Source organism: Coffea eugenioides, chromosome 8 (assembly GCF_003713205.1).
Source record: "Coffea eugenioides isolate CCC68of chromosome 8, Ceug_1.0, whole genome shotgun sequence".
Classification (NCBI taxonomy): Eukaryota; Viridiplantae; Streptophyta; class Magnoliopsida; order Gentianales; family Rubiaceae; genus Coffea; species Coffea eugenioides.
In genome coordinates this window covers 47407412-47530510 of record NC_040042.1, presented here as the reverse complement: position 1 = coordinate 47530510, position 123099 = coordinate 47407412, and the positions used below count along the sequence as shown (strand labels likewise).

Here is a 123099-nt window from a genome sequence, read left to right as displayed (position 1 = left end):
CCCTAAACCCTAAACCCTAAACCCTAAACCCTAAACCCTAAACCCTAAACCCTAAACCCTAAACCCTAAACCCTAAACCCTAAACCCTAAACCCTAAACCCTAAACCCTAAACCCTAAACCCTAAACCCTAAACCCTAAACCCTAAACCCTAAACCCTAAACCCTAAAACCCTAAACCCTAAACCCTAAACCCTAAACCCAAACCCTAAACCCTAAACCCTAAACCCTAAAACCCTAAAACACCTAAACCCGAAACCCTTAAACCTAAACCCAAAACCCTAAACCCTAAACCCTAAACCCTACCCTAAACCCTAAACCCTAAACCCTAACCCTAAACCCTAAAACCCTAAAACCCTTAACCCTAAACCCTAAACCCTAAACCTAAAAACCCTAAACCCTAAACCCTAAAAAACCCTAAACCCTAAACCCTAAACCCTAAACCCTAAACCCCTAAACCCTAAACCCTAAACCCTAAACCCTAAAACCCTAAACCCCAAACCCTAAATTTTCATAAATTTTATTTTAACCCCAATATTTTCATAAAATTATACTTTTACCCTTATACTTTAACAAAATTATAAATCAACCCAAAAATTTTTTGAAATTATACATTTTTCCCTAATTTTTATAAATTATAAATTGACCCCTTTACTTTTTACAAAATTCTATTTTACCCCAATATTTTTTGAATTTCTAAATTAACCCATAAACTTGTATGAATTTACAATTTAACTCCTATTCTTTGCTAACTCAATAATTTTGATATTTCATTACATCTTTTCTATATATCATAGCACACGAAGCTTATAGTTATTTTTTTGTATGGCATTCTTTGTAATATTTTTTTCTCCTTGATAATATTAATCGAAATGTTAGATTATTTGAAATGAATACCTTCAACATAATGTTAGTTCTAATAGAAATGTTAATTTTACCATATTCTTAGTTTCATCAAAAATGTTGCTCAAACTATCTCATATCACTAACTTCATTGACTTTATGTTGTGCAAAGTTGCTCAAATCATTCAATAACACCATGTATCGACCATCTCCCTTCAGCTGTTAGAAATATGGCGGAATATACAAGATTAATAGACAGTCTGAGACTGTGGTACCTAATCATCAGTGAGTATGTTGAAATCTTACTCAGAATATCTCCTATCATTAACTTGATTGACTTGACATTGTGCAAAGTTGCTCAAATCATTCAATTATACAATGTATTCACTATCTCCCTTCAATTGTGGGAAATATGACGAAACAACATACAAATATTGATAAGCATTTTGAGTCTGTGGTAGTTAATGTTGAGGATTGTGTCAAGGAAGGATACAAGATTGATAGACTAGTATATCAAATCTGAAACTATGGTAGTTAATCATAGGTAGATTGAAGATTGTATCAAGATTGATGGACAGTCTGAAACTGTGGTAGTTAATCATCGGTGGGTTGATGATTGTATCAAGATTGACAGAAGTATGTATTACTAGTAATTTGATTATTTTAAAAAATATTAACAAACTAGAACTTTAAAATACTTAATATACAAAAGTATATCCTAAAAATTAAAATAACTAGTATTTTTATTTACTTTTCATATGTACAATTGATTAATCATTATGTTATTTTGTTTTGAATTTGTTACTATTGTTATTAAAAATTAATATATTCTAAATTCTAGACGCATTGATAAAAGTAATATATGAAATAATAGGTGTGCATAGATAAATTATACTTTGTTATAGCATAAGCTTTATGATAATTATTACTTTCAATAACAAAAAAGTTGAAAGAAAGAATGAAGTAAGGAATAAGTTTAAGAAGATTTAAATTAATATATGGGTAATAAAAGCAAAGAGAAGAAAAGTAATTAATCACATGGGAGAAGGAACAAAAATTTTTAAAAATAAAAATAAGGGTAAAAAAAACACAATAGTAATTAATTTCAATCCCAAAGCAAGTTATTTCTTCTCTTTTCACAAAAGTAAAGACCCAACAAAAAAATAAAAACAAAGATAAGGTAAACAACAATTCCACTTCATTAAGAAAGAATCAGCCAAGAATGAAGCCAGAATCTTGCAATCGTTAAAGTGGAACAAGTGTTTGTGCCCATAAGTTGGAGTATTGTATTACAAATAAATGTGTACGAGTTAAATTTGTATGGAAAAAACCGAACTCAAGAGTCCTACCTACAGACTACAGTAAGCACCAACCTTGCCCAACCCAGCGGAAGGCAACACTGACGCACAAATATTGAGAAGTCATGGAATGTATGCAGTAGCATAGTTCCTTTCCTGTTTTCCCCTCTTCTGTGCGCTTGTGTCTTTGTTTAAAGAAAGTTTTGCACTGGACTTCCAGTCACCGAAATAAGGTTGCTTGATCCAAATTTCATGTGAGCATCAATCCCCAAATCACCTCAAACGACCTTCAGCAACCTGACACTAAAGCTGTTAAGTCTTTCCCCTTCACTCTTTAGCTTCAGCTGTCCAATAGTTTTTTACAGCAACAAGAATTTTCTGGGGGTTAAAGGGTCCACTCTCGTGATCCAAGATGCGACTCTCCCACCTCATTCCATCACTTATACTTTTGATTTTCACCAGGACTTCCACAGCATCCCTGAATATGACAGTCCCTTCTGGCCTTAGGATTCTGTCCATCTCAAGGAGAATGTCGGTAATGTCACACCTATAAAGACATTCCCAAAAAAATACACACTTATATCAGCTACACTCAAAAATCAACAAAATCACTTCCCTGAAAACACTGCAAAAGGATTACGAGGTTACCGGTCCTGATATATGCTGAAAACACCGTCAGCATGAATGAGGTCATATGTTCGTGGATAGGTTGAGAATGCTTCACACCAGTCATGATATGTGCCAATGAATCCTCGTTCATATATGATTCCCAGAGTATCAGGATCTAATTTGGCAGGGACAACATTCATCACCCATACTGGATACTTTGCCAATGCTGCTGCAAAACCTCCCAGGAAAGCATTCATGTCCATTACGTTTCGGTATTGCCCTTGGCCCAAGGGAGCAACAACTTGTCTGTAGTTTGCCACCCGCACCTTCCACACTTCATTATCTTCTCTGAATTTCTCCGAGGTGATTCCTGGAACTGAGCCAACACTGATTCTAGGGGGAGTAGCAAACGCACGCTCTGGCCACTTTTCCAAGGCACCACCTGCGACTTCGTCTTTGTTGCTTACCTCTGGTAACGGGCTGATGCAAGCTTCCATGTCTTTGTACCTTAAACAGATGAACATAACGGTCATAAAAAGATGCAAATTACTTAGGGTGTTTTGAGTGATATTTTAGTCCACAGTTTTCATAAGAAATTGAGAAGATACCAAGCAGCCTCAGCATTGTCAGATTTGCACATGGGGGGTGTATGGTAAATCGCCCTGCTCTTGATGCACTCAACGTGGTTGATAGGCTTTTGCCACACAGCAAGATCTTCCTTCTCGATCACTTTCTTCCAGCATAGGTGCTTTGCAACATCCTCGATGGAATCCTGCTCCTGCTTCAAATCCTCTTGGGATCTTTCCCAACCCCTCCAGTACTTCTTCCAGCGAATAGGAGGGCCAGAGAGTATCCAATAACCGCCAGGCCTCAGAACTCTGTCAACTTCAATTAGATAGAGTCCGCCTACAAACAATTATAGAAAGGATCAGGGGGTTAAATGTTGCTCAAAAAAGGCATATTATTACGCGTTCAAGACCTATAAGCCTCCCGTTCAATAGAAAGAATCTCTACTTACAATGCTCAAATACATATTGGGAGCGTGTGCAGAGACCTTACCATAGTCGTACCAAGGGATCAGACAACGCGAGCAATGTGCCATATCAAATGCCCTTGCAGGATAGGGTAGTCGTTGTGAACCCATGACACCGATCATAGCTGGAACACCACGCTCCAGTGCAAACCATACCTGTGCTTCATGTGTATCTCTTGGAGCAAAAGACATTGCAATGATGTTCCTTTTCAATAGGTAAGCACCCCAACTCGCAACCTTTTTTTAAAGACACAACTAAAGTCAGCCATATATATATATATACACACACACACACACACACCCGAAGAGGGCTAGGAAAAAAGTGAAAAGTTGTATTTTTTTTTTTTCTTCTGGCCATTCATACCTAAAAGAAATGCAGGAAGGTGCAAATAGCCATTAAGAAAGAGGATTAATCGAACTAACATACAGTTCCAATTATAAGCATTAAGCAAGGAAGAGGTATGAGTTCATGATGAGCCCACTCTACGTACCCCACAGCCTGTATCAAGTGCAGTCCGGATGTCGCCGTTACTGAGAGGGATGAGCTCATTGATGTCGTCTATATAAGCGTCAGCCCCGTTCGGAAACATGGTGCCCCCTCCGGGAAATTTAAAGCGATCACCTTCAAGCTGGATCCAGTTTTGATTTGCCTTCTCAACACTCAAATGTTTGTGGGGGATGTTGGCATACCAAGCATAATCTCTGCTTTGAGGCCATTTGAAAGGTGTCTTGTAGTTTGGGGGAGCAGGAATGAGGCAGCGAAGGAGCTCTTCCTTGTCAGGGCAGTGCCTCTCTCTGTACTTCAAAAACTTGCGGTCAAATTTCCTTCCCCTGCTGGGGTCCTGGCAAGGAGTGTATTCGGTGTAGGACTTATCGCAGGGCGGAAATGTTTGCGACTCCTCAGAACTATTAACCTCCAGTTGGTGATGGCTCTCAAAGTCCAGTGGGGTACTGGACATTACTGAAGACGTAGCTGATGAGGGTGAGGATGAGGAGAGGTCGGGATTTTCCTCCTCTTTCCGATGATCATGATCAGGAGATCCATCCTGACAGCCAACTCTTTCCCAGACCCCCGATTGGGTGGATGGGGCGGAATTTGTACTTTGCCAAGCACCTAGAACATAAAACAAAATGCAGAGACCACTCACAGCCAGGATCCAAATGAGACGTTTTCGTTTCGTTTCCAAATGGTGAGGTTTAGGGGATCCTGTGTAGTCTTTAGCCATTTAAACCTGAGAAACTTTCCTCCTCCTTCTGGTGTCTTGTCTGGCTGAGGGAGGATATATCTATCTATCATGTACTAGTACTAGTAGTAGTAGTATATATAATTACACTACGCTTGTACGCAAGATTACTCCCAACGAGGAAGGGTAGTGTTGCACTGGACACATTAAAGATTTTGAATGCTTCACCAATGAGGCAATACGAGGTAGTAGTATAAACTGCACGTGAGATGAGATGAGATGAAGGGAAGAAAGTTAGAAAAGGTAATTCAGGAGTGAGTAATTATTGCTTATTAGAGAGGACGACACAACAGTAATACCTAAAGGCGTTCCCTTCGTCTGTCTTGCTCCATTGAAGAAATTATTGTGGATGAAGATCCCAATCCCACCATTACTCCAAATAAATAAACAAATGGGCCGGGCGGCTGAGATGGGAAAAAAAGGGATAAAGAAAATATGAGAAAAGCCAACCAAAGCGCAGAAAAAGGAAAGGCTAACAAAAGATTCTTTTCTTTCTGATTCTGACTATATATCTCAATACCGAAGAGAAAAAAAAATGAAGAAAGTGATGGGTAAAATATGACTTCTAGTACTAGTAGTATCTGTGTTAGTGGTAAGAAAAAGTCATCGACGGCAAATTAAGCAGGAACAAAACAAAGTCGCTTTTATGTGTTAGCCATCATTCAGTACCGAGTAAATGGTGCGCTGTCTTACACCACCACTACTGCTACTGTTCTATCTTATTATCTTTTGTGTTTTGACTTTCATAACACTTGAAAACCACTCAAAAGCAAAGGAAATAACTGTCCCGCTATACTGGTAGTACCTTTAATTTTTTATCCCAGACATTTAAAAAAAAAAATGAAAAAAGTAAGTAGTAGCTGCTTTAATCTTTTGTGACACTACTAATAGCCGCAAACGGAGGAGAAAATTTGGGAAAGCAAGTTGGCCATAATGCGTCCTCAATTTTGAGCCATCGAGGAGGAGAGACTGTTTCCATCCACAGACTTTTGTTTAGCAACCCCCCCCCCCCCTCCCTCAACAACCCATCCCCGACAGGCCAGCCTCTGTTGGCTCCCTGCCTCTTACCGTTCTCCCTCTCCCTCGTTCAACGCTCATTTTATGCGTAAACAACCATTAACGTAGTGTCGCAATTAGGGGGATCCCGGGGGCACTTTTGGTTGCTTGCTAGTCCAAATCTAATCAATATTCCTTGCTTTACATGAAGTTTAGGTGTCAACTTTAAACTGTACAACTAGAGCTGGTTTTAAACTCTGCAAACTGGAATCCTTCAGGGGAATCGGATGATGGGATAATTTCATAAACCTCCCCTCAGCTTTCTACTAGTTTCACTGTCATCCCCTGAGGTTTTAAAACCTGACACTTAAACCCAATTCAACCAAAAAAAATTTTTGATTTTAGGTGTGAGAAGATCATTCGATTTCAAAAGTGCCCCTCACCTATAAGAATAGTTAATTTAACTATTCGGTCTAACTTACTATTATTTCACTTATGCGGTCGTTATTACACATGATTAATAAACAAATTTTTCATCATTTACGACCAAAAAGTAACAATTTTCAAAATTTAGCAAAACAAAATTTTTTTTCTTACCTTAACATTCTTATTATCACCACAGTAATAAGATGAAACAACGGAATCAAAGTCTCCTCGCATCCAACTTCTTTTAATTGTCAAGTACATGAAAAAAGCTAGCCTAGTACTGGAGTATTTTTCAATTATTTTTTCATGCTTGAATCTTTTTGTTTATCAGGTACATCATGTATAACTCTTCTTATCTGTCGAGCACATTAATAGAAAAAGTACACCTAGTATCAGTTCCCTTTTTATGTAGCAAATTAGTTGTTTTTTAAATTCCATATTATGGTTAATTTAATTAGTAAATGTTTTCATTGTTTCTCTCCACAAATATGTATAAAATGTCTTAAAGTTGTAAGGGTAGTAGAGCCATTTCGCCACTAATGATGTGAGCATTGGGCCTCAAATTGATGTTAGGGAAAGTAAGTGATGTGTTCAAAAGAGGCAATGAAATTAACAGAAGCCTCTCTTGAGGTTTATCGCTAGGAAGATCAACTCGTGTTGATTGTTGAAATATTTGACTTTAGTAGAAACAAAAATTTAGAGGAAGTGACTTTTGAAAAAGTCAGAGTTCAAACTTGGATTTTAAAAATTCAAGGGAAAATGACCAATTTCATCTCTAATTTTTTTTTTATTAGTGTCAATTTAGTTCCTAACTTTTATTTCTAACCAATTTGATACTTGAACATATTTTGTAGTTCTAATTAAGGACATTCGAGGTGGAACCACTGCCTAAAACCAATATGACTCCCAATTGATTAACTAAATAGGGGTATTATGGACACATCACTCATGGACTGTAATAAAACAAATAAATCTAATAAAAAATTATCAAATAAAACTTTTAAATCGTATAAAACATCACTAGATGAAACTATTTAAAAGTTTAATCTTGTGATTTTTTTTTACATGATTTACTTGATTTATTACAATGTCATGAACGACGTTTCCAAAATATCCCTGTTTAGTTGGCCAATTAAGAGCCAAATCATCTTTAGGTGGTGGAGCTATCACGGAAGTTTTTAATTGGACCTGCAAAAAATAAATTCACATATCAAATTGGCTAGAAATAAAAAATAGATACTAAATTGACACTAATAAAAAAATTTTGGAATGAAATTGACCATTTTCCCAAAATTCAGCTCAAATCTGATTATTTGAAGGATCTCTTCAAGCCGGGCAAAATGGGCTTGTCAGTGAGTGGAACACTTGAGTGGCCACATGCCCGCAGTCTGTGCTGAAAACAAGGCTTGGGCTCCCTGGAGTCTTGGGTTGCCATCCCTTAACTCTCAGGGGGGAAAGATCCTTTCCAAATAACTCTTCCGTTTGGATTGTGAGTTTTTCAAGAAAAATTTTGAAATATCTCTTTAACATATTCTAAATACCTTTTTATTTCACACACGAGAAATGGTGGAGATGGCCAAATCTCCACCGAGAAAAAGGGTTAGTATGTGAGGATTGAAAGAGAGGGTACGGGCGGCTGGCTATGTAGTAGTTAACGGAAAGGAATTGACAAGTGGGGTTGCCTCGCCATACAGGAAAAAAAGAAGAAAGTAGAGGTTTTGGAAGAGGAATGGATGAGGAAGACAGCGAGCCGTGAGCCAAAAGCATGGTATGAGGTAGACAAAAATTATTTAATTAAATCTCCTCCGGAATTAAACATAAAATTCACAAAACCACCCAATTTGATTAGGATTGGAGAGTTACACAAATTTTAAGTAATCGTTCCAAGATTTTAAACCCCATACCTATCATCCAAACATGAAGAATGGACCTTCCGAATCTTCAATCTAATACCCTTGAACCAAACCAAATGTCCCCTATTATGCGCAAGGCATGAGTTTGATGTTAAAATTTTTTGGCATCTTGTCTTATTTCAATTTTACTCTTACACTAAGGAAAACTACTAAAGTTAAATCATTTCCAATAATTTCCACTATTTTAAATTCAAATAACGACTCTATTTTTTTACAAAAAAGAAAAAAATCACGTTCTTTTTTTTTTTTTTTGCTTGCAATCCCAAAAAAAGTTTTAATTACTTCCATGAGTTTTAATAAAAAAAAAAAACTTAAATTTTTTTCTGGATTTACACACCGATAGGGTGTGCTTTTCCCGCTAATAAGAATTATCAGGCAATCCTACTAAAAAGTGATTAATCATAAAACCCACAGGGTGGCCCTCCTATTGCCATTAACGTACTCTGCTTATGCATGACTATCATTGAATTTGAAACCCGCTCATCAGAAACCCCTTAGCACTCCCAGTTCTTGTTCCTTGCCTATGTATTATCTTCAGCTAAAGCCTTCCCGCGGAAGGACCACTTCCAGTATCTACAGCAGAGCCAAATCAAATACGGCTGCCAAATTAGCATACTCCCTCCTGGACTGCTTAAATCTTGAACGATGGGGACAAATATGGGAAAGTACATGGCGATTGGTAGGAAGGCTAAGATGCACTGCATCCTCATTAACAGCTGATGAAATCTTCCTGGAGTTGCATTATGGAGGAGGTAATTGGAAAGACGTGCTTCCTTGTTAGCAAGGGAAACAATTATCGAAAATACATGGCGATTTGTGAGAAGGATAACATTCACTGCATCCTTATTAAGAGCTGGTGAAACCTTCCAGCAAGTGCATGATGTTTACCAACTTCGAAAACCTTGACTAATGACCGAAGAGCTCTGAGTATTACATCTTTCTTTCCCTTGACATGTGCATCACGTTCACTCTGAAGCACAATACTTCCTTCATCCAGAGATGAGCAGAGTGCTCTAAGCCACTCCTCCAGAAAAAGTGTTTTCTAACCAGAAACAAATGAATAATGAACCTTGTGTTGAGGTAATATCCAATAAAATACGCTTCAAATGAAAGACATCCAAGTGAGATGACGGAATGAGTGCATGGTACCCAATAAGAATGAAAACTAAGATCAAAACAAGCAGCTGTCAAGTATCGGAGGGAGGTATAAAAATGAAAAATAGAAGCATGCAACTATATTCCACCAGTAGCGAAAAAGATAACGAGAGAGAGAGAGAGAATTCAATTAGTGCTTACTTTGACAAGGAACTCTTCAATAGGCCCGCAGTCAGTTCCTGAAGCAAGACCAATCACATGCAACATAGTTGAAGTAAGCTGTAAGAAAGAATACTTTGGTTACCATGATTGTACTACGACAATCATAAACAGGATGGAGATAAGAAAGGTATATGAAGAAGGAAATCTGTAATTTCAGTTACATCATAAAATGGTTGTCAGATTCCTGTTGAATCTACTAAACTCCACTTGAAATTCAGTAGGCCAAAAAGTTTAACGTCACACTTGGTTATGCACTCTCACTGTTTAGATAACTTCTTTGTCCATTTCACAATCAGAAAATATAGCAGAAAGAAAAACTACATGAGGAACGACTATGAAAATTGCACATCCTTGCTTTCTTATAGCACTAAGCTGGCAGAGTAAAATAGTACTGTGCAGCATCCATTTTCAGCACAAGACTTTGCTTGCAAATAGCATCTACCAGATCACTAAGCATCTAATAAATGTTGAAACTTCCATATTATTTGTTTCATAACCTCCTTATAGTTAATTAGCATACGAAGGAATCTGATATGCCAAACCTTTCAGATCATTTATTTCAAAACCCCCTTTCAGTATTACCTGATTAATCAGCATACAAAGGAATCTTACAGTATATATCAAAAGAACAAAGTATCCAACAAGCCCAAGCCATAAATAGTAACTCTTATCAGATCAAACTTTAAATTAATCAATTGATGGAGATCCAAAAACTGAAATTGTTTGGGTAGATTGACCTGATTTTCCAGTGCAACTTTATACTTAAAATTAGATGGTGATGATATTTTGTCGGAATTTAGATTCTCTGATACATTCACCACACCTTGAAGGACATCATAGAAGGATCTGCCATAATCTGCATCAAACAAATCACACATGAAAACAACACGGGAAGCAGAATGAACATAAGTACACTGAAAAAAAGAGAGGTCAAATCTCAAGCTCTGAGACTACTTGAGATGTCGAACTATCAAAAAACATAAACTTTCTCCTTTTGGATAACAAAAGGACAAAATCATGACATCCAATATTTATTTCTCTGATAATGACAAGATGGAGATTTACAATAACAAGAAGATCCACTTCAAAAGAAGTACAAGTACATCCTGAAGCTTGATGCGATACCAATAACTTCAACAATGAAACCTTTGGAACAAATTTCCCAAACAATGCAACTGATGAATAACTAAATAAATAACAGAAAGGACTTGCTAAGAAGCAGTATAAAGCCTGAATTTAGGTCTGGAGAATACATGCACGGTACAGCTAGCAGAGGATGATATCAGCTTGAGAGTATGTTAAAACTTTGGTTCGCTTAAGATAATGAAAAACTGCATGCAGCAATCACACTTAAATACAACCAAGTTAATTGATACTGCCTCTTTCCCAATGGTTGTGGCCATGCTTTTTTACCAACAGTATAAAACTGATATTGAAATCTGTTTTGTTTTCCACTTTTGACCTGCTGACTAAGGTTTAAACAAATATGTTTCTACCAAGTCTTCTGCTTTGTCCATAAAAGAGTGCCCACAAAAGTATAGTGTGCCTTCACACACCGAGCTCCAACCTAATTGTCAAGCTAGTGCCCCTCAGTGTGCCCATTGTCTGTATGCATGTGAGGTGAGGAGTTGGTGGGTCAGAGTCAAATGGAGGGTGTGATTGGAGAAGATCAGTTGCCATTTCAGAAGGTAACATGTATTCTGCAACAGCCAAAGATAGAGTATGACAATATCAATGTATGCAGCTTAGTATTATTTACCATCTACTGTACTTGGAACAGCCAAAGCAGTGACAGCTTGTATCCTGATCTTAAAATTCGCAGAATCACGCAGAAGCAGTAAAAGAATACTAAAAACAGCTGGAGCCCTGCAAAAATATTTGAAGGAGAGAGGAATTCAGGAAGCGCAAATATATGATGTACTTTCACTTGATGCATGAGGAAGAGCAAAAAAATACATTCTAGACAATTTCGCACAGAATTTTAGAGAGATAATTGCACAATCAGAGGGACTCTTGGGTGAAAACAGCTATGCTGAATTTCATAATTATTGCTTCTTTGTGATTACTAAATTAATGGTATCTTCAGTTTTTTGTCAACACTGGATTGCTTCAAATAACTTGTCTCTATAGGTTAATGCAGTCTGAACAGTACCACAATCATGATCCATTACCAGCTAAAAGAGCAAGGTTCATATTGAAAAGGGAAGAGAGAAAAAATACTGAAGCTGAAGTAGGAAAATTAGGTGTCGAAATAAAAGGATAACATGAAGGCTGAAAATTCAAAGAAAGACAAAACACAAGGCATACAACTAGGCTGAAATTTTCAATGAGTGAACTGCTGCACAAGACAACTTACTCAAAAGTCCATCCCATTTCCTATTGGCTTTCCAGCAAAATTGACACATTTCAGACAAATGGGCGAGACACATTACAAACTTCTGCTTACTAATAGCCATAGGTTTGTCCATGGATGCATAATGTTCTGTGTAACATCAGATGTTTGAGATGCAAATGGGCAGAAAGTCGTCTGACTTTTAATTAGCATAGAGTACATACTCAGATTCTGGGATAAATCAGGAATCACTAAGATATAAAACAAAGGCTACAGAGAAATACTCAACATGAGAAACATATGAACCTCCCAAATCTGAACTGAGAAATAATCAGTACGAGGTAGGGTGCAAATGAGTCGAGCTCAATCCAGCTACTCATGACCTTGCTCAGTCAAAGCTCAACCTCAAGCCTTCTTTGACCGAGTTTGAGCAGCCTGAACAGCTTGACGAGCTCAAGCCTAACATGTGAGGCTTGAAAGCTCATCGAGCTTAATTGTACCTTCAGGTTAATTGTATCTTCAGTTTTTGCGTCGATACTGGATTTTGTCTGTACAGGTAAAAGTTTTCGACATACTTCGAAAAACCACACCATCGAAACGGCCCCATAGGTGATATGAAGAACTCTAGTCTTAGAATAAAGCTAGATAGAGAGAAACAGGTAAACATGAAGACAAATAAGCCCAAGGGTTGAACATATAACCATTATCCTAAAACTTGTTCATCATTTGATTGCCATCCTCAATCTTCGCACGTGAAGTCAAGGCGCTGCAAGCAAACAAAGAACTAAGGAATCAAGGTCCTATAGTCAATGCATCCAAAGTCAGCCTGCAATCAAGTTCGAAAATAAAGTAATATATTTAGTCAGTATATTTACAACCTAGCTATCATTAGCTAACCTTACAATGTCCAGGGTCTAGCTACCTTCACGTTGCTTGAGTTATAGGTCCAGAAGTTCATAAGCAACATAATACAGCAAAACTACTTCTATTTAACATAATTTATCAAAAAATGTAGCTTAGCACTTCGCAAAGGGGGTACTTCAATACACCTTTGTCAAAAAAAAAGAGCACACTAGATCCGGCCAGGGTTTTCAATACTGCAAAAAATTTTCAAGGGTGATATGAAGTGTGAATTCACTCTCTAATGACGCGAATCTCTGTCTGACTTGATTAATAAAATACCATTTGGAATGCAGAACTGGTAGCAAACATAGCCATAGGAGGAATAATTGAATACAAAGATGACATAATAGAAGCATTATGCAGCCCTTCTTAAGCCTTCAGAAGAATCCCTAAATGAGCTCATTAAACCTACGCAATTGAGCCAAGAAGAACAGCTTGTGCTTTGACTAAAATGGCCAATACCAATTCCAGGTTAGAATAAGGCGACCAAATCTTGAATCTGCTTACTTTCTTGCAGATCACAATCCGTCCCCTAGAATAGTTTTAACAGAACGCCTTACAATGGAAAAGTACTGTATTCCCATCTCCAAGGGGCAAAACGGTACCTAATTCATGTTCAGCTTTGGTTCCATACCTTTGGATTCACATAGTTTAGGTTTTTGAGAGCAAAAATTCAAATAAAAAGATGTTGCATTTTCAACACTGGCTACCCTGAACACTAAAAATGCTGGTTAGTGCATAGTACAGTATCCATCTCTACCTACAAACAAGCTCAGTGCAAAGATCTTTGATAAATTGACATTGATTGCTTCTCACTTTTGACACACCAAATGCAATAAGGTCCTTCAGCAAGTGAATTAGCAACCCTTTTCCCTAGAATGGGGGTTGCTGTGGCTGTTCAGAGACCTTCAAATCTGAAACTCTTTGCCAGATAGCAGCTGTAAACAGGAACTCTTGAGTCAACTTTGCGCCTCAACTAGATGGCGTTCAAAACCACCAATGGTGAAAAACTTGGACAAAAATAACGGCTGCAATTTCTTTGTTTATAATGGTGAAAAAAGAAATCATCCACCAAAGAGGGGTGATTTTGGAGCATATCCAGCACCTAGCTGTCATATTCGGGGAATGCGACCACTCCAAGTTTTGCCATGACAAAAGAATAGAAACCCCACCCCAACCCCCAAAAAAGGAGAAAGAAAAGGAAGTGGTAGGCAGTCGCATTTGAGGAATGCGACCCCGAACTAATAAAAAGATATAAAAAGCTTATAACATCCAGTTACGCTGAACTTCAAATCTAGTAAGTACTAGAAGTTTTATTGCTTTCACTTCTGCAAAACAAATCACAGATTCACTACAGGTGCGAATGTTTGTGTGTGAATGCGACCACAAACTAATAAAAAGATATAAAAAGCTTATAACATCCAGTTATGCTGAACTTCTAATCTAGTAAGTACTAGAAGTTTTATTGCTTTCACTTCTGCAAAACAAACCATAGATTCACTACAGGTGCAAATGTTTGTGTGTGTATTTAGATCTACAATTACATGTAATTTTAGGGCTACTAATAAACAGGGAAAAAAAGAAAGCGCTCAATCTTTACCTAGATGGAGCTGGAATTGGCACTGGTGATCTCACCAGAGCAGTCGCTGTGGGTAGGTGGCTGGTCAGGGTGGAAGAGAAGAAGGGGGGCTGGGACAACTATGATATGGCGCTAAAGACTTCCCTCGTTTCTAAAAGGTTTTAGAAGCTGAAGTGCAACCGCCCTCAAACCACCAACCCCCCCCCTCCCCTCCAAAACAAAAAGTGTAAACTCATTCCATCATTTTTGGTATATTAAATCAGTCCACAACGACCTTTTTTTATATATACTTATAAAGTTGGCAGTCACATTTTTAGTTGTGAAATGTGACTACCCAACAAATTTTAGTATTTGCTTTTCTACACGGGAAAACTGGGTGGTTGCATTCTAGGAATGCGCCAGGGCAGTAGCATTTCTCAAATGCGACTTTCCCCTTTGGCCAATGATTTTTTTTTCCATTTCCAAAAAGACAAAAAAAATTGTCCATTAGAACAGAATAGCCAAGATGTTGCTGGCTTGATGCCAGCACACGTGCTATACAGCTATAGGTTTCTAGCTGCATGGTAAATGAAAGAACAGAACAAGAAAAATTTGAAAGAAAAGCAAAAAGAAACAGACTTCAACTCGAGCACAATTACCAAATTAATTAGAAAAGTCATAAAACTACTGTGACTTGGGGATCTTTGTACCCAAATTGAACCCAAATCAGTTCAATTCCCACTTTTCAGAACAGTGCTAGGAGAGAACTTGATACAGAGCATGACCAAAATGGTGGGCTAACTTTTTAGAAGTAATTGCCTATTCTATTGCATGTGAACCAGTATCAAGTTGCAGTCATGGCTCCACTATCAAGAAAATAAGTAGATATCAACTACAACCAAAATTAAAATTTTAATACCATCATTCATTCAGTTTTAGAAATGACAATACCAGTGACCAAATAAGTAGATGATCACAGAGAGTCATCCTAGTCAACAAGCAAACAACATCAGGTAAATAAAACCAATCATGTAATTACTTACCAATCCTTGTCATGCAATTCCAATGTTTTATTGACAAACAAATTGCTCAATGCATGGCAAACGTTCCACTGAACCTGAAATGAAATGCCAGATTTCATCAATATAACTGAACAAATAAATTAGAACAAAGATAGAAAAGAAAAAAAATCCCTCCATTACGTGGACATCTTCATGCATTAGTCAATTACAAGTTGCTTGTTACTAGTTATCCTAAGCCCTAATGATAGTCCATCATCATTTAATATTCTTCTATGGTCTTGGTTAGATGTTATCTTCAAACATCTATGGTATCAGCTTGCTTACCAGTGGTGAACAAAGAAATCAACGACCAATTACAATTCAAGACCAATCAAACTTAAAAAATTCTGTAAATTGTACTCTAGCTAGTCTGAAAATAATAAAGTTTACCTTTCGGAAAAAAAAAAGTTTGGGAAGATGAGGTCAGTGTAAAGAGGGAAGATCAAATGTTACTTACCTTTCCGCTCATAACAATTATCTTACCTTTCATCTCTTTTTTTTACCGATAGGAAATAGGAATTACCTTTACATTTCCAGTTGTAACACAAGAAACAAATGCTTGCACCATTTTTTCTAGCCAATCTGAAGATGTAGAAGTGCCTGGTTGGAATGACTTTGAATTCTGATAAAGATTCTCTCGCTTGGATAAATGCTTGACACTTGAATTGATTAGAGGTTTGGATTTAGGACCCAATCCCTCATTACAATTAACTAAATCACCAGAAAATGGGACAAATCCTGCAAGGTTCCCCAAAGCTCTGACAGCATTTGCTTTAATCTAAAAATGTAAAAACATAATTAAAACCTAAGACAAGCCATAAAAGAGAACAATGGTCATGAGTAATTATTCAGCAGAAAGACCTTTACTTTGCATTGGCTTACCAATTGTATCTAGGAAGAAATAGTCGAGCACTTTGCCCTATGATCAATATATAAACGTGTTACAAGTAATTAAACTTACCTGCTTTTCTATGATAATTTTCATGGTCCTGCCAAAGACATGCTAAAGAGAGATAGAACAAAAATATGGAGAAGAGCAATCATAATCCAATTCTACCACATGTTGCAGCAGCATGGACTATCTGACACTAAATAAATCATTACTGAACAAAATAAAACCATGATCTTTCTATCTTCCATTCTTATAGATATAGAGTTTTGCTTTGCAATTGCTCCTACATGTTATATGTGCACGGTATGAATGGTTCAATAAATTATTTTGGAAGCTGGAGATGAATCATTGGCAACAACAGGATTAGTTGTTTTGATTGAACTACTTATGATAATACAATACTTATTGTATAAATAACTGGCTATTTTCAAATTCGGTAGCTGCCTCATACCACCAAGGTTTTGTTTTTGAATACCCAGTCCCTCCAACTATCACCAAGGTAGTTGATTCTAAACGTAACCCCTTCAATGCTCAAAAGTAGATGGTTGCCCTCCATGACCTCGGATCTTGGCACCGCCACTACTTGAAGGGATAGTATTGCAAATGATAATTTAATGAGCAATTGACTAAGAGAGGTTGAACTTAATCAGCATTGCTGCAGATACAAATTACAGCAACAAGACACAAATAGGGCAACTAAGACACAGTCTAATACAACTTCAATCCCTTTATCTTACAATGATTACAATATCTGCAGTATACTCCAAAAGGTGGATACCAGTTGAAAGAAATAATTTATAGAATAAACTACAAAGTACAAAGACATGGCAAAGACGCTTCCAGAGCCTAGCACTGATTTCGCATGCCTCAAGTAATAGGGAGCTAGACAATTAATTTCCAAATAAATATTTCTTTAACCTTTTTGTGTTCTTATCATGAAGTTTATCTCAGTGATATGGTCACTTGCTAGCAGTAAATGTCCTGAAAGTGTCATTATAAATCAAGTTAGGATGTTAGAAGTTAGATCTAAAATCATTGTACATAGAGTGCAATAAAATCATAAAGTATTTTGCTAGAAAAGATGTTGAGGCAGTTGAAGCTGAAGGCAATAAGGCTATCAAAACAGGCTGCTAACCGGATGCGTGCAGACCAGGTATAAAGTGCTACATCAAGCATGTTAAACTCAACTTTTAGACGGTCAAACATTGCTCTTTCTAACCATAAACCACAGAAAACTTCCTCATTTTCTGTGTATTAATTTCCTTCAAATTCCATTCAATTGCAGCCTAATCCACAAGTGCAGAAAGTGACACAGGCCCATAGAGGTTCACTAGATGCCATTAACTGAATGTAGGGGAACAGGGCCAGAAAGATATATTCCAATTAAAGTTCAATCACAGTTGGCTTCTGATAGCATCCCTAAGAGTACTTTCTCCGAATTACTCCTTCGCAATGCTTTCAGGCTGAAGCTTACAGCCCAAAAAAAAAGGAAAGAGCTACTGTCTCTTAGTACCATGCCAGAGCATAAGACATGCAAGAGAAGAAGAAAGTTCACAAGAAGACTAAACGCAGTCATCCATGTTCACCTTGTCATTGTCTTTCGATAGATGCAAAGCACTATTAATAAGGATAGAAATCAATTCAGAGCTCCCCTTTGAATCTAACACATCAAAAAAAGATATGATTAGTAGTGAAGAAAATTCTCAAGATACAGATTTCAAGACCTCTAGATGGAGCCATTGACCACACCTCCTGAACCACTTGTAAAACTAGGCAAATCAACACAGTGGCGGAGAGAATCACATATGTTTGCTAAAGCCCATGAGGCTGTAATGCGCACCTGAAAATTATAAAACAAAAAAGCCTACTTAAAAACAAACCTATATCGTTAACTTGCAGGGATGAATTGAGCTATTTACGATTGAAATACTTACTGAGACAAGCGAATCATTCGTGTTATGCACCACAGCATAGACAAGCTTGTCAAGGATCTCTTCACTGTATAGAGGAAATTACTCAAAGCGTTCTCCACCAATTTATCTATTCATCAACAATTATCGAAAAAATACTACCTCTGGATTACTTGCGGAAAACAAGCAATAACACCAATGGCACGACAAGCAGCCGACCTTACTGAAGGAACCTCATCACTCAGGGCAGCATCTACCTGCAACAATTTCAGTAGCATATAATGTCTGATTGATGAAAAGGTAAGTAAGACTTTTGATCAGGTATTAGTGCACCATTGAGGTTGTCCTGAACTTACAGAAGAACTAAGAATAAAGTCCTGTTCAGCTTGGTGAAGTGACATGAAAACAGGTGAAGTCAATCCAGCAAAACAAGTTACTGATGCAGCCCTTACCTTAAAAGAATCAGAAAATTGTTAAAATTAAAAAAAAAATGTAAAACAGAAACCGCAACGAATACTTTTTCATAGGCAAGTATGTGGGGGGTATTTATTTTTTACCTACATACACATACATACCTAAGTATCCATACAATAAAAATCTAGGAAAGATTACCAAATAAATCCACCACAAAAATACCAATACTGAAAAGTGTCAGAAATTGTTATTGCCATGAGTAGACAATGGTCACAGTAATGGAATAAATTCACTGATTGAACAACAAAAGCTAAGTATCAAGGAACTGCTGAAGCTATATAACAATTCAATTTGACAGAGGGAAACATGCAAACATCATTTTTTCATGGTTTGCAACCTTTAATATATAAAAATGCCCCTTTATCGAAAGTAGACATTATTTGGGAGGACAAGAAAAGGAAGACATTTAAATTGGGACTGCGAGTACAATGTGCAGGTGTGTCAGGATTACATTGAGGTACTTGTGCAAAAACTCGCCATGGTCAAGGTGGTAGTGATTTTGATAGATAAATGAGAAAGTTGTTGCACAAATGTGGTGAAAAGTAAAGGTGGTAATAGGCAGCCGTAAGGCTATTGCTGGAATTGGATGAATAATGTTCCATAGAAGTCAATAGCTTCAAAAGACCTCGGAAATTTTCACACAGTTGAGTTCACAATGATGAAATATGACCAAAAAAATGGTACGTAGTAGGACCTAAAATTGACCAATGGAAAGCTAATGCTATGTAAGCAAGCAATTAGGAAAAATATGACAACTGTTAAAGAAAGGCCAACCAAAAGAGATACTGTGATGATATTCAGTGAGAGTAATTCTCATGGAAGTAACATAAAGAGTCAAGCACAGAGGTTACTCATCCGTAGAACTCGCGAGGACACAAAAATACATTAGCAATAAGATGAGTAAGAAGAATGTTCTTGCTTAACCAACCACAGCAGAAGAATGTCTAAGAATAAGAGGCATATGCTTGGCTATTGCTTCAGACCACTGCTCACACCCCCGAGGGAATAAATTAACTTCATAAGTAGGGGAAGCCGGGCTCTCAGATCCATAAAATGGAGCAGATGAAATTGTCTTTATTTTCATATAATCAGATGTAAATGGGTCATCAAGAAGTCTATCATCTGAAAGATCCTCAGTGCCTTTAAATCCAGAAATTGCACGAAGGCATTCATCAAAAACCTGTTAAAAAAGTCCATGTCAAAAGCCTTAGATGCCTATTATTAGACTTTAAACTAAGATAGATGGCTTTATCAAAACAAAAACCATGTCCGTCCAAACTCATAAATACTCATAAAATGAGCCAAAGAATGCAAAAGCCCTAATCTCTTGCATAGCATCCTGTCAACCAATATCTGACAAAGTGCCAGGTAAATTCTGAAGAAGAGAACAGATTCTAAAGAAGCAACACAAAGGAGAAACATGTTTATATGGAGCAAATGTCAAGCCCTCATCTCTTTTTCCAAAGCAGCCCACCAACTGACATCAGACAAATCGTCAGGCGAACTCTCGTTATGCATGCCAGCACAAACATAGAGAGAATATACAATAGAATATGTAGGGCAACCAAAATGTGGTAAAAGAGAAAAGATGTATCAAAATTGGACTCAGATACAACTTAGAAAAGTTAAAGGTACATGAAAATGAAATCAGAAATGTGAAGGGTTCTAGTCTTAGAAGAAAGCAGGATAGAGAAAAACAGGGGGAAAAAGGAAAAAAATCTTAAGAATTACATGTATAAGAACTTTCCTCTAAATTAGTCATCATTCAACCACTATCCTCAATCTTTGCATCTGAACTCAACATGCTAGCAGTAAACAGAGAACTAAAGAAATCGCTTTCCATAACAATTAAAAGAAGAAAACAGTTGTTGCCAGATCAAGTGCAAGTATTGTGCCATTTGGCTCATATATCATGTTCCACTAGCTTCTCCAACATCACTACCATCCAAATTCCACATTTAATATTTAGCACAATGTACAACTCTTATCCACCAAATGCCACCTTGCAAACAGTGTTGATACTATTTCACCTGAAAGATAATTGCAAACATTCATAACTTTCCCATAATACCCATTTTCTTTCTGAAAGAAAGGAACACACTTTCTTGCTGCAGAAGCTAGTTCCTATAATTAAATTGTCCTTGATGTTTCTTTAGGTTCGTTGATAAGTAACTTGACATCTTAGAATATGTAAAGGTAGAGAGTCACTATGTGGTGTAAACACACAGTGTCACTTTCTAAAGCTCCTAATCTACCCTTAACAACAAGGGCAAATTCGTCCAAATCCATTCCAAACAAAAACCAAAGAATGCAAAAGCCCTAATCTCTTGCATAGCATCCTGTCAACCAATATCTGACAAAGTGCCAGGTAAATTCTGAAGAAGAGAACAGATTCTAAAGAAGCAACACAAAGGAGAAACATGTTTATATGGAGCAAATGTCAAGCCCTCATCTCTTTTTCCAAAGCAGCCCACCAACTGACATCAGACAAATCGTCAGGCGAACTCTCGTTATGCATGCCAGCACAAACATAGAGAGAATATACAATAGAATATGTAGGGCAACCAAAATGTGGTAAAAGAGAAAAGATGTATCAAAATTGGACTCAGATACAACTTAGAAAAGTTAAAGGTACATGAAAATGAAATCAGAAATGTGAAGGGTTCTAGTCTTAGAAGAAAGCAGGATAGAGAAAAACAGGGGGAAAAAGGAAAAAAATCTTAAGAATTACATGTATAAGAACTTTCCTCTAAATTAGTCATCATTCAACCACTATCCTCAATCTTTGCATCTGAACTCAACATGCTAGCAGTAAACAGAGAACTAAAGAAATCGCTTTCCATAACAATTAAAAGAAGAAAACAGTTGTTGCCAGATCAAGTGCAAGTATTGTGCCATTTGGCTCATATATCATGTTCCACTAGCTTCTCCAACATCACTACCATCCAAATTCCACATTTAATATTTAGCACAATGTACAACTCTTATCCACCAAATGCCACCTTGCAAACAGTGTTGATACTATTTCACCTGAAAGATAATTGCAAACATTCATAACTTTCCCATAATACCCATTTTCTTTCTGAAAGAAAGGAACACACTTTCTTGCTGCAGAAGCTAGTTCCTATAATTAAATTGTCCTTGATGTTTCTTTAGGTTCGTTGATAAGTAACTTGACATCTTAGAATATGTAAAGGTAGAGAGTCACTATGTGGTGTAAACACACAGTGTCACTTTCTAAAGCTCCTAATCTACCCTTAACAACAAGGGCAAATTCGTCCAAATCCATTCCAAACACCCCCCCCCCCCCCAAAAAAAAAAATCAGCAGAAAATCCACACACATTAAGAACTTCCTCACACCAACTCCTACATATTCCTCTCAACTTCCATCATCTTTTCATACAATTATCTAGATTAGAAGGGAATCTGACCAATAGAAAACCTTTATAAAGCAAAATAATTTTGATAAATATATTTTTAGTTAACTGCACACACATTAGGGTGTCCCTTCAGCACTAGGAGCATACAGTATCAGTGCGCTTGTGACTCTTCAATAGCAAGGCAGCTATTATTCGTAAGGGATTATCAATTCAATCACAACACCTACATAATTCTCAAGCAAAAAGAAATCACATATGCACATATGCAATTAAATGTTGCCAAAGAAAAGAAACTGGAACAGGAAAAAATTAGACCAGAACACAACAAATAGATTAGGACAATCACACCTTGACTGCAGCTGTAATTACTTTCTCCCAGCTAGGCCCACCAGTGCATCCAGCATTAATCTTCTGCAATCTTGCTTGTACATCGGGGGTATATCTCAAAAATGCATACACAATAGAGGACACCTCTTTCCAACATGAAAACATTGCACTCGGATAATTATGTGCCACAGCTCTAAGGGCCTGGACAAAAATACATAGAGATTAAAATATGCATTTGGATACCAGTATTTACATGTGCATTTCATTCTTGTATACCCAAGAAAAGCTAGTGTTAGAGAGAAGTAGAGGGTTGTTAATTAGTGCAAATTCGCTTGGCTTTCATAGGGTTTTTCAATGAATTTGATTCCCACAAAACAGAATAATATGTCATTGTTTAGGGATAGGATCCACATCATATTTAAAACAAAAAAGTTTAATATGATGTAGTGAATCTCGACCATATCTAAACCGCCAAAAACCTCAACGGCCATTAAACTATTGTCTGTGTTGACTTTTGACCATGAAACTATTTTTCGTCAAAAATCAGTCACTAACCTAACTAATCAATACAACCGTCGCCATTTAGTCAATTTTGGCTCTTAATCTACAAAATGATCAGTATAAGTGTCAAAAAGCAAGGGTATTTTTGTCCACCACTAACTCGACATCTCTCCCCATTATTTCTTTCCTCGACATCCTACACGCTCATACAGTACTAGTACCACTACTCCAATTCATCACCGGGGGATTCTGGATAGAAAAGCTGAAAAAGACGACAACCCGCGCTTTCACATCCATCCATCATTCATCTGTTTGGGGAAGAATCATCCACAACCCAATTTCAGCCATCATCTAAAAACCATAACCATGGATTTCTTCCAAAAGCTCCCCTTTTCTTTCTCTTAAAATAGATTTAGAAACTGTCTTTCGAGCTTTCACTAATGAAAATCCAAGAAAAACAGAGAAAAAAGAAGCAACAGCTGACGGGAAAGGAGCAGCAGCTGTCGCTGCCACTGCCTTTCACTGGAATCAACCATCACCACCACCATGAGTCTTCATCGGAAAAGAATTGTGAAGGTTCTCTCTTCCCTATTTATGTGTTAATATTTGTGAAAATGGTGATTTATTGTTTATTTAGTTTAGTTTCTACCTTCTGTGATTGGGTTCGAATTAGTTTAGCTTTCTGCAAAATTTTGGCCTGGTTATTTCTGATTTTCTTACAAAATATTCAATCTTTTTTATGCCGAAATCTGTTTGATGAAATGCATTTGTAAAATGTTGTGAAAAAGGAGTTTGGGTTCTTTTAATCTGTATGAGCAAAAGGGAGGAAATCCGGCCAGTCCAAAGCTGGTCAAAGCCCACGTGTTCACTGGTGAGCAGACCCAAGCCAGAAATCAAGAGATTTTTTAATCTAATTTTCGTTTTATTTTTGTTGTTTTCCTTCCCTTTTCTTGGTTGTTCCAACGAAATTTATTGTATGTACTATGTTTTGATGATTGGGAGAGAGGAGGCAATGGTCCAGTGTTGCCAGAAGCTGACAAGCTTTGCCGGAGAAGAAGAAGATAACGCAACAATTGTCCTCTGTTCTGTTGGAATGGAGAAGATGTTTCGGTTTTTTGGGAAATTTCTGCTTTAGCCAAGTGGATGGGGAGAGATGTCGAGTTAGTGGTGGACAAACATATCCTTGTGTTTTGACACGTGTTCTAATTATTTTTCTAGATTAAGAGCCAAAATCTACGAAATGGCCACAGTTGTGCTGATTAGTTAGTTTAGTAGCTAATTTGTGATGAAAATTTGTTTGATGATCAAAAGTCGTTGTGGGCAATAGTTTAATGGCCGCTGAGGTTTTTTACCCTATCTAAAATATGTAGAACTCGGGCAAGAAAGCATAAAATCCACAGACAATACTACAGCACGCTATCCCCTATGTATTCTTAAATAGCACTTCCTATCTCAATCAATTGGATGCAGAAAGAAGCTATTACAACTGTAGATATACTTAGATATTGCACAATATGGATGCAATACCATATTGTGCACAAAAGCAGTCAAGGGGGGTATGACACATCATGATCTGGCATGTATAGACCATAGAAAAAAGAAAGACAATGTGACATTTGTAGTGCATAAAGCTTGAAATATTAAGCGCGTTAGCAGAAAACTTCATAACTTATAATGGAATATCCACAAAGTTATTGTTCTCCCTCATTTGCTTAAGCTTCATAAACTAAGATCATCACAGTGACACATTTGGAAGAAATGGTAGGCAACAAATTGCACACAAGATTCTAGGCGGTTTTCACTACTGCTATAAGTACCAGAAACATAATATCTTAATAGTTCTATCAAAACAAGAATATCAGAAATTAGGTGCCTATGCTGTCAAAGAAATTGGCAAAACTAAAACACAGAAAAATAATGCAACCAAAACAAAAAGGAGAATTTAACAACGAAAGAGGCAGGGAAGAAGAGGAGAGAAGAGGACTTTCAAGTTCACAACCATCTACGTACTCAAAGTGTCGCAGATCAGTTATCAATGCAGAAATAAACCAAGATTTGCAACCCCACGCTTAATATCAAAATTAGTTAAGCCAACCAGGTAAAATATTAATTATCATATATCATTCAAAAACCAGGGTGTGTATAGATGAACTTCTATTATCAGACAAAACATAGTTTCTCAATAACTGATCTAAGCGTTAGATTTAGAGGTGTGAATCCTTAAATGTTTGAACAGAATCATAATTCTCTTTAAAGACCATAGAACAAACCAAAGAATTCACACCATAAAACATTCAACATGTGCTACTCGTTCAATGATTGTAACATTATATGCATATCCATCTAAATCAGAAAAAATTCATCATGCACCTGGAACAAAATTATTATTTTCCCACAAAAGTAACTAAAATACAAAGATCAAAGAATTCCTCTGAGAATTATAAAATATTACCTGTAGTGATTCAAAGCTTATAGATGGGCTCCTGAATGGTTCAGAATACGAAAATAATGCATATAACAGTCCAGGCTTCTTTTGCACCTCAAGAAAACCTGAATAACCATTAGAGTAACTTTATCATCTCCAAAGTAAACAATATATGGAAACATATATAGAAATCGATTCAGGCTTCAGATGCGATTTAATAGGAAACTAGAACCATAGTAAAAATTCCTCCAAAGGAGTACAAATAACTTTTTGTCCATGACAAATTAAGTTTTACTTTTGATTTTCCTGTTCCTCAAGATTTTATTAACTTGTTCCTTTTTCGATTTCTTGGAGTTTTCATTCAAAAGGTACCTTATCTCCATTATCTTGGTTGTTCCTTAACCACTGAAACAGGCTAAGATATCAACACATCTTTATCAACCAAAAGAAACCAAATAACCCATCAAAGCCTTAACCACAGAATCAGTGACTAAGTTCTTTGATAAGTTCATTCACGGTCACAAGGCACCCCTGAAGTTCTAATACAAGGACAAAAGGTGGCTCAGACTATCATACCAGAGCATAACAAGCCATATATCTCTGTAGTTTCCAGTTTTCTCAGCATAAATTCAATGAAAGTAGTGGATTTAAAGGGAAATAATGGGGTGCAATATGCATAAAAGGTTCTGGGTCTCAAAATTTCAAATAAAAAGGATTGAGGAGCTGTTCATGGGGCCGAAGAGCTTCAATGTGTACAGGCTTGAGGAGAAAGAGCTATGTAAGTTGCCCAGAGAAGCAATGGGGAGTGTTAAAATCACCCATCCGGTAACATAAGCATCACAACCAAGGTTAGAATTCTGTCCCAAATTTGACATAGACATAAATGCTTGAGAAATTCTCAATATCTCCAAGCTAAATAGACAAAAAAACAACTTAAGAACTTGAACAGACTTAAAAAACCTATATGCAGTAATTCAGAAGTTGTAAAAACACCATAAATAAAATAAATAAACAGCTGACTGAAACTGAAAAAAAAAAAAAAAAAAGCTGAAAAGCATGTAATTTATAGTAGGTCCAAAATATCTTATGCCAGCTCAGTAAGGGCTCACTTAAGTCCTACAGATCCAAATTAACACTTGATTTTCTAAGCTGATGTTCCCCATTCTCGCTCATTTCCCAGTTCCAATGGTTGCCATACTTAGAAAATATTCCACCAAAAACACTTAAAAGAGTATATACAACTTTAAGATCTGAAATTAAGATAAATTTTTATCATAAGATTGTTAAAATATCCTAAAAGGGAGATAGTACACCATGATTTGGATACTTGCTTATGTGTTTTACTTGTTTGTTTTTTCTTTTATCAAAATATGCTAAACTCAGATGAGGTGGATGGGGGTTGAGACTTGAGGAAAATGGGCATGTTGCAAAGTAAAATTAGCGCTGCGTGAATGCTCTGTCATGCTTACACAAATAACATAACCCTATAAAATCATTAACATAAAAAGCAAAGCAAGAACTTATTAAAGCAGCTTACCTCTTCCAACTTCCTCTAAAAGCATATGTTTGACTTGAACTGAGGGGGGTGAGACAGACAAAGCTACCGTTAAGCAATCAAAAGCTGCAGCCTACAAATGAAGAATGGCAGCGAGCATAATTTACCTTGTGTAATTTGGCATGTGTGTCAATGTACAGGAGGAAGACGTGTAGGACAGAAGTTACAACTCATAAAGAATGTGTCTAGAAAACTATGCAAGCCCGATTATCTTCCTTAATCTATAGCAGTCAGCAAAAAGCAACATCTCTCCACTGCAAAATGCAACATGTCTCCTCTGTGAAAATCTCGACAGTATGGATACAATTGATAGTAGTTAATTCAACAATTAACTACTTGCCGAACATCTTTGTATTTTTTTTTAATCGTTTTTTGATAATTTAATGAAGGTTCTGTAACACCCCTACATTCCACACCAGTTAGATTGAGAGATTTGATTGATTAACGATATCCAAGGCAGTGGAATACTAATAACTTGGCTTAAGCATTTTCATCAAGTGATTTAGGTCCAAAAGTTATTGGTTCAGCCTCTTTCTCATGGGTACTATGGTTTCAAATTAAGGAAAATCGAAATTCGAATTAAAAAGATTAAATAAATATATTCTGTCCTTTCATCAAACATGATCCCTATAGATCTTGGAATGGAAAAGCTTGAAAACAAAATGTGCAGGTTTATTTGCTCAGATTAAAAACATAAGAAAAATGAGCTCTAGAACTTATCTTTGATGTAAGAGGCCATCATGCATTAATAAGTAATACTAACTAAACAAATATTTATGTAGCCTCCCAATGCCCCTGATGCTATCTCGCCTAGATTTTCATATAGTAGCATTGAGGAAGTAAAAGCAGTAACCCTAAGCATACGCTATATGCCAAATATACAGAATAACCTTCTATGCAGCTACTTATACAAGCCTGTTGTAAAGATCTTGGAACCAGAAATGTTTTCTGATAGCCCAAAATCATTTACAGCTGCAGAGAAGACTAGGTAACAAACATCTCGAGAAGATATTCAAAATTAACACAAGCTAGTTACAGCCACATGCCACAAAAAAGGACTGGCATTACATGTTACGTAAAGTTCCAATATCTGACACGTGCCCTTAAATATCTACAACTTGAACAACTTGAAAAGCTAGAAAAGTAAGAAGTTATCAGCAAGTTGGACAAGGTCTTCCACCAAAAGACTTTGTCATGGAATGGCCAATAGCCTGTAGCCTAAGGTAATAAATTTACTTAAACCATCTAAAGTCCATCAACATTTTGTGCTGAATACATGTTGCACAAGACCAATAGATAGGTTAACATATTTTCAAGATAGTAGCTAGATTATTCAATTGGCAAACACGAGCCGACTCCCTTGCATCATATAAGTTAGTGGAAAAGCATCTCAATCACCATTAACCAAACTTTCAAATACGCATCCGTCTTGTAAGTGGCATGATATGGAGTTAGCAACTTCAACCCACACATCACACAAAAGCATGCCCTTCAGAATCCCCAGTCAGTAAGAGATATGATTGAAAACCTAACAAATCAAAATACTATAAGAACAAAAAAAATGGTTATAGGATTTTAATAAGCTTCTACCTCCCAGTAAGAGCAATTCAGGAAATCTATAACTGTTTTGATAATTATGTATGTGGCACTATAACACTCACCAGTAGGCTTGTCTGGTCAATTCGAACTAAGAAGCCATCTTCGACCCTTTCTCGAACCGAAGAGATAACTGTCAGCAGCAACCCTGGGGGCATTCTTGAATATCTGTAACATACAAATTAATTGAACATCTATAAATTAGTTGCTAAAAATCAAGTATTCATGCAAAAGAATCTTTTCTGTAGAGTGATCTAACCGGTACTAGATGTAAACAGAGATACACTTATAATTTGGAAGGCTGTATTCCATGTACAAATTCTGTTTACACAGTATTTGCAAAAAATATAGTTGCATCCCTCAATAGATACACTAGATTTGGTTATATGATTCTAGCTTCTAATTTTCACCATATATTCAACAATCAAATCTGAGTCAATCTGTGCATCAGATCTAAAATCACCTTAATGAACCATAAACCAAATAAAAAACAAATACTCTGCTAAAAAAGAAAGAACACGGGGAACACAGACACACAGACCACATATATTCCATGCAAGATGTATAAACTTGAGTGCAAAGTAAAGAAAATAAGAAATAATTAGCAGAACGGCTGGCACAAATCACACAGAAGACAGATAATTACACAATGAGAAACAAACAGCACTAGGCATGCAGAAAAAATCACCAGCAAGCACTTTGGACAGTCATTATTACTTGTACAAAAAATGACTGGAGACAGAACACATGTATATTCTACACATAGTGAAAACAGCCACATAAGGAAACATCGCACACAAATCATCAAACAAACAAGAACAGATACGCAGTTGGATGCTAGTTGGTGGTGAGTGGCTGTTTGGTAGGGAGATAGAGGGGAAAGATATGGGCCTAGGTATGGTGGGCAGAGAAATAGAAAGATGCAGTTGAATGGGTCTGCTTTGGAGTTGGAGCAAAGAAGAGAGGGAAGGACGAATTAGGAATAGGGTGATGAGATGCATGAGGGCATGGGGAAAATCTTTTTTTTTCTTCTTGGGGACGCGCCACCCAGGGGGGGGGAGGGGGAGGAGGAAGTAGAAAGGATAGGAGTGGATGGCATTTGGTGGGTGAAGTACAGCTGCAGGCAGTAAGGAGAGTATATAACAGGGTTAGGTAGTTTTCATTTTCCTCCCGAAGACTTGCTCAACACATTAGCTAAATTAGGTAATTTTCATCTTCCTTCCAACATAATCTTCAACAAATAGCTGACAAGGGTTCTAAATGTGGCTTTCCAAAGTTCAGGGGTCTGCGGTAGTTCAGCTAAAGGACAAGGTAGCTGAAGTCAAAGAATAATTAAATTTTTCAAGTAGGCTCCTACATGATTCATTTTTCTTGCCACGACAACAATAAACCATCAAAGAAAGCATGCCAAGGGCATGTTATCAAGAATGACAATAAACAGCAGTTAAACCAAAATAAAGTAGTTGTAGAGCAATTTACAGCAATGACAAGAATCGACAAGAGCAAAGGACTCTTACGGAGTAGATGATATCAAAGGTGTCAGAATTTTGAACAGGGACGCCAGTAATCCCCCATGCTTTTCATGTTTCACTAAGTACAGAGTGCCTATCAATGGAAATCAAAGATTCAGAATTAACACAGCCTTCATGTAGGGTTCAGACAACAAAGCATTAACAATGGACAAAAAAGTGCCAAGGATATTTTAAGGGAACACGGTTGTCAGATAGAAAATCCAGCAACCAAAAATACATTACATATCCATTATCCCAACCTGAATGAAGCTGCATTAAGATCTGACCAAGGGAGCTGGAAAGCGCTGTAAATGATCCACGCTTTGTGGTATCTTTAAATTCTGCAACCTGTAGGAAAACCGATGCAGGTCCATCAAGCATCGCAGTAATAGTAGAGGCAGACGCAAGCCGTGCCTGGGCATCAAAGCATATTTCAGTCACAAAATTTTCCAATACAAGGGAGAGCATCTTATCTGCAATCACAGGGCAATCCTACTAGATTCATGCAAAATATATCAGAGGGAGCTATCTACCTTTATGTAAGGATCAAACAGCAGGCAACTGATCAAAGTTGCTTCATGCTTCCTATCAATGATCAATAAAACATAAACGGGCATAAGAGAATTTGAGAAACATAGACAAAAAGCATTAACTCATTAGCACAGTGGTCTAACCTTGGCTGTAGAACATCACTTTGGGGCAAAAGCATTGTCCATTGGGTAGCAAATGATTTAGGATCAGCTCTACAAAGATCCTTCCAATCAAATTCAGTAACAAACCGTGTCAGGACTAATATATTGTAAAATTGCTTAAATACTCATCTCAAAAACACTGCCCAAAATTCAACAGCTAACAAGCATGATATCTTCATAGTATAGCAGTCAATAATTGCCTGACAAGCAGGGAGGAGCCAAATTCAAGTGCCCCCTTCAACTTTAAAAGTTCCAAATGATCCCTTCCAATCAAATTCAGTAACAAACCGTGTCAGGACTAATATATTGTAAAATTGCTTAAATACTCATCTCAAAAACACTGCCCAAAATTCAACAGCTAACAAGCATGATATCTTCATAGTATAGCAGTCAATAATTGCCTGACAATTATGTGAATTTGGAAGCTTCATTTAGGCAATTCTCTTTTGCTCTTGGTTAGTACATAAGGGTAATATTAAGGAATTTCAAGAAACCTTCCTTTTCAAGGTCATTCCTTCAGACATCTCTATTTTAACTCGAGTCCAATGTATGTATCCACTTCAAAATTCTCAAGGGAGTTACATATTATCCGGATGATAACCTTATTCATCAGTAATGCAGAAGAGTAAACATGATAAAGTTTGAAGAAAAAAAAGGATGAGGAATTAGACGAGGATAAATGACCTAGATTTAGAGATAAAACAGAGTTCTGGTGTTAACATTGGATGTGCTGGGGACTAGTGGGGGTTATACAATAGGGTTTTTTGATCCATTTTGTTTGTCTTTAGGAGGGAGGAGATAGATAGGCCTAAAGGGAATTAGAGATGAAAACTCTTTTTTATTCGTTCTTGAGTTAGTGAATGGATGTCTCTGTGAAAGTCCTCTACTCTAATGGCTTGTTCTCTTCCCCTGCAAATGGTGATACAACTTCAGCAAGCTTTAACTTTGATCCGATAATATGTTATTGGGTGAACCATACATCAGATATGTTATTGACCTACCATCTACTGAATCTTGAATTGCACTTGATTTCACACATCTTGTAGTAATTTACAGTTAATCCTGCTGAGATTCAAAATCAATTTTTAAGATTTGAAAACCATAGTTTTCCAACCAACGTGCAACAACTCCTGGAGCATGGGAGACAATTCAACTATGAGAGATGTAAAAAAGTGAATAGACCTGTAAGCAAATAATGGCAGCTAGTCTTGTCTTGTCACAACGAACAATGCTAAGATCCCGTGCTGATCCATCACCATCACTGTAATCTGAATCAGAGGATACATGATATCCTGTTGAAGATTCAAGTCCTGCAGAAGAAAGAGATTCCTCATCTTTCCGCTGCAAATTCTTCAATTCCCTCTTCCTCAAGTGTGGTGGTCTATAAGGGACAGAGCCTGATTTACTTAATTCTGCCATTTCTAGGTTTTTTGAGGAAGAAATAAGTTCCTTCCCTTGACCAGCCTCTGGTGATACAAAACGGTTTCTATTGGCAACACCATAGCTTAAAAACAACCTCAATGCTGCTACAAAACCAGCCACCTGCCAAAAGTTTTACCACCTACGAACTAAGCAATATAGCATGAGATGTACATAACATGTAGGAAGACATTAAAATTTTCACCTCATGAACTAAACCTAAATCATATCCTTACATGGGCTGACAGAGATCCTTTAGAATCTACAAGAACCATGTGTAAGCAATGCAGAACTGAGTTGTAAAACCTGCAAAGTACAGGAACCAGTGTTTTACTGATTACAGATTCATGAAGCAGTTATGGGAGGGGTAGAAATTCATACGTGGCCATCACACTGTCTTCTGCAAGAGGGCCATTAGAAGCTAAGAAATCCATCACGTGTCTAAGAACCTAAAAAGTACAGAAAAAGACTGCTTACACTTTAATGTAGCCATTGCATCTATCACTAATTTTAATCTAAGAATTTTCAAAACTGTAACTAGAACATGCACCTTAATTGTTGATTCCCAAATGTCAATATGTAATGACTTGCCAACCTTCAAGTATACTTCACCAATTATGGAGAAAGCAGTATTCTGGACTTCCCAAACACATTGATTTTTAGATACTTTCCTGTTGCCACTTGAGCAAGATGAGTAAAGTGACTCCATTTGAAAGCAAGCAATAACAACGTGAAGGAACTCTAGCAGTTCTTTATTTCCTGATGACAAGTTTGTTCTCTGACAAACACCAAAAAGTAACCTGAGAAAAATATGAAAGCCGTGCAAGCCTCAACATCTTGTAATAAGTGAACCTAGTTTTCGCATATTAGGTACAACAGAAAGATCTGTATAATGCCAAAGATGCTTAACCAGGAACAAAAAAGTAATGATCAGAAACCGAATCAACATTAGCAGAGAACTTAAGAGTTCATGTACCTAGAAGACTGTAGACAGTGTTTTATTGCGCTGATGACAGAAGCATTTTCTATAAAAGCAGCATTCATTTTAGCTTTTCCAAGAAAAGCCTTCACTACTCTCCTGAAGCAGTCAAGTGATAAAACCCAAGATGCTGCATCCAATTTGAAAGAAACACGAGAGATGGTGCCATGTATCTGATAAACAGTGATATAGAAAATTAAACAAACATCAGAAGATGACTATAAATGTGCTTATAGCATTTTGAGTAGAACTTTGTATGCAGTGAAATTAACCAACAGAACTAAAACATAATCAGAGGAGGTATACAAATCAATTAAACCTGTCTGAATTGCAGAAGCAAGGAGAGGGTAGTGAAGGACAAATCTAAATCCTTATACAAATGTTTAACTTACCACCTCTGACTTCCTTCACATATAATCTATTAAAAATTATACAAGTTCTAGGAAACATAAATAATGCATCTTCCCACACTAAGGAACTGCCCATCCAGAGACATACAAGAGAAAAAGGAAACTCATTCCAGATTTAATTAACTCCACTCTATCACCTTTAACTACACAGATAATAATAATATTAAGTCAAGCCAAGCTGAATTATCTGTAACATCCCTATAAAACTCAAGAACTTAAAATCTTTAGTAGGGAAAGTGTTTGGTACATACATCAAAGATAAATCTTTCAATTTTCTTGTACTCCTAATTCCCTCTGGATAACAAAAGAGAATAATTATCTGCTCTACAAACAAGTGTATGCAGGAACCAAGCTCAGATCGTCCGAAGTCTGGAGTATTTGCTAAGAGATGAAACTGAAAATTCATGACACAAGTTATCCTGACACAATGGTTCCAAGTTCAAATCCCTGCATATGCTGATAAAGGCAACCAATTGACAGGGAGGAATCATATGCTCAGCTTTAGACAGGATAGATCAGGCAAAAAGTTGACTCTTTTGCTCCTTCAATATGAAAATAACCTTGATTCCTGAATTTTCCAAATTATTTTGCACATTTTCCATTGCACCTGGCATCAATGCAGTGTCCTGCTCCTATCTCCACTATTCATTTCTTCACCATCTTTCCTTAATAACTAAAAGCACATTTTGCAATTGAAAGAGCAAATTTCAGGCTTGTCAACGTGCTAAAGTGCATTGAAAATTGCAGCATATTCAAATTTTTTGCCAAGAAAGTAGGATTCTTCAACAGCAGATAATAAGTTGTGCTAAGGTAAAGAGTGGCAACGGTATCAAATATATACTGATTCTCATTTGGACTTACCAGCAAACCACTGGGGCCTCGAAAATGGATTTACAGGAATAAACTAACAAACTAAAAAAAAGGCGACCAAAGAATAAATTTTTTATAATACTCTATAAAATCAATTTTTCACATGTGCACTGCTTTTGAGAGAGAGAGAAAGAGAATAAACTGTTGTCCTCGATTCAATCCAGTTTGTTGCCTAATTCAACATCGTGTTGTTCTGCTTTACACTAAACATGTTTGCTTTTAAAACTTCAGATGCCAATGTGCAGACATGAAGGATAATTTTATTATAATCTGCTAAACTAGAGACTTTAAATGCAATATTCTTAATCTATTGCTGATCAAAGTGACATACAAAAAGGGGGAAATGCATTTATTTGTACTTGGGGAGGCAGCAGTCAAGTTATAATTAGCTTAACTATGCTTCTTTTCACATATGGACTTAGTAGTTGCATACTTTTATGCCCTCGGTCACAAGCTGCAGCTTTAGCTAAATTTATGCTATCCCCTAACATAGCATATGCGACATTCTCAATCATCCACCGACTTCAACTAATCTTTCTAGCAAATGTCTAACTGCAAAGTTACACTTGGGGGTTCACGTGAAACATTTGCAACAATATTTGCTTCTATTCCAGCAGATAGAAAAGTAGGAGTTGAACACCCTTAAGAAAGGCTGAAAAAGTTTTAGAAACTTCCCATCCTGGATATAATAAATCAAGAAGTAGCCTGAGATTTGTAATGGACATTAACTACAAGTGCATAATTACATGATTCTTGGAAAATGCAATGTTGTGTGCTGGAGTTAATTTGGATGCGCAATTATGACCATATAGTTAGATCAGACAAGTACACATCTGTCACCATTGGATTCCTCCCGATCCTTTTCCCAATCCATTACATGAAAAGCCCTAAAATATTTGCAAAAGATGTTATGAAAATACTTTTTCACTAAGTCTCACTATAAACACCAAAAGAAGCATGTTAAAGACCAAACTAACCACTGAAAAGGGCAAGGTTGAATCTTGAGAAATGAACGTTTTAAAATATCAGGAAGCCCAGTTTGCTTCACTTTATCCAATGTACGCCTATCCAATTGTATGTCAGAGTTCAACTGTTGTCAACTGATATACTAGAGACAGTTTACTGTTCTTTCAAATGATGGGTTCTTTAACTAATCGAGGTAGGTGAAATCTACAAGATGAATGGCAAAATGCATAGCAAAAAAGAAGAATAGCAAGAATGCTTTTGTACATCTGCACAGATGGTTGTGAATAAAGTCATCACCTTTCACACTCTTTCTTTCTTCTTTTTTTTTTTTTTCCTTTTTTCAATTTTTGGGATTGGGCCTTGGGAAGCAAGATGGGCAGGGGTAAGTACATTAATCTCTTTTTAGTATGGACGTTCGTGTAATCACGTCAAATTTCAGATCGATATTTCCCTCCAATGTGAACACGCTAGCTGCCATGTATCTTCCTGTGTTCACTTAAAATGAAGCAAATAGACTAGGTTCGAGATATTTGAATTTGTAATTTCAGCAAGCACACGCATAAGATGCAACTTGACGTAAAAAGAAGTCCAAGTTCTCAAAATTATCAGGCTCTTTATAACGTGTTGTAATATTGCTACTACTCACAAAATTGGATAATTGAATGAAGGATTGAGTGACATCGTCAAAATCTGCAGCAGCATCATCAGAAATATTCCGAGCCAATTCCATCAAAAGCATAATATCCGCTCCAACCTAAAACCGACCACAACAAAATTGAATCTCTCGAGATTTGACGGAATCAAAACAAGAGCAAGAGAGAAGTATTATGGAAATTGAAGTAATGCTTTACCTCGTCAGGGGGCAGGAGGGAAGCAACATGAATTAAATTATCGGCTTGGGAGAAAATGAAACGGTTGAGGAGTTGAAGGATGGTTTGGATATGAGATTGTCGGAGGGAAGGTAGGGACTGGGTTTCGTCCCTCAGGGATAGAAATGCCGTTCTCCATGACCCAGTAATTGGTGAAGAAGAACAAGAAGCAGATAGAGAAGTTGCTGCTGCCAATTCCATGTAGGAGTACCCTCCCTCTTCTAATGTTGCATAATCACCTCATTCCGAGGATTGCACGCTGAGCAGTTATTCAAGTGAAGGGAAGGTTACAGGCGATTGAGCTGGCAGTTGAATTATTTTGAGCAATTAATTCCTGAAGTTTTTTTACACCAAAAAAAAAGGGGTCATGAAGTTGATGGAAGCTTTTTTCTTTCATTTTCGGATTTAGGGTTTAGGCTTTAGGCTTTTGGATCCGTGGTTTTATAACTTGGAGCAAAAATGTTTTTTTGAATTGTAAAGCAGCAAAATTTAGAAAACAAAACTAGAGGTGTCAAAATGGGTTATTTGAACGGGCTTTGATTGAGTAAAATGAGTAATTGGTAGAAGTGAGTCAACTCATTTATACTCAAAATAAATTGATTAACCAAATTATCCATTTATTTTAAATTTTTGTAAATTTATTTAAATTTATTTTTGTAAACTAAGTAATCAATTTATACCATTCTTTGCACCCATCATTAATTTTAAATATTTATTTATAATACTCAATAATCCTAATTATCAATTTTTTTTCCATCTGTACTCTATGTCGCAAAATTACATACTATTTAATAATTAAACAATAAGAATATAAAAATTTGAACTAAATACTATAAAAAGTTAACATTAAAATTTAATCCAAAAATTTTGAACCTCTAGCATTTTTTTATGTCTAAATTTAAAATTTCATTTTAAAAAAATAAGAAAAAAAGCTAAAACTTGTCATAAATTGGTAATGCTGAAAAATGAGCAAGTTAACAAATTAAGAAAAAATAAAATGATAAGATGAAACCAACAAATAATAATAATAACGAAACAAAAGTAGTTAACATTATAACAAAACGAAAAATTTGAAAAAAAAAAAAGGGTGAGGAAAGAGATGAGGTCTAGGGGAAGACAATTTTAAATGGGTTAATTGGATTTAATGGGTTACCCAATAATACTCATTTATTATTAAATGAGTATTATTGGATAACTCATTTATGCCCATATGTAAAAATTTAAAATACTCATACCCATCTATTCATGGGCGGTTTAATCAACCTTCCAGGAATATATATGTATATATATATTAATTTACAAGGATGCGTTGCTCTTTTAATTTAACATCCTACTTTCTCTTTCTCTTTAATTCATTTCTCCTGCATTTACCATTTGATAAGTAAAACAACTTTACGAGTGCCAAAGCCAAAATACTTAAAAGCAATGTCATCAATTGTCTTCTTCGTTTTGGGCTCAATAAACAATAATGTAACTAGTAATTGAACCCTATTTCTTTTTTCTTAATAATTTTATACGAAAAAAAGAAAAAAATGGGGGGGGGATTTCTTTTTTCTTAATAATTTTATACGAAAAAAAGAAAAAAATGGGGGAGAGGGGTTCAATTACTACTTACATTATTGTTTATGACAATTGATGACACTGCTTTAAAGGATTTTGGTTTTGGCATGCTTAAGTTGTTTTGCTTATCAAGTAACCTATGTAAATACAGGAGAAATGAATTTAAAAAAAAGAGAAAGTAGGACGTTAAATTAAAAAAGCAATACATCCTTGTAATTTAATATATATATATATATATATATATCAAAACATCCTGCTAGATTGATTAAGCAAGGCAAGGTGTTAATTTATTTAAAAAAAATCTGCTGTTATCATATTTACTCAGCACAATAGCATTATATAATTTAAAAAAAATATTTTTGTCTATTGAATTAAGGGTGTGTTTGGTAAAACTAAAATTTGAAAATTGAAGTTTGAAATTTGAAATTTGAAATTTGAATCTATTGAATTGTCAAGTATTAACGATGCATTTGATAAAACTGAAATCTGAAAATTAAAATCTGAACTTTGAAATTTGAAATTTGAATCCATTAAACTATTGAATTGTTAAGTACTAAATTTGATACATTTGAGTATATATATTACATTCAGTGATAAGTGAATAACTTATCGCTTAATTTTGGAGGCAAATTTTGCCTAGAAAATTTTATATTATTTAATTAATTCAAATGTTCTATTTTTTGTTATCAAATCTATCTGAACATATTAAAATTTTAATTCATTAAATTTAAGTTTAGAAAATTCAGTGCTTAGGTCTTATGATAATGTATATTGAGATATATTTAGTATTTAAAATTTGTTTGATTAATTTTTTTACAAAAATTGAAAACCACCATACGCTGCCGTTGCCACCACCATTTCCCCCTTCCCTCCTCCTTTTTCTCTTTTCTTCTTCCTTCTCCTGCAACTACTTAATCATATAGAGTTACTCATTTACAGCATGCTTTCTATGGTTGCTGTTGAGACTTCTATCGAGCACCCTACTATGCATGAATTGTATTTTCTGCAACTAGTCGACTGAGAAGGTTTTATCAAACAGTTGGAGAATAATTCTTTTGTTTTTGGTGATTTAAAAAGTGCACGAGTGGATTTTATGTTAACTATGTCTGATAAGCATCATATATAGGCACATAATTCCATTTGTCATATTATTTCCCCTTATATCAGCCTCGATAAACCTCATAAATTGATAAGGAATCCTATCTGTTGCAGTATTTTTTTCTGATCAAATCCACTACTCTAGATTTCTTCTCTATCACAAACATTCAACTATGTCAAAACACATATAAGTGCTATCTTGAATTTCTGATTTCTATGTTTCATAACCCAACCACTCAAGTAGATGTTTGATTTCTTCTTGCTTCCATATCGTGGATCGTCTTTGGCTCTGATTTTGACTCAGGGAATCGTAAGAATAAAATACCAAAACTTTGGTTTTTCTAGGGACAAGTGGCAGAAAAACTTGATTGATGGTTAATTTTGCAACCTAATAGAATAGTAAGAATTCATGGTGCAAGGTCGCAATTTTTGTTTTTGTTAAACATTGAGCATGGATGACAATGTCATCAGTGGACAAAATATCTGTAAGTCCAGTTCTTGTATCATAATCCAATGAAATGTTTATATTCCTTGCAATTAAACAAACATTGAAATCCTTAATCAAGTAGGAAAGAAATTAATACAAATTAACACTAAAATGAGCAAACCACTTGGTGCCTTGAAAGGAAACTGCTGCCATGTACTTGTTTAAATAGTTATATTTTCTCTTTTTTCCTATCTGCATCATTAGGTTTGACTTTTCTACTAGTAACATGTTAAAAAGGACTTGATAACACCAAAACCCTGGTTTTATGATCGTTGCTGATTTCATAGACAGACCAGTTCTCTTATGCTATATCAAGAGTAATGGAGAACAAGGTGAGCAGTCTACTATACAAGTTGAGAGGGATCGTATACCTTTAGAACCGATTACAAGAGCTCGAATTAAGAAGTTTCGTGATCCACTTCAAGTGTTAGTTCGTATTATCCAAGATCAAGAGATTGTTCTAAGGGATATTGAAGACCTTGAGGGTAACACTTTATTATTTGTTCACCTAATTCAACTCATGAAAAGTTCAAATAGTTCAAGTGAAGCACGATTGGATTGATAAGCCTAGGTGGTTCGAATTGATGGTTCGATTTGTTTAGTGGTTAGATAGGTTAAGTTAGGCATCATTTGCCTATTAGTCGTTAGTAGTATTTAGTCTAACTAATTGATCAAGTTAAGACTAATGTGAGACCGATTAAGGCCTTGTTAGGAGTACGAGCAAGTGTCGTTAGTTGTTTCCAAGTATTGGTAGGACTTATGCGAGTTGTAAAAGCTATTTAAAAGCCTAACTCTTTTTACGTGTGATAATAAGAAAATTTCAAAAAAGTACGAGTGCCTAGGAGTGTACAAAATCAAAAAATTCTGATTTACCGACCGAATTCAAATCGGTCGAATTGAATTCGGAATTTCGAATTCGGTAATTCGGAGTGGAAATTGGAATATCCGATTTCGAATTAGACGAAATCGGGTCAAATTCGGTAATGAAAATTTTCAAATCGGAAATTCCGATTTCAATTTCAAATCCATTTTTCATATATATATATAATATTTATATATAATATATCATTTATATTATAATAATAATTTTTATATTTTTGAATTTGGTGATTCGGAATTCCTATTTTGATTTTAATTTCGTTTTCATATATATATATATATAATATTTTTTTATAAATATGTAATATAACATTTATATAATGATAATAATAATTTTTATATTCATGAATTCGGTGAAATTTGAATTTACTGAATTTCGAATTGAATTCGAAGCGAATTCGAATTCGGAGTTAGTGAATTCGAAATTGAAATCGGTCAAAAATTCTGATATCAAAATTCCAAAAAATTTTGATTTTAATATTCCGAATTACCGATTTCGATTCCGATTCACACCCCCTACGAGTGCCTCTTTTGGGTTTTACGAAAGCATTTTGAACAATTTAGAGAATTTCTTTTAGTGTTCACGACTTATCGATTGAAGAACACGTTCGATTGTGGCGTCTTCTACCATACCAAAGTTCTTTGACCATGTCATCAAGAGATTAAGGTCTTCCGCTCCAAACTTTGATACAAACTTCTAGAGTCTTGGATTTATGTGTTGCGGGTTGCGTGTAAGACAGAACGCAGTTCGTCTCAAAGAAGTTTCTCAATTTAATTACAGGAATGAATTCAGATACACCTCTGTTTTGCAGGAACATCAAATTATGCCAATCTCTGCTTCTTTATAGTTTTTAGTCTCTATTCACATTAGTTCAGAGGATCAGTTGCATGTACAATTTGTTGTAGGTGTGTTGGGTGGTTGGGCTTCTTGTTTATTTATTTTTCCACATATATGTTGGTGGAAAACGTATCATAAGAAGCTCAAGTCTGGTGAAAGTATTCTCCTGAGAGCTATAGCTGTAGGCTATGTACATATATACTCACGAAGAATAGGAAACGTAAGGGTATTCCATTTGGATTAGTTATTTTTCATAGTACTTTTGGAATATTTTACTGTAGTATTATATATGAAAAACTTTACTGTAGATTTTGTTGGTGATGTTTTTGGAGAAATTTTTGAAATATATTTTGGCGTACCTTTCAAAATTAAAATACTTTTAAAATACTTTTTAAAAATTAATACTACCATTCACAACCATCACTAACACCACCCCACCCCCACCCCCTCTCTCCTCCTTTCTCCTCCCCCTCTCTTTTCCTCATCCTCCTTCTTTCTCTGCCTTTTCCCTCTCCTTCCTTTCCTTATCTTCCCTCTGCCTCTCGGCTTTTCCTTTCACCCTCGATCTAGTCGCGGCTAGGTCATGACTAAAAAATTGCAACCTTCTAATCACGATTTGATCGTGACTAGATCGTGGCCTTTGGTCATGACCAGAGGCCTCGAGACCAGATCGAGAGGGGGGAGGGGAGAGCCAGGGGGTGGTGGAAAAGAGGAGGGGAGGAGGAAGAAAGAAGGAGAAAGGGGGAAAAGGAAGGGAGTGGTAGCGGAGGTGGGTGGCAGTGATGGTGGTAGTGGCGATAAGTGGAAAAAATTGTAACATTTATGTTTTTACTTTTTTGTGTATATTTGTAAATTATTTTTGATATATTATATGGTTGAGATTTTTTAAAATTATTTTTATTCGTTTATTATTGTAATATTATATTTAAAAATTTTATTTTTAAAAAATAGGCCAATCCAAATGGAGCTCCATGATTGAGTGATAAGAGATTAGACACAGTCTCTAGATTTTCTGCTTATGGAATCGGCTTTGACATTTGGTGGTAAACGGACTCATCAGCCCAAATGGCAAAACTGTAAGACTTGCCAGTTGGTGTTATGACTAGAAAATATGTTAGTAAGACTCATCAAAACTTACCTCTAATTAGGCTTGACAATCGGGCCTAATGAGTCGGGTTTTGATAAATTCAAACTCAACTCATTTAATTTGAAATATTTTCGGGATTCAGGCTATGAGTTTCGGGTTCATAAATGTGAAATTCATACTCAACTCACATAATATTCGGATTGTGAGCCTTAATCGGGTTTAACCCAAACTCACTTATTACTCCTTAATTTTCTTAGTATAATTACTGAAATTATTAAGTTGTAAAACTAATTTAACATTTACAAGATTATAATATTAAAACTAAATATGAACAACTAATAGTTCTTAAAAAGTATATAAACCAAAAATTTTTCAACAATATTTATATTTAATTCGTTCAAAATGCATAAAAAATAGTAATAAAACATGCGGTCATAAGCCAAAATATCTTTAAAAATTGAAACTTTTTTTATAATCTTGTGATTTAAATCCAAATATGCTTGATGATTTGTGTTTGTAGATCAAAAAGAAATCAACCAATATTATGCCAATACAAAAATTTACTCAACCAATAAAAAAAAGTTAGAAATTTAGTTATGCATTACTAATATTGGTTCTCAAGAAAACTCATGGAAGAGTCTTTAGATGTATTTTTGTACTTTGTAATTTATATATATATTTAGTATTTAGTAATAATATATTTGGATATATAATTATACATAATATCAAAATATAAATATTATATATATAGGTAATTAAAGGATTGGGCCTATATCGGATTTGAGCCTAATAAGACCCAAACTCGACTCATATTTAATGCGGACCTAATTTTTAGCCTCAAACTCAGATCGGCTCACTCAATAGTGGGGTTCATCGGACTTTTTGTCAGGTCGAACGAGCCGAGCTCGGGTTGGCCAAACTCCATTGACAGTCCTACCTCTAATGGGAGTGATCCCAGTCTTTCAGTATGCAATATATCTCCTCAAAACTGTAAGACTCATCAGCCCACGTTGGTGCTATGTACTAACTATGGACATATTTTCAATAGTTAGTTTTGGCTCGAGTGATCCCCGTCTTTCAGGGAGATGGAATCGAAAGAATCCTCTCACGTGTAGAGGCTTTTTCTCTCTATTGGGAAGGGAGCTTTTTTCTCCTTGGTGGGAACTTCAGCTTTTGAAAACTTCAAACAACCAATGAACACAATTCAAAAGTTTGAAATGGAGCTAACTTCCAGGTACCAAAATTGGCTGCATGTCGGGATCGCATAGCCAAGCATTCATTAAGTTGTAGGATCAGATATCATTAAGAAGGCACATTGAAGGAAGTTAGAAAAGAGGAGCGGACTGTTTGGTGAAAAAAAAAAGGGGATATATTTGAGAACAGGGAAGGAAAAAGTACCTCAACAAGCTCATTTTCCTATGCAGCTGGTCGAAAAACTTCTACAACTCTATTAAAGGGAGGACGTCTGGTGAAGGTAGCATAACTGTTCTTGCTCTTGTTTATTTGTTGTCTTTGTACCCTTGGCTCTGCTAGTCAGCTTAGTGTGTTCTTCTGGAGAAAACGCTACCTTTACCTTTACCGCTATAGAGCTAGGTGATTAGTGTGCGTCTGGTGGCAAGTGTTAGGAGTGCCCTCAGTTTTTCTACTAGGGTCAGGATGGAGGAGGAGTTGGTGGAAGTGTTACAGAAATTCGCCCTCTCAGAGAAGGAAGTTGGGAGTACTCCCCTTGATTTGGGGGACTTAGATGAAGGAATTTTAGAGTGTCAGGGTAGTATTATAGGTAAGATAAGGGGGGAGAAGATTGCTAATTTCACAGGAGTTAAAAATTTTGCTACTGTGGCTTGGAGCTATCCTAAAGGCCTTAGAGTAGCTGAGTTAGGACCTAATGTGTTTCAATTTACTATCCCGGATGCTAAGGAAAGTGAACGAATCCTTGAAGGAGGTCCCTGGATTATAGACAACCAGATTTTAGTGCTTAGGAATTGGGTGGTGGGGATAGAAGAGGATGAAGATGCTTTTAGTGTAGCTCCTATTTGGGTGCAAGTGTGGAACCTACCCATACACTGTCTGTCTAAGGCAGTAGGAAAGAAAGTGGGAACTGTCTTTCACGAGGTTAAGGAGGTGTTAATTCCTCAATCAGGGGGCAAGGAAGGGAAACATATGAAACTTCTTGTTCTGATAGATATTACACAGCCTTTGTTGAGAGGAACAACGATCCAGATGAATGGGGTGAATAAATGGCTGTCATTTAAATATGAAAGATGTCCTGACTTCTGCTATAGCTGTGGAGTCATTGGGCACAGTGAAAAGAATTGTAAGTTCCCTGTGATAGTGAAGAAGGGGCAATATCAGAATCAGTATGGTCCTTGGATGAGGGTGTTTGGTGGAAGATGATCCCCTCAGAAGGATAATAGTCAAAAGATTTGGATGCCACATAAACAGGTGTGGAAGGTAAGAAATGGGGAAATGATTAGATTAGAGGATCTGGAGAAACAGGAGAAAGGGGTAGGCCTGAATGAGAATATGGATTTGAGTAGGACAAAGGAAGTTAGGGGGAGAGAGATCCAGAGTCATGAGGGGGAGAAGGGTGGCCTCCCTCCTGCAGATAAATAGAAGGTTGGTAGGATAATACCAAATTGGAGTTCTGAGCAGGTCATGGAGAAGGTGATAGGAAGGAAGGATGGTATAAAGGTTAGTACAGGACAGGAAGAAGTAAGAATATTGGAGGATAGGAATGATGAAGCTACTGATATGGTAAACACTGAGAAGGAGGAGTATGGAAGGATAGGAGAAGGTAAAGAAGGAGAACAAGAAATATCCAGGTTAGGTGGGGAGTTAGTGAATATGGAAACAGATGAAAAACACCAATAAAGAAAACCAAGGAAGCTGTAAGATAGAGGGGAAGAGGTTCAGAAGAATGCACTCTGGCCCAAGGGAGCTTAGAACCCCTCTAAGGGAGCTTAATGGGACAAAAAGGAAGTTTCAACTGTGAGATGAAGAAATGGCAGACGTAGAGAGCCAGGATCACATAGATAAAAAGTATAGGGGAGATCAGACTGGAGGGATAAGCAAGGAGATGTTTGGAGGGGAAGGGATCAGCCCGCACTGGTCCCCAAAGGACCAATGAGAGCTATGGTGTGGAATTGCCAAGGTGCAGGGAGCCCCTTGACAATTCCCCACCTGAAGGAGGTTAAAAGCCTCCTCTCCCTGAACATGATCTTCTTGAGTGAGACTAAGAACAAAGCTAAGTATATGGAGAAGGTGAAAAGGATCCTGAACTATGATAACTGTTATGTGATAGAAGCAATGAATAGGTCTGGAGGCATGAGTCTGATGTGGAACGAGGAAACTAAGGTTAAGGAGATTAAACATTCTGCCTTTACTATTGAGGTGCTGATAGAGGATAAAGAAGTGAAGAAGGATTGGTGGCTGATAGGGATCTACGGCAGTTGTGATAACCAGCAGAGAAAAGGACAGTGGGAAGTCATCAGTAGGAGGAAAGTTTTGTGGGGGGAACACTGGCTTATTATGGGGGACTTTAATGACTTATGCTCAAACGAGGAGAAGTGAGGAGGTAGAATTAGGGAGGAGTGGAGTTTTTATGACTTCAGAAACTTCATTCAGGAGAACCAGCTAGTTGATATTGGGTTTGAAGGTAACCCCTGGACATGGAGTAATCAGTGGCAAAATGGAGAGATTAGACAAAGGCTGGATAGGGGTTTAAGTAGTGGAGGGTGGAGCAATTTGTTTGAGCACTCCAAGTGCACTCACTTAGAAAGCTTAGCTTCTGACCATAGCATGCTGATTCTGGACACTATCCCAGGGGTTAGGAGGAAAAAAAGAAGTTATTTTTTGACAAAAGATGGGTCCAGAGAGAAGGTATAGGAGAGGTGATTAAGAAGGCCTGGGAAGGGGATGTTAGAGGGTTCAGAATGTTTAGAGTTATGAATAAGATTAAGAGGTGTAGAGTTGCTTTGTTGAAGTGGAGAAATGGTTTTATTGATAACACTAGAAAGAGGATTTCTACTTTGAAGCAGCAACTTATTAAGGAGAAAAGTTCAGAGGCTGAAGGTAGGAAGGGGAGAGTAGCTGTTGTGAAAAATCAGCTAGTGGGAGCCTATAGGGAAGAGGAACTACACTGGAGTCAGAAAGCTAGGATCAACTGGCTTCAAGAAGGAGATAAGAACACTAAATACTTCCATGCAGTGGTGAAGGGGAGAAGGAAAAGGAATAAGATAGGGAATTTGCAGAAAGAGGATGGGTCTTGGACTACGGATGAAAAGAAGGTTGCAGAAGAGATTGCTAGTTATTATAAGCAGCTTTTTAAGTCGACTAGGACTGATGACCTAGAGGAGATTCTGGATGGCATTCCATGCACTATTACTAGCCGGATTAATGATAATCTTACTAGACCTGTAGAGGAAAATGAGATAAAGGTAGCTGTTTTCTCCATGAATCCCAATAAGGCACCAGGGCCTGATGGGATGACACCTCTCTTTTTCCAAAAATTTTGGTCTATCATTAAGGAGGAGGTTGTGAAAGCAATCAGATCCTTCTTTCACTCAGATCACATTCTCAGATCCCTGAACCACACTATTATATCTCTTATTCCTAAGGTAGAATTGCCCACTGATCTGAAGCATTACAGGCCTATTAGCCTCTGTAATGTACTATACAAAGTTATCTCTAAGATCCTAGCCAATAGGTTGAAACCTGTCCTGGAACATTGTATCAGCAAAAAACAGTCAGCCTTCATCCCAAACAGACAGATCTTAGATAACATAATCATTTCCCATGAATGCCTTCATTTCCTTAAAAACAAGAGACAAGGCAAGGATGGCTACACTGCTATTAAATTGGACATGTCTAAAGCCTATGATAGAGTTGAGTGGAGTTATCTGAAAGCTGTTATGGAAAGGATGGGGTTCAATCAAGTCTAGGTAGCATGGATAATGGAATGTATTAGTTCAGTCTCTTACTCCTTCAATGTCAATGGAGAGACTAAGGAGTATGTGATCCCTTCAAGAGGTATAAGGCAAGGTGACCCACTGTCACCTTACCTGTTCCTACTTTGCTCTGAAGGTCTCTCAAATCTGTTAAGGAAAGCAGCACGACAGGGCAAGCTAAGTGGATTAAAAATAAGCAAACAAGGACCAGCTATTACTCATTTATTTTTTGCTAATGATACTCTAATATTCTGTAAAGCTGCGGGGGAAGAAGCAAGGACATTGAAAGCAATTTTGAATCAGTATGAGAAAGGATCTGGTCAAGTTATTAACTTGAAAAAATCATCTATCTATTTTAGCAAGAACACTAAGGCTGAAGACAAGAAGGAAACCTGTGAGCCTCTAGAAGGGGTTAGGACAGTGAGCCAAGGTAAATATTAGGGCCTTCCTATGGTGATCACAAGGACAAAAGGTCAGATATTTGGCTACATTAAAGACAGCATAAAGGCCAGGCTCAACAGCTGGAAGAACAAGCTTCTAAGTGCAGCAGGAAAAGAGGTGATGCTAAAAACAGTGACAATGGCTATGCCAATTTATGCAATGTCTTGTTTCAAGTTACCAGCTACACTTTGCAAGGAAATCACAGGACTGATTGCCAAATACTGGTGGGGTGAAGCAGAAGGGAGAAACAAAATACACTGGTGCTCCTGGGATAAGATGATGAAGGCAAAAATGGATGGAGGTTTGGGGTTCAGGAATTTAATATGCTTCAACAAGACGCTACTGGGAAAGCAGATTTGGAGGATGCTCAGATTTCCAAATCTGCTGGTTAGTAAAATTCTAAAAGCTAAGTACTTTCCTAAGGATTCCATTTTGAACTGTAAAATCCCCAAAAACTCTTCCTGGTTTTGGCAAAGTATAATGTCAGCTAGGGAGGTAGTTAAGGGGGGTGTACTGAAGAGAGTCGAATCAGGAAAGAGTATTAGAATCTGGAAAGACCAATGGATCCCAAACAATCTGAATGGAAGACCAACTACAATGGGGCCAGATAGGGGGGAGGAGCAGAAAGTGGAGGAACTAATCTCACACTTCAGATGGAATAGGAATGAAGTCTACAGGAGGTTCAACAGGGAGGATGCGGATAATATTTTGAAAATTCCAATCAGTTTGTCAAGCTCAGGGGACAAGCACTTTTGGATACATAGCAGACATGGGGAATATTCAGTTAAATCTTGCTACCAGACTTTACTCAAGGAAGAGAAGAGGAAAGAAAGTGATGCGAGAGGAGAGTCTGGTTCAAGCTATGATGATTCCAACACACAAATTTGGAAAACTCTTTGGGAGCTGAACATTAAGCATAAGATCAAGCTATTCATTTGGAGATGTATTACGAATACATTGACAGCTAGGGAATCAATATTCAGGCGAACAAGGCAAGGATCGCCATTTTGCTCAAGATGTGGGGATGGCATAGAAACAGTAGAACATATTCTTTTCCACTGTCAACAGGCTCAGAAGGTTTGGAAGCTTGCACCAGTACAATGGGATGGCTTACAGAACCAAACAGGATGCTTCAAGCAATGGTGGACAGAATTAGTCCAAGCCAGAAGTAGGAACGGAGGAAGGCAGCATATTGCATTAACAGCTAATATACTTTGGCAACTATGGAAGGACAGAAATGAAATGGAATTTGAAGGGAAAGAGAGAGATGGATGGAAAATTGTACATAAAGCTAGTACAGAATGGATGGAGTATGAGGAAGCCGGGAAAGGGAAAAAAGAGAGGAGTACATCAGAAACAGAGGAAGCAAGAGAAAGAGCAAGGGAGGAAGGAAGAGAGGAGGAAGACCTGATGGAACTTCAAATTGCTACCAAGAAATCAGCTGAGGGCAAGAAACTGGGAATTGGTGTTGTAGCCAGGCAGACTGGAGGGAGAATCAGAGCTGAATGGAAATTAGTTGAAAGAAGTTCGGAAAAGGATATTCAAGATGAAGCCGAAGCAGTAAGACTGGCAATGTTGAAAGCAAGACAATTGAGCTGGCAGAGAATCAAAATCATCAATGCTAACAAACAGCTTATCGCTTTACTTAAATCTGGGAAAGGAGACAATCCAAATACTGCTACATTGGTTGAAGACATACAAGCTTTAGCTAATCTGTTTCAAATGTGCTCTTTTGAAGAAAGGACTAGTAGTAATATGACTCTATGTAATCACATTAGTCTTTATGCTTTAAGCATATTTAGGGATGATGAGAGATTTTTTGGCTCTCCTTAAGTGTCTTGGTACACTTAGTACAGTTGATTGGGCCTTTGCTCAGATATTGTAAAGTTGGTTTTTTATGAAATGACATTTATCGTTTCCGTAAAAAAAAAAAGATCCCCGTCTTTCGTACCTGTGCTTGCACTTTTAAATTTTTGATTCTATCTCTTCATCTATCATTTCACATAATAGCCCTTCTTTTTATGCAATAAAGTTAAATTACAAGTGACAAGTGTACAATAATCTGAACCACTCATTGTATTCTCTCCAGCTCATACTGTTTGATTCTGCAATTCCATTGTCCAGTGTGGTGTATTAAAGAATCCAAGATTCCCCAAAGCTAGTGAACAGTTGCTGGAGCCACTTGTGAATTCAGATTTGTTTGGATTGCTTCATATTTCCTCAATTTTATTTGCTTACATCATCTTTACAATTTTCAATACACCATTTTATCTTCCCAATATCTTTTTATCTCACATACATCACATCACAAAAAGTGCTACAGTAAAAATATCTCAAATAATCCCAAATAACTTACAATCCAAACAGTTAGCAACAACAGTTGTCAATTTACCTTGGGTGCTTTTGTCTATCAGTCGGGGCATAGGTTTTTTTCTTATGTTTGGAATATTAGGCGAATAGGCAAAGTTTGAGATTTGCAATTGAGACCTGCTGTGAGAAGACGACTATAAAATAGCATGCTACTCAAGCAGATTGTGAGCTTCAACTCAAACCATGAGTTCTAGACCCTATTTGAGTTTGGTTACTCTACTCTACCTCTTGACTAGAACCAGAATAGGTGTGATACTACTTGCAATGTTATAGCTGTTATTTAGGCTTCCCCATATATACTTTTCAGATCTGTTGTAGGAAATAAGCACTTGCTGCAAATTTTTTGAAGTTATCGTTTCACCTAGCTGACTAATCTTGTCTAACAATTCCATCTCTAATTGAGCAGGACAAGGCTGCACTTCTTTTCCTCCTCTTTCCGTTAAGATTGCTTATTCTAAGATGATGGATATGGGATGGATGCTTGCCAGCATTTCCAGTTCAGCTCTAACAGGTATCTGCTGGCGTTGCATTTCATTCTGCATAGAGTTTTCAAGTTATGTGTTAATGTAATTTCATCATACGTTCCTCTAGTCCTGGATGCTGTTCTTATAAACAGGATTGGCTCTACGAGAGAATATCTTAAGGAAAAATGGAAGTGATATTCGTCAATGGTAAGTACTTTCCATTATTTTTCTTTTCCCTTTTCTCTCATTTCTAACTTTTGCACTATAAGATTGAATCTTACTTATTTTACGTGGAAGAAATTTTCTCATGGCTTTCACGCTTGAATGATCAAAATCTTGTTACTTCTACTGGAATCACTAGATCAAAGGTTGATTTATGGCTACAATTTGCCAATGAGCTATTTGATTGAAAGATCATATGCAAGTTTTTGCAACATACAGCTAGCCTGATAGGAAATAGAAGATTCAGAATACTTTTATGTGAGTTATCTTCCATTGCTAAGAGAAGAGAACTGCTTCTAGTTTGATTTTTGTTGAAAATTTACTTTCTTAACGTAACATGATTGAGATGGTTTAATAAAGAGATGGTTTAATGGTTCAGAGAATAACTTTGGAAATTCATAAATTTTGTGATCTTTGCTGTTGATTTATATGGAAGAATAGGTGCTAGGTTGGATCTTAAAACTTTAAAAGCACCCTTAGTGACATACTAACCATCTTATGTCCTCTTTACCGTTGCTGAATTCTGATTATGAAGGAAGGTAGAACTCATTAGCTTGGTGAAGTAAAACTTTTATGACCTAAACTTTGTGTATGTGAGCTACATGTTAGATGTTATTGCCATCCGCCATGTTCCCTTGTGTGTATGTGTGTGTTTTTTGTGCATGTCCTTGCATACGTTTGGGCATGTGCATGTCTATTTGTCAATTTAAGAAACATATCATACTCTGATTTCAGCAACTTGTCAACTTAAGAAACATATTTTACTTTCCTTTCAGCAACTAGTAATTTCTTGCACTGTTATTATCAAATCTTGATGCCTAGAATGGAGTTGGTTATGTATGACTATACTGTTGTCATGTCATTATCTTGACTCATTTAAGTAGTTTGACCTTGATCACAGTATATGTTAATGAAATATATATTTTCCTTTGGCTTTTGAAAATATCATCTTCTGCAACTGATTTTGAGTGGTACTAAATCTTCTTTCTTCCTTAGGAGACTTCTTCTTTTCTGAGATTTATGTCTCTCGTCTTATGGTAGCTGAAGTAAATCATGCTTTGGCCTACATCATCTTGACAAGTACAACATAAAAAAAGGACACTCTGTGGATCCTTCCCTCTGCTCTCATATCCTAGCTCTGCTGTTGGAGCTAGGACTACAACTGCTAATCAGAAACCGAATTTTTGCTTTTCAGAAACTGGTATTAATTTACAAACATTTCCAAAGTTTGTAATTGGACAACAAACAGCAAACCTACTTCTACCTTTAGCAATTGTGAACATGTTATATTGAAGAAATCATAGTAAGATTCAAACCATACTGAGAACAATAAATAACTACATTATTAAGCAACAATGAAATCTTGAACTTATAGCATCATAATAATGGAGCGGAAACAAATAGAGGCATTTCAAAAGGTTATTCTTTTCTGGAGTTGATTCTTTCTTGAACTTCATTTTGATTGCATCATGATTATTTGAAAATTTATAGCAGATAAACCTGTTTTCATGATTTTAAGTATACTTTAAAAGGTGGATGTAACATCATTACACAGCCATGGTTATAGCTCTTGTAAGTCTGGGAGATAAAATGGCACCCAAGCTGCAGTAAGAAGCAAGTATAGTTCATTTTTATGATATTTGCTTTTCCAAATAAGTCTCAATTGTTCAGTTCCTTTATATTTTTTCATTGTCCTAATGGAAGGGCAATTAATTAACTTTGAATCTTGAGATTGTTGGCATTGACTTTGAACTTTGAAATGTCCATATTTTCCCTGTTTCTGAAGCTATTGAATATATCGATGAGCTCGCCAACACTGGCTGTTTGGGTCACACAGAAACTATCTTTCTGTCACAACAGAGTCTTCCATGTCTAGCGAGAGGAGAACTTAGAGTAGATAGGTTAGGTTTTCCATTGATCCGTAAATGAAAATCTTAAGCTTTTTGCTACGAATTTATCATGCATTGCGGAGGTAAGATTTATGTCCCCTCCTTGTATTATTTTATTTTATTAATAAAATAACAGGTCGGCATCCCACATGTTCGAAGTTTGCCAATAAAAAAAAGAATATATCAGGTATTATATGGAAGTATTCCTTTTAATAATCTTCAAGCAAGCTAGAGGTCCTCTTTTGAGCCAGAAGCATTTAACAAAGGTTTAAATTTTAAAAACTGTCATGTTTTTGTATAGTTTTGTTAACAGTTACTTATAAAAAAGTGATACAAAAAATGCACTTTAGAATATTGTAAGATTGTTTTAACCTAAAAGTTTTGAAAAATAAAGGTGCTTAGAAGAGCAGAGATGGGTGCACTTCTCAGAAACTACTTCAGTATTTTTGCCAAACTATGATAAGCCAAATGTAAAGGTAAAAAGCACAAGAAAATACTTAAAAATGGCTCAAAGTTTTAGGAAGTAAAAACATTAAAATGCGTTTTGATATTGCACAGGAATACCATGAAAAGGTGTTGAAGGATGGTTGAATAATAGGGAGACATGCCTACTAACAAAAGGGGGAGAACTTGACAGAAAAGAAGGAAATAATCCAGATTTTTTTTAGTCTCTTTAGCAATTCACTTCTATTTAAAGTGACTATCAGTTTATCTTAATTTCCTTCTTAAGGAAAATGTGCTTCACGTTGGGAAGGGGCCTAACTGGCTGAATCTCCAATTGAAGCAGAAAAGAAGGAAGAATGAATCAAACTTTAAGTCAATCTTCATCTGAAGCTCCAATAGCCTAAACCGTTCAAATCCAGCAGACTGGATATGGAACATTAAGCTCAAGCTCAAGATAAATAAATTCGCTTATGCTTAAATTAGCTTTTACAAGGAAATACACTATGCTAGCCTTTCACTGACAGCAACTGTTAAAAGTTTAGTTGAAAGAGTTATATAGAAATCATATTTTGAAGATTCTACAAGGTTCTGTCATTAAGAGGGATGTGCAGCTCTATGCCTACAAAGTAAAATATTATATCCATGTACTCGTAAATTAGGAGAGAGGGTATGGTTGTCTCATTGACATAAGCTTCATATGAGTCAATTAGCAAGATAGGTTGAGCTGAAACAGAGAAAGCCAAGCTGCATATATTAAGAACTCAATGTCCATACGGCACATTGTCCAAACATAAGGAGGTGCAAACAGAAATGTCTCTAGGATTATAGTTATCCATTTTGAATGCACACATGCCTTCTGATTGTCTTGTGTGTTCCCGCTGCTTTGAAAAAAATGAATAAGAGGGAATGGGGAGAAACAAAAGCAATGATGTAATATTTATCTTTTGCAGAGAGGGGTGCTACTTTTTTACAGTGGGCTATTATGCAAGGAGTTGCAATGATCTTGCAGAACAGATACCAACGGCAAAGACTCTATACTCGCATTGCTTTGGGAAAGGTGTCATTTCCTATCCAACCTTTCCTAATAGCTCTTCCATGCATGCTATTTCTCAACATCATTTTCCCCCTCTACCCTTGAAAGAGGAAAACTCATTTCTTCTATGTTCTCATATATCTTGGCATTTGATGTGCTTTTCAATTTTACCAGGCTAAAAGAATAGATGTTGTCTGGGGAGAAACAGCTGGTGTGGATGGACAGTTATGGCCTTTGTACCCAATACTTTTTGCTACGAAGGTGAATCAGGACCGACTCGACAAAGCAAATATGAACAAAGCTTCGTACTTAAAAGTAGAATTTAAATGTTGTTCTGTTTTGTACAATGACATTCCTATTTTGGTTCACATTATCCAAAAAACAAACTGGACCATTTTATATGCTAAGCAAATAACATAATTTTTTGCTGTTATCATTCATTCTAAAACAAAAGATACTAAAATATAGATGATGTGCCATGCATCTAACCGTGATAGTGTATATACTGTCAGTGTATATAAGATTAACTCATAAACTTGTACCGATATTGGACTTGAGATTCCATGGACCTTATTCTTGTTCTCTCTCTCTCTCCCTCTCTCTCTTGGTGTTATGGTGTCCCGTATGTTTGAGGAGTGTCACTTCTAAAAACTGCTATGCTTGGAGTTGTACCCACCTTGATATCTGTCATTGTTGTTTCTAGTTTCCATGGATTAGTTGCTGTAACTGTACCTGCATTGTTACACGTCTTTCTATTCAAGGAAACTTCTTTTGGCAGGTAGTATTTTGGTTCTCATTGAGATTTTTTTTTTTGGTTCTCATTGTTACAAAACTTTTTTTTTTTTGGGGTTCTCATTGAGATTTTAGTCTTCTTATCTATTGCATATCTCCACCTTGATATCTGTCATTGTTGTTTCTAGTTTCCATGGATTAGTTGCTGTAACTGTACCTGCATTGTTACACGTCTTTCTATTCAAGGAGACTTATTTTGGCAGGTAGTATTTTGCCGGATCCTTTGGTTCTCATGGCGATTTGCAATTTCACAAACACCATCCACACTTTGATGGCAAAGTCACAGTTCAAAGCAACAATGAAAAGAAGTACAAGCCCGTGTTAGATCAGTGCATCCTGATAGCAAAGGAGAATGTCCTAGGTACATTGAAGTTCTATTCAAGACCTGCTTTTCAAAGTGATCTTGTTTCTTAGAGACCATCAATTTCTTAGCTCTGGCCCAAAATTCTCAATTCCGTTTAATGACTTCATTTTAGAGGCCCAAAATTCAGGTTTAATGACTTCCATTTGTGTCTATGCCTATTTATGGTTTTTACAGTTGTAATTGTAGTGTATTGTGACAATGTAAGCCTGAATGTTCTTGTTTCCTTGATGATGTCAAACTCGGTTTCAAGCCTGACCATAGAATAGGGATGGCAATGGGGTTGGGTTGGAAGGGGGCAGGTCAACGGGGCAGAGGAATATGTGGGGTGGAGGGAATCTTTATCCACCTCCCGCTTCCCCCGGAACGCATTACATGGATATCTATACATCTTCACTGTACACTCGGATTAACGTGATTATTAGTTATTTACGTTGTTTCCCTAACTATTATACGGTAACGCATAAACTGGTTGCAGGTTCTCGTATCTGTGTTAGTTATGACAGAAGGGGTGGATTACTATCCTTTAGTTTGGGTCCAAAAAGTATTCAACTCTCCGCTGATCTGTCGTCTTCCTTTGTCAGAAGTAACGTCTCCGTCCTCCTCCTTGGTGTGAGCCATTCTGTCGGCCATATTTTCCTGATTGTCCTTATTGAGCGGGATGGGCGCCATCCCTTGTGAATCGTTGACAAGCTTCTCGACATCCTTCATTGATAGACTTCTGTGGACGTGGTTTGTAATAATATGGCAATGCAGAAAAAAGTTGATAGAGCTGCCTCCACTGGAAAAGATTTCGAGTATTTGGAGGAAGAAAAGAGTTTCTTTTCTGGTGGAGTTTATCATAGTATGGATCCTGGATTATTTTCCACTCAACGTATCATATAAAGAAAGTTTTCTTTGCGATCATTGTGATGATTTTTTTTTTTTTTGGATACTTTTACTAACACTCCAAAAGAAACAACGGTGCTAATTCTCCGCGGGCTAAAGCAAAAGTATCACTAAAGTAACACTCCAAAAGAACCAATGGTGCTAATTCTCCGCGGGCTAAAGTAAAAGTATCACTAAAGTAACACAATATTAGCTCGCGGAGAATTAGCACCATTGGTTCTTTTGGAGTGTAGCTATTATGCGGCGGACAAGCAGAATATTTGGGAACAAACTTTTATGCGCTGACGCTATTCAATCGTTTTTTTTTTTTTTTTTTTTCCATTTTAAGGGGCTGGGGAATGTCCTACTTTGTCAGTGTAGTGGTGACGGTAACGAATGTACCTAAAAGTTCATGAGATTCGTCCCGTCCAGTGAATTTAGTCCAATCCCAGGAAAATTTTGATGAGAGCCTAAACAGGGGCTAATAGCAGTGGTGAAGGCTATACTGCGATGGCTTAAAGAACGAATATAACATTGGGAATTTTTTTTTCCCGACAATGAAGTAATACATTTTTTTTTCCTTTTCTTGGAAAGTAAGAATAGAAGAACTTCTCAAGTTGAGAAATGTTTAGGATAAATTAGTTCAAATACATGCTGTATTTATTTTGATGATCTATTTATGTAAAGTTTCGAATTCACATCTCCTGTCCTCAACTAATCAACAAAGTGTTATAGAAAAGGGAACACCAATTTGTTGGTGGAATGATCTATTTTTACTTTAGGGATTAATTCCACTTTACACCCTTTAATTATATCTGAATTTTTACTTTGGTCCTTAAACTTTAAAATAGGACACTTTAATTCCTAAAGGATAAAATATGTCCCGCTTTAATCCTTAAGATTATAATATCTATGTGACTTTAATCCTTAAAATATAAAATATTTCCTACTTTAATCCCTAAAATATAAAATTATGATAAAATTTGTTCGCCAATAATTTTACTTGGGTAAGATAAATTTTATACTTTAGAAACTAAATTATCCCATGTTAAAATTTAGGGACCAAAGTGAAAATCTATATATAGTTGAAAGGAGCAACATAAAATTAACAACCGTTCTTTAAGAAAATGATGAAAGCACTGCACGACTTTGTCTTTATCGTCATTCTCCATAAGTGCTGCAAAGAAGCAACCGCGAAGTCCGCTCAGACATGGCAATGGTAAAGAGCGAGCATTATTATTCCTCTTCCCTGTCGTGACCTAATCGTATAATTGCAATGGGGGTTCCAGTGCAGCAATATAAAATAAAACATCATACGGATGAGGGTCGGTATAGGACTTGGTTTCGGTTCTAAAACCAAAAACGTGATGATGCGTGGTCTTTAAAAATGGAATATATAATTAGGGAGACATGCTGTCGTAGTGGATGCACCAGTCTGATCTTCAAAGCAACGCCCTTACGACCAAGGATAAGGAAGAGTTGTTGCTTGTGGAACGTGCGAGATTAAAATTGCAGTTGATCTTTCATCCTTAAATTCATCCCTCCTGTTTATCTCAAGGCCAGTGCAGATCATGTTGATTAAACTCTCCAATTTAGCTCTGCTTATTACTCCAACTTATTATTCCCAAGATACAGTAATAACCTAGCCACATTTATTGCCATCCTCATTAATCTGCACAGCTAAGATAAGATACTGAATTTTTCTTATCAAGTTATGAGATAGATTTATAGATAAAATAGGTTATCTTTCTTTTACTATTACTCGTCGCTCTCAAAGCATAAGTTGCAATAGCATTAGCAGCCTACTAGTCTTTTTATCTCAAGGTCCACACACATATAGGTGATAAAAGTTAAAAAAAAAAAAAGTCAACAATGTAGGAATTATTAGCTATTCAAATTATATTTAAATTAGAATTGTACGTTACAAAAATTATTATAACTGAAAGTCTTAATTTCATATAATAATCATTTAGTCAAAGAATATCATTCGCACTCCAATAAATCCAAACAAAAGTTATAAAATTGTTCTCCTTGTAACATGCATATTTTTATTAAAATACTATGCCAACGGTCAAGGTAAACTCGACGCTATGCTGTTATGGCGTGCTTGCCACTGCTAAATGCTGAAAATCCCTTTTTAGTTAACCTATCGGAAGAGTCAGAATCACAAGCAATGCTTGTGCGAAACTCCGAATTTGCAGCTACATGCTTCTCAGGGCCGATACCAATATTAATTAGCTAATACGGCAAGCCCTCCAATACACAGAACATCAAGTTCTTCAGCAACAGCAGTGAAATAAATTCTGCGACTTTGTTGTTTGAAACATAATCTGCGCAAGATGCTTTATGGTACCTTATTTACGTATTTTTTCCTTCATAAATATACCTGTATACACTTCGATCTCAACTCCTTGCCTGATAAAGATCAGCTGTTGACTCCTTGCCATCAAGACCGAAATTTTTTGGACTCCAATTACTGACAATTTGATTTAGTTACTTGAAATTGAATATCATTCAAAGTCAATAACCCAAATCTAGCTAAATGTGAAAGAAGTGTCTTTTGTTGATGAATAAAAACTGGCAAGTGAAAAAAGTGACAGAAAGAAAAATGCTACAGCACATTCTGATGACCAATGAGTGATAACCCACGTGGAATTGGAGTTTCAACACAACAAAAAAAATTTGTAATTTTTGGATAGGCATTTATGGTACTACAAGAAATAAGGGTTCAGTTGTCACTAAAAGTAAAAAAAATTTGTCACTGTATGCTCTCAGTGACAAAAAAAAAAGGCCTTGTCACTAAAAATATTGTATATTATTGCCTTTTTTAATGTTTTTCTAAGTTCAAAAGATGGGACTTAAAAGCCGAAAAGGAGCAAAGAAATTTGAACCATGTATATTATATTATTATCTTTTTTATTTTTTAAATTTGAAAAGATGTGACTTAAAAAGTAGAAAGGAGGCAGAGGGATTTGGACTCAAAACTTTTAACCATCAAACAAATTTTCCCAACAAATACGCTATTGTGATTAAACAAGATAAAGTTATCGCACAAAACCTTTATAGTGACGATTTTCAAGAGTTAAAAATAGTAATAATAACACAATTATCAGTCACTATAATAATCCATTCAATACCATTCGTGCTATTCTTAATTCTTTCAAAAATTCACTTCTGCTCAACATATTAAAATGAAATTGATTAACAAACTATCTAACCATACAACTCAATTTTAAATATATTATAAAAATACTGGCACTAATTAGGTTACAAAATAAATGCTTCATTACAAAGCATAAATGTTGCAATAGAGCCTCAGATGGTAAGCATGTCATCAATGTTATGTATAACAATTTACAAAGACAAAATCCCTACTTCAATAAGCAACAACCATATCACCAACGTATTCTCCTTGGAAACGCTTTGATAATTCCAAAAGCACTAGCCAAAAATCATCCTCTTGCTTATTCAACCAATTGAGCAAAAGAACTCCAGATCAAGACTACTATTGTAGGGCTCGCTAGCATTTACAAGAATTGAAGCAACTCATTTCTTAAGAGCTACAGGTCATAGTGGAGCTTTCTTTTAACATGGTTGCAATTTTTTTTTTGATTTGACATCACAGTCACAGCACTTATTAGATATAAAATTCAGAACTTAAATGTGCATATGATGAGAACAATATTTATCAACTGTCAAGGAAAGACATTTTGAAGTAATATAAATAAACATAGTTAGCTAGGAGATTGTAGACTAAAGCCTTAACATCCAAAGCTTCAAACTTATCCACTCGCTTCAGGATTCAACTTTTGCAAGTACTATAGAAATGACTCTCCGATTGTGTCTGATAAGTGAAAAAATTGATTTACTCAAATAGATTTAGGTGCTTAGAAGTGATAAAGAGATTGATCATTCTAAACTGACTAATTGAAATGAAGTCAATAGTAGTAATTCGCACTGGATATATATTAAGTTTTTCCTTTTTTAGAAGTGATAAATAGATTGATCATTTTAAAAGATTGAAGAACAAACAAGTACCATATATTTGGATCCCGGGCTTCACATTTAATAAACAGAAACAACACTTTTATTTAGTTGCAATGCACTTGTACCTCTGAAAGGGCAACTAGGCCCTTCACCTCTTACTATGCCCTGTATGCAACGAAATCTACTTTTATACTGGATTGCCGATCCCTGTAAAGCAAGAAGATTAATGTACCACACCACTTAACGTAACAAAAGTGATAAATGCAGGAAATAAAAGTTAAAACCCGTATGCGAGAGTAAGATAAATAAAAAATGCGACCTAAAACAAACCCACTGGGTTTGTTTGGATATCAATTTTTTTAAAATAATATTTTGTTTATATTATAAATACATTTTCCAACTCATCTTTTTGTATTTCTAACCACCTTCTTATCTCACATTCATCATATCATAAAATGTACTACAGTAATTATTTCAAAAAATATTTTAAATAATAATAGTATTGTCAAATCTTGAAGCTGCTAAGAAGTGTAACCAATACTTATCTATGTAAAGTACCAAATCAAGGTTTAGCCATCTTCACTTCATTCATAGAACAAAAGAAATAGAAAATCAAGGGCGGAGTACTATTTGAAAATTAGAGCAATATGACCCATAAGTGGCAAGAAGGAAAATTGCCACTAGGATGATACGTGTCAGCGACAAGCCCACGGAGAGTTGTCACTGATGCCAACTCACTATGATGACAAACACAGTGTTTTCACTATTTACATCGGTAAAGTGACAAAGTTCCCCTTGTCATAACAATCTTGTCACTAATCGGCTAGTTTCTTGTAGTGGATCCGTTTGGGAGAGGAATTTTCACAATTGTGATGAATTGATGGAGCACATATATTGAGGTTTAAGAATATTGCAGAATTAGCAAACGCCTTGTAGGTGGTTAACATGGTGGTGGTGGAGTGCAGAAATGTTGGTTATTTGCACATAGGTTGGGTAAAAAAGAAATGTACCTTTCGGTCATTTTAGTTAACAAATGGTAAACATCGGCATCCTTTTGAAATTGTACAGAAAGCTCAGTTAGAGTGGATGGAGTTCATAGAAACTCAAGTAAAGGACAAACGACTAAGCATTCAGGAAACAGTAACGGTGGAGGAGGAAGTTCAGAACAGCAATGAAGATGGGAATTGTATGAATATAAAAGTTGAGGTGAGTAATAAAAAAGAAGCAAGGCACTAGGAATTTGGTACAATAGCATCAAAGGCTAACAATACACATGTTGTCTGGGCTTCAAGGGAAAGAAGCAGAGAAGATATTATGTTAGACTATACCGAAGCTCTAAAACTGGCACTGAGTAAGAGGTGGGAGCAACATTGGCTGGAGGTGATAGTAGAAGTTTCATCATCTAATCTAACCTGCTACATCTTTTTAAGACAGAGAAAGTTAAAGACATCCAAAACTAAAGATTATTGTTTTTGAAATGCTAGTTTAATTTGTCTTCGCATGAAAATAGCAATAGAAGTAGAATGATTAGTGTTTATGTTGCTAGCTCAATATAAGACGAGGAATGTTGGAATCCTCCGTGTCTTAGTACATTATTGTAAAGCTCAAAATGAGCATTTGCTCAAGAATTGTATAGTTTATTTTTTTTTATTAATAATAATTCTAACGTTTTCATAAAAAAAAATTGTAATAAACTTTTTCCGATTTACAAACGGTACAAAAGTTATGCGCATTTTATGAATTTCCTCAATTAATTTTCCCCAAAAAATATATAATTCATATTGTTTAGTTAAATTCTACTTGTGTTCTTGGATGAGAATGAGGTACGATGCCCTGAAATTATTATCACATAAAAGCAAATGGGTTTTTAAAGCTAAAATGTCTTTGAGAGTAGATCTTAGAACCAAAATAAATGCTTCTTAATCATGTTGGTAAACGAAGAATTAACATTGTTTTGAGAGTGAGAAATAAGAGAAACAAACGTAAAACGTGAAAAACTAAAGACTAAGGGTCTGTTTGATAACATAAAAAAGTGCTGAATCTGAACTTTTTCAGACATTCAGATGTTTTGAGTGTTTGATAAATAAAAATCTATTTTCTGAATTTGTTAAGTAGTGTTGAACTTGTGTGTATTTTTTTCAGCACAAGAATCCTAACTGAATGCTTAATTCTGATAAGAATCAATAGAATTACTTCAACTATCTTATCTTATCTACCAAATCTACCATTGTTTATTAATTATATTCAAAATTCTTATCTAATTAAACAATTTAATATTCTCTATCTAATAATTTTCTATTTCTCTTTTCTGCCTTTTTAATGACTTTCACATATTCTCCATACTCATCATATAATATATTTCATCTTTTATATTAATTTGATTTAAAAATAAATATTGTCATTTCATACCTAAAAATTTTAAGCTAATTAAATCCTAGGTTCTATTTCTTTTTTGGATGAAAAGATATAAGGGCAAAATTGTTAAATTTAACTTATTAAGTATTCAGTTATAAATGTTTATCAAACAGTATAAATAGGTTCAGTATTAAAATTCAGACATTCATATATTTATTTTCAGTGTTTAAAATTCAATAAATTAATTATTTCAGTATTTAGATTTCAGAATTCAGACTTCAGAATTCAGATTCAACTTTATCAAACGAAACCTTAGATGCACGCTACTATTTTAACCATCCTCTCTCCGTCTAGTTGCCGTTCAATATTGTTGTAATTAACAAATTACAACGCATTAAAAGATGTCCATCGATGTAGTTGTATTATCGTCAGTGTATAAACTATTGGTTGTACACCGTCCAATGGCACTGCGTATGCAGGTACAGATCTCCACGGGGGAAGTGTACAATGTACTACATGTTAATGATGCTGAGAAAAGTTTTTTTGTTCCTTTGTTTGTTTAGTCAACAAACCCGTATGCTTTGTCTAAGTGCATTATTGGGAGGGAGCGAGGTGGAAGGAGCAGAAATATGGGAGAGTGAGGAGGCCGTTACAGGGCTGGGATTGGTTGCTGTATCAAAGTCCCATGTTTACAAAGTCGTCAACTGGTGGCAATTGAATGATTCCTGAATCCTGACGTTTGGATACCAATAATGTATTCAACTTAGTAGCAATTGGATCCGCGTCGTCGGTGGTGTTGGCTGCCATGATAGACAAATATAAATATTAGGCGTCTGTGACTTTAACAAACATGAATGGAAGCAGTAATTATGCGTTCCTTCAAAAAAAAAAAAAAAAGCAATTACGCACGCAAGATGATTGGGGGCGGGTAACGTATAACATAAGCTTGGCTCAATTAATGGAGATTTGAGTCCAATCTATTTAGGGTCATGCTTGGATTGTTTGTTTTCGTCGGAAAATATTGTCATTTTCTATGATCACATTTTTCTATCATCTTTTTTCCTCGCATATATCAAATCGCTACAGTAATTTTTCCATGAAAAATGACGAAAAATGCAATCCAAATACAACCTAAATTTTTATTACAAAAAAAAAAACCGGGGCTTGTGTTCTTACTCACCGTACGAGGACGTATGCAATTATGGCGTGTATTGGTGATCGGAAGCGAACCTGTTTAAATATTTTATTATAGAAAAAAAAAGAAAGAAAGAGAGCTTGTGCGATTTATGGCTGGTAGCGGTGATAGAAGTTAAATTTATCCAAATTTTTTATTAAAACAAAAAAAAAAGAATTGGGGAGTGGGGGGAGATGTTGAGAGTTGACTTTTAATTTCTTGCTCATTGGCTCATAGGCTAGACGGCCCCCCTCTTTTTAGTATTTATTTAACTTTATATGTATACCTTTAAATAGATGCATGTTTGCTGATTCCACCGTCAACTTGTTTCCAACCAATCCCTTCCTCAGTTCCTCCCCCAACCTTAATCAGTTGCAGTTCTTTCCTTTTTTTTTTTTTTCATTTAGTCATTTTCATGTTTGCGTCTGCGGCATCCTGATCCGGGAGGTGGTAAATTAAAGCTCGAGGCTCAGACGAACCAACTGCTCCTCTAGTCTTCCATCTTCTTGTGTTCTTTTTTATCTCCGCCATCAAAATTCTCTCCCTGATCTTTTCGTAATCAAAAGCTGGATCTCCTCTCCAATTTCTCTTTTCCACTCCACCGTATTACATAATACATACAGTTTCTAGCTTGTAAACTGGACCACTTCATTCTTTATATTCCGTAGCCGCAAATTTATAAAAAGCTGCTAAGCATGTAATTCTGATCGACTCCGTCTTTTCCTCTTCCCCAAAAAAAAAAAAAAATCAAAAAGATATATACCAGTACGTATATGTTTTTTCATTTGCGTACCTTGTTTGCCCAGTAATCATAGCGTTATAGAGCTGGCCCTAGCTCAGAAGCTCGTGTAGCAAGATCTTTATAAAAATCCACAAATCATGTAATATCAGTCTTTCAAGTTCTTTCTCTAGAACCAAATCTTTATAAAAAAAAAAAGAAAAAAAAAGAGGTTGTTCTAGCCGATTCAAGTTCTGAAGGCGGAAAATGGCAGAATCGGATGGTGGAACTCCACGAGCATCGGCGCCTCCAACGCCGGGGACTCCAACGCCATTGTTTTCGTCGGTTCGAGTTGATTCAATGTCCGGCGATCGGAAGTCAATGCCCCGGTGCAAGTGCTTGCCTGTGGAGGTGCCAACATGGGGTGCAGCTCACACGTGTCTCACCGACTTTCCCGCCCCAGATGTCTCCCTTACCCGCAAGGTACCCTACAACTTGGCCCCCTTTTTTTGATATTTTTCAAATCTTTCTGCCGCCGATTAACTCTCTCTGCCTTTGCATCACTTTTGCCTGTTTTTCTATGCTTCTCCTTGTAGGTGTCATGCGCTGTAACATATATTCTCATTCCATTGTACAAAGTTCAGCGGACACTATTATATTCTCGTATCATAGAGTTTGTTTTATAGACATCCCATATACTATGCTAGTTTGTCGACAAAATACAGAAACCATTGAGGAAGGCTCATCATTGTCCCTGGTTGATTTTCCCTTTTCCTTTTTCTATATATACACAATGAATTCACAATAGTTAGATCAATATTAACAAGTCACCGATCTTAAACTTACTATCAACTCATAACTTGTGGTATAAAAATTTACCACATAATAAGACTAAATTAAACAGTTAAAATCTCTATTTCCCACTGCCTTGACCTTGGTCATTTCATGACCGCCATTTATACATGAATCATAAATTTGTAACAGTCTTATAGTACTCAATTTAATTTTTTAGCCATTATACGAACGACCTCAAAATATAGGACTTTCAATGGGCTGGGCTAACTCGAGTTCGGCCCTTTTGGCCCAAAAAGGCTCATTGAGTTTTAAACTTTAATTGGGCAGGGCAGAATTTGGTTCTAAATATTATATTTAAATTAAATGTGAGCCAAGACTAAGTTTACATCTAATTAAAGTCCGACCCATATATGAGTATAAGTATATATGTAAAATATATATAGTAATGTATAATTTATGATTATACATATTATGACATAAAATATTAATAATTTATATATAAATTTGTATTAATTCATAATTATAAAATATATGACATATATAATTATGTATTTAATCATGAATTTGGTCAAGTTCAATTTCAGCCTAAAACTCATATAATAGTGTGGATTAAGTTTTGAACCTTTAATATGAGTTCGAAACTCGAAAACCGAAATCCAAAAATTCATGTAATTTGTGAACCAAGTTTAGGTTTACTGAAACTAAGGTCCTATTTGGCACTTGAGTTTTTTTTGAAGTTTGTTTGCTACAAGTTTTTTAAAAACTTCTGTTTGGATGGGAGTGTTTTTCAAATACAATAAAAATTTGTAAAAAGTATTCTAAAAGATAATCTAAAAATTAGTTTAAAATTTTTTAAAATTTTAAAAAATATCTCAAAATATATTCTAGAAATTCTTCTACTCTTAAATATCGCAAAATATTTTCTAAAAATATCTCAAAATATATTCGAAAAACTCTGCTACAGCAAAATTTTTCAAAAACACTCCCAAAAACAGTAAACTATACATTTCAAAATATTTAAAAATTTAGACACTTCAAAAATTTTTTAAAAAATTTCTACAGTAAGTTACAGTAAAATTTTAGACAAACACTCAAAAAACTCACTTGCCAAATGAGGCATAAGATTCAAAAATCCAATTGACACGGGTTTGTTTGAATTGTAAATTATTTGAGATATTTTTACTGTAGCACTTTTTGTAATGTGATGTATGTGAGATAAAAAGGTAATTGGGAAGATAAAAAGGTGTATTGAAAATTGTAATGATGATGTAAACAAATATATTTGATTAAATAATTTGCTGTCCAAACAAACCTATGGTACATATGGAGACAAAACTTACACTATTTAATTAATGTCATTGCACATGCTTCCCACGGATTGATGACGCGTCAACTGATATTTTAACCTCCTGCATGACTCAACGGGTTCCCTAGAGAAGTCCATTGTAATCGTTGGATGTACTCCCTCGGTCTCAATATTAAAGTTGTTTTTTTGATAATTCAAATTTTTATGATAGCGTAGTAATTATTATGTTAAATGATGTGACATTGGTAAATTTATGCATGTATCTTTTGAATTTAAAATATTTCATTTTGAAATGCGCACCAAAATTTTAAAATGATACCTTCTCAAGTGATAAGATTAGAAAGTATTTGTTAAATTTGGAACATCAATAACGTGAAAATATAATGTTAACAATGAGATGGAGGGAACGTGTAATATGTCAATTTTGGTTAAATTGCTCAAATCCATAGCCAGCACTGACGCCTATTGTGGAATTAAATAGCAGCATTTAGCGTGCAACAGATTCTATGTCCCACTTCTTGTGTTACTTTCTGTTTCACTTTTTATTATATTGTCATTTCTCCTTCGTAAACATCATATTTTAATTCTTTTTTATTTTATTGAGATTCCAATAACTAATAATTGAGTAATACATAAAATTTAACAAATTCAAAAAAATCAAAATGCATAAAAATGTGATTTTTTAATGAATTTTCTGCTGTATTTTTTAATTTTTTATTATATATTATTTTTTTGAAACTGTTGTATTTATTTTTTACTCAATTAATAGTTATTGAATATTAAGAAAATTAAAAAATTAAAATAAAATATTTATAAAAAAGGAATGACAATATAATAAAAAGTAAGATAGAAATGACACAAGAACTAGGAAGAAGATCCGATCTAGTAATGTATGCCGCCCACGTGCTATCGTACGGACCTTAGCTCACCCCTAATATTTGTATCCTGCCATAAAATAAAATAAGTCGTTGCAAAAGAAGCTTTCTTTTAGTGGACTCATGGTATCTAAAAATTGACCCTTTACCACCTCTGCTCTTGCTCACACAAAAAATTGAAAACAGTGACGGTACGTATGAACACTGATTAAAGCCTCCATTATGTTAATTGCGTTTGGAATTTTTTTTTTCCTCCCCCTTGACTTCAAGAAAAACTCGGCCTTAATTATTACTAGGAAAGGGGATAAATCTCACAATTCTCCTATCATTGTAGCTCTAGTCCCCTCTGGATCCTCCGAGGCCTCGCAAGTTTTATTTTACTCAAGTTTAGAGTAAAGTAGTTATTTTAACTTTTGTTACATCTTAATCTAATTAAGTCACTTCGCATCTAAATTTTTATTACACCTTTTTTTAACTTAATTATACTCTTAAGACAAATTTGTCTTAAATGGAACTTTTGAGGCCTTGTCCATTGCCCACTTTCCACCTTTCTTGGGTTTCGAATCTTCTGTCCCCAAATTAGTCTCTATCCTCTCTATCTCTTCTTTATACAGTTGCCACGTGTCTTTAACTTTTTGATAACCCAAACTCAAACAAATCGATAATAATCCATTGACAAATTTATTTAAAACCAAAACTTGCAATCTTCTTCTTTATGTAAACTAGAGTTGAAGAAATTCTGATTAGGGAACCACCGCTTGATTTATCCAAAGAAAAAAAATAGTTTTGAGTTATTGAAATTGCTTGATTTATCCAAAGGCCTAAAAGTTTTGAGTTATCTGTTTAATTGGTTTTGAGTAAACTTGTCAATGGATTATTATTGGTTTGTTTGACTTTGGATTATCAAAAAATTAGAGACACGTGACAGCTGTATAAAGAAAGGAGAGAGGAAATAGAGACTAATTTGGAGATCGAAGATTCGAAACCCCTTTCTTGTACCATCTCCGCTTCGCTTCGGAATACCCAAAAGGTTTTGGATACTCTTCTCTTATCCGACAATGGTTATTCCCTGATAAATTCACCATAAAAATCGTACTTAAAAGTTCATGGAATAGTAATTCTGCAACAGAAGTAAAACCTCGAGGAAGAAAATGGAGGGAACAAATCGTGATGAACTTGTTAATCTACTAAGACAGAAATATATATATATATATATATATGTATGAATGATGTAAAAGATTAAAGAAGTGAAGTCATCAAGAATTGGCACCTTTTGTTTTTGTTTTTTTTTTTTGGGGGGTTTTAATAATGAATGAAATTTGAATTATACTGAACATAGCTGGGAGCAGAATTCGTGGGCACATTCATCCTGATATTTGGTGCCGCAGCTGGACCCATTGTAAACCAAAAGTACGACGGAGCAGAAACGCTGATAGGAAACGCAGCGTGTGCGGGGCTAGCAGTGATGATAGTGATATTGGCAACAGGGCATATATCGGGAGCTCATCTCAATCCCTCCCTCACCATTGCATTTGCGGCGCTCCGCCACTTCCCTTGGGTTCAGGTGCCGGCTTACATCGCAGCTCAAGTTTCGGGATCCATCTGTGCTTCTTTTGCTCTCAAAGGTGTTTTCCACCCCTTTATGTCAGGAGGCGTCACGATTCCATCTGTAGGCAACGGCCAAGCCTTCGCCCTCGAGTTCCTCATCACATTCGTTCTCCTATTTGTTGTTACTGCAGTTGCCACCGACACTCGAGCAGTAAGCACCAAGCACCATCACAATATAATTAATTAATTACTGCCCTTCCCACCTAGACTTCATCATTTCATTTCAATTAATTCACGTACGTGTGCCACTGCATTTTATAGGTTGGAGAATTGGCAGGTATAGCAGTCGGAGCTACAGTCATGCTCAACATTCTCGTCGCCGGGTGAGTTTCAATCAATATGCAGCATATATGATGACTGACGTCTGGCGAGTGCTAATATGTGCATACACATCATTTATTCGTGCTTCTTTCAAATTGAGTAAAGCATGCATGCATGCATGGCTCCGCGTCATATGAATATATCACCGCAATTTCCTAAATTATTGCTGGCTAATTGTACATGTTTAGGGTCCTGAGAAGAAACATTAATTATCACACCCCACCAGTTTGATTTTCTTGCTGTTTTCCTCCTCCATTTCTAAAATCTTGCTTTTTGACGTCTCTCACAAAATTGAAACGTACGTGCCAATATATATGATCGATCTTCTCAAACTCTAATCCCAATATTCCCCCCTCCTGCCTCCTCCTTACTATCTATCATCCAACCTATGACAAAATTATTAGGAACAAAGAAAAATCATTCCGCCAAGTGTGCCGTACATTTGGTTGATTTTTTGCCGCGAGAAAATTCTATTAGGAGGACATCTTTAATTTGTTGATTGACTCGCACGTACGCTACAAGAGAATGAAAATGTTTTAGCATGCATAAGCGCTTATGTTATTCTGAACACAAAGTAGAAAGTTGCATCCAGCGTATTGTGTCTACTTTTTGAACTTCTTATAGGTTTCGCTGTTTTGGTCAACAAGATTTTTTTCCAAAATCTTTAAAAAATGAGGATTTTTTGGGTTAAATCTCATTTGAGAAACTATGTTCGAAGTTTCACCCATATGCGCTAGAAAAAATGCTTTTGGTCTCCATGTAAAGTGCAAATCCACGTAAGTTATCTGAGCCAGTCTCCTTTATAGGGGCAAACTAATTTATCATCTCTATTTAAAAAGGGCTAGCTGCAATATTGTGACGTTCACTTGAGGATATAGATCGAGTAAGAAACAGGAGCAATTTGAATGCTTGAGATAATGAGAGGCTATGGCACGATTGGAAACAGGAGCATCTTTATAAGAACAGATAACCTTCATGATCCCCTTGTGTTTGCATATTTAAGAACAGATGAGGTTTTTAGTTAAAAATTAGTATATTACTAGCATGGGTCTTCAGGTCGAGTGCAAGCAATAACAGAATGACAAACACCGACAACATTGCCATTACCTTTGGCAGGCCATCCAGCGGTGGTTCAATGAATCCTGTCCGAACCCTGGGGCCAGCCGTTGCTGCTGGAAATTACAAGTCAATCTGGGTATACTTGCTGGCTCCCACGCTCGGGGCCCTGGCCGGAGCAGCTGTCTATACATTTGTCAAGCTCCAGGGAGACGAGACTGAGACTCCAAGGCCGGTCCGGAGTTTCCGTCGCTAAAACTTTTCTGAAAGAACCGACCGGCCTAGCCAGCTAGGCCTCCTAATTTCTACCATGTTGAATTATTATCATCGTATAAAGTATTCCTGTTGATGACATTAAAAGTCAACTGCTTTTACGTAAGAATAAAGGCGTAGGATAAGGAAGCTGTGGACTTCGACGACTCTTGCGCCCCTTGGTCTGTTGTGGTGTGTAAAATTGTAGACTTAAAATCTCTGTACTGTTATGCTTTGCTGGTTTGTCCTATATGTGATCGATGTGGTGGTTGAATTAGAGACGCGAGCTAATGCCTCTGCTTTTAAGCTTGCCGTCACTTCAACGAAACAATAATCTTGTTCTTCTTTTTTTTATTTTGTTTGTGAGATGATGAATAAAACTGTTGCGTTTTGTGCATATCTTATCCCCACTAGCCGCAGTAGAGCACTATTTAAGATAATTCCAGAAGTTCCTTGTTCGGTTGCATCGAATCCCCTCACTTGTTGTTGGTTAATTCCAAAGCCTTCTGGCCTAAAGGTAATTAAATCCCCTCTAGATTTTCCAATGATCCCTTTGAGTCTATCCCTTCCCCAGTGAATATAGAAGGAGTAAAAATTAATAAGAAATTGATTTGTGAGAGAAAAATACCCAATTAAAAAAAAAAAGTAAAACTCATGAGGCTCTTGTAAGGATATTAAGAATGAGGTATCCCTTTGTGATGCAAGACATTGTCTACCCCCGGCCTCCAAGTTTGCTGCTGTAAGACATCATCAGATAAACAGGACTCCGGGTAGTATTACTGATGGACTGGAAATCCAGCAAGGCTAATGTAGATATGCTGTTTGCTTCTGCGGATCAGCTGATGTAACTGCGGCCACCTTGGGACCACTGGCCGTTCCTAGCGAGTTTGTGCATTTTGCACATCGCGTAACTTTATTTACATACGGCGTAACTTTGTTTGCACAACGTGTAACTTTAGAATAAATTTTTGTGGACCTCACACACGTTAAAAAACGAGGTACAAAAAGTGATCTGGATCGTACAATTTTTTTGGACCAAATCTTGGCCGTGAATAGCTCAAGAGCGGTCCTTCTGATGATCGCTCCTGCCCCTCGTCTGGCCACCTTGTCATCATTACAGCCCTTTCTGCTTTTGTATGGTTCTTCCACTTCCACTTCCACTTCAATAGAATCTAGAAAACTGTCTTTGCTTTTTCCCCGAAGTACCCAGCATAAGCCAATAAGGATTATAAGCATGGTCCAAAGACTCGGCCAAGTTATCACCGGAACGAAGCTCTTCGTTCTGATACCAAGATGAGATGACTCCGAGATACATGGATCGCCAAGATCTCGGTCGAGATGTCTCCGACACGAATAGAAACGACCGAGTCGCTTTGAGTCAACTCGAATCCAACCAAAAACCAACAAAAAAAAGCAAAAAAAAAAAAAAAGGTATGCCGAAACAAGTTATAGAGTATTAACTATTTCAAAATTTACATCTAACCGAAACCATGATTGAATACCGAAACCGATATGAAACGATCTGAGTAGCGACCACAACTTTGAACCATGATTATAAGTGCACCAATCAAGCTAGCTAGGCAGGAGAAACCATAAAATTAGTGCAGGAGATTTAAGGATTGACACAGAAAATAACTTTTTATTTGATAGATAATCATAGTAAAGCAGATGAAATTATAGTGCCACCTCCCGTGAAGCACATACTATAATAAGAGGTATAATTACTTGACAATTGAGAGCTTGATGATTTGTTTTGCAAGCCATGCACACTTCTGCTCGGCTAATCAAAATGTTGTATGTTCGGAAGAATAGAAACGGTTGATTCGCTCTGAGTCAACTCGAATCCAACCAAAAACCAACAGAAAAAAAGAAAAAAAAAAGAGTATGCCGAGACAAGTTATAGAATATTAAAGGGTTCCAGCGACACAAGCTATTGTACCCAACACCTTTGCTTTCCTACTAGCAGTTGAAAAGTTCACTCTCTCAATTCTGCAGAATGGCAACTAGACGGAGTAGGATCATTAATTTGCATATGTTTGTTTCATCACTTGACTGAACAACATCATACGATTACATAGCAGTACGCACGTACTTACTGGCTCTGGCTGGTAGTGATTTATCAACACTATTACTAGCTAGTAGTAATGTAATGTAATGTTACGGTATCTCATAAGCACAGAGATGACGAACGTCAAACCGGGGATGACATTACTCAAAGTACTGGCAACAGTTGGTGAAGTGTACCCCAAACTCACATAGTAAATGTCAAGATGGATGGTTGTTCCGATTGAAGAGAGCATGAACATCTTCATCACCGCCACAAAAGAGAGGGATGGTCTTGGTCGCTTTTTCCTGTCTTCCAGCAGCAGCTACAATTAATGTCGGGCTCTGTCGGTCATCTTACCAAATACACCAACATAATTACAAATACACATATATATCACCTGCCTTACCATTCTAGCATATAAGCAAAAGGTCCCAAAATAAGCATCGCAATTACATGCCGTCACACACAAAAAGCATGTTGGTTAAGCCCCTTGTCCACTCCGTCAGGAAAAAAAAAAAAAAAAAAAAGCCCCTTGTCCAGGGCGATGTTCATCAAGATATTTAATCCACCATAAGCATGCTGAACAACTACCATGGCCACATAAGAGGCACTGGTTTTTGGAATAAATTCTTAAATTATTATGAAAAAAAAAGTGTTTCTACAAGAGAGGCTATTTGTGGAGTTGTTTCTAAAATCAGGTTGACTAAGCATTAGACAAATGCGAGCTTGAAACTTTTTTTCTTGAAAGTGTACCTCGCATTTGAGGTGCTTAGTCTTTCAGTCAAAAAGAAAAAACAGAGCTTGGTTAAGAAACAGAGCCGATTTATTCAGAAACCCTTAAGAAACCAGCAGAATTGGGCACTGCAAATTGAACCCAAATTCCATCCCAAATCCGTCATTCAAATCTATGGAGCAGCAGCATCCATCAAGAGGAGATACAAATTGGAGGGAAGGACTGCAATTTTGTTTCATCTTACACCCACGGAAGCTGTCGTCAGACAGCTAAGTCGCCGGAAAGCTGGCAAACAGAGCCGAGAGTGTTGAGCAAAAGCTGCAAAACAGAGGCCAAAAGCTACCGGCATCATTTGGCGAAAGAGGCAAGTTTTCATCATGGTTTTACAGCAAAAGAAACAGACATAATAGTCTTAGAATACTCCAAGATATGGATAAAATCAGAAGGGGACAGCTTTTGGGTTAATATATTAGCCAAAGTGAATAATGTGTGGGTAGTCCTTTTTTTAACACGTGAGCTCGCATTCATGACCTCGCATTTTCTGAATGCAAAGAGCTGATCGGAATTCCATTCCAAATTCATCCCTTTTGCAGAATTTTTTTGAAATCCATCACAAAGTTAGAAATTTGTCTTAGTTTTTGGGGCCATGATATGCTCAATATCCTTCCTGACCATAATAACAATTGAGTATCCACATATAGAGTTCGATGGAGATTTTGGGTTTTATTTATGATTGTGTGTCTGAACTTTTAATTCCGTCCACTTGTTCCGTATATACAACTATACAAGTGGTTTTCTGGCTGAAACACTTCGCATAACTTAATACTTGTATTTGGCTACTGGAACTGTTCGTCAGTGGAGCAATATGAATTTGTCCTTGTTGGAGCACATTATCAACCCGATCCTAAACCTGACCAATCTGATTCGATTCGATTTTTCTTAGCGGGGCAGATATTCGCAAAAAAGGATAGGGATACGAATCAGGAAAATAAAAACTTGCGAGTATCCGACCGCAGGGTATATTAGATAAATATTAAAAAATTAGGAGTCATTTTATAATTTTCTAATTTTTAATCCTAAGTGTGATTGAAGTGGCTCACAGCCTCATATTCTAATTCCATATGATCTGCCTCTCCTCATCTTGTTTGAAGAAAACGAATATTCTTGATGAAACCTAAACCAAATGAACAAAGCAAAGCAAAATTTGTGAAACTCTATCATAAAAATTGGAGCGAATTGCGCGAAATGTCACTAAACTATTTCAAAGTGCCGGTTCTGGTCATTAAACTTTTTTATTAGCGCGAAATGTCACTGAACTAGTAAATCTATACCGTTTTGGTCACTCCGTGTATTTGTGCCGTTAGGAGAGACGGAAATCAACTTTTTGAGGGGTAATTTCGTCTACACAATAGTTAAAAAATTTATGCCCTCATTCTTCTTCACCTACAACCATAGTGCTATACCATATTTACATTCCCAGCCTTCCCGTACGCATCAATCATCACAGAATAGGTAACCTCATCCGGTTCACACCCAAAAGACGGCATTTTTTCGAACCACTGGACGGCTTTCTCAGGTAAAGAAGACAGCCTGGCGCAGCTAATTATGGTGGAAAAGGTGACATTATCGGGCTTAACTCCTCTCTCAATCATATCCGTAAACAATTTCTCGGCTCTGTCCAAGTCTCTACATTTTCTAAACACCTTGAAGGTAACATTATACAAAATCACTTCTTTCTTCAACTTAAGCCTTTCCAGAAAGTAACTCAGCACCAAAGGCGCAGTTTCAGAGTTGGACATGTTATTGAGCACAACGGCAGCATCTTGCTCTACAACTTTGCCACCCAAATTAGCCAAAATACTAATAACGTCAGCTTCTACAGGGTCACACGAGTCCAATTGTTGGGAAGCTTGGACTAAAGAAGCATACCTGAAATCGTAGGAATTGCGCCTGAGCTTTGATGCCCTGGAGCTGTTGGGGTTGACCCAGATATAGCTTTTTGAGGAAGAGGAGATGGTTTTAGCATCTGGGCGGTGAGGAATTTGGGAAATTGAGGGGGATTGTTGTTGGGAAGCCGGTATAGAGAGGGAAGGTTTTGGATGGGGCTTGAGAGGAGGAAAAGCGAGGGCGTTATGGGGGATGATTCTGAGTTGGTGGAGGTGAGTGGGATAAAGAGAGTTACAGAAGAGGTGTGGGTCGCGAGAGAGATGAGACGGCGAATAGGCGGCGGCCACCATTCTTCTCTCTACTCTCCTTCCTTCCTTCTCAGTCGTCACTCACTCAGCAGAGCAGTCAGCAGCATTTGAGTTTTCTTCTTTTTTACAACTATGAAAAATTTCGCCTGCATTTTTTGGTTGAAGTTTGATGGTGCCGCCATTCAGATCAGCCATCTCCTTTATGTCTTTGCCGGATACGGAACCATTGATTATGTAAAAGCTTCAAGGAAAAGGCTGTGCAGACAAATTTGCCCCTCAAAAAGTTGATTTCCGTCTCTCCTAACGGCACAAATACACGGAGTGACCAAAACGGTATAGATTTACTAGTTCAGTGACATTTCGCGCTAATAAAAAAGTTTAGTGACCAGAACCGGCACTTTGAAATAGTTTAGTGACATTTCGCGCAATTCGCTCTAAAAATTGTTTATCCCTTTCATTATTTTTATTTTTATTCTACCTCCATGGATCTTTCCTACAAATCTTTCATCAATTCAATCAAAGATTTGTGTTTGGATCTCAAATTTTCTATTAGCTAGATAATTAAAACATTTGTGTCTTTCATTTATTTATTTATTTGATTTATTTTATTGCAATTATGTCTCTTAAATTTGTCTCTTTTATTTTAGTAAAAGAAATTTATTTTTCTTTTTCATCACCTTTAATGCCATAAGGTCTATTCCAAAGATGTAAGAGAATTGGGGAAGATTTTTCAAGCTTATTTTGATTATACTTTCTCCAAAAATTATCAACTCTATTCAATTCTTTTCCGAACTTGATTCCACAGTCAACTCATTTGTGATGCAGTCTTGTACCATAATATCCTTAAGGAAGTTGGGAAAGTTGCCAAATACTTATTATCTTTATGTTTGTTATGTTGTAAAAGGATGAAATGTGTGAGAATGGTGATATACTCAAAATTATCATGAAATTTCATTTTGTCTATTAGATATTATAATTCTTATATGTACTAAATTTATGAAATCAGTTTGATTATTAGATGAAATGTGTGAGAATGGTGATGTATGCACTTTGACTATAATATCTCTACCAATATTAATTGGAAAACAGGTTTTTGTTATTGGAAAACACGTTGATATTAAGTGGAAAGTAATTTTTTTTAATTGAAAAATAGTTTTTTTTTTAGGGGTGGGTACCCTATGATCCGCCCCTTTTTTTTCGAGTACCCGAAGACATTAGGAGCGGATTAGGGTCGCAAAATGGCTGATCCGATATATTAGGGTCAGGTCAGTCAAATCATGTTAGGGACGAGTACTTGACCCGTGCCCACTCCTACGTTTCTATCCGTCTTGAAGACGTCTCAACCGAGATTTCGGCGATCTATTATCTTAGAATCATCTTGTCCCGATATCATATTGGATAACTCCGTTTCGGTGACGACTTGGCCGAGTTTTTGAACCATGGCTGATCTGGTTGCGAATCATATTGGATACTAAGAGGGACATTTGGGATCTACAAGCATATCCTTTTAGTGGCAGATAGATGTCATTGTAGCAGTTTCCCTCTTTATTTTTGTTTCCTTTTCTATTTAGTTGTTTTAAGAGTTTTTTTATTAGTCAAGTAGTTTTTTAATCTAATCATTTCCTATTCCTTATTATTTTCTTGTGTGCCTATAAATAGACTTAGTTAGGGCTATTGTAAATCAACCATTCTCTTGGACAAATAAATTAAATTAACTCTTTGAGTTGTTGGCTTTGCCATGTCTTTGGGGTGTAGTCTAAAATTTAGATTCTTGTTTAATCTTGCTTAGATTTTGATTTCAATCTTGTTATTTTGGAGGTTTGATCGAGTATCAATCCTTGGTTCTTTCTTATGAAATTAGTTTATGAAACATTGAAGCTGTTCCTTTTAAATTGCTTCCGCTACAGCGTCAATTGGTATTACCGCTGATACACATCACAATAGCTTTGATCACATGAATGCTACCTTAGATTGCATCGACATTCCTAGATCGCATCGATGTTCCCAACGATCATCAGCCGTTTTCCATAGCATGATATAGAAAGCTAAGATGATCTTGCAACACTTGGATTCGCTAAAAGTAGGTCCTGTGTTCAAGATACATATGCAGTGGCTAGACGCAGCTATAGACGACAAGTACGGGATATGTATGTGGTTAGTGAAATTCGCTCCTGACAAGCCTATTGTTCGTGCCGTCCCTTGATGCTCTTATAGTATGAAAGTAGCATGCAAAACAACCAAAGTAGCCATCAAATCCGTGAGACTATAACACCAAGTGTTGTAGCAAAATCTGAGCCTTTCCTATGAAAATCAATAAAGTTGAATTTTGTATCACCCGGTGTGCATAGTTAAATTTGTTGTAACTATGTTGGATGGTGAAGTAGTTCAATTTGAGATTTTCCCAAGATCATATACAACTTCATGTGTTCGTAACTAGATGCGGAGGTTCATATGCAAGCATGGGCCCTATAAAATTCCAGGGAGGATTGTTCATGATCAAGTAAAAAGGCTCGTGCACAAGTATGACTCTTTAAATTTCGTGGAAGAATTATTGCCCTGTATAGTTGTTTGTGGTATGCAAATTTTCTTTCGAACTCAAGGTCAAGTTCTTTCAAAGTTGAGGGGATTGATGTGAGACAAGATTTTTACATCTCGTAGAAAATAATTCACGCACAGATCAAAATTGCCACACCCATAGATCTGGTCGCAAATCGGGTATTGAAAGGTACATTTTGGATCCGCTCCGTGGATCTACACAATTCCTCTTTATTTTCATTCCCTTTCTATTTAGATATTTTGAAAATTTCTTATTAGTTAAGTAGCTTTTCAGTCTAAGTATTTCTTGTTGCTTATGTATTTGTAGTAGTGCTTGTGTGCCTATAAATAGACGTAGTTAGAATTGTAAATCAATCAATCTCTTTTAACCAATAAATCAAAATAACTATTTGAGTTGTTGGATTTGCTATGTCCTTTGGGTGTGCCCTCGATTTTAGATTCTTGTAAAATCTTCCTTAGATTGAGATTTGAATCTTGTTATTTTAAATATTTGATTGCGCATCGACCCTTGAATTTTTCTTATGGAATTAGTTTCTGAAATTGTTCTTTTTAAATCGCTTCTTCTGTCGCGTTAAAACTATAGTGCATGAATGAAAGTTGTTTTTGCTTCCAGCAGCAATCACAAATGTATGGATAAATAATTGGAAGATGTCAAAATCATGTAAGGTTAGAAGAAATTTCCTATAAAATCCTGCTGGACAGAGTAGGAACATTGTTTTCTGCAGGAAACTCAACCATCAAGTTTCATGCAAACCAAAGATGAATATAGGAGATCAGTACTTTTCCTTTCCTTGCATACATGTTATTCAAAGACTTCATTGTCACCTTATTCAAACACCAGGCGACAATAGCTCTGATGCGCAGTCCAATGTAACGCTGCGGTTATCTTGAATGGGACATAAATGTCAACAGCTATGTGACGATCACTTCTCAATGAGTACGGAACTCATAACACGAACTGCAGCCGCACTTGCATTAAATGATGACCGTCTGCAAAGTTCCAATGGGAAGAAAAAGTCCAGTTGGGCAAGGAAAAAGGAATGAGATTTGTTTCATGCATGCAAAGAGAACGTAGAGCGCACAGCAGCATATTTCTAGAATTTAAAATGAATGAAAGTAAAATGGAAATAGAACATCCTTTCTTTCACAGGAAAAAGCTAGGCCCTCTAGAAAGATCACATTTAACCTGGAGTTGTTTCACCCTTTCATACTGTTCAAAACCAATAGACCAAAACAGGATATGAACCACTGTAGCCTGTAGGCCAAATCCCAGATTGTAAACATACCACATCCCCCAAGGAGGGAAAAACAACAAAAAGAGCCCACAACAACAAAGCGAGAGGGTAACGACAATCTGCAATGCAGCAGCAGTATATCTAATAAGGTGCCATAAAATTGGTATAAATTCCTATATACATGCACAAAAACCCCAAAAAAAAAAAAAAAATCTAAGACAGCATTACAATTACTCCCATTCATGTTTCATCCAGACTTCAGCATCTTGTAGAAAGATATGAAGACTCATCAACATCTTCCCTGAGGCTGTATCCACTGAAATGCTTGACTCTGAACTTCCATTCTCCTTTTACTGGGTCATAAGAAACAAATTCAGCACCTTGATCCTCTGCCTTCCTTTTAAGCATCTCCTTATACTTCTCAATTCTTGGACCCTCTGTATAATGCTGTCCAGTCTTCTTGTCAAAGCATTTTATATTCAGGAGTGTCACTTCTGCAGGCTTATTAAGACCTTGTCCAACAGGAGGTTTCTTGCTCTCATCCATGTATACTATCACCTCTCGGTTATTAAATTGGACCAAAGATTCTAGGTCAAGTCGGCGAACATCTGTCTCCCCAATGAACTTGATGCTGCCATAGCCGTGTCTTCCAACCACAAAATTCTCCACCCGCCGGCAGTATCCTGCTTCAACCCTTTCTTTGGCTGCCAGCTCCTGGATTTTGGGCTCTGTATAATAATCAGCATGACGAAGTTTTGGCATCAGCGCCTCAATTTCAGCACCGTACTCGTAAGCAACAGCTGCTTCACCAGCTCGGTGGCCAGTAAGAGTGATACTGTACAAATCTCCCTTTTGCGTCGAATGCTCATCAGAAACCCCATTAGGCTTCTGGTTCTGTTTGACAGGATGAACTTGATCCTTGAAGCCATTTTCAACTAAAAATTCTGCATTGTCCCACCCCCAAACCGGGGTTTTTGGGGGAGGGGGGGTGTTACAGTAAGACCACAGCAAGCAAATATTACACATGAAAGACTAAGATTGAAGTTTTACTTTCTTCCGGAAATAACATAAACGTCTAAATATCTATGGTGTCAACTCAACAGATTCAAACACTAATATTAGTACATATGCTAAATTATTTGGAGACTGAAGTCCAAAGTGATTTGCATTGATTCAATGAGTTGAGGCACTAACATAACTACAAAGTGATAAAACGGGCAATAATCCCTGTAAACACGCCAGTGAATTAAGATTAAAAGGACCATTCCTTGTTAACCTTCCAACAATAAAGTCCTCAAGAATGTTAAGTTGGTTGAGACTGTATTCAACCAAAGGTAACCCAGACATAAGCTGTGAAAAAAAGTTTAATTTATAAATGACACAATTAGAAATCTTTCAAATTTCGAAGGGGCAAAAACAAAAATTTCAGAGACTTGGGACCCCCTATTCCGTCCTTTGCTAATTAGTATCTGCTATCTACTCAGAAAAACCAAACAGTTAAGCATGATATAATCTTGAAATCAGTAGTTTGATCTTTATTTTGGTTTAGTTTGCTCTACGTCTTGAACAAGAATATCTCTATAAAACTTTTTCTCAAGAAATAACCTACGAAGAAATACACATGCACCAAATGCAAAACTGATAAATATTCATATTCAGTAACACATACCAGAAAGTTTACAAATAACATTTTATTGTATAGAAGTAACAAAAGGTCATGCCAACAGTTAAAACATCAACTACTTACTATCTGTATCCTCAGCACTAAACCCATTTACAGGAGGAGCAGAACCAAATTCTGGAGGTTTACCTGGAGACATAAAACCGGACAAATTCAGTTACCAGAAAATGAACCCAAATCTGAAACATACGTGTGCATGTTGCAGAAAGGCCTGTTGCTTTAATCATAATCAAACAACACTTAGTTTAAATTTTCAAGACATCTAGTAGCTACAAGAAATCCAGATTCTATTTAGAACAGATATGGTTGGAAACAATATCCTAAATCACAATCAACAATCTAAACCAAAAAGAAAGGCTCTAAACTTTGTCATGGCATTGAATCAGATATACACTTGATCATGGCATTGAATCACATATATGTAACTTTTGGTAGTAAAAGATGGAAACCACTACTATCAAAACAATTAATGAAAGGATAAAACCAAATAAAACTTGATTAAGCAAGCCAAACTGAGAAAGGGAAATCATTTCTTCTGTATTTATTCTCTCTCATACCTAACCATACTTTAAGGTCATCATCTAATACTGGAATTTTTGGGGATAATCAAAATCTTTGTCATTACAAATATTCATAACAAATTCATTATATAGCAAACATAAATAGAATCTGAATTAATTCTAGAGCAAATTATTGTTATGTCAACCTATAAAGTCTTGAATAAGTTAGCAAGGATCGCATTACACTCACATCCCCAAAAAAAAATACAATTAGCCCCTAAATTTATAAACCTTGTGTTAGCTGCATCCATTGTACCGTCAATTGTATCAAATTCACCTTGAACTATTTGACTGGATCCAATAACTCGAGCCTTAAATTTATCATCTGGAATACAACAAAATCAGGTACACCAACCAAGAACACTTCCCCATATCCCGTTTATGCATTCATGTTTCTTTCAACAATCAAGTCTATGCATACAAGACTCAAAACACACATGAAAGGATGACTCCAGATACAACAATGTTAATTGGGAGGAAACAAGAGATGTACACGTGTGCTTTATATGGGGAAAAATTATGCCGAACAAACACAATTCAATAGGAATACAAATGCAATTAACAACCAAGTTTACCATTCTCATGAGTGGCACTAGATGTGTACTGGGTGTTTTTCTCAACACTCATCCTAGGTTGCCGCTGTTCCACTGGACGAATCACCAAAGCTCTAGGGTTTTCCCTGGGAATGAAAAGGGCATCTGCTTTTGGTGTACTGGGTGTTTCTTCATCATCATTGAAGAAAGGAACCTGTTTATAACAGCATAAGCAACAAAATACTCATTTTTGTTGTCAGGGATTTTGCCTCAAAATGAAAGGAGATCATACATAGGAAAACTAACAACACCAGTTAATGCAACAAAAATCTCCTCACTTTAGGACCATCAGGTTTCGGATGGTATTTCCTAGCAGGCAACCTGATCCGTCTTTGGGAAAGATGTCTAGAAGTCAAAATTGATGATATCCTGACAGGAGCAGGTTTGTCAACGACCTGTTCAAAAAGCACATCATTAACTCTGTTCATAGTTCTTGCAGATTGTTCTTTAGACACTCCCAACAGTAATAAGAGATCCTAATAAGCATATATACAAGTATATTATGCTAAAAAAAGGAAAAGAAACAAATCATTCAAAGAATAGCCTTAACAAAAGCATTTAAAGAATGAAAAGTTTGTAAAATATTCTTTACTTGGTTCGTACAGGACAAGCACACTTACAGGTAGGCTAGAAATCCCATACTGAATTGAAGGAGAAGTGCCAGTGCGACCAATTGACATCTGTGGCATTGCTGGTAAAGTTCCAAACGGATTTGTTGGAACAGATTGTCCAACCATAGAGCTCTGAATAGCTGACCTGTATGCATGCATCAGATGCATGGGTACTAGGGTAGGGCAGATTTCAAAAATGAAAAGACAGCGATCATTTTAATTAGAATGCCTACCCTACGCCTACACCCCAATTTTCTTTGGTTAAACCCTAACTGAAGTCAAGCTACCAACTTTTACATGTTACTGAATCTCAGAAAGTAGATCACCAACTAAAAGTTGGAGAAATTTCAGCAGAATAAATTTCAGCAAGTATTTCTGAAGGTGTAAATCGCCAGAACAGCTCATAGGATAAGGACTAGGAAATGAAGATTACATTAAAAAGTGCTTAATATCAACAATGGTAAGTATTCATAATAAGATTTTGAATGGGTGTATTTAACTTCTTGATCCCATCCATCATGTGGCTTATGCATACATAGCAATATTATCAGGCAACGAAAAACTAAGACTGGTTTTATACATACGATTGCCCAAAAGCAGTCTGACCAAATATGTTTGACGTGACACCCAAGGCACTTGTACCAGCTGTTACCCAAAAGGAAATGTATGTTAGGCAATAAAACTAGAAAAAGTTTTAAAAAAAAATTGATACTCGAGGAATCTGATGATGTTAGAAAGTCATAATAAGAAAAAATATATATATATATATGATATTCAACTAACCTGATGGTGTCTGACCAAAGTTTCCAAAGCCAAATGCACCAGTACTCTGAGCAGGCTGCACCACTTGAAATGGTGTAGAAATGGAAGGCTTCAAAGGAAAATCAGAAGTACAACTACAACCAATCAGTCCACTTATGCACATACATACACAGAGAAATAGATAAAATGAAAAATTCAATCAATTTAGACAAGGAACCTAGAGTTCATGAAATAATATGCTGAAGCAAATCAGACAAGTAGTTGGTAAGCTGCTTTCTCAAAAAGACAACTGGAAGTCTGCCATATCACTAAAGGATAAACAACCACCACCTATTCAATCATGAAAGTATACAATTTCCAGCTAATATTATCCTCAATTTTGCATCATAAACTTTACCAAATCGTATTCCAAGATTTTCTCACACATCAATCCAAAGACATGTGGTTGCTGGGTTCCAAGCACCAAATTTCAAAAAAATTTCAAAAAAGTAAGGAGAAAGTAGTGGATTGCAACCACAAGTCCAAACAACCACCATCTATTACTTTCAGCATGACTTGCACCAAATTTAAAAAAAAAAATTAAAAAAAGTAGTGGATTGCAACCACAAGTCTAAACAACCACCATCTATTACTTTCAACATGACTTGCAACAAATTTCAAAAAAAAAAGTAGGAAAAAAGGCTATAAAAGTAGAATATTCCACCAGTAATTCATCTCTAGTTCCAGAAGTACACTATATCATAGCAAGATGAAGTATGGTGGATTGCAACTTCGGTCTTCTAACTTATGGCATACATTCCGTATTTTTACCAAAAGACTTGAAAATGATATCCATTCATTCACACAATGATAATAAATAACTTTCAAAAGTCATCAATCCCAATGACACTATATTATAGCAAGATGAAGTATGACATATTGCAACTCCATCCTACTACCTTCTAGCATACAGTCTGTACTTCCACTAGAACAATGCTTCACTTGAAAATGATATCCCTTCATTCACATGATAATAGTAAATAACTTTCTAAAGTCACCAATCCAGATGGACTGATCCAGAGAGAGATAGAGCTACAGGGAAAACACTTTATGTTGACAAGACAAGTTGCTACTTTATCAAACTTGACAGAAACGGACAAGACATGTTGCTACTTTACCAAGCTTGACAGAAACGGCCTTCTAAAAACTACCTCTAACTCATATGAAATAAACTTTACCCAATATGCTTGAAGAAGAGAGAATACTCAATGAATAACTCTTCTCAACCAAATAGAAAAGGAGCAGCAGTTAATTGACTCACAGTGGTCTGACCAAACCCAATGGGATTGCTTGTAGTTAACAATGATGAAGTGCTTGAAAACAAGTTGCCACCAAAACCAGAAGATGGTGAAGTAAATATGCTTGATTGGCCAAAAGGTGGTGCACTTTGTCCAAAGGATGACGTGGCCTGTCCAAAAGGAGAACTGGTCTGTCCAAGTGAAGGCGTAGTTGATTGGAACAACGGGGATGACTGAGTGTTGCCAAAGCTTAAGCCAGAACCAAATGGAGGATTTGTTGCTTGTGCAGATGACGAACCAAAAATAGAAGTTGATGTTCCAAAAGAAGCAGCATTTGAAGAGCCAAAAAGTGAAGGGGAGGTACTGGCTCCAAAAGGGGGGTTTGAATTAAACAGGGTAGGGGTGGATGATGTTGTCGAGCCAAAGGGGTTCGATGGGGTTGCAGCTCCAAAAGGTGAAGAACCAAACGCAGAGGAAGATGAAGATCCAAAACCTGGACTAGTGAAAGATGAAGTTTTTGGTGCAAAAGGGTTGGAAGAAGTGGAAGATGAAAAGGGGCTAGCAGACGACTGGCCAAAAGCAGGGGTCGAAGAGGATCCGAATCCTGAAGCACCAAAACCACCAATTGCAGCAGTTGACTGCCCAGCAGGCGCAGGTCCTCCTGGTAGCACAAAAATATAATAGTTCAAGTAAGAAGGTGCTTCATGAGATATACAGACTAACATCCTATGGATTAGTACATTTACCTTTATCTCCAAGCTGATAGTCCTCCCATCGAAGTTCTTCATGGCTCTTATCCTTGTAAACAGGCATGGCTGATATTGATTCAAGTTTTCCAGCTGGTTGTGTACCAGTGTCTACCTCAGCTGTTGGCACATAAGGGGTGACCCTACTTCCCCCACGCTGGGTTCCAAAAGCAGATTGTCCAAAACCAGAGCTGCCAAATGTTGGAGTAGTAGCCTGAGCTCCTACATGAGAGTTGCAAGGAGATAAAAAACAGTAACAAAAGAAAATAGTCATGGTGATAAAACTGAGACCCCAGAAAGCTTACCAAATGGTGAACTCTGAGCTCCAAAAGGTGTTGTAGTAGTGCCAAATGGACTACTACCAAAAGTAGAAGCCGACTGGCCAAAAGCTGGAGAGGAACCAAAACTAAAAGAGGGACTACTTGCAGCACCAAAAGCAGGCGCACTTGCAGCACCAAATGCAGGCGCACTTGCAGCACCAAATGCTGGAACACTTGCAGCACCAAATGCACTGCCTGTAGCACCAAATGCCGGCGAGCTTGCAGCACCAAATGCCGGCGAGCTTGCAGCACCAAATGCTGGCGAGCTTGCAGCACCAAATGCCGGCGTGCTTGCAGCACCAAATGCAGGTTGTTGACTTGATGCGCCAAAAGGTGTCGAGGAACCAAATAGATTACTACCAAAAGCGGGCTGTGACTGTTGAAAAGAGCCTCCGAATGGACTAGTTTGGGTGGTACCAGCACCAAAGGCTCCAAAAGCAGGCTTCTGTCCAAAAACAGATGTACCTGTTCATTTGCAACAATTACAAATATCACCATAAGTTACATGTCTGAAGGTGAAATAACACACAAAGCAAAGACAAAACCTCGTACATCAAAGATCGAAACACTGAAATCACCAAAGGCTACAGGGAAAAAACTACAGGCAATACCCAGATTTAGAGTGTGAAATAAATTTAAAAAAAAAAAAAGCAAAACAAGGATGGAATATTATCCCTCTGGTATAAAAGAAAGAAATTACAATTTATTGTGAACCCCCATAAGAATTTAAGTCTACCATGGAACTAAGACTCTCCAAAGCAAATGTGTAGGAAGTTAGATAAATCAAGTTATATCTGAACTTGATAAGATAATTGCACAGCCACATACAAGGAAAACATATAGGTTTAGTCCTCTAGCTCCTTTTTGCTTGAGGCTCACTTTTCAAGTGAAGCAAGGCATACCATCAAGAATTCTCCTCAAAATACCTATTTGGTAGAATATCCTTATCCTCTATCAGTCCAAAGGTTCTGCTTTTAAAATTAAATATCCAGTAATTCAGGCCTTAACAAAATGGTAAAGTTGTTCCAATTTGACCTGCTGCAACAGAATTTTAACACAAGGATACATGCATTCTTTCCGAGGATAAGACTAACACACAACATACCCTATAAAACCTGCATAGAATAATCATTAAGACTTGATGTGAAAGATTTGCCTGTCCAATCAGGGGTCAGAAGATTTGACGGAGAGTATGTACAATAAATTAAGGGACTGCCCCATACTGTTATGTTTTTCTGCCAGGGATGTGGTTAACTAGAAAGATGTCCTACAACATGACTGTTCCACCAACATTAAGGCCACATAAAAAGAAAAACAGTTTCAACTGATTTACATTTTTGTTTTCTTCTTTTACTGGCACTATTAGGCAATCCTCTCAAAAGAAGGCACCAAACTGAATCTCATTAAAACCAATCAATTCATGAACAAAACCAATAACTCAAGCAACAACTTCAACGTAATCAGTTCAAAACACAGCAAAGAATCCCCAAAGTCAACAGTAGCAGCCCATTACTGACAACATAAGCCACAGAACACAACAAAACAACCATTTAAAGCAACAAACTTTTGTGACAAAAGCCCACCCGATTCACTGAAAACTCTATGGGTTCAAAACCTAGACATAAATCCCCCAAAAAGTTGCAGCATTTGTCTCCAAAACCAAAAAAAAAAAAAAAAAAACTCAGCCCTGACATATTGTTTCTGCACTTATCAATTTTCTTTTTGTCTTTTTCTGCTTGACAGGGGCAACTAAGGAAGTGGGATAAGAGAAGGTGGTACCACAAGAGTTAAAAAGAGAAGTTGAAGGGATGTGGAGGCAAACCGAGGAACAGGAGAGCTGGAAAGAGGGTTGACAAGGTGAAAAGGAGAAAAAAGCAAACTAAAACCCAAGAGTTAAAGGTAAAAGAAGCAAAAAAAGCCCACATCTTTGCAGAATATTCAAGCCATACTTCCACCAATTTCAGTAACATCTTGCAAGAATTGTCATCACATGAGTAGTGGCAAATGCAATGATAAATTGGAACACATTCTTTACCTTGTTCACTTCTAAAGCTATCCCACACAACTGAATCAATTATCCTCAGAAGCAACAAATGTGAAATTGAGTCATCTCAACATAAGATTGTGAAGTGACTTTTAGACCCAAAGAGGTACAATAATTAGAAACCCCATAACCAAGATTATCAAATCAATAATCAAGCTCACATCAAGCTTTGGCACACTCGAAGTGGAAAAGAAAAGGAGGAAACAAGAAGCATATAAGTTATAAAACTTTATGCACGTACTTCCAAATGATGACGAACTACCAAAGGCAGGAGCTGATGACACTCCAAAGGCAGGCGTTGAAGTTCCAAAAGCAGGAGATGATGAAGAACCAAAAACTGATGTGGAACCCAAAGGTGAAGAATTTTGGTTCCCAAACACACCAGTAGAAGTGCTGCCAAATAAAGAACTCCCGGTTTGAGCGCCAAAAGGAGTCGTACTCCCAAAGGCTTTGGGAGCAAAAGGATTGCTGGCTGCATTGGTGGTCGGCCCAAACACTGACTGTGACCCAAACGGGCTATTAGATGCCTGCCCAAAAGCTGATAAAGGAATAGCACAATTAGTGCACAATTAAAAGAATGGTATAACTGTTATCAGTGGATCTATGAATCAAAGGAATCTTTGTAGATAAAAAAAGGGCAAAAGGCCATATGATATCAACAACAGTCCTTATTAACAATGCAAAATGCAAAGAAAAGTTCAAGGAGAAGGAAACAGAAATGAAAAGACTAAAGATGACCAGTAAGGGCCTTAAGATTCACAAATTCTAAGTCCGTACCACATTAAGTAGTATAGAGACACACTTACAACGTAAAACAAATAAGAAAACATAAATATAACTCCTAACAAAAAATGTACCTTCGGTAAGGGCCTTAAGATTCACAAATTCTAAGTCCGTACCACATTAAGTAGCATAGAGACACACTTACAACGTAAAACAAATAAGAAAACATAAATATAACTCCTAACAAAAAATGTACCTTCAGGCCCTCCCCTCCTAGGGAAAATTAGCAAATAGCGAGGAGCAAAAGGGGAAAAAAGGGGGAAAGAAAGGAGCAGTGGCAGATTGCCAGACAGGTAATGGAGAAATGTAAGAGGGAACACTTACGGCTTGAGCCAAACATCTTTCGTTCCAGAGACAAAGCCTGAATGCAACTCAATCAAGTTTAATCCAGCAAGGGAAAGACCGCAGCTCCTGAGAAAGCTGCAGAAACGCGAATGCAGCACAAAACATGAAATTGGTAAGGACTAATCAGAGAACATTGTCCAGCCTAATTGTATCGATTGTCTACATGCAACCAACTTGATGCTGGTAATTAAGAATGAAGACCAATAAGACTAGTTCAATTATACCAAGAAAATCAACTCAATTACCAGTAACTGCTCTCTCAAGTCAGTGAATTAAACCTAAGTAGATATCCACAAAATGAGTGAATGGACCACTTCAATTCCCAAAAATAAATAAATAAATAAATAAAACTAGCGGAAAAACCACGGCTAGGGGGCTGGTGGTACACTACATAAACAGAATACAAACAATAAAAAATGTAAAAAACGAAAAGAAAAACAATTTGAAAAAGGGCCGAAGCGAACGAAGTAGCTAGGGTTACGACTTACGATGGTACCTGAGATAGGAAGAAGAAAGATAATAAATACGCCGACGACCGTCGATCTGCCACCACTTGGACTTGACCATAAACGGTGGAGTAGAGGCACCCCCCCCCCCAACCTTCCTACTCCGCTCAGCCTCAGCTGGTTGTGCAATCTAGACGCTCCGCAGATTACTTTGCTTTTTTTGCCTTTTTATTTCTGCACGTATTCATACATACATGTACATTTTTCCTTGTTTTCCGAACGTCTCTATGCCCTATTATGAGACTAGAAAGACGGAAGAGAGAGAAAGAGAGAGAAAAGGCTGTTTGCTGTAGGAAAAGAAAACCAAAAGATACCGACTTGTAAGTGGTACTTAGAAGACTTAGAGTATTTGTTATACTCCTGATTAGGGCTTTATGAGCAAAAGGCCGTGTTCATAATTCCCGAACCTTTTTTGGTTGGTTCAAGCCCGAACGCCACTATTGATATGTGTAGTGTATACGGCTCTTGATTCGGTGAAATGATTTTTCTTTTTTTTTATAATCGGTGAAATCATAATTACGACTTTGCCCATCGATCAATATATGATTGGGAAAAGAGTCCCAATGGCCCTCTAACTTTTTCTCAAGTAAAGTTTTAGCCCTCAAATAATTAATACTAAAGTTTTGGCCCTCGATCTAATAAAATAATATTTTCGTGGCCCTTCTGTCAAATCCAGCAATTAAGCATCATCTCGTGAGATGCACGACGAAATATCAAGGACATTATACTCTCTAAGCAAATAAATGATTTTTCCCTGCAACAATTTCCATCCCTTTTGCTCCAAAACCCTAGCACCAGCTAAAGAAACAGGACACAATGATAGCATCCCAGTTGAAGATGATGTAGATGAGCCTGGAGACTGCTGGGGTTGGGCCTGCTGCTGTTGATCAGGGCGCCTTCTCTGTACATAGTATCCTCCACTAGAAGCAGATGCAACTGAATTGGTACCAGCAGAAATTGGGGACTGAGACTGCATATAAGGATTTGAGAAAAAGAGTTGAGCTTGCTGCAAGTTCTTTGTTAGTGGTGAGGGCAGTAGGACTATAGCAGCACCTTTTTAAGTTTTAACATATCCCAACGAAGTAGGAAGGGCGGGAAATGCAGAGCACTCATGTAATGTAATGGTAAATCGTTGATATATAGGGTGGATTGATGGGTCAGTGAATTGAGAAATTGGCAGCAGCAATAAACTGTGACCCTACTGTTGTGTCCTTGTCTCTGTCAACTCTAATGCTGACTTCTCTATCGACGCCTTTTTCCGTTGAGTCCCCTTCACCGGATCCTCCCTTTTAATTCCCATTCCCATCCCCCCAATATTCCCTTTGTTATAAAAACCCTTTCGAGCAGAACACAGTGAGTAAAGGGTCAAACAACAATGGGATTGTCAAGCCCCCTCCCTCCTCCAAAATCCATTATCGTCAGACATCCATCCAGTAGAATCTCCTCCGAAAACCCAAGATTTTTCTTGGAAGCTGCAAAATTTGGTGATGAATATTTCGTGCTCTTGTCCATTATTCCCTAGAAATTGTTGGAGAAAAAATCAGATGAAAGTGTTTTTACTTTTTTTTTGCTTAGAGACTATATAATGCCCTTGATATTTGGTCGTGCGTCTCACGAGATGATGTTTCTCGTCAATTTTAATTGATGAATTTGACAGAAGGGCCACGAATATACTATTTTATTAGATCGAATGCCAAAACTTTAACATTAATTGTTGGAGGGCTAAAACTTTATTTGGGAAAGAGTTGGAGGGCCATTGGGACTCTTTTCCCTATATGATTTGTTTTCGCAAAGCCCCTTAAAACACAAGTTCATGATTCGTAACAAACACAGTCCTATAAAACAGCACACTTATTGCTGTTACACCCATGTTGATTTATTGGGTTTCAAATGCATGTCTATCAATTCTACTGAGCTTATGTTTTTCTTGAGTTTTTCATTTACTTAGATGCTTCCTCTGTGTTTCCTACTGTACTTGCTAGAGATAATGCTTTCCTTTTCTTCCTTGGGTGTCATTTTTTTTTTATGAGTTTTAGTTCTGTTGCAATAATTTCATTTCTTAAATTCATTTTTTTATGAGTTTCAGTTCTTAGCTTGCGATGGTCCGATTGTGATTGATTAATGAGTCTATTGATATGTTAGCTGTTTGAATCATCACTTAATAATATGTGAGTAAACTCTTACCAAAAATAATAATAATAATAATATGTAAGTAAACTGAACAGTGTTATGATTGGTTCATGTCGTGAAGGAAATTAAAGCAAATTATTTTAGTACTAGTTCCCTAATTCTTTTTGGTGTTTTGTTTGTCTAGTTTTCATATTAGACTAGAAAATTTCAAGTCAGTTTCTAAATAAGTTTTGATTTATAATTGTATTTGTTTTAAGAAACTTTACAGTTTATAAATACTACTAGTCTAGTACATTATTATTTGAAAAGTTGAGTTGAGTCTTGAAATTAGGTTTGAGAGAAAGTGTTATAATTGAGATTTGTGAATTGTAAAGACTACGACTTGATATTTGTTATTTGAGTTTTGGATTAATAAAATTATTGAGGATTTGTTGAGTATTTGTTCTGCTTCTCTTCCTACATATTTTTATGTGTTAAAAATTGTTGCAGCTGTGCATGCGCTATTTTTTGTGTGCTAACAAGTGATATCAGAATTTTAGATTTTGACCCTGGGGCTTGTTTGTAAAATTGGAGCACAAGATCAGAAGATTTATTTTTGACAATTTGGACACATAATTGGTCCTAATTGGGTGGAGATTAAATAATTAAAATACGGATCTGCATTATTTACAACATTGTCCTATTTTTATCTTTGATGATAAAAATAGTTTTGAGACTTGGAGATCGATGATGAAGAATTTTTTCAAAAAATTAGAATTTGGAATATTATTCAAAAGGGGTTCACAGAATCTATAGCAGATACAGAATTATCAAGTGATGCAGTTAAACAATTACGGAAGAACAGACAGTTGAATTGCAAGACATTCTACTATTTCAGTACCCAAATCCAATTACACGTAGTAAAAAAATTCATACATGTAAATACATTAAAGCAGACTTGAAATTTTTTAATTAATTTTCATGATCATGATGGAGAAAAAATTTGTGACGAAGAAGAAGAAATAAAATTTTTTGATGAGACAAAGAAATAAAAAATTGTAGAAGTTGTGGGTACACATGAAGATGAAAATTTTGTGATGCAAGAAAAACTTTCATATGTGGTCGAGAAAAAATGTGAAGTCATTGATGAAATTAAAAATGTACCTGAAGATCATAGCAGCGTAGAAATTGTTTATTTTGTCAAGATTGATGAAATTTTTAAAAAGAAAAATCAAATGATAGACTTAGTTGAAATCAATTATCAGGTGGACAAATTAATTGAAAGTTGTGGTACTGCTAAAGTTGATGCAGCTGTTAGTGTTAAAAAATTGAAAGAAAAATATGGCGATGTTGAAAATCTCTTTGATAAAAATTATGATTTTCTGGTTTTTGAAAATTTTATTAGTGATATGGATGAATTAAATTATGGAGTATTGGATGAAGAATTGGTGGGTATATTTAAATTTTTTGACAAGAGTAATCAAACCAAGAAATTGTTCGAAAAATACAAGTTTCGTCCAATACTGTGAGTGAAAATGAAATTAGAAATCAATTATAAGTTAGAATTCCACATCATCTATACAGCGACGGAGTTTTTTTATGGAGATTCAAGTTTGTGATGGTATTGGAGATGACAGTATCAAAAGTTTGGTTTAAGGGAGGCAATAAAGAAAATTAAACTAAGTTATTTTAGTGTTAGTTTTCTAATTATTTTTGGTGTCTTGTTTGTCTAGTTTTCATATCAGTTTCTAAATAAGTTTTGGTTTATAATTTTATTTATTTTAGGAAACTTTGCAGTTTATAAATACTACTAGTCTAGTAGATTATTATTTGAATAGTTGAATAAAAGAATTGAGTTGAGTCAAGTCTTGAGATTAGGTTTGAGAGAAAGTTTCATAATTGATATTTGTAAGTTATCATGAGCGAAAGATTACGATTTAATATTTGTTATTTGAGTTTTGGATTAATAAAATTATTGAGAACTTGTTGAGTATTTATTATCTTTTTTCTTCCTATATATTTTTTATATATGTTAAAATTGCGTCCGCTCTGCTAAGATGTCAACAGGTTGGATTCGAGTCGAAATTAAAAATTTCGGACCTGGACCTGTTTTTATGTAGTAGATCTGAACCCGACCCGTATATTTGACGAGTCCTAATTTTAGAGTCTCGAAATTGGGCCCGGGTCTAAAAGGTCCAAATTTAAATATTTCAAAATTAAATTCAAAATCAATCACAAATTCAATTTTCAAACTCACACAAATCAAATTACAAAGTTAAATCACAAATAACTCACAGTAGTCAAACTAAAACTAACCACAAATCAATCTACAAAGTCATTACTAAATTAATAATTTAGTAAAAGACTATATTTAGAAATATTTATATTTTATAATAATTAATATATTATTTGGATCAGAGTCGAATACGGGACAGAATCCTATATTCCGTATCCGACTCGTTTTTGTTTGAGTAAAAGGGTTCGGATTCAGGTTCGAGTATTAGAATTATTTTTCAATCCAAATTCAAAAAAAAATTTAGCAAATTTGGGTTAGATCCAAACCCGTTGACACCTCTACGCTGTGTGTGCGCAATTTTTTGTGTGCTAGCATTAAGCTTTTCAAGTGAACTTTAATGTTCTATCTATTCGTGGCTACTTCACGTTGAACTTTACTTGTTTGTGGATTTTGCTCATACATTAACTCGGTAAAAGGGATTGGATTTTCTTCAGTGGATGACATCTTAATTCAATAATGACTTCTTTACCAATCATATAGGTAGAGACTTTGCTACAACCATTGTGTCACTTTATCAGCCGTCGTTTGCTACTACCATTGTGTCCGATTAAAAGGTACTAATACCTCAAGGGCTATTCAATGATATTGGAATGTTCTTCTGCAATGAATATATGATACCTTAGAATGTGTTGCATTTTGTTGCATAGCTACTGTCCAATGGATGTTTCATGCTATATCAGGTATTTTGTTTGGTTCCCTTTGCATATAGTTTAGATTGACCGAGGGAAATATATGAATGTAAAACCTCTACAGTGACGAGGCTTGCATGCGACCTAGGAGTGGGCACGGGTCGGGTACCCGCCCCTAACAAGATTTGGCTGACCCGACCCTAAAATATCGGGTCAGCCATTTTGTGACCCTAACCCGCCCCTAATATTTTCGGGTACCCGAAAAAAAGGGGCGGGTCATAGGGTACCCGCCCCTAAAAAAAATTATTTTTTAATAAAAAAATATTTTTCACTTAATATCAACATGTTTTTCAATAAAAAAAAGTATGCTTTCCAATTAACATTGGTAGAGATATTATAATCAAAATCCATACATCACCATTCTCACATATTTCATCCAATAATCAAACCTATTTCATAAATTTAGTACATATTTGAATTATAATATCTAATAGATAAAACGAAGTTTTATGATAATTTTGAGTACATCACCATTCTCACGCATTTCATCCTTCTACAATATAACAAACACAAGGATAATAAGTATATGGCAACTTTTTCAATTTCCTTAAGGATGTTATGGTACAAGATTGCATCTAAACTAAGTCGATTATGGAATCAAGTTCGAAAAAGAATTGAACATAGCTAATAATTTTTGAAGAAAGTATAACTAAAATAATCTTGAAAAATTTTCCCCAACTTTCTTACATCGTTGGAATAGACCTTGTTGCATTAAAGGTGATGAAAAAGAAAAATAAATTTCTTGCACTAAAATAAAAGGAGACAAATTTAAGAGACACAATTGCAATATAAATAAATAAATAAATGAAAGACACAATTGTTTTAATTATCTAGCTAACAAAAAATTGGAGCTCCAAACACAAATTTTTGATTGAATTGATGAAAAATTTGTAGGAAAGATCGATGGAAGTAGAATAAAAATAAAAAAGGATGAAAGGGACGAACAATTTTTATGATAGCTGCGTCACAAATTTTTCTTTGTTTTATTCATTTGGTTCAGATTTCACCAAGAATATTCATTTTTTTTAGACAAAATGAGGAGATGCAGATCATACGAGATTAAAATATGAGGTTGTGAACCACTTTACTTACACTTAGGATTAAAAATTATAAAATTATATAATGAACCCTTATTTTTTTAATATTTAGATAATATATCCTGCGGGTCGGGTACCCGCGGGTTTTTATTTTGCTGATCCGTATCCGTATCCGTTTTTGCGGGTACCCGACCCGCGTCTGGCCCGCTAAGAAAAATAGGATCGGATATCCTATTTTTTGGATCGGATCGGATCGGGTTAGTCGGGTTTCGGATCGGACCGGGTTTTTTGCCCACCCCTAATGCGACCTACATTCACAATTTACACGAGTCCAATTGAAAACAACCAACGTACCTTGTATCGTAAGGAAGTAATTCAAGATTTTAATACAAGATCTTTTTGTAAGTAGGGAAATAATTCATCAATACCAATTGAACCAATTTGTATTAGCGTTTCCATGCTTGTGAAACTAAGTAAGATGCTCCCAATCCAATCCCAAGCAGTAGGCTATCAGTATTAGATGCTAACAATTGTGCTGATAAAGAAAGAAGAACCAAATCTTCTCACCAGTAATTAAGACAAAAGTAAAAAAGATGCCCATTTGCAAAACTCAGGTAGATCATTAAGAGACAAAAATAAAATAAAATAAAAAATTCGGCTTGACTTGCGTGATAATAAAAATAAATGGAATATAATTTCGGCTAAACGGAACCCCCTGACAAGAAGAACTCTATGCTACAAAAGATGCAATTGCTGTGTCAGAAGCATATACGCAAAACGAACTCTCCAATTGATATCAGAAGCATAAAAACCTTTCCAGTTAATTTCAATTTGGTGGTAGTGGTATTACTACTAATTGATTTGTGAGGAGAAAGAATAATTCAAAGAAAAGCAGAAAGTGGGGAATAACTAGTAACTTCATTCACGTGTATATGTATATTAGACCTGTGATGCATGTCCTATTAATACTTGGTCCTACTGTTTTCGCATGGCCATTATTATGTTCTTAACCTGTAAAGCCATCATAATAAAACGCAAAAACTGCTTCTAAGGATCGATCCTTTTTTTTTTTTTTTTCTTCGAAAAAAGCATCGATCCTTGTGGCAAGCAAGCAGTGCCTTCAAATAAAAATCGGGATGACAGAATAACAACCACCCACCCATAGCCATATAATAGCTCTTAGCCATTTAGCCATAGGAGACGATGATGCTGATGAAGATGAGCCGCGCAAAATCATATCCTTTTGTTGTAAAGACAGCCATTCACTATTAGTAATATACTTCTCGGGCAATTAGTTAGCGGTGCCATCGTGACTGTGACTCACCTCTTGCATCCAAAACAATATGGGCTGTCGACACCTATGGTTAGCAAGCTAAGCTCATCGTTATCGTCCCCAGCTAAAAGAAGAGAAGGATGGACCATTGGTTGTGTAGCCCTGTTTGTAGGAACAATGATGTGGTCTTCGCGGTTCTTCCTTCAATCAGATATTATTGGCTTTAAGTTGACCCAAATTTCAGAACTTTTGATTCATGTCACTTGGAGTTTCCAGTGTCTCGCATTAATCTTGCCCCTCATTCAGCTTAATCGGATCACTTTAAGTTGTTCCGAACCTACCAAGTATAGTATGCCGCACTAACCATTGAAAGAAACAAATCTGCTACCTATTTCCCGTCTAAACGATCCATTCCCTTAATTCTATAGCTGCTGCTGAACCTAAAATTTGGCCCTGTTGGGATGACTGAAGCACTTGCCTCACACGCTACTAATACGCTCACAAAATGAAGTCATTATTGTGCAAAGAGAAATATAGTTGAAATTATTATTTCAATACGAGGTTTTTTTTGTGGTTGTAAATGTTATAAAGTCATTTCTCATTCAAATAATACTTAGCTTTGCGTTTTAATAGCTTTAGAATAATTGTACTACAGGGAAACGTATAAAAAAAATTTGTTGTTTAGGTAGATCATCTGAAAGAGCATAAGACTTTCTAAATATCAAAGGAAAAAACGTATTTTTTTTTTTCAAAAATTGAGGAAGAAAATATTAAAAATAACTTAAGAATTAGTCTTAAATTCGACAAGGTTGAGCGCGGCACAGTGGGATGAGGGGATAGAGTTTTTTTGAATTGACTATATATTTGACATAAATTGCGTCTCTACCCTTACATATGGCTCACACACGGTATAGAATAGATGTTTGGATTGAAATAATTATTTTGGACAATTATTTTAGAATAATATTGTAACATGGCGTGATGCATTTGAGATAAGAAAAAAGATAGTTAAAAAAAGAAGGAAAAAGTGCTTATAATGTAATAAAAACATTTTCTCCCCGAAAATGAGTTGTTCAAACACACTAAGGGTCTTCTTTAAAGGTTATTTTTCCAAATGCCAACCAATAAAATTATTCCTATCCATAGCCCTTGTCCTTTTGCCATTGGTAAGACATTATCCATAAATTTTGGCTTAAGTGCAAAGACCAGCAATGAGATAAAATTATCGGGCAAGAATTTGTATAGTATTAAGCTGTTAAAGCGAAGGAAAAAAGAGTAATAAGAATGTCAATATCAATTGCCATTGCTTAGTTAAAGAAAAATGTTTTTGGGTGAATAAAAAAATAGTTTAAATTTAGTGGTAATAAAGTGGTACTATTACTTATTACTAGTAATAATATAGGATAGGGTACATTTTATATACATAATATATGTATGCATTGTTATCGTTAAATTTATAATATTTAATTATATATATATAAATTAAATTTTAAATTTAAATTTTGCATGACCTGAAGTGTATATGATGCTGCAAATATTGATGCAAGTAAATGAAATAGGTCGACGGGCGAGGGTCGCGTGACTCGCGTCTCACTGTCTCGTCTTTCTTTAGTTTCTTGCTGGATTCAACTAACTCTCATCAAACCTTTTTGGTTGTTCGTTTTCTTTTCTTCCTTTAACCAAAGGGACCAAACCAGTCGGTTGGATCTATCTTGTTCCTCCTTGCCATTTTCATATTTGTTTTATTTATCGTAATCGCAAATTCGAAATCGTACTTAAGATTTTGTTGACTCCGATGTGTTTGCAGATGAGCTGCTGAACGTTAAATTTTGGAGGAAGAGATTAGTAGTAAGTAGTAACTGTTCTCTTCGTTGGTTGTTCAAGATTTAATTTTGTGTTTTGGGGTTTCTTCACCTCCCTCCTAAGTCTAAGTAGTACTTTACCACTCGTAAACTTTTACCTGTTTTTTTGTTTTCTTGGGTTTGTATTTGGTAACTTTGTTTCTTCATAGAGTCGACAATTTGTTTTTGGGCCTTTTTTTTTTTTTGGGTTTCTTGGGAGGCGGGGTGGAGGAGTGGGGAGAGGGGATTGCAAAGGATTTGCTCACTGCCGATTGTAAAATTATAATCCTATTCCTAGTGACAGAGAGGAAACAACTTGAATGGTTTAATAATCCTTCATTACTGTATTCGATACCCCCGCGGAGAAGTGAAAATTAGCTGCTACAGTTGAGGGATAAATGAAAGAAAATGTTGTTCCAAACCCAGAGGCAGGATCACAAGAAACTAGTGTGGCCCTAGGAGCTGACGCTGCCGGTAATTCATGTCATGTTGAAAAGCAGAGCTTGGATGAAAAAAGAAACCATGCCTCATCGGAGCATTTAGCCGTCCCAGAAGAAACCCCGCTTACCATTTTGGTTTCTCATCATCCTGAGTCGTTGCATCAGCACGGTGATCGGATTGCAAATCCAGCCCCTGAGACTGAGCTCAACCAGAACGCCTATCTGGGTAAGGACTCTCCTAAGAAGCCTGACTTATCCAGGGATCCTAGTTCTCATGAACAATGCAGGTAAAAGTTGACTAAAAAATCAACTCAATCACCTATAAGTGCAATTGCCTGCACCTCAATGTATTCTTTTATTGCTGTTTCATAACTTATGCTTGAATCTTTTGATTTCATTGATATTGAAGTTTATATTGAATTGATATATGTAAAGAAGCCAATTATTCTATCAGCTTATTGTCAAAAGTCTCGAGACTGATGCTTCCAGCACAATGTTTCTATTGCTTCATCGCAGTCGATTCAGAATTGTTTGACCTTATGCATTTGCTTTTATACAAGTACAGCGTATACCTATTTGGTTGCCCTGTATTCTGGATTGAGTAGTGCATATAATTATGTGTATCTAGAGTGCATAGGTATATCGCATGCAAAAGCAGAAGAGACACATTAATTATATGCTTACAAGTTGTTTTTATGAGATCTACTGTCATGTCCTTGGTCCAAGCAATGGAAATATCAATTGCCAGATTATTGATACAAACTCCTCAAAAATGCTAGCTGAAGTGTGATTAGCCATTTGGTGACTTAATATTGCAAATGCTTTCAGTGGAGTGACTTCCATTGACTCTTTATTAATCTGGAAATCAGATTTGTTCTGAGAACACTATCTCCGTGTTCCAAGCAATGGAAGCAGTGGAAATATCGATTGCCCAATTATTCTCACAAACTCCTCAAAATTGAAGAGTAGTGATATGTTATCGTATATGCATCCAAAGAAAAAGACGTTCCGAGTAATCTGATTTTCAAATCAATAAAGAGTCAATGGTAGTGACTCCAGTGAAGGTAATTGCAACAATAAGTCACCAAATGGCTAATCACACTTCAGCAAGCACTTTTAAGGAGTTTGTGCAGATAATCTGACAGCCGATATTTCCATTGCTAGGAAGAACGATGTAGCGTACTCTGAACAGTAGATCTCATTATAACAGTACATCTCTGAACGATCTGGTTTCAAATTAATAAAGAGTCACTGGAAGTGACTCCACCAAGGTAATTGCAAACATTAAATCACCAAGTGGCTAATCACACTTGATATACTTGAAGCAAGCATGCATAGATAACTGTAACATCATGTCATACAGGCATCGTGATAAGACTCAGTTTTTTTTTTTTTTTTTTTTTTGGGGTAAGTGGGAGGTCTTCCACCCTGGACCTCCTACTTACAATCACTCCTAGTTAGTTTCTAGTTTTCCGAAGTAGCATTGAAATATATTTGTTCTTATTTCAGATAGCATTTAAGTGTGGTATAATTTTGATCCATTAAGGTATATTTCTGTTGGAGTTATGGTTAGTCAGTGAACATGCTCTAGCAGAAGTTGATCTCAAGCCCTGATATACATGCTTATTTGCTCTCAAACCCTGATATGCATGCGTAACTACTACTTTCAGGGCAATTTATTACCGCCTATATTAACATTCTGTTTTGGACATACTCAATGTCCCATCTGCTTTCTCGAGATGACTATTCTCTTCCCATATCCAGTGTGATATTCCAGGCATCTGGGTGATCATTTTAGATTAGTACCTTTGTCACAAAAATTTTCTGATTCTTCCCTCACCTGACAACATAACAGGACTTGAAGATACTCGCCAGTTGTGAAATTATGTTTAACCTAATGGAGACTCCTTTCATGTTTGTTTGTTTCATTTTGTGTTCCTCCTCGTCCACCTTATACTTAGCTTTGGGTTAAGGATGGTGTGGGAACTGCTGGTAACTCTGTTGGGTAGACATCAGATAATCTGCAATGTAGGTTGGTGGGAATAACTCACGTTAAATGAACTGTGCCTAATTGCATTACAAAAATGCTTTACTTCAAAAGATTTGGAAGGGAATCAATAGCATGGCTGGTAGCCTAGTGGTTGAGCTTTGAGGGTCCAGTTATGAAGTTGTCCACTATTTAAAAGTGTTTACTTCTGTCTATATCAGAATTATGCATGGCATAATTTCTAGAATTACCTGGGATGAATTTCTTTTCTATATAATTTGTAAGCTTTATGGAAGAATTATAGCAAGTATTAAAAAGGTATTTAAACTCTGGAACCTTGTTGACTTTTTGGCTATATGCAGAGTATGTCAGCAGGAGAAGGACGACACTTTGATAGACTTAGGATGCCACTGTCGAGGTGGACTTGCAAAAGCACATGAATCCTGCATAAACACCTGGTTTAGCAGTAGAGGATCAAACAGATGCGAGATTTGCCAGTAAGCTGTTGCATACAACTTCCATTCCGTAGCTTTTGATGTATATTAGCCTAATGTGTTCTGGCATTTTAATCTGTAGGCAAGTAGCTGGAAATGTTGCAGTTCCAGAATCCCAGGCAAGTGTAGGTGCCTTTTATATTTTATTAAAATGCAAAAAGCAGATTCCCTTTTGACTGTTTGTATACTTAATAACACGCTTCATTCTGGTCCTGTGATGTGGTTCTTCTCTATGAGTGTGTTGAGTAGTGCATTCAAGGAAACTGGGATTGAAAATGATTTGGTTATGGCCAGGCAGTTGTCGTATAAGACTGATGCCTTCTGCCTTTGAACTCAATGTCTTATAAATTATAAGTTATGGTGATTTGAATCAGACCATGCAGAGTGGGCATAGATTATGTAGGAGAGAAGAAATTGCTGTTCAACATTGTTGTGAGCTTTAACTTCTAGTCTCTTTAGGATGTCTAGGTTGTAAACCTTTGAGATGGAAAAAACAACTTAAATACCTTCCAGAGTCAATTTCTTGTAGCTCAAATCGTGTTTTACTTCCAAAAAATGTAGAGGATCCATCTTTCCCCAAACCCCCCCCCCCAACACACACCCCCCTCCCCCCCAAAAAAAAAAAAAAACTTCAACTTCCAAAGTTCCCATCTTGGCTATTTTGCTCAACAATTTTGATTAAAGAAGGCAACAAAAAGAGAGGAAAATAATTGATAGAATAGATGTTCATTGAACCAACTTAAAAGACTCGTGAAAATTGAGATCTATGCAGCTGGAATGATTTCAATAGTTGCTGAAATATTTAAAGCAAGAGTTCCATACCTTGTTGGTTTTTTTTGAAAAGCTTAAAGAAACTGACAAATTGAAAGTGTTATTTAACTCAGCCTGCAGAGGTGCAAATGGTTTGCTGAACTTTTTTAACACCTCGACTGTCTCTCCATAGTCAGGAGAGCTGAAGGTGGATTATTGTAACTTGAATAAAGCATCACTGGCAAAAGTAATTGAAGAGTTTAAATATTTGAGGGAAAATGACACGTATTTGTGTTAGATTATTCTAACTTTTGTGGTTTATGTATTTAAAATTCTATTTCCGAACAGTTAACTACTATTGTAACAACTCAATAGTTGTCTTGAAAGGCTTTATATTAGTTAAATAGCTTGTGTTTGTGACAGGCAAGTTATTGGGTATGGAGAGTAGGCCCTGCTCATAGAGGAAGAAGTATTGGACAAGGACGTGAAAGGGTGAGGCTAAAGTAGACAAAATTTCTACAGAATGGAAGTCATCACATACACATGTTTAATGTTTTCGATGCCCTGGAATTGCTATATTTTAGGGTTGTTTTGGTCCTCTTTGGGTGGCTTTCTCAATTCTGATTGGCGGTCTTCTGTTGGATGTACTTATATCAATCACCCTCGGTGTCTCAGCACTCCCTGTAAATATTATTATTGGTATGGTTCCTTTATAGATAATAATGGATTTTATGAATTTCTGCGAATAGGACTTGTACAATCATCACCTTGTAAACTGAACAAAAGCTTGAAAGCAAAATTTGCAGGAGTAATCGTTGTTTTGGGGCTAGGAACTGCTCTTCGGCTTGCATTCGAGTTCTGCAACGAATGGAGTTTAAGAAGAGTAGTGCACAGGGTGGAAGCAAATGCCAGTATGGGGTATCATCCTGCATTGTAGACTAACTTGTACATAAATAGATGCCAGCGGCAAATGTTTGCTGTCAGCAGAAGATATTCAAGAATTGGCACTCTGTTGGATCTCTCTTCCTGCTCTACATGGCCCGTTGAACCCTTTGGGAGAGAGATGGAGAGCATGTGGATTAGGTTCTAAGTTGCTCCTCTTCTTCTTCTTCTTCCTTCCTCTTTATTTTTTTTTTTTTTTACCCTTTGCTTCATTTGATGGTACACTACATGTTGTCCTTGGACGGGTGAATTGAGCTGGATTTTGGGTAATGTTCAAGTTTTGCTTTAAACTTGGGATGTGCATTTCCCTTTCCTGTGTATGGGCTTTAAGTCGCAAATGGAATTCGATTACCTGCGTCATTATTGAATTATTAGTATAGTACTGGCGAAATTTTGTCAAATTTGTGATATAGCATGGAAGATGGGAGGAAGCCGTCACCCCTCACCTTGGGTGTCGATCGAGTAGTAGCCTTAATACCATTGGCTCCATTTGGATTGGTTATTTTTCAGGGTGTTTTTAAAAAATTTTGTTGTAGCATTTTTTCAAATACTGCTGCATAGGCATGACAGCCAATAATGGGGTGTAATCTTTTATCCTTTGCCTCTAACACGTGTGATATGGTACCAAAATTAGAACAAATGACATGGAACTAGAATTGGTAAATTTTTCTTTTTAGGGGATAAGTTTGAATTGGTAATTTTACTAGTAAATGAACCAAAAAAGTAATTGTCACAAGAAATAATGAAGAAAACGAGAAAAGAAAGACAAAGCTGGGCAAAGAATCCTAAGGATGGGATGAACTATGAAGGAAGGAGGAATGAGTTGAGTGGTACGAGTATGTCATGAGATGAAGAAGAGAAGGATGAATCGAGCGATTCGGTGCAGAAAGTGAGTGAAAGGTTCCTGTTAAAATCCTTGCACTTGCATTCAAAAATAAAACGGGGGATGAAGCGTGAAATTGTGAAGTTAACCAAAAAGAGAAAAGTTAAGGTTTGATAATTTCCGTCGGCAAAAATGCAATTGGCCCAAATAATGCTCGCCATAGAAGATGAAGTTTAAGAAGCTAGCGACGGTAATAGTGGCTTACTGCTCCTCAGTTGTTGCAAGTGTCTGGTGGGAGCAGTAGTCCACTCCCTAAAGAGCGTTTTCGGACTACGGACCAGTGAGGGAGCAGCTGAGCGAGTCCACAAACACCCAAACACAACACATAAAAAAGAGTAAAGTAGGGGAGAGGAGTAGATTGAATTGATAGATAATTTTCACATTAAGAGTGGTAAGTAGTAGGATTTTAGACCGGAATGAATGAAGAATGAAGGAGGACTCAAAAAAGCTATAGCTCAACAGCAATCCCAATTCCCCCACCCACTTCTCTTTGCCATTTCTAAATTCTTCTATTAAGTACTACATTATTAAGTATTATAGACTCCTTGTGCTTACTGGGTCCTTTTCTTACTTCTTCTTCTTCTTCTTCTTCTTCTTTTGGGGCGGGGAAGGGAGGGAATTGGCATTAATACAGGTAATCAGAGAGCGTTCGTTCGTTGTGTTTTCTGAATTATGGGTGTTGTGTCGACGGAATCTTTACCGCTTGGGTTTAGATTTAGACCCACCGACGAGGAGCTCATCAACCATTACCTGAGGCTCAAAATCAACGGCCGCCATGACGAGGTTCAGGTCATCCCCGAAGTTGACGTCTGCAAGTGGGAGCCCTGGGATTTGCCTCGTATGTCCTCCTAACTCAATAACTACTCCTACTTTCTTTCCCTCCTCCTCCTTTGATTCTATTACTACCCTAGCAGCTTTACCTTATCCTTCAATCTATATGTATATATACACTCATATCTTTCTCTGTTTGTTGGTTCGCTGCTCTCCCTTTCCTAGAAGATTTATGACTTTGATGATGTGCTTTTCTTTTTTTAAAGTACAAAAGTTCGATTCCTTGCTACTTCTCCTTCGTCCCCCTCTTTACCTCCTTTCTTTAACCCCAATTTCCCCATTTTTCATTATTGTCAGGGCATCTTCTTTCTTTGCTTTATGTTTTTCAACTTCCCCACCTCGAAAATTAACCCATACAACTACTACTTAATCCTACAAATATGCAGCCCCATCTTTATCCATCCATCTCTCGGGGGGTAGGGGAAATAAATTCCAAATTTATAGCTCCCGAATTTGTTCTATTATTCCTTCTTTTGTTCCTATTCCTCATGGAATTTGTCTTTCCACGCGTCGCTGGCTCTTTCTCATCGAGATGCATTTTTTCTCGATGCAACATCATATTCCCCACTCGTTGAATGATAATTAATACGAGCTCTATCTCAGTATGCTCTTCCCTTGTTTTAGGTTCTCACTAACCTTTCCATGCTCTGCTGTTTGTTGCTAGTTTCTTCTAAACCATACTAGTGCTATTATTCTGAGGGACTCTTCTCTCTTCCTCTTCCATGCTTGATTAATTAGTCGTCCCCTGTCTGGCTTTTACAACTTTTTCTCTGAAGGTTCATTTCTTCTCCTTTTTTTCCTTGTTATACTAGTTTGTGTCTTTCCTGGTTCGAGTCAACTCGTTCCTTTCCCATGTTGCTATGTTGAAAGACAGGATTGTGTATGGGTGCTCAGTTTCTGTTCACCAAACTTTTCTTCCATTTCTAAAATCATTTTACACGTCTGCATTTGATTACTTCCCGCGATCACTACCGACTAGCAAAATTTTGGCAATTTTTATGTACTACAAGAAATTTCATCCATTTGAATCATGTCTGTAGTGTCATTGTCTATTCATGTCCTTGCAAGTCAAAACGTTTTTTCTTTGTTACAGAGCTTTCAGTCATAAAGACAGATGATCCAGAATGGTTCTTCTTTTGTCCACGCGATAGGAAGTATCCAAATGGGCATCGCTCCAACAGGGCCACTGATGCTGGTTACTGGAAAGCAACTGGCAAGGACCGTACCATTAAGTCTCACAGATCGTCTCCCTCTAGTAACTCCAGCACCCACTTAATTGGCATGAAGAAGACTCTTGTTTTTCACAGGGGTCGTGCTCCTAAGGGTGAGCGTACCAATTGGATCATGCATGAATATCGTGCCACTGAACCGGATCTTGACGGAACTGCCTCTGGCCAGGTTTGAAGTTTCCTCTTTTTTCTTGCACACGCTCCTTCCTGTATCAGTGTATTTGTACAATTTTTTTTTTTTACTTAATTAGCTCAGAAAGTTTGGTTGTTACTATGTTGTCGTAATTGTTACTTATTTCTTTTGAGAATAAAAGTCTACTTGCTGAATAAAGCTACTATACCGTCATTCATCACCTTAGCTAATGCTAACTATTTTAACCTGTGGACCTTGTTAATGAAAGAGATACTCCATTGTGCTTCGGTTTGATGCACCAATCAGTAATCAATAGGAGTTAATACTTTTTCCTTTTTAACTTGCACCATTCACATTAATTTCTTTTTTCTATTTCTTTGAATATTGTTTTAAGTTTTTAATATGGAATGTCCAGAAGGTATAATGGGACTTCAAATGATATTTTCCTAAGGAGATATAGGATTACCGGGTCTATCTTTATTTATGCTAATTTTGCGTAGGGTTGTTGGGTCATTCTTCTTTGCATAGGGTCTATCATTATATTTATTCTAATTTTTAAAATTTTGTTTTAAGTTCTTCTTCATGCTGTTTTTATTATTCTTCTTTATTGTGCTAAGTTACCTTCCCAGTGCTTCAGTGACTTCCTTTTGAGATTTTATCTAAGCATGTTGTACACTGGGTGTTGTTCAGCAAAAGATTTTAATCATGATGAGATATTAATTTGAATGAGAGGATAGTTGAGGCATGGATGTGTGGTTTGTGTAGGAAGCACCATATAAGCTTAATTTTATATGGTGTAGAGACTGTTGGCAATTAAGGGTAGACAACTAAACCCTAGGTAGAAAATCAGAATTGGGAGCACACTACAAAGGACATGAAGGGGGAGTATCTTTCTTGGAAGAATAATGTACATTGACACCCAGCTACAGGTCCATGCCGTACTTTGAGTTCACTAACTGATCATTTGAACAAACTTTATGACAATAGTAACCCGGATGAATTCTGTAGCTGATTGGCAAAAGTGAGGACTTATATGGATGTTCACTCTCTTTACTAGATAAGCCAGCTGTGCTTGTGAGGTTTAGGTGTGCTTTTATAAGCATTTGCTTCTAGTTTTGAGCCGCAACAACCTAAATTTCCAGCTAAAGGATATTCTTCTTTGGGTTGGCTCTTAATGTTCCAAGAGTCATTATGTTGTGACCTTGGAGTGGTCCTCCATGAGAGGCATGTTAGGCAGCTGTACCATTTCTGTTTTCTGTATGAAGTTTCTCAGCTGCACTTTATTCTGAAGGATCTGATTGGAACATTCTGATCTAGACTGTTTTTTTGAAGTGCTGGGGTAATAGAGGACTTCTTTATCAGTTACATCCCATGCTTGGTTAAAGCAGTCGCATTGAGAGCTGTGCCCCTGTTCAGTAAATTTTAGTAGAGCAGCCAATTCATCTGAAAGCAACAATTCTTGGTGTCCATGATGTGGATCGTAGCAGTAATAGCTTTCTCTAGGGATTAGTAGTTATACGTCTGTCTGTTTATTGCTTTTGCATATTTGAGTGTCATGATCTGACCCCAAGGACAATTAGCTTTGCCATTTTCACTACCTTAAAAGTGCTTGGTTCTTCTATGTTATTCGAACATAATCCGATATACCTTTCAAGATAGAATATAGCCTTTTGAAATGTTTATGCCACTAATCATCATTCCCACCCTGCCACTATGAGTACCACTATTACCACCAAGTCCTTTTCCTTTTATGGATAGCACAATTGATGGTGGAGAAAAATTTAGGGCAATTGATAGCTGTGGCATAAATACTCTAATTCAGTGAAGCTTTATGTATGACGTTCTTTGACCTTTTAAGGTTAAATTGCACTTGTGGTCCTACTTGATTTGAGTATTAACTAACTAGGTTTTTAAGTTTAAGCAAATAGACCTTTTGTTCCTTAACTTCTCATTTTGGATCACTGAAGGACTACTCATCAAATATGCGTAATTACTATGAAAAGGAAACTTATACTAAGTTCTGCCCTTCCCCTCCTTCATCCTCCTTCCCCTCCTCCTCGTCATCACTGCAATTGACATCGAGAAATAAGAATTATGATGTTGACTGGAAAGTAGATGGTGTCTTCTGTTTATATCCATTAAACATTAGCAGTTGATGTCTATAGTACAATTCTCCTTCTAGCGATTCCCTTGCCATGTTGGCAACAGGATGAATGACATTCTGTGCAAAACTTTAGGGACCAAATATTAGAGACAATAGTGAATTTTACTCATCTTCTTTTCAATTAGATATCTTTGATGGAAAGCGTCCTCCCATGAAAGAATAGAGGGTAGAAAAACTAAACTAAGAAAATGCCTAGAAAAAAAGGTACAGCAAATGAATTTTCATATTTGTGTAGAAAAAAACATGCCTTTCTTTTTACGGAATTGACAAAGAAACAGAATTGACTTCTGTTTTTTGACCTGTGTCCCTTCTTTTATCCCCTTTTGTTGTTGGAGGGTTAATTTTGGATCTTTACTGATTTTGTATTGGTTTCTTAACCCTTTGGGCTGCTGTTATTGTGTCTCTCTTAGCTATTTGTTAGTCTGTATTGTTCATACATTTTTCCTTCATTAACATGATGCAGGCTGCCTATGTCCTCTGTCGGTTATTTCATAAGCCTGATGAGAAGGCTGACAGTTCTAAATATGATGAAGTTGAACCAAGTGGTTCTTCCCCAAACACAGTCAAGTCATCACCCGATGATGCATCATCAGATCTGTTTCAAGAACGATTAATCCTTGATATGCAGGTTCGCAAGCAACCAGCAGGTATTGAGAGGTGGCTGACAGATAAATCAGATGATGTGACCTCTAATAGTCTTCTGCATGTTGAAAGCTGCACGTCAGATGTTGAAGATCACTTAATAGAAGCAGCCATTACAGAGGTAAGGGAAACCTGTTTTATTAGCTGAAATCTCTTGAGAAAGTTTTCATCTGGATGTCCAAGAAACTTCAAGTCCGGGGGTTTTTTGTTCCTGCTGTTTACTTCAGGTATATCCAACTACTGGAGGACATCCAATGTGTCATGAATCCAGAGATGGTCTCGATTGCAAGGTCTTCTCCCCATTAGTGTCTCAGAATCACACAGAGATAGGATGTCCTGATTCACCTTTTGCTGATGACTTTGGCTGCAATCAGAAGGGGATGCACTTTCAGGATGGCACCTCGGAACAGGATGTTTCTCTGACAGAACTATTGGATGTCCTTCAGAATTATGATGCATATCCTTGTAAGGAGTCAACAAGTGAGAAGTTTCTATATGTTGGTAGCAGAAGCATGTTACCTGACCAGCTACATGAAGGGCCGGCTGGAAACTGCAATCCCAGGGATTGGGGTGCATTTGGGAAGGCAGGCGAAGATATGGTCATAGAACAGGTAAAACATAATCATCTTCTTTTTGGCGGATCCTTCAGTTGCTAATTTCAATTTTTGTTTTGGACCATGCTATTGGTTTGGGTAAGCTTGAGCATTTATTTTGGTTATGGACAACGAGAAGAGAGATTAGACACTGCTGATTATTTGATTGGGGTTGATGAACTTCAATGCAACTTTTGCTTGTCCCAGATTATGTTTTGATGATAACTACCTGTGTGGTTCTTATCATCCAATGCTTGAGTTTGTTTGTTGGCATATCTGTAGACTCGAACATGTCCAAGATCCTTCCAGTCTCAAGCACCAATTCGTGATGCAGACTCCAGACTGAGTAACGATGGTGCATCTCATGATCATTATGCCGGTAAGACAAGTTATCTGCCTGTTGTATTGTGGATGCTTTTGGTAATGTTGAACAATCTCATCAATCTCGTAACCATGCAGATCCTGTCAGTCTTGGTGGCGATCATCAGGAAGGAACTGGAATCAAGATTCATAGACGTCAGGCAAGCAATCGACCAGGTTGTGAAAACCTGGCCAAACAAGGCACAGCAGCAAGGAGATTCCGCCTACAGGTGGATTCTGCTCCAATCCCTATTCATGATGGGAAATACAGCAGGGCCAAGAGCTTTAGCAATGAAGAACAAGACGAACGCTCGGTTACAACTGAGGTGAGATTTAATTATTGATTCTGGAAGTATTAGTGATAAGTGAAACAGATCCTTATAATCAGCTGAATTTCTTGGAATAATTCTATCACCCTTAAAACCATGCTGCTGCGAGGGTTGACTCCAGAGTGACCATTGACTAGGAAGACATTTGCTAATTAGTTAGTCTTCGTTTTACATTCAGGGAAAAGAACTTTGGCTATTTGCAAAATGTGTTGGGTTGGAGAAGGCATGGAAAGAGAGAATTTGTCTATTTATTGTTTCCATTTGTCTTTGCAGGATGACGAGTATTCCGAATCTTCATGCACATCTAATGAGCCAGAGGGGGGAAGCAGTAGCAGTGAGAGTGGAACAAGTGCGCGAAAATTCAAAGCTGGACTTGCGTTGACAAATAAAGAAGCTGATGAGAAAGACAAAGTGAAATGGAAGAAATTTCTTCTGAGGCCACCGGGTGATAGCAGCGGAACCGGTTCTTTGACAGTTTATGGCGTGAGCATGTATCTTGTGATGGTCCTGTTTATATTGTTTGTTTTCCTATGGAAATGCCCTAATTTCTTTGCATTGCACATCTGAAATTGTTCATGTACATCCAGTAGGCATTATGTTTTTTCCTTTTTAGAAATAATTTCTGGAGGCTGGTTGCTGAGCCATTTAGATTGGGTTGTAATTTGTAAGGTCTGCACCTTTATATAATTATAAACATGTAGCTTCATTTTGTGTTGTACTTCTTGTCTGTGAAAAATTTATATATCCCCTTTCCCCCCGCTTCAGAAAAAAAAAAAAAAAAAACTCTCCTCCTTTTGTACACTCATGGAGGGTGCTATTTAATATTTGTAATGGTGTGAATGCAAGTTAACCAAGTCGAACACTTTATAGGAGTTTTTTTTAAAAGAATGTATTGCAGTGATTTGATGTATGTAAAATAAAAAAGTAATTGAAAAATTATAATTCAAACATAGCCTCAGTGTTCAAGTTTGCTTGGTTAATTTAATGAGTTTGAAATTGTATTAAAGATTGGTTATTTATCTATCGAATCAAATGAGCTTTTATCGAGCTTAACTTGAATCAAACTATTGTAACAGGAAATTTTTATATATAAATTTTAATTTATACTAATCAAACTGAGCAGAGAGAGAGAGAGAGAGGCAAGAGGAAATGCTTGCATTAGATAGCTTCAATCCATGCAGATTTCACCAACTTCAATTGAAGTGAGATTACAATAACTGAAGTGAATTGAACAGAATTTCACTGGAGAGGGCGAGGGAGGGGGAAGGGTGCAGCATTCATGGATGGACGTAGAATTTTTTGTGTTTTATACTCCGTATGCGATGGAAGTACTTGTTGTCAAGAGATAGGACGAACTACGAAGCACGTGGACTCCAACGAGAAGAAGGCCAAAAAAGAGGGATGAGTGAAAAAGGAAGTCAGAAATTTGGGGTCCGCTTCGCTTTCTTAGCGGATAGGGATTGATTACTACCGCTGAGTGCTGATTAGCAACTGCAGCCCGTTGGATAGGCATTGCATAATAAATGATGATAATTACTAATACAATATAGTCAGCAGTCACGGATGCACTACTAATTACGTAGTAATCTAATTATGATCCATTCATATTCTACCAATAATAAATAAATAAATTATACATTTTTCGCTGCCCCCACCCCCCGACCTAGAAAATTCCAGAGTGACTGCTGCTGCTTACTAGTTGCTCCAGCGGACAGATAGTTAGAAGCCCACCATCCCCAATTGAAAAAAAGAAGCAGGACATGGATTTGAATACCACCACCACCACCACTTCCATCTCCGGCTGCCCTGCCCAGCCCATGGATTTAGCCGTAGCTGCTACTGCTACACCATGGCACGTTTCCTGAATATATACTCCTACTGATATAAAATCCCAGGCAGGCTTTGGAAGTTGACTGAGATTTATACATAGTAATTTTCTTTTATATTTATTAGTATTAGCAGTCCCCCAATCCACACCCCAATATAGTACTAGTAGTAGTAGTTCGGTGGAGCCGCAGACGGAATTTCCCAGAACGGTCGCAATTCTCAATTGGAATTAAGCTGCTTCTACTTCCTACTTCTCTACATCCAACTCCACCTCATAATCCACACGACTCCTGTCCTCGGATCTTTGGCTAATTATATAATATTCTACTCTAGTTGTTTCGCAATTCGGTACACAAAACAACTGCTGATACTAGTATGATACTGGTGGCCATAGTGGCGGAGCTGTTGGAGGAGTACACGGTGTTGGTGGCTAGGGTGCTGGAGCATATGTTCAACCAGGCTCCCCTCCCCTTCCCTCCGCGGGTTCGTTTTCTCATTCTCCGTAATCTTCCCTTTGCTTCTTCTTCTCCTTCTCTTCCTCCGCCTCCGCCTCCCCCTCCTCCTCGTGCTTCTCGCGACATCACATGCCCTCTTCCTCAGTCCTGATCCATGCACACTTTTCGTACTAGAATCCATCCGTCAACTAATAAGATCCTGCAAGCCCAATGTTAGCCCCCGGCCTCCCTCTTATTCTGTTTTAGCAATTTTCAAATATTTTTCTTTCTTTTTCGTTTTCCTTTTCTCTTTTATGTATATTACATATATCTAGCTGCTAGCCTCCTAGAATTTGATTACTAGTACTACTATTACAGAGATCTGTATATGAAATTGTGGTTTTTTTTTTCCTTTTTGTACATGTAAGAATGCATGTTCCCCCTGAATAAAAAAAAAATGCATGTTATTAAGTGTTAAATTGTGCCAAAATGATACACCATAGTAAATATTCTTCTTCTTCATTTGCTTCTTGAGGAGAAAAAAAAAACTAAAAACAAAAACAGATCCCTGGCGGCGAATAATGCTGGATCAAAGAGTTGATAAAAAATTTCTGGAATGTCGTACAAACCAATCCCTAGCATCCCCTGCTCTCTGTATTAAGCAAGTAGCACGTAATTGTCCTGGTTTGTCAACCTTAGTCGCACGTGGTTGTCCCGGTTTGTAGCTCCACGGATTCCGTTGCAGGAGGCCCGCGTAACTTTCGATCCAGAGGTCTAAGTCCGGTCAAACCATAGATCAAAAATAGGGTCGGACTGGATTCAACTTATCACTAAATACTTTGATAAAATTGAAATTTGAAAATTTAAAATTTAAAATTTAAATTTGTTAAGTAATTTAATTGTTAAAATATTAAATTTAATATATTTGAGCATAACTTTACAAAATTTTGAGATTAATGGTCCAAGTTGGCCCGAGCCAAGCTCGCCCAATCTGGGCCTTCTATCGCACTTTGCTGTTGCCGGTGAAACTGCAAAGACGCTGGATGCCGGATAGATGGTCATGTCCTGAATTGTTTTTCGATTGTTAACAAAAACCAATGGCTCTATTTGGATTATCATTTGTTTTTACAAACTATTTTTATGTGTAGAATCTACAATAATAAATTTTAAATATAATTCAAAAACACACATCTCAAGTATAACTTACAAAAAATACTAAAAAAATGCAAACATAGGGGAGCGGGTGGTGGGGAAGGGAGAGGAGGGTGGAGGAGGAGGAACAAGGGGAGGAGAGAAAGAAGAAGAGGGAGGAGGAAAGAGGAGGGTGACAGTGGAGGTGGAGGAGGGAGGAGAGAAGGGGTGATGGGTGGTGAATTTTTTTTAATTTTTTTAAAAATACTTCAATAAGATTTTACATTTCAAAAACACCTCAACAAATAACTATAATAAAAGTTTTTCATATATAATATTATAGTATAGTATCTCCAAAACACCTTTTTAAGTTTGGATATGGTTTAAGTTGAGATCATTAGTTCAACTCTCATATCCTCCCTATTCGGGGTGGATCTGATCCAAGTAGCTAGACTCGAGATCGGGAGCTACTCGATTAGCAGTTTGGCTCGAGCTTGCTCTGATCGAGCTCGAGGAGCAATAGAAATAGCGAGTCAAGCTCAAGTCTAGTTATGAGATACTCAAGAACTCGACGAACTCTATCGAGTATCTCATTAAAAAATAAAAAAAAATATATAATATAGCTCTATCGAGTATCTCATAATAAAATAAAAAAAATTATATATAATATATAGAAAATTACTAATACAGATAAGCAACTTATTAAATTTACAATGAACCATTCTAACACCTTTATTTATTTGTTTGGACAAAGCAGGGATTTCATAAAATCATACTTCTTATTTCTTGTTTTTTAGAGAACTTAATTTGAAAACATTAAGAAGGAAAAGATCTAATTTAACAAAGGTTTTCAAGCTCATTTTTTGAGATTAAATCGAGTAATCGAGCTCAGATCTTATACGAGTACGAGCTCGAATTTGAGCTCGAGGTTTTTTCAACTACATCGAGTCGAGTTCGAGTTTGGAGTCAGGGGTTTATTCGAGCTCGAGTAGTTCCCATAACCTTCGAGCTCCAACTCAAGTATGGTACTACTCGAGTTTGGCTTGACTCGATAGCATTTCTACTTCCTATCTCTCATTTTGAAGTTTGGATTAAAAAAAAAAAAAGAGCATTTCCAAAATATTAAATTGGTGAAAAGGTCCATAAGTTTTCTGGGTTCCTTTTTTTTTTTTTTTGGTTTGTCGTTTTATTGTGTTGGTCGATAGAGAACTGAATTGAAGAAAGAGCGTATGGCTATTGGAAAAGGAAAAAGATTTGATTCATATTCAAACAAAGTGAAATAAGAAATCAGAAAACACGGAATTGAACTTTTGGTGATTAATCTACATGCGGAATGTAGATATTAGAGCCGAAATAGGAAACAAAGACAAAATGAAGACGTGAAATGATACCTCATCCCCATCCACAATGGGGCGCAATAGCTCCCATACTGAAAGTGTAACGGTCATGATTTGATAATTTTAGAAGCTTTAAATTTTACGGGACATGTATTGTGTGAATTATTAAAATAAATATATAATTTGATTGTGGATCCACGCTATTATACTCTGCAGAGTGTAATGTATGGCAGAGATGGTGTAATGGAAGAGGGGATAACAAAGTGATGTTGTGACAATCCCGGATAATCAAAGATAGGAACAGTCTACAAAGCAGCAAGTACTTTTGCGTCACCAAATGACGAACCAGAACCTAATTCTCTTTGCTTCAATAATATAACTTTATTAAGACTAGGAACAAGTCTTGTTATCCACAGTTCTTCGGCAGACCGGATGTTCTTTTATCGTTCGTTGCCCACAGACCCGAACAATTGTTTGTATTTAATATAACTCGTTCGTGTCATGTGATGATACTCAGAGTCAGATTTGGAGCGAGTATATAGAACAATAATAATGGTAGGCATGAACCAAAAGCATCAGATCCTCTTAGCTCGTACAACGTACCACATCGATCGCAATTATCTGTCAAACCTAATATACTTTATACATAAGAAGAAGAATCCCATGTATGTCCAGATGTTTACACACTCAACCCTCCTAGTAGTTAATGTCATACATTACATAACAAAAAAGACAGAGAGAAGGAAAGAAAGCGATCATAAATCGGCCGGGGAAAGACCAGTACACGGGCGATGAAGCGAGTACTGTTAAGGAATTTATTCGAATTCTCTGTTATTTCGTAAAGGGATCAACTATATGTATATATATACATACATCCGAGGCATGGCTCGGTTTACTTGTGCAAGATATTGAAGCAAAACAGAAAAAATACAAAGAAAAGAAGAGGAGATTTTGAAGAAATATTTGATTCCTTCGCATCAAAGCCCGTCTGTTACTTCCTTAAGCCCATCCATCTCCCACCAGGCTTGATATTCTTTTTCCAATGTCAGCAGCCATATTAGCTTTAGCTAACCCCACACAATTCCAGGCATTAAAAAAATAAAATAAAAAATTCCAGGTTTTGGATTCCACTCCCCCTGCTTTTTAGAACTGGCTTCGGTATTTAGAACAAAAGAATAAACCTGTCGATTCGATTGGAAGTATTCTGCATGCACTGAGTATGTACACAACGCTCACGTGCCTATTCATTCTCAAATATGCTTCGTAGGTCTGGCGACTAATAATCTGTTAATTAAACACTCACCATTCCCGTGGAGGCAAGAAACTGGTAACAAAAGGGGAAGTGGTACTGTCATATCATGATCAGCTTGATTACTTAGCTTTGTTGAATTGGAGAAGGGAATATGTTACCAAGAGGAAGAAGAAAAAAAAAAAAAAACTACTCCGTAAGAGAATATTAGGACTGAAGGAAGAGGCGCCTTAGGATTGGAGGAATATTTTTAATAGAGCATTTGCCAGCCTCATCAATGATGCCTTCTACTACTTATGGGTTCTTCCCTTTCCCATGCGTCTCTCCTTTCTTCTTTCCTAATTAATGTAACTCTACATAACGTTACTTACATAGTAGGTGTAGTATATATATCTAGAGAAGGAACCTGTTGGCAATGGTTAACCTACCGGAAAGGCTATTTGGCTTTGTCGTCTCAGCTCTTGCCTACTGTTTCTTTCAATATCATCGTCATCAAGACTCCAACCACCGTCACCCCAAAAGCTCCAACAACGACAATATCAGCTACAAAATGCCCAAGACCAAGGCTCGACCGCTTTCTTTGCAGGTTTCACTTCCATCCATCCATCCATCCTTCATGTTTTACATATACTCCATCTTATCCACATGCATACATACATAAGTACTCAGGTTTATCCTTTAGAACCGGTTGTTGTTCGGAAATAAACTTTGTATCAAACTTCTATTATATATTTAGTTATTGTTATTATTATTTGGGACAATTTCAACCAACTCAACAGAAGAGATAAAAATAAAATAAAAACTCAATAGAAGAGGATGAGGGTCAGTGTCCCTAACTCCGTATACCAACTTCATCTTTGTTTGCTACTGGTGGTCGCGTGTATATTAAGGACTACATTAGATTTGTAACTAATACAGCTAAACTGAAATAAGTATGTCATGGCCCCAAATCTGATTTTTTCAGAGATTGAAATTTTACATCTTTTGTTGTCGTTTATTTATTTATGGAAGAAGAGAAAACGACTCTGTTGTTGTGGCGAGCAGATACCTCCCATGCATGCCCTCTTCAAAAAGACGAAAAAAGGGTAACAAAACCTAGGAAATACCAGTCGTATAGGACATACAATCATCCTTGGTGAAATCTCCTTAATTATTATTGGCTGCTTCAGTTAATGAACAAAGCTAGCTTGCAAAAAAGAACGAAGGAAAGAGAAAAAAAAAAGGGAAGAAAGAAGAAGAAGAAAGGTAGTCAGTCGTCCTACAAAAGCAGATGGGATCCCAGTTCCACATATTTTGGAAGGAAAATAAAACTTGAGTTAAACAACTGAAACCTAAAGGCCGCCCTAAACCAAGTAGACAGAGACACAGGTTTAATTGACGAAAACGCTTTAGTAAGTAACCGCGATCAAAAGGAACAAATTAAGGTGTATATACTTTTGTGATCAAAAGAAAGAGCCCTGCATGTATAGTTAATGCTTTTGTGGAAAGGGGAATCTGCGAAGCGCGTATCATTTAATCTGGGGAATATTAAAGAACCCGTACTAGTGTTGGTTGGATGAGTTTGCAGACAGTGGAGCTGAAAGTGAGGATGTGCTGCAGTGGCTGCGAGAGAGTTGTCAAGGACGCCATCCACAAACTCAGAGGTATAATTAGTTTCATTAATTTTAACAAACTCAGAGGTAGTTCATGAGTCACTGATTTAATTTTATGTTAACCACAGGAGTATTATACAAGCATCGAATTTAATTTCCACATATACTACTAATTCTTAGTATAGACACACACAGTTGACTGATTAAGTGAGTAATCTCTGGTCAGACACTACTACGTGCATGATCCCTCCCTCAAGTTCAACAACAGAAGAAATAGCAGTAGTAGCTAGGTAATTGGCTTTTTTTTTTTTGAGGTTGTGTACGTATGTGTATGTACAGGGGTGGATTCAGTAGACGTAGAGCTGGAGATGGAGAAGGTGACAGTAATTGGGTACGTGGATCGAAACAAGGTGCTGACGGCGGTGAGAAGGGCGGGAAAGAGGGCAGAGTTTTGGCCCTATCCAAATCCCCCGCTCTACTTCACTTCCACCACCAACTACTTCAAGGACACCACCAGCGATTTCAAAGAGAGCTACAACTACTGGAGGCACGGCTACAATGCTGCCGACAGGCACGGCAGTCTTCCGGTCACTCAACGGGGAGACGACAAGGTCAGCAACATGTTTAACGACGATAATGTAAATGCCTGCTGTCTCATGTAATCTCAATTTCCGATAATGTAAAGGCCACCCAGTTACTACTATTCTATAGTATGTATACATGATATGTATGTACCTGCCTACCTTACTACAATCGATGTAAATGATAACAATATGTTAAACTAAAATTTCCATATCTCGCTTTGCACCACATACTGTCAAATTTCTATAATGCATATGCACTAAAATTTACTAAATTCTAGCAATTTGAGCCAGTGATTGCGTGCTAAATGTACCCTTTCAACTCATGCTCTTATGTTGCCGCCAAAAATAAGAAATAAAAAATCAGGGAATGTGCGTTTTTTTTCCCCATCCCATCTGAAGCTAGTGCTAGTGAAGGCCCATTCAAGTCTCGCTATAAGATAAGTTTAATGCGTCTCTCGTCCAGAGAATAGTAGTACTGCCTTTTATGAGGCCGTCTGTTGCCTTGCAACGTTGTATTTAGATGCCCCCAGGTAACAAACACAGTCAAGATAAATGGGCCGGGCCACTACCTTTAGGCGACCAGGCCGGCCTCACAGTAAGCTAGGAGGGTTGTCTCGATCCATAGCTAAACAACAATTGGCGACGTATTTGTTTTCTTTCAAATCAAATCGAGAATCGAAGAGAGTAGCAGCACATATTCATTGTTGCCTGGTCTCCCTCAAAAGTTTTGAATCGCAGAATGCTCAAAATCAAGTTGAGGTGCAGTCAGATTTATTAATTTATGTATGCTTCATCCAATCCAAAGGACACAAATTGGAAATTATATATCACCCTACCTACATCTACATGAGATCAATTACTATATGTTATGGTGATGGCTTAAAAAGATGCAAATACCCGTACAGTTGGCAGCCCATGATAGATTCAGGCATTCAATTACTACTACAGACACAAATTATCTGGGCAAGTCTTAAGCCGTGGGGACCCTTCCCGAAATGACTTTTTATTACGGCAATGAATTAAACCGGTCCCCCCATACCCATTCATTAGTATTATTCATTCATATAAATAAATGACGCAGCTAATTATTATTAATTCACGGTCCCATTGGTCGTCAATCATCATACATAAGGAATGAAATTTGCACTATTTTATTACGTTAATTACGTCGTCAATCATCTCCATTTGATCAATTTTTATTTACTTATATCATCAACCTAAGATTAAAGAAAATAAAATATAAGAGAAGAAAACGAATTTATATATTTATACGCACGTTCTTCACACCTCACCTCAAGTTTCCAATTTCCACTTACCTCCCTTATTTTGAACTAACTAATTGATGAGTAGTACATTTGCAAGGTGTACGTACGACGTAGTCTTAAATCCATGAAGATTACTCGAATGAATGAGTTAACTTGAGATTACTCGAATGAATGAACGAACTTTTGTGTATCCATTTGTTTCGTAGCTGAATAATTCTGTGGCCCGTGTCTACTCAAAACTCAAAAGCCAAGGAGGAAAATGTGCTGAACTATTTAATCACTCATCGTTGAAAAGGCTACACTGCTATAGCTAGCTTAACCAAAACTTCATCCTAGCTATATACTTGATTCAGATGCACGTACGTGTTAAAAAAAGGGAAAAAAAAAAATCATTCTTCATTCAGATGCACGTACGTGTTAAAAAAAGGGAAAAAAAAAAATCATTCTTCATTACAAATTATGAATATGATAATAATGATATTGAAGCCAAAAGGTCAACAAAAAAAAAAAGAAAGAGCAGATACACAAAAGAGAGAGATTGGAAGAAATAATTAATAATGAGAAAGAGATTGGAGGAAGCTGAAGCAGAGAGGATGATGATGATGGTAGGGGTAGGTGAAGACAAAAGTAGGGCTAAGAAGGAGACGAAAAAGGAACGGGTGAGAGGAGTGGTGACGGTTAAGGATGGATGAGTAATGATCAGATCAGCGGGTGGCTGGCAACGGGAGAAAGTGCATGGAGGGTTCAGTTTGGGATACCTTAGCACAATCAATCATCAGGGGGTACTCGGCAATGAATGAGGGAGAGAAAGCTGTATCCTTTCGGACAGTGGGGAAAGGCATGGAGCGGGCGTGCATGTTGCCATGTTTGCTTTGCCAGACCCATCCATCCAGGTGGGGGTACCTGGATCGTTTTCGTTCTGGACGGGATGAGATGGGCCTGAAAGAAAAAGTTCTGCAGGTCTGTACAATTCATGAATCTTCCTCCTGGACACTTTTTCTTTTTTCCGCTTAAATTTTCTTTTTTTTTTTCCTTTCCAGGCTTTCTTTTTTTTTTTTCCCCCCTTTTGGGGTTTTTTGGGTTGCTGTGTTTTGTGTTGTGCTGGGGGGGGGGGGGGGGTGGTGAAAGTGCATCATGCAAACTTTACGGCTGGTTATGGAAGCTTGTGCTGCTCAGCATGATCAGTTGCTGTCGCAGTTTACCGCGGCCTAGAATCTATACATACATGTCGTTATAATTGCGAAGTTTTCTGGGATCTGCTGCCATCCTCTTTCCCCCCCCCCCTCGGGGCCCCAAGCCCCACGCCCCCGCCCCCCAAAAAAAAAAAAATAAATAAACTTGCTCTTTCTCTGTCAATGCCTGCACAGACGCTAGCTAGCCACACCTCCCCGGTTCCCTTCTGATCAATTCGTGATTTCTGGGCATTCAGGTTGGGTTGGATTTCTTGGGGGAAGAATGGGGGGTTTGTCCGGCGGCTCTCCCCTTTTGCTCCTGATCCCCTGCCATAAACACTCATTTGTTGTCTTTTTTTTTTTTTTATAACACAAATTTCAATTATTACACTACTTGCTGCTAAGATTGCACGAAACCGAGGATATTGGCCAGTGTTTACTTTTTTAGCATCACTTTTTGTTTCGCCAAGCCTGCATCTCCTTTTTCCCTTCCTTACCGGTTTCCAAAGACGTACGTTTATGTATCTAGTCCTCCTTTTCTCTCTCTCTCTCTCTCTTTATTTATGCATATGTCTGTGTGCTGCGTGTTGCGTGTTTTTCAAGGGAAGAAGAAGATTTTTTTTTTTTTTTTTTAAAAAAAAAAGAAGAAGAAGAAATCATGATCAGTACGACGTAGTCGGAGTAAAGGAGGGAACAGAGGAGTTAGCTGAGGAGGGACGAATTGGAGAAGCAAGTATACTTTGAAAAGTGGGTAGCAATGTGCTGATTCAGGAAAGAAAGGGGGGAGATCAGAGATGGCCAAAGAGAAGATGGACGGAAAGGAGAAAAAGAATCATCAATTCACGGGTCATCATCTGTTACTGTTGCATTGAAATACCAACGTGGTCCGTCCATACTCAAAAATTCACCATCTCACTTCACTGTAATTTGCACTTGCTCTTTCTGCAATAATTTGCACTTGCCAGTGTTGCCGTCTTCTCTCGAGTAGAATGCACGCTTCTGTGTTCCATCTGGGGTGATCGCCACGACCAACTTGTACTTTTAATTTTAAAAGCGCGCTCCACGTATTGCCCTTCTTTTCTTACTCGTTTTTTTTTAAATAGCTTTTCTTTCTTTACTGTGGTCATTAATTGATGAAGCCTACGTCTCCTACGTCCTAGCTCATGCCCTCTATTCTACAGCTAGACCAACAGGCTAAACTACAATTATTTTTAGTATAAAGCCTACATTTATAGCCTACATATACGGGGAGGGACTAGGGAGGTGATTTCTTTACACGTCTAGGGAGGGGACTACTTCCTCTCTGGTTTCCAATTCCAATATTAGCATCAGTATTGTGGCATACTCCACTTATCGTCTCTGGTTTCTATTTTTATTTTTTGTGCAGGGGAGCCAGGCACACCAAAAGGACGAAGAGTGGTTGATAATGGACCAAGATTTCAAGATAGCCACGTACCCCCACAAACCCACCCAAAACAAAACAAAAAACAGAGTGATCCATCCATATAATCAATGAAGACTCACAAGAGAGTTTTTACATCATAATAATAATAATAATCAATTGTGAGACTGATCCATCCATATAATGAACAATGCAGGTAGCATCCTCAGTCTTTGTACATATTGCTTGTTCGACTTTTTTTTTTGGTGCATTCTGATCATGGTAGGTAACAAATTAAGAAACGGTTACATTGCATATCCAAATTTGCATTCAAATCCTTCTCATGATCTGTTATACAGATATCATTTAACAATTAAAAATAACAACCATGTTAAAACAAAATTACCAACATCTGCTAAGTTTGGCAGTAGGAATGCAATAAACTGGACCGAATAAATTGCAAAAAGAATGAATAGAGTCTAGTTGTTGGAATTGAAATTAATTAAAATGATGTTTAAAAGGATCATGTAAGACACAACTTAACGGTGAAATGTCAGCTGCCCAAAATTTGTATTCAAA

The 123099-nt window shown here is 36.8% G+C and overlaps 12 protein-coding genes across 22 annotated transcripts; 8 read left to right on the top strand and 4 right to left on the bottom strand.

The window, feature by feature from the left end:
* Positions 1 to 2016: 2016 nt before the first annotated feature.
* LOC113781085 (probable methyltransferase PMT18) lies at positions 2017 to 5402 on the bottom strand. Its single transcript, XM_027326928.1, has 6 exons — positions 5324 to 5402; positions 4272 to 5222; positions 3807 to 4017; positions 3356 to 3653; positions 2787 to 3254; positions 2017 to 2685 (listed from the first exon to the last, which is right to left on the bottom strand). Exons 2-6 carry the CDS (start codon positions 5004 to 5006, stop codon positions 2466 to 2468), a joined length of 1932 nt encoding a protein of 643 aa, XP_027182729.1. The 5' UTR covers positions 5007 to 5222; positions 5324 to 5402; the 3' UTR covers positions 2017 to 2465.
* A 3226-nt stretch (positions 5403 to 8628) lies between these two features.
* On the bottom strand, positions 8629 to 36648 carry LOC113779307 (HEAT repeat-containing protein 6). Of its 3 annotated transcripts, none has more exons than XM_027324858.1 (27): positions 36290 to 36648; positions 36085 to 36192; positions 33190 to 33365; positions 32764 to 33013; positions 32595 to 32662; positions 32450 to 32519; positions 31977 to 32336; positions 30777 to 30856; positions 30636 to 30687; positions 30363 to 30516; positions 30109 to 30196; positions 28657 to 28759; positions 26978 to 27068; positions 25468 to 25565; positions 22536 to 22715; positions 19735 to 19986; positions 18689 to 18784; positions 18495 to 18589; positions 18357 to 18420; positions 18172 to 18262; positions 18009 to 18082; positions 16054 to 16308; positions 15513 to 15586; positions 11436 to 11542; positions 10414 to 10532; positions 9656 to 9733; positions 8629 to 9401 (listed from the first exon to the last, which is right to left on the bottom strand). In XM_027324858.1, exons 1-27 carry the CDS (start codon positions 36506 to 36508, stop codon positions 9192 to 9194), a joined length of 3612 nt encoding a protein of 1203 aa, XP_027180659.1. In that variant the 5' UTR covers positions 36509 to 36648; the 3' UTR covers positions 8629 to 9191. The 3 variants fall into 3 exon arrangements, with proteins under 3 accessions (XP_027180659.1, XP_027180660.1, XP_027180661.1); XM_027324859.1 differs by having other exon boundaries at positions 30363 to 30450; XM_027324860.1 differs by lacking the exons at positions 8629 to 9401; positions 9656 to 9733; positions 10414 to 10532; positions 11436 to 11542; positions 15513 to 15586 and adding an exon at positions 16413 to 16449 and having other exon boundaries at positions 16223 to 16308.
* Positions 36649 to 43912: 7264 nt separating this feature from the next.
* On the top strand, positions 43913 to 44650 carry LOC113780925. The gene has a single exon (XM_027326710.1). The coding sequence runs from the start codon at positions 43913 to 43915 to the stop codon at positions 44648 to 44650; it is 738 nt and encodes a 245-aa protein (XP_027182511.1).
* A 3002-nt stretch (positions 44651 to 47652) lies between these two features.
* LOC113780924 lies at positions 47653 to 49476 on the top strand. The gene has a single exon (XM_027326709.1). It carries the CDS (start codon positions 47653 to 47655, stop codon positions 49474 to 49476), a length of 1824 nt encoding a protein of 607 aa, XP_027182510.1.
* Positions 49477 to 50016: 540 nt separating this feature from the next.
* Positions 50017 to 56114, top strand: LOC113779309 (transmembrane protein 120 homolog). Of its 5 annotated transcripts, XR_003469476.1 has the most exons (7): positions 50017 to 50260; positions 50420 to 50524; positions 50605 to 50684; positions 53983 to 54089; positions 54240 to 54326; positions 55061 to 55218; positions 55697 to 56114. XR_003469476.1 is itself a non-coding variant. In XM_027324862.1 (6 exons), the coding sequence occupies exons 3-6, from the start codon at positions 50663 to 50665 to the stop codon at positions 55127 to 55129; spliced, it is 285 nt and encodes a 94-aa protein (XP_027180663.1). In that variant the 5' UTR covers positions 50017 to 50260; positions 50420 to 50524; positions 50630 to 50662; the 3' UTR covers positions 55130 to 55444. The 5 variants fall into 5 exon arrangements, 3 of the variants coding, with proteins under 3 accessions (XP_027180663.1, XP_027180662.1, XP_027180664.1); XM_027324862.1 differs by lacking the exon at positions 55697 to 56114 and having other exon boundaries at positions 50630 to 50684; positions 55061 to 55444; XM_027324861.1 differs by lacking the exon at positions 55697 to 56114 and having other exon boundaries at positions 55061 to 55444.
* Positions 56115 to 63930: 7816 nt separating this feature from the next.
* On the top strand, positions 63931 to 70931 carry LOC113779756 (probable aquaporin NIP5-1). The gene is made up of 4 exons (XM_027325468.1): positions 63931 to 64802; positions 68635 to 69054; positions 69165 to 69226; positions 70341 to 70931. Exons 1-4 carry the CDS (start codon positions 64587 to 64589, stop codon positions 70534 to 70536), a joined length of 894 nt encoding a protein of 297 aa, XP_027181269.1. The 5' UTR covers positions 63931 to 64586; the 3' UTR covers positions 70537 to 70931.
* Positions 70932 to 74769: 3838 nt separating this feature from the next.
* On the bottom strand, positions 74770 to 75549 carry LOC113780923 (pentatricopeptide repeat-containing protein At4g16390, chloroplastic-like). Its single transcript, XM_027326708.1, has one exon. It carries the CDS (start codon positions 75547 to 75549, stop codon positions 74770 to 74772), a length of 780 nt encoding a protein of 259 aa, XP_027182509.1.
* A 3638-nt stretch (positions 75550 to 79187) lies between these two features.
* On the bottom strand, positions 79188 to 89829 carry LOC113779412 (nuclear pore complex protein NUP98A). Of its 2 annotated transcripts, none has more exons than XM_027324984.1 (13): positions 89509 to 89829; positions 89000 to 89095; positions 88134 to 88430; positions 85834 to 86313; positions 85529 to 85750; positions 84806 to 85443; positions 83527 to 83614; positions 83328 to 83388; positions 82753 to 82888; positions 82411 to 82527; positions 82115 to 82286; positions 81046 to 81108; positions 79188 to 80242 (listed from the first exon to the last, which is right to left on the bottom strand). In XM_027324984.1, the coding sequence occupies exons 2-13, from the start codon at positions 89013 to 89015 to the stop codon at positions 79557 to 79559; spliced, it is 2976 nt and encodes a 991-aa protein (XP_027180785.1). In that variant the 5' UTR covers positions 89016 to 89095; positions 89509 to 89829; the 3' UTR covers positions 79188 to 79556. The 2 variants fall into 2 exon arrangements, with proteins under 2 accessions (XP_027180785.1, XP_027180784.1); XM_027324983.1 differs by having other exon boundaries at positions 89517 to 89829.
* Positions 89830 to 98502: 8673 nt separating this feature from the next.
* Positions 98503 to 103744, top strand: LOC113781708 (E3 ubiquitin-protein ligase MARCH3). Of its 3 annotated transcripts, XM_027327682.1 has the most exons (8): positions 98503 to 98630; positions 98738 to 98778; positions 99070 to 99498; positions 101561 to 101695; positions 101775 to 101817; positions 102866 to 102934; positions 103027 to 103141; positions 103249 to 103744. In XM_027327682.1, exons 3-8 carry the CDS (start codon positions 99170 to 99172, stop codon positions 103377 to 103379), a joined length of 822 nt encoding a protein of 273 aa, XP_027183483.1. In that variant the 5' UTR covers positions 98503 to 98630; positions 98738 to 98778; positions 99070 to 99169; the 3' UTR covers positions 103380 to 103744. The 3 variants fall into 3 exon arrangements, with proteins under 3 accessions (XP_027183483.1, XP_027183484.1, XP_027183482.1); XM_027327683.1 differs by having other exon boundaries at positions 98503 to 99498; positions 101775 to 101811; XM_027327681.1 differs by having other exon boundaries at positions 98503 to 99498.
* A 648-nt stretch (positions 103745 to 104392) lies between these two features.
* Positions 104393 to 111266, top strand: LOC113779732 (protein NTM1-like 9). Its single transcript, XM_027325435.1, has 8 exons — positions 104393 to 104658; positions 104879 to 105105; positions 106192 to 106496; positions 109088 to 109387; positions 109494 to 109877; positions 110142 to 110238; positions 110319 to 110545; positions 110822 to 111266. The coding sequence occupies exons 2-8, from the start codon at positions 104940 to 104942 to the stop codon at positions 111113 to 111115; spliced, it is 1773 nt and encodes a 590-aa protein (XP_027181236.1). The 5' UTR covers positions 104393 to 104658; positions 104879 to 104939; the 3' UTR covers positions 111116 to 111266.
* Positions 111267 to 112225: 959 nt separating this feature from the next.
* LOC113779733 lies at positions 112226 to 113273 on the top strand. Its single transcript, XM_027325436.1, has one exon. The coding sequence runs from the start codon at positions 112751 to 112753 to the stop codon at positions 112979 to 112981; it is 231 nt and encodes a 76-aa protein (XP_027181237.1). The 5' UTR covers positions 112226 to 112750; the 3' UTR covers positions 112982 to 113273.
* Positions 113274 to 116884: 3611 nt separating this feature from the next.
* On the top strand, positions 116885 to 118903 carry LOC113781297 (heavy metal-associated isoprenylated plant protein 30-like). 2 transcript variants are annotated; one of them, XM_027327212.1, is made up of 3 exons: positions 116885 to 117112; positions 118094 to 118169; positions 118458 to 118903. In XM_027327212.1, exons 1-3 carry the CDS (start codon positions 116942 to 116944, stop codon positions 118778 to 118780), a joined length of 570 nt encoding a protein of 189 aa, XP_027183013.1. In that variant the 5' UTR covers positions 116885 to 116941; the 3' UTR covers positions 118781 to 118903. The 2 variants fall into 2 exon arrangements, with proteins under 2 accessions (XP_027183013.1, XP_027183014.1); XM_027327213.1 differs by having other exon boundaries at positions 117048 to 117112; positions 118072 to 118169.
* The last annotated feature ends 4196 nt before the right edge of the window (positions 118904 to 123099 follow it).

Excerpts from the sequence above, each read along its gene's own strand:
- LOC113781085 (XM_027326928.1), bottom strand. The coding sequence starts at position 5,006 with ATGGCTAAAGACTACACAGGATCCCCTAAACCTCACCATTTGGAAACG. Across the intron at positions 4,018-4,271 it reads CACTTGATACAGGCTGTGGG|GTTGCGAGTTGGGGTGCTTA; the intron begins GTACGTAGAGTG and ends CTTTAAAAAAAG. Across the intron at positions 3,255-3,355 it reads GACAATGCTGAGGCTGCTTG|GTACAAAGACATGGAAGCTT; the intron begins GTATCTTCTCAA and ends CATCTGTTTAAG.
- LOC113779307 (XM_027324858.1), bottom strand. The coding sequence starts at position 36,508 with ATGGAATTGGCAGCAGCAACTTCTCTATCTGCTTCTTGTTCTTCTTCA. Across the intron at positions 33,014-33,189 it reads CACTGTCTACAGTCTTCTAG|GTTACTTTTTGGTGTTTGTC; the intron begins GTACATGAACTC and ends TATTTTTCTCAG. Across the intron at positions 15,587-16,053 it reads TTACAACTGGAAATGTAAAG|GTTCAGTGGAACGTTTGCCA; the intron begins GTAATTCCTATT and ends ATTTCATTTCAG.
- LOC113780925 (XM_027326710.1), top strand. The coding sequence starts at position 43,913 with ATGGAGGAGGAGTTGGTGGAAGTGTTACAGAAATTCGCCCTCTCAGAG.
- LOC113780924 (XM_027326709.1), top strand. The coding sequence starts at position 47,653 with ATGGTGATCACAAGGACAAAAGGTCAGATATTTGGCTACATTAAAGAC.
- LOC113779309 (XM_027324862.1), top strand. The coding sequence starts at position 50,663 with ATGGAAGTGATATTCGTCAATG. Across the intron at positions 50,685-53,982 it reads GGAAGTGATATTCGTCAATG|AGAGGGGTGCTACTTTTTTA; the intron begins GTAAGTACTTTC and ends TATCTTTTGCAG. Across the intron at positions 54,090-54,239 it reads CTCGCATTGCTTTGGGAAAG|GCTAAAAGAATAGATGTTGT; the intron begins GTGTCATTTCCT and ends CAATTTTACCAG.
- LOC113779756 (XM_027325468.1), top strand. The coding sequence starts at position 64,587 with ATGGCAGAATCGGATGGTGGAACTCCACGAGCATCGGCGCCTCCAACG. Across the intron at positions 69,055-69,164 it reads TTGCCACCGACACTCGAGCA|GTTGGAGAATTGGCAGGTAT; the intron begins GTAAGCACCAAG and ends TGCATTTTATAG. Across the intron at positions 69,227-70,340 it reads CTCAACATTCTCGTCGCCGG|GCCATCCAGCGGTGGTTCAA; the intron begins GTGAGTTTCAAT and ends TACCTTTGGCAG.
- LOC113780923 (XM_027326708.1), bottom strand. The coding sequence starts at position 75,549 with ATGGTGGCCGCCGCCTATTCGCCGTCTCATCTCTCTCGCGACCCACAC.
- LOC113779412 (XM_027324984.1), bottom strand. Across the intron at positions 86,314-88,133 it reads TAGTTCGTCATCATTTGGAA|GTACATCTGTTTTTGGACAG; the intron begins GTACGTGCATAA and ends GCAAATGAACAG. Across the intron at positions 81,109-82,114 it reads TAGTGCCACTCATGAGAATG|GTAAACCTCCAGAATTTGGT; the intron begins GTAAACTTGGTT and ends TTATGTCTCCAG.
- LOC113781708 (XM_027327682.1), top strand. The coding sequence starts at position 99,170 with ATGAAAGAAAATGTTGTTCCAAACCCAGAGGCAGGATCACAAGAAACT. Across the intron at positions 102,935-103,026 it reads TTGGACAAGGACGTGAAAGG|GGTTGTTTTGGTCCTCTTTG; the intron begins GTGAGGCTAAAG and ends GCTATATTTTAG. Across the intron at positions 103,142-103,248 it reads CCCTGTAAATATTATTATTG|GAGTAATCGTTGTTTTGGGG; the intron begins GTATGGTTCCTT and ends CAAAATTTGCAG.
- LOC113779732 (XM_027325435.1), top strand. The coding sequence starts at position 104,940 with ATGGGTGTTGTGTCGACGGAATCTTTACCGCTTGGGTTTAGATTTAGA. Across the intron at positions 109,878-110,141 it reads AAGATATGGTCATAGAACAG|ACTCGAACATGTCCAAGATC; the intron begins GTAAAACATAAT and ends GCATATCTGTAG. Across the intron at positions 110,239-110,318 it reads ATCTCATGATCATTATGCCG|ATCCTGTCAGTCTTGGTGGC; the intron begins GTAAGACAAGTT and ends GTAACCATGCAG.
- LOC113779733 (XM_027325436.1), top strand. The coding sequence starts at position 112,751 with ATGATACTGGTGGCCATAGTGGCGGAGCTGTTGGAGGAGTACACGGTG.
- LOC113781297 (XM_027327212.1), top strand. The coding sequence starts at position 116,942 with ATGGTTAACCTACCGGAAAGGCTATTTGGCTTTGTCGTCTCAGCTCTT. Across the intron at positions 117,113-118,093 it reads CTCGACCGCTTTCTTTGCAG|ACAGTGGAGCTGAAAGTGAG; the intron begins GTTTCACTTCCA and ends ATGAGTTTGCAG. Across the intron at positions 118,170-118,457 it reads CGCCATCCACAAACTCAGAG|GGGTGGATTCAGTAGACGTA; the intron begins GTATAATTAGTT and ends GTGTATGTACAG.